This window comes from Heloderma suspectum, chromosome 2 (genome assembly GCF_057233095.1).
Source record: "Heloderma suspectum isolate Gila_16-S chromosome 2, 16-S_ref, whole genome shotgun sequence".
Taxonomy (NCBI): Eukaryota; Metazoa; Chordata; class Lepidosauria; order Squamata; family Helodermatidae; genus Heloderma; species Heloderma suspectum.
The window spans coordinates 366,777,116-366,921,294 of NC_139459.1; the positions used below are offsets into that span (position 1 = coordinate 366,777,116).

Genomic DNA, 144,179 nt, shown 5'->3' on the forward strand with positions numbered 1-144,179 from the left:
TTGCCAGTAACCAATGAAACAGTCAGTACATCAATAGCCAATAAACAGTCAATATCAGCTTACCAAGCCGTTAGTCATGAGCGCGTCATTATGGTTCTCCTTTTGGCTCCGCCCACATTTTTCCCGCCACTCGGGCTCCTACGTAACTCTCAGCAGCCAGCATGTGAACTTCTGCAGGTAAGATGGTGGCAGAAACAGCCCAGGATCCTCTCCAAGGGGAAAGCGGACTTCAAAGCCCTCATGCCTCCTTTGTCCACAGAAGGAAGGAGCCCAAGGCAGGCACTGCAGGCCCGCTATTGGCAACTGTGAGGTGGTCCTTTAAGAGAATTCTTGCCAAAGCAAAGGTGGGAAAATTGACAGCAAAGTTATCTTGCTTCATGGTGTTGAAGGAAGGTCAGATCTGGCATTCCTGAGCAAAACAAAATTGCAAATATGTAGCAGGTCCAGGAGAGTGAAGCGGCTGGGCCAAACCCGAAAGGACACTCAGCTGTGGATGTGTCTGGTGGTGAAAAGAAAATCCGATGCTGTAAAGAACAATATTGTTTAGGAACCTGGAATGTCAGATCAATGAATCAAGGTAAGCTGGAGGTGGTCAAACATGAGATGGCAAGATTGAACATCGACATCTTGGGAATCAGCGAACTAAAATGGACAGGCATGGGCGAATTTAATTCAGGTGACCATCATATCTACTATTGTGGGCAAGAATCCCTTAGAAGAAATGGAGTAGCACTCATAGTCAACAAAAGGGTGGGAAAAGCAGTACTGGGGTACAATCTTAAAAATGATAGAATGATCTCAGTACGAATCCAAGGCAAACCATTCAACATCACAGTAATTCAAGTCTATGCCCCAACCACTGAGGCCGAAGAAGCTGAGGTTGATCGGTTCTATGAAGACCTACAACACCTTCTAGAACTAACACCCAAAAAAGATGTCCTCTTCATCATAGGGGATTGGAATGCTAAAGTAGGAAGTCAAGAAATCACCGGGATAACAGGCAGGCATGGCCTTGGTGTACAAAATGAAGCAGGACAAAAGCTAATAGAGTTTTGCCAAGAGAACATGCTGATCATAGCAAACACTCTTTTCCAACAGCACAAGAGGCGACTCTACACATGGACGTCACCAGATGGTCAATATCGAAATCAGATTGATTATGTCCTTTGCAGCCAAAGATGGAGAAGCTCCATACAGTCAGTAAAAACAAGACCTGGAGCTGACTGTGGCTCAGATCATGAGCTGCTTCTTGCAAAATTTCGGCTTAAATTGAAGAACGTCGGGAAAACCACTAAACCGTTCAGGTATGACCTAAATCATATCCCTGATGAATATACAGTGGAGGTGAGGAATAGATTTCAGGGATTAGACCTGATAGACAGAGTGCCTGAGGAACTATGGACGGAGGTCCGTAACATTGTTCAGGAGGCAGCAACGAAATCCATCCCAAAGAAAAAGAAATGCAAGAAAGCCAAGTGGCTGTCTGATGAGGCTTTACAAGTAGCTGAGGAAAGAAGGGAAGCGAAAAGCAAGGGAGAAAGGGGAAGATATACCCAACTGAATGCAGAGTTCCAGAGAATAGCAAGGAGAGACAAGAAGGCCTTCTTAAATGAACAATGCAAAGAAATCGAGGAAAACAACAGAATGGGAAAGACTAGAGATCTCTTCAAGAAAATCGGAGATCTCAAGGGAACGTTTTGTGCAAAGACGGGCATGATAAAGGACAAAGAAGGCAGGGACCTAACACAAGTAGATGAGATTAAGAAGAGGTGGCAAGAATACACAGGAGAACTATACAGGAAAGATCTGAATGTCCCTGATAGCCATGATAGTGCGGTCACTGAACTTGAGCCGGACATCCTAGAGAGTGAAGTCAAGTGGGCCTTAGGAAGCATTAGTAACAACAAAGCTAGCGGAGATGACAGTATTCCAGCCGAGCTATTTAAAATCCTAAAAGATGATGCTGTTAAAGTGCTGCATTCAATATGCCAACAAATCTGGAACACTCAACAGTGGCCACAAGACTGGAAAAGGTCAGTTCACATTCCAATTCCAAAGAAGGGCAACGCCAAAGAGTGTTCAAACTACCGCACAATTGCGCTCATTTCACATGCCAGCAAGGTGATGCTCAAAATCCTACAAGCTAGGCTTCAGCAGTATGCGAACCGAGAACTACCGGAAGTACAAGCTGGGTTTTGAAGAGGCAGAGGAACTAGAGATCAAATCGCCAACATTCGCTGCATCATGGAGAAAGCAAGAGAATTCCAGAAAAACCTCTATTTCTGCTTCATTGACTACGCTAAAGCCTTTGATTGTGTGGATCACAACAAACTGTGGCAAATTCTTAAAGTGATGGGAGTACCAGACCACCTTACCTGTCTCCTGAGAAACCTGTACGAGGGTCAAGAAGCAACAGTAAGAACCAGACATGGAACAACCGAGTGGTTCAAAATTGGGAAAGGAGTACGACAAGGCTGCATATTGTCACCCTGCTTATTTAACTTATATGCAGAGTACATCATGAGAAATGCCGGGTTGGATGAATCAGAGGTCGGAATTAAGATTGCTGGGAGAATTATCAATAACCTCCGATATGCAGACGATACCACCCTAATGGCAGAAAGTGAAGAGGATCTAAAGAGCCTCTTGTTGAGGGTGAAAGAGGGGAGTGCAAAAGCTGGTTTGAAACTCAACATTAAAAAAACTAAGATCATGGCATCTGGCCCCATCACTTCCTGGCATATAGAAGGGGAAGAAATGGAAGCAGTGACAGATTTTACTTTCTTGGGCTCCAAGATCACCGCAGACGGTGACTGTAGCCATGAAATTCAAAGACGCTTGCTCCTTGGGAGGAAAGCTATGGCCAACCTAGACAGCATAGTAAGAAGCAGAGACATCACCTTGCCGACAAAGGTCCGTCTAATCAAAGCTATGGTTTTCCCAGTAGTAATGTATGGCTGTGAGAGCTGGACTATAAGGAAGGCTGAGCACCGAAGAATTGATGCTTTCGAACTGTGGTGCTGGAGAAGACTCTTACGAGTCCCCTGGACTGCAAGGAGGTCAAATCAGTCCATCCTAAAGGAAATCAACCCTGAGTGCTCATTGGAAGGACAGTTAATGAAGCTGAAGCTCCAATATTTTGGCCACCTAATGCGAAGAGAAAACTCCCTGGAAAAGACCCTGATGCTGGGAAAGACTGAAGGCAAAAGGAGAAGGGGACGGCAGAGGATGAGATGGCTAGATAGCATCACGGATGCAATGAATATGAACTTGAGCACGCTCCGGGAGAGAGCGCAGGACAGGAAGGCCTGGTCCATGGGGTCACGAAGAGTCGGACACGACTGAATGACTGAACAACAACAACAACAAGCAGGTCCAGGACAGGGAAAGGTTAATCTAATTATTCTTGGATGTCCCACCCCAAAGTGATGTCCCCAAAGCATGATTAAATGAGTATCCAGGTGGAAAATTTGGAGTTTCTCAGTGTTGCTGCTGTTGCCAGACACCCCTATATTCTGCTGCTTTTGAAATGGAAAGGGTGGCTTCATTCCGGCTTGGGAAAGCCCAGGAGAAGCCTGCCATTCTGAAGGTCCGGCCTGACACTCAAAGCAGACTTCTGCAGCTGATGCACATCCATCACTCCCTCTGGCACTATCATTGTCTCTCCAAACATAGTCTTTTGACATCTTCCCCTCCTTGAAAATCACTTCAAAGCTCTGCAGTTATCTACACTGAGGCTCCAAGTGGCAGCCCAGGGAAAACTACTCAGCAGCCTGTTCACGATCACCTGCCTGTTTCAGCTGGAAGGAAGGATTGTCAGGCAGGTAACTCCTGAACTAGCACACATCATACTTTCAGTGAACCAGCAGAGACAGAATTTCCCTCCCGCCATGGTTTCAGTTGTAATGATTAAGCTCATATTTGGGGTATATAAGCAGCACCCTGGCATCTCATTAGTTAGGACTCTTCGGACCAAAGAAGCCTCCCCACCCCTCTCAAGGAAGATTGTGGACCCCCTTCTGCCTCCCTGTCTCTCTTTGTTGGTGAAAAGGCACCCCACTGCCTCCAACTTGATTGCACCCAAAAACTTGTGCAGAAAAGGAGAGGTAACAAATCACCCTCTCAAACCATCACATGCCAAATCACTGCAGAGTTCTCTGTTTCTCAGTCCTAAAATCCTGCCTTTCACAAATCCCGGCTCTGATCTAAACCATCCCTCAAACCTATCTCATCACTATCTCTGATCTTATCCCTCACTATCTCTATCTGATGGCATTTCTACACCAGCCTAAAATCCTGCATTTAAAATGGCACTTTCGGCTTCCGTTTTAAATGCAGGATCACAATGACGCCCCTTTTCACTCGCTTCCTTTCCCCCTCTCCTTCCCTGCTCCTTCTCCCTTTATCTGAGTCTTCCATGTCTTTCATTGATCTCTCTCCTCTTCTTGCCGCTTTTCCTCTTTTCATGGAGGGAACTCAAGCGGAACACAACCGGGTAATTTGGTAGCTGATTATCTGCGATCTATTTAAAAATGGAGCAAAGGGCATTTAGTGCAGGAGACACCCTGGAGGGTCATGGCTTCATGTAAAGAGCCTGCAAACTTCTGTGAAGGAGCAATCTCAGTCGCAGGATAAAGGTCTCTCTCAGCACAGAACACAGTTTTAATAGCACACGCACTTCACACCCCCTTCACTCTCTCAGCCCATCAGCTCACATATGCAAATCCAGCACATAACAGGAGTACATAACCAGAACCATAGACTTACTATAAACAGATATGTAATGTCATAGCACCCCAAATGTCAGCTTCAGGAACGGGTCACAGAGACCCAGGGGGAGGTATCTGTGAAATTCTACCCTATTTTCAGGAGGTTCTTGTACAAAGAGTGGCTTCCTACCCTTCACACTCTTTCTCTGGTGTGTGTGTGTGTGTGTATATTGTGACCATGTCTCAGGATTAGCTTGACCATACCACCCTGCACTAGGACAAACCCCTTTGAAACCTTTCTTTCCTCTCAAATTTGGAAAGCTTTCCCCAAAGCTTTCTTTTCCCAGCAGCATTAGGAATACTTAACTGATCGTTTTGATTTTGCATGTTTATGAACACTGCTCAGCTATCTTAATTTCCCCAACTGATGAGATTCTATTTGAAAATCTTGTGACTTGAGAAATTCCCCCTTGTTTGAAGAAGCCAGTCTCTGGGAGAGTCATTGGCTCACCTTTTGCGGGACATGCCCTATTGCCAACATTAAAAGGTGCTTTAAAAACGAATGCATGTTCAGAGCACATGCCCAAGTTTGTACATGTATCTAGAGGAGCAAATTCAGTAACAGTGCTGACAACCAGCTCTGTAATGTCCAGGAACATGCAAGATGAACAGGGCTGTGCACTCGTGCTTGGATAGAATTGGAGGTTTCCATTTAATGTGGATGGAATCTCTTGCTGGTTTCACCTCTCTGCTAATGCATTTTGTCTTAACGCCTCCCAGTGAGGAACTGTTCATGCCCTGCTTCCGGGCTTTCCAGAGACATCTGATTAGCCACTCTTGGGGACAGGATGGTGGACTAGATGGACCCTTGGAGTGACCCAGGAGGGCTGCTCTTATGAACTGGCCCAAGGCTGGAAGTATTGTCATTGTTGGCATTCCTCTGTTGGCATTCCACTCTTGGCATTCACAAAAAGAAAGGGTCACGTAGCCCTATTTAGCTCCCAGTCCCCCAAATACATGTTCCTTAACGGACCCATCAGCTCCTATCCCTTGTGAAAGCCTGGGACTTCATCCTGAGCCTCTTTAACCCCCACTGTGGGAAGTCACATCCATTTTCTTTCATCCTAGAGAGAAGGGTGCTATGTGGAAGCATCACCAGGCGAGCATGAGAGGGCCAAGGGGCATCTTCATAGAGTGGGGTCTGGCAGGTCCTGACCTACCTCTTCTTTCTCTCTGTTCCCCTCCAGGATGTGAGAAGCACCTTGCAGAGGTAAGTGGATTGCGCTCCTTTCCATGATGCTGGGAAGGGTCTGGATGGCATGAGAAGAACAAGGCCCTCCAGGCTCCTGGGCAGAGAACCGAGGTCTCCAACATGTCACAGATAAAAAGAGGGACCTGCTTTTGAACTTGTAGCACTCCTATTCTTCCTCCCCTCCATCACTCATGGCTGAAGGCTCTTCCCTGCCTGCACAGCACACATCACAACCTAAATGCACCCATACTCCAAGCCAACATGGATTTGTCAAGAACAAGTCCTGCCAGATGAATCTGATCTCATCTTTTGATCAAGTCACCTCCCTTGTGGACCGTGGGAATTCTGTAGACATAATATACCTCGACTTCAGCAAAGCTTTTGACAAAGTTCCCCATGATATCCTGATGAGCAAACTAGCTCAAAGTGGGCTAGATGAAACAACAATCCGGTGGATCCACAGTTGGCTACAGACTCGGACTCAAAAAGTGCTTATCAATGGGACCTCCTCAAACTGGGGAGAGGTAACAAGTGGGGTACCGCAGGGCTCAGGCCTGGGCCCAGTGCTCTTCAACATTTTTATTAATGACTTGGAGGAGGAGGTACAGGGAATGCTGATCAAATTTGCAGATGACACAGAATTGGGCGGGATAGCTAATACTTTGGAAGACATAAACAAAATTCAAAGTGATCTGGACAGACTGGAGCACTGGGCAGAAAACAACAGAATGACATTCAATAGGGATAAATGCCAAGTTCTGCACCTAGGAAAAAGAAACCAAATGCACAGTTACAAGATGGGGGATACGTGGCTCAACAACACTACAAGTGAGAAGGATCTTGGAATTGTCATCGATCACAAGCTGAATATGAGCCAACAATGTGATGTGGCTGCAAAAAAGGCAAATGCTCTTTTGGGCTGCATTCATAGAAGCATCGCTTCCAAATCCCGGAAGTATTAGTTCCCCTCTACTCAGCACTGGTTAGGCCTCATCTGGAGTATTGTGTCCAGTTCTGGGCACCACACTTTAAGAAGGATGCAGACAAGCTGGAGAGGGTTCAGAGGAGGGCAACAAAGATGATCAGGGGACTGGAAACAAAGCCCTATGAGGAGAGACTGAAAGAACTGGGCATGTTTAGCCTTGAGAAGAGAAGACTGAGGGGAGCTAGGATAGCGCTCTTCAAGTACTTGAAAGGTTGTCACAGCGAGGAAGGCCAGGATCTCTACTCGATCATCCCAGAGTGCAGAACACGGAATAATGGGCTCAAGTTACAGGAAGCCGGATTCCGGCTGAACATCAGGAAAAACTTCCTGTTAGAGCAATACGACAATGGAACCAATTCCCTAGGGAGGTGGTGGGCTCTCCCACACTGGAGGCGGTAAAGATGAGGCTGGACAGCCACCTGTCAGGGATGCTCTGACTCGGATTCCTGCATTGAGCAGGGGGTTGGACTCGATGGCCTTGTAGGCCCCTTCCAACCCTACTATTCTATGATTCTATGATTCTATACAAAACCCCCACAGGCCAACGTCCCACAAAAACATTGATACAGGGAAAACTCACATGCCCCACACACTCCAAAACACAGGCAAAACCCAAATGATTCATCCTACCCCTAACTATGCACAAACAAAACAGCCCATCTGCCCCTTTCCCCCACAGCCACACCCACTTCTGTAGCTGCCGAAGGGTTCTGTGGGGGCAAATGTGCCCCCCCCAGACACATAGAAAGTTTTCCCACCACTGCTGTAAGCTTTCTGCAGTTTTCATTATTTATTTAGTTATTTATTTTTATTTACAATATTTATATACTGTTCCAAAAAGATTTTGGAGAGGTGAACAGCAAAGATAAAAGAATAAAACACCATGTTAGAACAATTAAAACATTTTAAAAGAAACAACTTCTGATACGACTGAGTTTAATGAACCGTGGCTGTTCACTCAAGGAAGCGGCTGGTCACTCAGTTTGCTCCCTTCGGGAATGTTAGATTGGTTACCTTTGTTTTTAAGAATGTAACAGCCATGCTGGACCAGGCCAAGGGTCCATCTAGCCCAGCATACTGTTCCCACAGTGGCTGACCAGCTGTTGACGGGAAACCCACAAGCAGGACATGAGTGCAATAGCACCCTCCTGCCCAGGTTCCCCAGCAACTGGTGTACATAGCCTCACTGCCTCTGGTACTGGAGATAGCACAGAGCCATCGGGACTAGTAGCTATTGGTAGCATTCTCCTCCAGGAATTTGTCTAGCCCCCTTTTGAAGCCATCCCAATTGGAGGCTGTGATGCTCCTGCCCTGGGTTCGACCTTCTCCATCTTCCACCTGATGAAATGGAGAATAAAACCCCCTCAGAGCGCCTCCCTCTGCTGGGTCGGTTGTTCTCACCGACACACACCACTTCAGCCCTCTCTGGGTGAAAGAGACACTCAATATGCCTAACTGGTTCCTTATCCCCAATACAGGAGAAGGAATGAGGAAAAATGTTTTTCTAATGGTAGCGCAATAAGACAAACCAACACGTGGGATGTTGTAGTTAAAAACAAATAAAATTGTATTTAACACAAGAAGAGTTATATATTATTAATCAATCTATGCTTCGTCCTCACCTACCTACCTACTCTACCCCTTCTAAATCCGATTCCCCAAACCCCGCTCACTCCATGTAGCTTCCTCAGTCCCTAGGTCCCTGTCCGACTTCTGGCTGTCAGCTCCTCCCTTTCATAACCTTGGAATCCTCCACACACAACCTGTGTAACCTCAGAAGCCCCCCCCCCCCGCCTTCCCCTCCCTCCCGAACACTAACCCCCCCTGGGTCACATCTAACAACGTGGACGCAGACATAAGTATAGAAGGAATATGGTACAGTGGCCATCACTGCGTCTTGTGGTAGCAAATCCCAAAGTGTGACCATGCGCTGTGTGAAGAAGCCCTTCCTTTTACCTGTCCTTTTACCCACTAATCAGCTTCATGGGATGACCCCAGTGGGTTCTAGTACTGTGAAAGAAGGAGAAAAACACCTCCCTCCCCACATTCTCCACCCCATGCATAATTTTGTACACCTCCCCTGACTTGCCTTTTTTCTCCACCAGGAGTGAGAAGGAGCAATTTGAGAATCCAGTGGCTTTCCCTCTGGAGCTGAAGGGGAGGGTCTGGGACTTCGGTGAGATAAATCCTTTTCTGGAAGGAGTCATGAAGCAATTCAGAGGTAATGAAGCACGGCTGCAAGGATCATATGCTGGGCATCATTTTATTTTGTTGTGGCTACAAATGGTGGTAACAGCAGTAAAGCTTCCATTTTGGCAGCCTGGCCACCATTTCCTTTTCTTCCAGGAAAACCTCCTCTACATTTTGTTGCTCATCCATCTAGCCTGGTGTTTTTTGGAGGTTCTCAAGTTCAGGTTTTACACCACCCAGAATCATTTGGTATCATCCACAAACTTAGCTTCTCACTCTTGACTCCATATCACGCACTCACGAATCTAAACCGCAGGAAAGAGATAAGTAATGAGTTCCTTTGGGCCCCTGCTGCTTATCATGATTGGGGGTCCTGCCCATTTATTCCTCTCCTTCCTTGCTGCTCACCTTGCTGACACCATCTCACTCATTCATGGATTAAACAGCAGTGGTCCTCATTCACCCTTATTCATTACTTATCTCCATTGTGAGAACTGTCCATTTACTTCTCTCCTCCCTTTCTTTAAATCAGCTGCAGAACTACTTTGGAGTGGGGGCCAGATTGCCCTCCACCCAACCCACCATAGGCTGGATGATGTCACACTCCTCCTTTCCCCTGCTTGTGCTGGAAGGAGGCCTGCAACAGTGCCTCCTCGCATCACAGACAAAGAGACCCGGGCTGCCCTGCAGCTACACTGCTATCCCTGATATCTTGTTCTCCCCCACCTCCAGCTCCCCCCACTGCTGTCTCCTATCTCAGATCAGAGTTAGCGGGTGGGGGGAGAAGCGGCAGGCATTGGGACTTGCCCCCGCCAGGGAAAGTGGCCCCACTTCCCCATGTGGGCAAGTCCTGCTGCCTCTCATCCCTGCTTCTGTCTCCAGTCTGAGGTATCCTTCGCGTGTGGGGAACAGCGTTCACTCTCTATCCAGCGCGGCTGAGTCAGAGACAGCAGTGGGTCTGTTGTCCAATGGGATTCCTAGGGGGAGGCCTTAGAGAATAAGCCCTTCCCCCTGGAGGAACCCCAAGAGGCTGCGCAGGCCAGACTGGGGTTCCCCGTGGGACAGATTAGGCCCAGAGGTGGGAGGTAAAGGGAAACAAGCAACAGGCAAAGTGTCTTGGAAAATCAGCAAAAGTGGTGATGTGTCATATTATGCGTATTGTGCAGTGCGCTGCCCCACAGTAGATATTGGACTGTGTATTAGTGTCCTGCTTTGGCCACACGCCATTGGCTTGTGCACAGTAATGTGTATGGTGCACTCACACAGCACACACACACACGCACACACGCACAAAACCTAAAAAAAAGCGGATACAGAAAGAAAGAAAGAAAGAAAGAAAGGAAGGAAGGAAGGAAGGAAGGAAGGAAGAAAGCAAGCAAGCAAGCAAGCAAGCAAGCTAGCTAGCTAGCTAGCTAGCTAGCTACCTACAAGCTAAGGGGTGAGGGGAAGGGAAATAACACTAAAGCCTAACAGAGGAGAGAAGAGTTTTTTGTTTTTGTATTCTTTGGGTTTTTTTATAAGAATAGAGAGAGTTGAAAACTGGGAAGGGAAGGAAAAGTAATTGAGAAGGGGGGAGCTAAAGAACAAGCAGTACAAAGCAAGGAAACAAACTGCTGGTTTAAATTTCAGCCCTATAAGCACCTAGAGATGTCACTTTCCAAGGCTCAGTCGTCCCCCCCCTCTCTCCCCCTCCCTTCTCTAGCAAGTTGTTCAGACAGGCTGTCTGGCCTTCCGAATTGTCTGAAGCTATCCGAAGCACTTCGGCTCTATTTGACCTGCTTCAGACCACTCCAGACCCGCTCTGGAATTCGGACCAAAGCAGTGTATAGCCCTAGTATATAGTACACCCTCTGGACCCAGTGACTTATTACTTTTAAATTTGTCAATTTGCCCTAAAATTTCAATTCCCAGCACTTCTATTTCAGCTAATTCTTCTGACTTGACTTTCTTGACTCTCCCTTTGGCCTTCTTTTAGCTGCTCACCTCATCTTTAAAGTTTTCCTCTCTTGCAGTTAACTGAAGTGAGACTGACTGGGCCTGGAGAGCACATGGATGGGAGGCTACCTGGGACCACATGTTTGCTGCCCTCACTTCATGGAGAGCCCCCAAAGGCCGCAGCATAAGCTCTCTCTGCTCTGGGTTCCTACCAGTGTATTATTCCCGAGTCCCTACCTAGTCCTTGGAACCCTCCAAGTAACTAACCAGGGAACTTCGGCTATTGGGCAGTATAGAAATGTAATCAATCAACCAATTCATCACTCAATAAACGTTGCTTGATTTTGGCAGCAATCCCATGTATGCTTAGCTGGGAGGAAGCTCTGCTGAACACGCTGGGACTTACTGGGCCAGTTCGCATGACATGGGAGTGGTTAACAAGCCACCGTGGCTTGTTAACCAACTTGGCTTGCCAGTTCTGTGCTGGTGCCATGTCGTCTGATCTTGGTGAGGGTGGCTTGTTGGGGTGGTTAACAAGCCACCTCAAACCCATGGCCTGTTCCAGAGTTGTGGGGTGGTTCGCTAACCTCCCCAACAAGCCATCCCCATCGGGTTTAGATGACACAAATAGCTGTGACTGAGGGCTTGAATTGGCAGCTTGGTGCCCGTGGGTTCTGCCAGTGAGTAAACAGGCCTAGGATTGTGCTGTTGTTTGCAAACAATTTAAAGTTACGTTAAAGTGCCCATCTGCCTGATGTGTTTGTTTCTACTTGATTCATAGATAGGGTGCTTCTTAATGTTTATATAATTTCCCTTCCCCAGATGCCCTGCTGCCTGGGCTACAGCTGCAGAAAGGTAAATTTCCTATGAAGACCAAGTTTACAGGAGGGATGTGGACTGGCCAGACACTTTACTGGCTGTATTTCATTGGGGTTAAGCAGTTAACTTTAAGGGAGCAATCCTGTGGCCCCTGGGAAGCATTTGAAGGGCCATAGGATACTCTGGATCCCCTGCTCCAAGGGTGGAGACAGTGCTCCGGCCTGGAGGGGGAATTGGAGATCCCTCCCGCTCCCCCTTGCAGCCTGCATGGAAAGAACCGCTCTGGCTGCCTCTCTGAGGGGTGGGGGGAAGGGGGCATTTTTTGGTGTGGAGGAGACTGGGGAGGCCACGATTCCTCTTGAGCCTCCTCTAGCCTCCTTCCCTCCCCCTCTGAAGTGCCGCCCTAAAAAGCCTGTCTAGTGAAAAAAGCAAAGATCGGAGGACGGGGAGGCAAAGTCACCTCTGCCGCTCCTCCTGCTCTGCACTGGATGAGTCTAAGCCTCTGAGTCTGGGGGCTTAGGACCCAAGGCGCAGCCCATAGGACTGCGCCCTACATAGCTTAACTATGAGGAATCAGCAGCCCTGCAGTGATGTTCAGGCTCTTCATAAGCACAATGAATCCACAGACACAGCGTGATGGCAAGAGACTCCTCCCTTCCATGCTGTCCAGGCATTCAAGTGCGCATTGGCAACATGTGTCCATGTAGACACGTGGCTGTGCATAGGCAGGGCTCAATGCAGTTGGGAACCCTGAAGAAGCAGAGTTCCCAATCGTGCGGAGCAGTGGCCACCCGCGCGCTCTTGTACAGGCAGAAGTGTGTATCACAGAGGAACATTTGAAGGCACGGAAGGGCCTGACCAACCAAAAAAGAGTCTGTTTCCCGCCTCCCAGCTGAGCAGAGCAGAGCAAGCTGCTCCAGCTGGTCCAGGGACTAGAAGCAGGCAAGCTCCCAGAGAGCGAGCGAACAGAGCGAGCGCACAGGGGGAGCAAACAGGAGTTGGCCAGGGGAGTTGCAGTGGTAGAGGAGACAAAGGAGACAAAGGAGACAGAGGCTAAGAGGTAAGTGGGTTGCAGGAAGCCCAGGGCACTGCCCTTTATCCTTCTGACTGGCTGTGAGCTCACCAGGTGCTTCTGAGAGCTCCAACTGAATTGGAGGGGTGTGGCCTGAGTACTCCCAGCAGCTGACTGGGCGGGAAGCTTCAGTCTGTTTCCCGCCTCCCAGCTGAGCAGAGCAGAGCAGAGCAGAGCAAGCTGCTCCAGCTGGTCCAGGGACTACAGAAGCAGGCAAGCTCCCAGAGAGCGAGCGAACAGAGCGAGCGAGCAGGGGGAGCAAACAGGAGTTGGCCAGGGGAGTTCGGCAGGGGAGGTCAAGGGGGAGGCCCCTAACATTTTTTTTATTTTTTAACTAACTTTTTTCCATCTATTTGTCTTGTAACACACACTTCCACACCAGTGGGACTCTGCTTTTAACCTCTACTGAGTAGAGGAGCAGGCACAGGCTAGTCTAGAACAATCACAAAGCTAGACACAAAAAGGGAAAAGAGGCTATGGAAGGACAAGACTCCAGTGGTGGTGACCTGCAAGGTGTGTGCAATGTTTGTTTTCTTGCCTGAGAACAACATGGCCTACACCTGCAACAAGTGCAAGTTGATCACGCTGCTGGAAGAAAAAGTAAGTGGACTGGAGCGGCGACTGTCGACCCTCTGGGGAATAAGAGAACACGAAGAGTTCTTGGACAGAATGGGGGAACTACAGCAGCAAAGGGAAGACCAGAAGCTTGAAGAGCAACAGCAAGATGAGGCAGTGGGAAATGCTGAGGTGAAGAAAAATGGAGTAGAGGATACTCCTTGGAAAAGGGTGACAGTTAGGAGAAGAAGAACTAGACGCCACTCTGCACCAGTGGAAGCAGTGGAGCTGTGGAACCGATTCCAGGTACCTGCGGATGAGACTGGAGGACAGCCTGCAGAGGAAGAATCACAGGGGAACCTGCATGAGAGTGAGCAAGAGGCTAAAGGTCAGTCAAACAGAGGCGATGAAACCCAGGCCTACAAGAAGAAGAAGAGAAGAGTGGTAGTAGTGGGAGACTCCTTGCTGCATGGGATCGAGACCCAAGTATGTCGCGAAGACCCATGGACTCGCCAGGTATGTTGTCTCCCGGGAGGACAGATTAGAGACGTGACTGAAAGGTTGCCTGCACTCATAAAGCCCACTGACAGGTATCCCTTTCTTCTCATCCATGTGGGAACAAATGATACCGCCAAGCGGAGCTACGAAGAGATCACGTCAGACTTTGAAGCTTTGGGAAGGAAACTCAAGAACTTTGGGGCCCAGATAGTTTTCTCATCCATCCTTCCAGTAGTTAGAAGAGGGATAGAAAGGGAACGAAAAATACTCCAGGTGAATGACTGGCTACGAAGGTGGTGCCGACGAGAGAGATTTCGATTCTGGGACCACGGGCTATACTTCCTGGAAGATGGGCTGTTGGCAAGGGATGGGTTGCACCTCACAAAGGATGGGAAGAATGTGTTTGGCCACAGCATGAAGAACTTCATCAGGAGGGCTTTAAACTGACTCCTATGGGGAAGGGAGATGTAATGTTGGGGGTAACAATGGACATAGGCGCATGCACTGCAATGGAGAGAACAGCTCTGATAGCGCCCAATAATAGTCTTCAGACACATGTAGGAAGAAAGCCAGACTATGAAGCACATGGTCTTCGATGTCTATATACTAATGCCCAGAGTATGGGAAACAAACAGAACAAACTTGAACTCTTAATACAAGAGGGAAATTATGACCTGATAGATATAACTGAGACTTGGTGGGATGACTCTCATGACTGGAATACAGCAATTGAAGGATATAACTTGTTCAAAAAGAACAGGAGGAACAGAAAGGGAGGTGGGGTTGCACTATATGTGAAAAATACATATCTCTGCACAGAAATACAGGAGGAGGAGCTTGGTAGCCCCACCGAGAGCATCTGGGTTGAAATAAATGGAGCAAAGAATAAAAGGAACCTGGTGGTCGGAGTCTACTACCGGCCACCCAATCAAGGAGAAGACAAGGATGAAACTTTTGAAAAGCAAATGGCCAATGTTTTAAGGAAGCATGCTGTAGTAGTAATGGGGGACTTCAATTTCCCCGATATTTGTTGGGAGACAAATTCTGCAAAACATGGCCCCTCCAGGAAATTCCTGACTTGTGTGGCGGATAACTTCCTCCTACAGAAAGTAGAGGAAGGAACTAGAGGATCGGCTATCCTTGACTTGATCCTAACCAACAGAGATGACTTAGTGGATAAAGTAGCAGTTACAGGAACTCTGGGGGAAAGTGACCATGTTGTACTTGAGTTCTTGGTTCTAAGGGAAGCAAAAGCCGAGTGTAGTCAAACACGTACCCTGGATTTTAGGAAAGCTGATTTTAATAAACTCAGAACAATGATCAGTAAGGTCCCATGGCAAGCGATGCTAGCGAGAAAAGGAGTCCAAGATGGGTGGGAGCTTTTAAAAAAGGAAATTCTCAAGGCACAATCACAAGCAATTCCAACAAGAAGAAAAGGTGGAAGACAACAGAAGAAGACAATGTGGCTTCACAAAAAGCTTAGGGATGACCTGAAAACAAAAAAGGACACATATAGGAAGTGGAAAGAAGGCCAAGTAACAAAGGAAGAGTACAGGCAGATAGCACAGAATTGCAGGGATGGCATCAGGAAGGCTAAAGCTGAGAATGAGCTGAGGTTAGCAAGGGATGTTAAAAACAACAAAAAGGCTTTCTTCAGCTATGTGCATAGTAAAAGACAGAGGAACGAAATGGTGGTTTAGCTATTAAATAAGGATGGCAAAATGATAACAGATGACAAAGTAAAGGCAGAGGTGCTCAATTCCTACTTTGGCTCAGTCTTCTCCCAAAAGAGGGTCTATGACCCCCCTGGCAAAGGCGAAATACGGGCTGAAGGGGCAGGATTGCAGCTTGAGATCGACAGGCATATGGTCAAGGAACACCTCATTACTTTGAATGAGTTCAAATCTCCAGGGCCAGATGAACTGCATCCTAGAGTCATAACGGAACTGGCAGAAGAATTCTCAGAACTGCTGTCTATTCTCTTTGAGAGATCATGGAGGACGGGGGAAGTGCCAGATGACTGGAGGAGGGCTAACGTTGTCCCTATCTTCAAAAAGGGTAAAAAGGAGGAACCTGGGAACTACAGACCAGTCAGTCTGACATCAATCCCTGGGAAAATTCTGGAGCAGATGATAAAGCAATCCATCTGGAAGCACCTTGACAACAATGCCGTGATTACTCGAAGCCAACATGGATTTGTCAAAAACAAGTCCTGCCAGATGAATCTGATCTCATCTTTTGATCAAGTAACCTCCCTTGTAGACCGTGGGAATGCTGTAGACATCATATACCTCGACTTCAGCAAAGCTTTCGACAAAGTGCCCCATGATATCCTGATGAGCAAACTAGCTCAAAGTGGGCTAGATGAAACAACGATCCGGTGGATCCACAGTTGGCTACAGAATCGGACTCAAAGAGTGCTTCTCAATGGGACCTTCTCAAGCTGGGGAGAGGTAACGAGCGGGGTACCGCAGGGCTCAGTCCTGGGCCCAGTGCTCTTCAACATTTTTATGAATGACTTGGAGGAGGAGGTGCAGGGAATGCTGATCAAATTTGCAGATGACACAAAATTGGGAGGGATAGCTAATACTTTGGAAGACAGAAACAAAATTCAAAGTGATCTGGATAGACTGGAGCGCTGGGCAGAAAAGAACAGAATGGCATTTAATAGGGACAAATGCCAAGTTCTGCACCTAGGAAAAAGAAACCAAATGCACAGTTACAAGATGCGGGATACGTGGCTCAACCACACTACAAGCGAGAAGGATCTTGGAATTGCTGTCGATCACAAGCTGAATATGAGCCAACAATGTGATGTGAGAGAGATGGAGAGCCAGTGTAGTGTAGTGGTGAGAGTGACGGACTGGGAGCCGGGAGATCCGGGTTCTAGTCCCCACTTGGCCATGGAAGCTCACTGGGTGACTTTGGGCCAGTCACAGACTCTCAGCCCAACCTACCTCACAGGGTTGTTGTTGTGAGGATACAACGGTGAGGAGGAGGATAATGTAAGCCGCCTTGAGTTCCTTGCGAGAGGGAGAAAGGCGGGGTATAAATGCAATAAATAAATAAATAAATGTGGCTGCAAAAAAGGCAAATGCTCTTTTGGGCTGCATTCATAGAAGCATCGCTTCCAAATCCCGGGAAGTACTAGTTCCCCTCTACTCAGCACTGGTTAGGCCTCATCTGGAATACTGTGTCCAGTTCTGGGCACCACACTTTAAGAAGGATGCAGACAAACTGGAGAGGGTTCAGAGGAGGGCAACAAAAATGATCAGGGGACTGGAAACAAAGCCCTATGAAGAGAGACTGAAAGAACTGGGCATGTTTAGCCTTGAGAAGAGAAGACTGAGGGGAGATATGATAGCACTCTTCAAGTACTTGAAAGGTTGTCACAGAGAAGAAGGCCAGGATCTCTTCTTGATCATCCCAGAGTGCAGGACACGGAATAATGGGCTCAAGTTACAGGAAGCCAGATTCCGGCTGAACATCAGGAAAAACGTCCTGACTGTTAGAGCAATACGACAATGGAACCAATTACTTGGGGATGTGGTGGGCTCTCCCACACTGGAGGCCTTCAAGATGAGGCTGGACAGCCATTTGTCAGGGATGCTCTGACTTGGATACCTGCATTGAGCAGGGGTTGGACTCGATGGCCTTGTAGGCCCCTTCCAACCCTACTATTCTATGATTCTATGATTCTAACCTGAACGTTCATTGTATGTGCAGAGGCTGAATGTGGTGATAAGGCTAATGAGGGAGGAGATCAGTTCCTATGTACAGATACAATTTGCTTGGTTTTGCGCATGAGTCTTCTACAGAAGGATCCATCAAGTCCAACATTTTGTTAACCACAGAAGCCAAACAGATGCCTCTAGAAAGCCCACAAGCTGGGCCTGAAGGCAGCTACTCTCCACAGTTGCTTCTTCCCAGCACCTGGTCTTCAGAGGAGGGCGAATTCTATCTCTCTCTCCGCCGCCAAATTTCCCCTCTCCTTCCTCCCACCCCTCTCTCAAATAACACTCTCAACATTCTGTAGGTCCTGGAAGCCACTGAATACAATTTCTTGTTAGGCTGTTGTCATTGTTGTTTAAAAAAAAATCCTTTTATTTTAATTCACAAACTAAGATACGTCTGCATAAGTGGAAGGCCCTGCAGAATGAAGGAAACCACTGCCTTATGTTTGGGTAGGGATGGACGTACTCATCTCCATCCGGATTGCCCAGCTGCCCATCGAACCACCGCTGCTTGCATGCCCCGGACCCATACATTGAGCCGCCAGGCTCAGACGGACCCTTGCGCCAAGCACCCAACGGCTGCCCATTTCCTCCATGTTGCGTAAAAATGGTGGCTCAGGAGTTTCCATAATCTAATATTGCAGAAGTGGCTGCCATAAAGGGGCCATTTCTAGAACATCACGTGCAGCAGCGGGACAGGAGGAGGATGAGAGGGAAGGCCCTGTAATGTCCCCCTTGCCTCGCTAGTGATGCAGCCACCACCATACCTGGGATGGGAGCAGGAGAAAGGAGCTCCCTTCTCCTCCCATCCCAGGTACCGCAGCAGCAGCAAGGAAATACCTGAGCCACTGTTTTTACTCAAAATGGTGGTGTGGGGAGGAAGCAGTTGGTCGGCAGCAGCAAGGAAATACCTGCGCCACTATTTTTACTTAAAATGGCGGTGTGGGGAAGAAGCAGGTGGACGGCAGGAGCAAGGAAATACCTGAGCCACTATTTTTACTCAAAATGGTGGTGTGGGGAGGAAGCAGGTGGACGGCAGCAGCAAGGAAATACCTGAGCCAACATTTTTACTCAAAATGGTGGTGTGGGGGGGAAGCTGGTGGTCAGCAGGCGCTGACAGGCCACGCTACGCTTGCGGATGGGGTCTGGAAAGTTGCAGCGACTCGGCGATTTGGGTCTGGGGGTCCGAGCAGGGGGGGTTCCGTCAGACTCCACCCCTGTGCCAGGTGTCCATGACATCCCTATGTTTGGGTGGCCCTTTTTCAAAGGAAGCTACCTCATTATTAGGCCATTGGTCCACCCAGCTCAGTATTGTCTAATGGAATTAATGCAGTAAGGTAAAGGACGGAAGAAGCGGCTGGAAAACAGAGGTGTAGAAGTGGAAGACAATGTTGTCAGGACCCCCTGTAAAATTCCTTGAATGAGGCGATGCTTTAATACAAGTCCCACCTGGAAGCACCCAAAAGCACAGTGTTTGGGGGGTGTTTTTGTTTTTTATTCCTTGTACAATGGCTTGAATGATAGGAGGGGCAAGAGCTAGGCATTTTGTATTACTCAATAACATAAAGTGAACCTTATGAGGGAGCGGCAAGTTGGGAGGGGTGGACTGGGAGGGGGTGTTGCTGGTTACCAGGAGACAGAAAGGAATGGGGGATTTAGGGGAGGGGGGATTTAGATCAGTTAGGGTGGGCAGTAACGAAAGAGGGAGGGAAAGTGAGGAAAGGTTGGGGGAAAGAGGTTTTGGGAGATTGATTCTGCTTTGAGCATCCAGCCTATTTATGCTGCTATTGTGCCACTGAGTTGTTTCCATATTCCCTGATTTTTGAGGGAACTTGTGATTCCTGTGGGGTGTTAACACTTAAGACCTCTGTCATTGTCCCAGAGGATTCCACTCATCTTCTCTTTTCCTCCTCGCTCTCTGTCCCCAACAGCAAATGTGATGCTCGATCCAAACACAGCTCATCCCAATCTCATCCTGTCTGAGGGTCATAAAAGCATGAGGCGGGGAGACAGACAACAAGATCTGCCAGACAATCCTGAGAGATTCAGCTTGTATACTTTTGTGATGGGTTGTGAGGGATTCACAGCAGTTAGACATTTCTGGGAAGTCCTGGTGGGAAGTGAGGAAGGGTGGGCTGTGGTGTGGGAGTCACCAGAAAGTCTGTGAGGAGAAAGGGGAAGGTTTTCTTCAGCCCTGAGGAAGGGTTCTGGATTGTGAGATATTATGAAGGTCTGTACAAGGCTTACAACCCACCTCATTACTCTCGTCTGTCCCTGAGTGGGGAGCTGAAGAGGATCCGGGTGTCTCTGAACTGGGGGGGGGGGCAGGTGGCCTTTTACGATGCTGACAGAGGGACCCTCCTCTACGCCTTCTCTGGGATCTCATTCTCTGGAGAGACCCTCCTGCCTATATTTTGTGTGCATGATAATGCTCACCTCACGCTCTCTCCTGAAGGCAGCTAAGAGCCTTCCTCCCCTCCAGACCAGGAAGATTCCTCTAAACATCAAGCCTTTCTTGGTTGAGGGCACCTTTTCCCCTCCTGCACAGGCCCCCAGAGCTGAAATGGTGCCTGATTTGCACCATTGGAGTGGTAGATAGATATGCATTTCTCTTATACTTGGGAATTTAAAATGCTTATGTTAGTTGGAACAGAGAGAGTGTTAGACCAACTTAGGGGTCAATATGCTTTATCCATTTGTCATCTACCATCCCTTGATAAGTTAATGCAATTAGTTTTATCATTGCTTCTATGGCAGCCACATTGCAACTGCTTCATTTATTGTGCAGTGGCTTAGTGGTTAAGACGCTGAACTGCAGACTGGAAGGTCGGCAGGTCAGCAGTTCGAGACCCGAGTGCTGTGTGACGGAGTGAGCTCCCGTCTTCAGTCCCAGCTCCTGCCAACCTAGCAGTTCGAAAGCAAGAAATTGCAAGTAGATAAACAGGTACCGCCTCGGCGGGAAAGGTAACAGCGTTCCGTGCACCTCAGTGTTCAGTCATGCCGGCCACATGACCACGGAAGTGTCTTCGGACAGTGCTGGCTCTTCGGCTTAGAAACGGGGATGAGCACCGCACCCTAGAGTCAGACGCGACTGGTTGGGGACACCTTTACCTTACCTTTAATCATTTTTAAGCAATGTAATGTTTGTATTATACCGTCTTCAGTGCTTTTTTTAATAATGAATATGACTTTGCACAACTTTGTCATTTCAGTAAATTTTAAATTGATCTTAAATTGACACTGAATTGATTTTTGGTGTGGTTCTGGATTAATGGTCATTCCCCATATGCTCAGTGGATCATACTAAAATGGAGGGACAAAAAACTCCCACACTTGGTGTTCACCTGTCTCCCATGTACCTGTTAATCACGATGTCCATTGTGCAAGAATCCAGCCCTTTTTGAGCCTGTTGGATCCCTGCACCGCCCCTGGCTCAGCTTGCCTGTGAGCCAAGGGGTTGCTCCCCAAATCTGGGAGCTTGTTCTCTTATTTCCCCCTGTAACCCCCAATTGGGGGGGGGAGAAATGTAAATTCGGTCCCGTTCAACCCCAGAACCTGCACCAAATGGGTCCGAAGCACCCCAGTGGGTAACCAAGCTAATCCCAACAGACAAACATCATTACAAAACATCACCACAGACGAGATTGTAAACTGAAACTCTATTTAAGGCTTTATTGCAGAAAACTTGGGAAAATACAAAACAAAGAAAGTGGCGTGGTGGTTATATGAGCGTTAGAAAGTCTCTCTACAATTACAGGGAAAGAGAATGCAACAAAAGTAGAAGATAAACCAAAAGAATTGCAATTGACAAAGCTGGTACTATGAACTTGGCCAATAAGATAAGGGCTTGAGCTTCTGACATTGTTATGACTCCCCTTTCCAACTTACTCCTGTTTACTACTTGCAGTTCAAAGCTAAATGAAAACAATCTAACCTATGTGTTAACCCTCCCGTTACCTCCTCCTGCCTCTTACTTGAATACAAAAAGCTATGCTAAAGCATTACTAAGTTCCTCTAGGCAAAGGAAGAATAGAGGTAGGAGTTAGAGTGAACGGAAAACCCAAGACTTGGAAATAATTCCATTTGTCACCTCTGAAGATGGGATTCCAAATCCCCTCCTCAGATATAACCTCCAAGTTCCGAGCTTAGAAAACACTTTTAAGTCCTAACTCAGAAATAATTCTAAGTTCTCCTTTCAGAAAACATCCTAAGTTCCAAAGTCTAAGAGTCTAAAGAGGTCCATAGTTACCTAAATCCGTGGGTCTGGCGGCATGGCAGAAAGAGGGAAGTGGAGGAGTAGCAGCAGCAGCAGGAACAAAAAGCACCGCCCCGGAGCTTCTATTCCCTGTGCTTTTATACCCTCGCTCTGGTCAAAGGAGCAATGAGATGATTAGCCCCCAATAGAAAATGGGGTGCACGTGGTTAGAGCATTTGCTCACCAATCAGAAACAAGATGTCCCATCTATCTCCCATAATTTCCTGTGTTTGGGGAACGTGTCCGGCACCATTACAAATGGGCTACTTTGAAATGTCCCAAAATACGTCCCAAAGTCTACCATCTGGGCATGTTATCTTGATTGACGCATTTCACTTTGGTATATCTTCTTTGAACTCCAGGTCATCTCTGGCCATTTTTGGCCATATCCGCCCAAACACCTCCTCCTAATTGTCGCTCATGCTCAGGGCTACGCTTCCCCACCCAACTAGCATCGAGTGAGGACATTCTCTTATCAGCAGGTGTACACCACGAGATGTCAAAACAGGAGGCATCTGAGCACGCTCCGTTCTGCTGTTCCTCTCACTTAGACACTCAGCCAGCACGTCGTGGCCTTGAGCAAGCTCTGTGAAGCCGCTTGTAAAGACAGCTGCATTTTCCCCCCTTCTTCAAAGACAGTCCAGCAAAATTTTAGTTAGAGTCTCAGTTAGTGAAATAACATCATTTAGCATGGAATCAAACTTCATGGTCTTCTCGACTGGGGGTCAAGAGTCTGGAAAGAAAGCTGGTTACGAATTTGGGGTCTTCTAGGGGCACTTCTTGTAGGCTTCCCCCAGATTAAATCAGCCATCTTTACTCTTTGTTAACCCTTTTAGTACCAGATTAACAGTCCCCCACTTGATATTCTGATTATCCAGAGATTTTAATGTTTGATAAGCACGAATATCACTTTACTGCAAACCACATTAGTCACTGATGTACCACCATTGACCAGAACAAGGAACAAAAGTTATTTTACTCTATTTGTATTATCTACTCTATTTGTATTATCATTTTGTTTGAAGTTAATCAGCCATATGAACTTTGGCAATTTCTTCAATTGCTTTGGTGTGCATGAATAGTTGATTAACCCTTTTGTTAACCCAGTACAAGACACCAATGGCAACAGCTACAAACAGAATTTTCAAGAGAGCACAGTTATGATAGGATGGAACATCAGCTGAAGGAAAGCTGTGGCTTTAGGTGAATAGCCCATAAAAACATCCCACCAATGACGAACTGTCAAGGATTGTCCTTGTTTACTTAAGGCTTGCAACTGTCCATTGTTATGCCAAATCTTAATACGTCCTGATTGAAGTCTAGATTCCAGTTCTTGCATGGCATTAGTAACCATTTTCTCCATTCAATCAAATTTTCCAATCCAATCCAGTCCAGTCCAGTCCAGTCCAATCCAATATTAATATTCCATATTGGAAACTCCTCATGATATATCATCTGGCGTCTTTCATAGGCTGAAATCCTGAAAACTTGATCACGCAGAGTAACTTCAGTAACATTGCATCTACAACTTTCAGTCGGCCCATAATCTGCAGTGGAAGTTCCCCAATATACTTTTGGGCACATAGTTACCACACACATGCAACCTTGTCCAATATCATACACACGAGTGTCATTACGGGCCAAATGTTGCCATTCACACACTGCAGAACTATGGTTGACATTACAACCTTCTTCAGACCATGTAAGTGTTCGACAAACCCACTGATTCCTTTTCCGCTGGTCACAATGTTCTTCTAACGTGACTAACATATTATTTTAGTAATCCATTTTGCTACAAAAGTGGGGTTTCCACATGGAATTGCCTACAATCCTGGGAATTGGTATTGTAGGTAAAACCCATTGTTCTTGGGGTGCTGGTTCAACAATCTTACGCATTTGTAGTATTCCCATTAAATAGTGCTTATTCCAATCAAATGAATCAATTTTATACCACCCAAGCTTTCTTTTGTTCCATAACTGTGTATTATCCCAGAACTCCTCAGGAAGTAAACCATTCCCCAAAAGACTTACAGCTTGTTCAACCTTTTGAATGGCATATAATCGTATTGTAGCACATGCCAAATCTATTCCAGTTTCATTCTCCAATCCTAGAACCTGTGACAGTGAAAAATTCATATGCTGTCCCGGCAATTGCCATGAATGCCATTGTACCCGAACTGTTTTTTTCCATTTCATCCTGCAAGATTCCAAAATTGTGTGTTAATGGGGTCTGATCTCTTCCTAGCATCTCTCCGAATTTTGATAATTTGTTAGCTGTAACTTCAATATCATATGAATTTAGGATACCTGCCCCAGTTCCCATACCTCCCAGGATAGTGCCTAATGAATCCCGCTTCTTCCTGTCGTGAATCTTGCTTGTAGCTTGATTCCACCATCCCTTAAATATAGGATCAGCTGAATGTTTGCACTGTGGGTGGGTTCTAGTTACATTCACATTATGGAACTACAATAATACAGTGTCTTGGGAGAGTCTAGGGGCTTCCAAAATTCTTTGTTGTAGTAACTCTGTTTTGTTAACTCGGGCTATATGAGGAACATGTTTAAATATAGGAGACACTGGAGCCTTCAAATAAAAATATGTCCACATATATGGTACACAAATTGAAAGATTTCCGCAGGTCATGTCTTTACCTTCCACTTTTACCCGAAAATTATCTTTCCCACAAGTGATTGTTCTCCATGATAAGCTATTATTAACACATTGTTGTTCAATAGGACTTTTACTGGTCCATTTTTCCAAGGACTTGTTCCACATTTGTACTGTGAAACCTAATGTGTATGGTAGACTACTTGCATACAGATTAAATTGGAATGTTATATTACTTTTCTCTCCATTTATGATATGTTTATCATCATCTTTTGTCCACCATACACATCCCATTGGATCTGATATCTGCACAGTCATTATAGGATATTGTGTTGTGGTTATTTTTCCACTTCCAGGTCATGTCTGTGTGCTTCACTAATATCGAGATAAGCCATGTGTTCTGGTGCTTACATACATCATCCTTTCGTGGTTCCAAAGATGGGGTTACATCATCATAATCATATTCAGGCTCAAGATCTGCAGGATCAAGAATATTAATCAAAAGAATCAAAAGAACACACAAGCTGCCATACCCTTTCGCGGTCTCTGGAACTCCATGATTAAACACGGGCTCTTTGCGGATAAATTTTTAACATCAAAACTTCAATACCTGCAGGAGAAGACAAGGGAAAAAACCAGGGAGGTGGGAAACAACAAAGTATGGGTCTTTACAGACCCCAGTTCTCATACTTACTCTCACTATTAGATACTAGATAGCCCATGGAAAGATGTCACCCTCATTCACTTCCTCATCTTCAGGAGCTATCAAGTCCCAAAGCAGGCGATCCCGGTCCGGTTTATTCAACATATTTAATGGAAGGGTTTGTCTTGGTGTCTCACCATGCTGTTACATAATCTCCCCATATTTGCAGTAGGTATCCCTCAAACTATTACAGTGGTAACACTCATCCCATCTCCATTTATTCCCATAAAGTCCTTTCGGTGCTTTCCATACAGTTTCTATCACCTTACCCAAATGTGGTCCAGCCTCTTCTTTGAGGGGTTCTAACCCACTGCTACCATTTAATTTTAATACCTTAACAACAGCTGCTGAAGCAGCCATCTCTTGAAGAGTAGGTATGGTACACTGCAGACCATCTGCCAGACAGAATTGGCCACCTACTTGTGCACACCTCCCCATTTGTATCTGGAACATTTGACATCTCAATAACCCTGTCTTCAGTACTCGGAAAACCTGATGTGACCATAGTGCTCTTCGCCATTTCCTACAGCCTCTACGTGGGGCCCCCAAAACTAATTTCCATCTTCCCAGTTCATACCAAAAGATGACATTATCACTGTGTAAGCCAAGATGACATCCTAGTACTAGGCCCCACTGAGTCCTCAAACTAGTGGTGTGGGTCACGATCTTTACCACAGTTACTCCATAAACAGAATGCATGGAAATTCGAAAACTTGATACTCCCATAGGGTTGTTTTGATATTGTACCCAGCAGGAATATTCAACCATATATGAATAACCCTTAAGCCCTACTTCCTCTCATATCCTAGGACGGGATTACTCAGGCTGCTGCAAATAATATCGAAACAAGGAAAAAAGGGTCCTTGTGCTGTTTGGTGGGATTCCTAAATACTCCTCAACCCATCGATGGCTTGATATGTGTTCCCTTGAATCATGCATCACCTGCACATCATGTGCTATTTGGGTCTCCATGTTCTTGGGTCTTCCTAGGAATAGATAATTTTATCTGATCAGAATGTCTTGAGACCTCGCCTTCTGGAGCACATAGCTCCAGCACATAGGGTTGGTTACATACTTAATTTGGAATGGCCCTATCCATTTTGGCCTCAGTTTTTTCCCCTGGACTAACCTCTTAAGCATCACTAAATTCCCCTCTCGCCATTTATACCTCACATGTTCAATCTGATCATCTCTTTTCCTTTGGTTATTCTCTTCCTGTCAGATAATCTGCAATGTTTGTACTACCTCCACCATCCATCTTTCCCTTCTTACCCACTCCGGATAATACAATTCAGGGTGTATAAGAATTCAGGTGTCCTCATAGCCCATCCTGTCATCAATTCAAAGGGGGTATACAGAGTGCCTGTTAGTCTCAAAGCCCTTAGGGTCACTAAAAACATAGGGAGATGTGCATCCCACTGCCCACCTTTCACAATAAGCTGCTTTATCAATGCTTCCTTGATTGTCTTGTTGCATCTCTCTACCTGTCCTGCACTTTGCAGGTGATATGGAATGTGCCATTTTGGTTGGATGCCCATTAAAATCATCAATGCCTTCATCATCTGTCCTACGAATGCTGGGCCATTATCACTATCAATAACTAAAGGTATTCCCCATTTACTTATGACCTGTTCCCAAAGCATCCTGGCTGTGGTTAGAGCAGTACAATCCTTAGTAGGAATTGCCTCCACCCGCTGAGAAAAAGAGTCTACAATCAGCAGTACATATTGTTTCCCACTACTTGTTTTCTTTAAAGGTCCAATATGATCCAACTGTAATCTAACCCATGGTCCGGAACTATCTGGTTGATGTCTCCTCACCTTTTCAGGTCATGTCTTAGGGTTTACCTGGGCACATACTACACATCCTTTACACCATGTTTCTATTTGAGTTCCAGCCACTCCAAAATGACCCTTCTCATGAACATGAGAATCAACTCATCAACCAACTGTTCTCTATATGGTTTTTGTGGAAACCACCTGACCTGACCTGCCTGTCTAGCTACCATTAGGTTGTGTTCTATTCCTATATCCCATATTCCATCTACCCCCTGTTGGTTTGTTCCTATTCGGACCAACTCATCTGGATTATACTGATCCCTTCCAGCCCCAGCCTGTGATCGTGTAATCACCATAATCTGTTGTTCAGAAGCCATTGTCACTTCTTTATCAACTAAATCATTATAATACGATTCCATAGTGGTTTTCTTTCCATGTGCTAAAATATGAGCGACAAAGGTAGGAGCTTACCTCTGTCTACACAGTGATATAACTTGAGACCATACATCCCAGTTTGCAATATTGTGCAGGTGCCCAAATAAGCAATCCCTGTACTGTCCATATGGAATCAGAACAAATAACTATCCCTACATGAGGCAACGTGTTCTGAAGAGCCATCAGGATTGCATATACCTCACAGCCCTGGGCGGACATTCCTATCAACCACCACTGTAGGACCTGTTGAGGATATATACAGATAGATATATACCCCATAGGGGGCCGCGGTGGCTTAGTGGTTAAGACTGTGAATTGCAGACTGGAAGGTCAGCAGGACAGCAGTTCGAGACCCGAGTGCTACGTGACGGAGTGAGCTCCCGTCCTCAGTCCCAGCTCCTGCCAACCTAGCAGTTCGAAAGCAAGAAATTGCAAGTAGATAAATAGGTACCGCTTCAGCAGGAAAGGTAACAGTGTTCTGTGCACCTCGGTGTTCAGTCATGCCAGCCACATGACCACGGAAGCGTCTTCGGACAGTGCTGGCTCTTTGGCTTAGAAACGGAGATGAGCACCACACCCTCGAGTCAGACACGACTGGTTGGGGACACCTTTTTATATACACCACAACTTTTCTATTTTGCAAAAACAATGTCCATTTCACTAATCTATAATCACTCACATGCATGTCATTAGTCTTCCTGTGAATTATCATTCTTGTAGGGTTATGGGCTGTCAAAACAATCACAGTGGCCTGGCCAATTATATATTCCCATTTCTTCAAAGCCCAAACCACAGCAAGGATCTCCTTTTCACATACACTAAAAGGCACCTCAGTCCTACCCAGCTGTCATGAGGCATATGCAATAGGAACCTTTTTTCCCAGCCTTTCCTGCAACAATACAGCTCCTATACTACCTGGGTGTTGTGCAATACTTAAATAAAAGGCTCTACCAGCTTCTGGATAAGCTAAAGCTAGTGCCTGCAACACAGCTTGTTTCAATTGTACAAATGCCTTCTGACACTCGGGGGTCCAATCCCAATGTCTATTGCTCTTTACCAAGGCCCATAAGGGGTGTACAATCCCTGAATAATTGGGAATGAAATCCTGAATAAACCCATAAGCCCCCAACAACACTCTTAACACCATGTACATCATTTGGACAAGGCATCCTTGCCAAGGCCTCTGCTCGCTGAGTAGTAATCGTACATTCCCCCCTACCTAAAGTAACACCTAAATATTCCACAGAAGGTCTAACCAATTGGGCTTTCTGCCATGATAACTTGAATCTGGTTTTCTCAATAATATCTAAAAACCTGTGTGTTCTTTCCCTTAACTCCTGTTTTGTCCGCCCCGTCACCAAAATATCGTCAATACAACTACACACCCAGGGATGGTCTTGTGGGTTCAATTTATCCCACATCCGTGTCACACGTGCATGCGCAATGGCTGGGGAATCCTGGAATCCCTGTACGACCCGAGTAAAAACATATTGTTTATTGTCAAACGTAAACGCAAAACGCGCCTGACTGGATTCTGCCAGTGGAATGGCAAAGAAACCATTTGAGATGTCCGGCACAGAATAATAACATGCTCCTGCCTGCAGGCCGGCCATTATGTCAGGGAGTGAAGCCACAGCTGACTCCATAGACCTAAAAGCTTTGTTAATCTTTCTGAGATCAATCGTCAAACGATACCGGCCTTTTGAGGAAGGGACCTCATCCACTGGTCTCTTCAATACAGGCCACACAGGGCTATTATACGGGCTTTGACATTTTCTTATCACACCCTGGTTTTCTAAATCCTCAGTCAGTTCCCTCAGATCTGGTATGGCCTCTGGAGGATATTTATATTGGGGAGAAGGAGGTACAAAAGCCCCCACAATTTTTACACATGCATCTATTTTACCACACTCAGATCTACTAGTAACCCAAACACCTTTGTTTGTGCATCTTGGTCCATTCAGGTAACTGAATAACACATACCTCCCTGTTGGAAAATCGGGATGGACAACTAAAGACTCTCCTCCTCCTATCACTTTCCCCTTTTGCCAAAGCCATTGTCCTGCTGTAGCAGCCATATCGGGGGTCAGACTAAGTAGCCTCATGCTTCATGTTCTTGCTGAGATCTTTCTCCCTTGAATATATTGTTGTAGGCTGATGAGATGCAGGAATCTCTTAACTTGTCACCAAGGCTAAGGTCACAGTGATACGTATATCATGTTCTCTGCTGTTCTCTGCTGTTCTCTGCTTATCATGCCCTATAACCCATTTCCTGGGATATAAACAATGGTGCTAGGAGAGAAAATGTTGAAGACTGCAACCCCACATGGGAGGGGGAGGAGGAGCCGTTTCATATGTGTCACAATATCTATAAAAACAATCTGCTGATATAAATCAGGGCTTTTGGCTCTTTGGAAGTGATTCCAGCCATAAAGCCCGCACGTTAAATAAAGAAAAACTCTTTTTCCTTCACTCCGTGGTCTCTCTGACTCTGAGTTCTGCAACACTGCCAAATCAAGCACTAATCCTTCCTTTCTCATCAAATCTTCCCCAATTATGGCCTGGTCACTTAAAGCTGGACATACTACAGTATCTATACAAGTTTTTATTGAACCTGTGTCCTACTCCAAGTTCTGTGCTGTCCTAGCCATATGAGGGATGCCCCTGGCAAATCCAGTTAACAGTGCAGGGGCTTCCAACATTACATTTCCTGGCTTCTCTTTAACCAACGAAGATTCAGCTCCTGAATCCAATGAAGTCAGTAGCGGCGTACTTGTCTCTGATCCCACCTGTGTAGCGCAAACGTTAGGTCTCCCAGTATAGTGAGGCTGTAGTGGAGCTACCACAGTCCAAGTTCGTTTACAGGGGCCGCAAGTGATCAGACTCTCCTATTCCTCATCTTCTTCCCCCCCCCACTAGGGATGGTAGCCAAGCGCTGAGCCTCAGCTCGCAAGTCAGTGTAGGGGGGAGAAGCCAGTCTTTGTCTACTTATCACTGCAACTTGTGGGGAATTCGAATGAGGCGCCGGAGGTGGCCAACCTTTCTGGCCCTCTCCAGATGCCTCTGAGGGCTGAGACATTTCATACTTGTCTCTAATTAAGCTTGCCAGCTTATCAACTGGCTGCTGTAATGGAGCCTTATCTAGTGGTCTCATGTCCACACCTGTCTTCACTAAATGTTGCCAGATTTGACCACTCAAACTCAGGCTTTGTCCTTCCCTTCTTCCTCCATTATTTCTGGTTCTCCATTGTTGGGGCCTGTCCTGACTCCCCCTAGCATCTTGCTTACTTGGTACTAGGGATGGTGGAGAATTCCGCCATGGACTCGAGTGAGGCCGGATTCTAAAGAATCCCCCCCCCAGAGTCCGTGGCAGAATGGACCGCTCCCCCCCCCCGTGAAGTCCCTGCAGACTGGATCCTAACTGCCTCCGGCAGGTTCGGATCCGGCCGTTGCTGCCTGCTGCTCCGCAGCCGCGAATGGCGTCCCCTACGCAGGACGCCATTTGCGTCACTGCTTTAAACGTGATAGTCTACGTAAATATTTACATAGCCTATCATGGCTAAAGCAGGGATGCAAATGGCATAGGGGACGCCATTTGCGTCCCTGCCAGGCCGTGATAGGCTACGTAAGTATTTACGTAGCCTATCACGGCTAAAGCGGAGATGCAAATGGCATAGGGGATGCCATTTGCGTCCCTGCTTTAGCTGTGATAGGCTACGTAAATATTTATGTAGCCTATCACGGCCTGGCAGGGACACAAATGGCATCCCCTACACAGGACACCATTTGCGTCCGCAGCAGCCTGGCAGTGGATGGCAGCCCTGCTGCAGATCGGTCCGGCCGGCGGGCGGCTCCGCAGACACAGCACGGAGCGGAGCCGGCCGGGCAGGATTCGGGGGGGGGGAGGAACGGATTGCCTCCCCCCCCGGCCAACCCCCGGTGAAAGAAAGGTAAGGGGGATTCGCACATCCCTACTTGGTACATTATTTTCACAACCTGCCCGATTTGAATAAGTTACTACAGCAACTTCCTTATCTTTCTTGTCCCTAACTTTCATGCCCAACAACCGTTCTGCTCCTTTGGCTCCTTCCACTAGCCATTCAAATGGAACTTGCATTGGGTCCTCTGTTCCCATCAGACACCTTATGCCATACTTCAGTCCTTCAAACCATATGTCTTATACTTAGCCGGTAACATATCAGGCTTCCCTTCTTCATTTAGATCTATATGTTCTGAAACTATGCCTACAACTTGGAATCTTAAAAAGTACTTTGCTACTGTCTCCTTATCTTGTTGAGTACAAGCCAGAAAATGTCATCCCATTTGAACTATAGTCATGAACTGACTACCAACATAGTTCAGTATGTACTGGAATCCAAACCGTTCCCGATTTTCCCAGTCCCTTCTGGCATCCTCCAATTCTGCCTGCATAACTTTTCCTACACCTGGGGCACAAACCGGAATCATATCTACAACATCCTGCACATCCAACTGTGTCTTTGACCAAACCATAGCAGCCCATTTATATACCTTGTCAGCATCTAAGGGACCAAGCACCTTTGCCAAAGCCTGTTTCTCTGTTTCCGTAAGATGCCTGGTCAGTGTCTCAGTGACTTTCCTCCTAGTGGGGGCTGGAGGGACTCATACCACAATCTGAGGAGTAATGTCTTCCTCCTCAACTGTCTCTTCCACCTCAGTGTCTTCCCTGTCTACCATCTCTGAAGGAGCTAAAGTCCTCCTACATTTTATTTGCTTCTGAAAAGGGGCAGCAGGCTGTGTAGTAAGGACAGGTGTCTGAGTGGTAGGCTCTTTCTCATACTTAGTCCCATTATGCAAGATGATACTCACATGCTTGGGATTCCCAGTCCCTTCTGCTAATGATAAGGGAGGAGCAGACGGCACTATTTTCTCTTGATAACAACTACTCTCCAAGTCCCATTCAAAACATTTTAAATCATCCACACTGGCATCCAAAGCAGGTCCACCAGCTATGGAACATATTGTCTTTTGTGCCCATAAAGCTCCCTTCAGCTTATCTTTCAGAGCTATGCATGAAGCATGATTCTCCTCATGCTTCTGTGCAGTCTGTGGTTTCTTCAACTGCTGCATCACAACCTTAACGGCACCCTCTAGGTCTGCATTCCTCACACTGAATGCTTCTAGTTGCACTTCCAGCTGATTACAGCTAGACCCCAACAGGTCTACCTGTTCCCTCAGGGCCAATCTACACTTACAGTTTTTTTCGCTTCCAAAGAGGTTTCACTGCCCATCTTTCACACTATGCAGGACCCGCCTCGAATTGGAACCAGAATTTCCCGCTTCTGTGCTACCGCTTTCAATACCCTGATATCCCGGTATTTCCCCTTCATGTGCTCTGATTTTCTGTGTTCGTTACCGTATCTGGTTGTAGTCCCCTCCCATGCCTCTCCATATATGGCAGTGTTTGTATTTCCCACTTGTCCAGTCACAGCTCTCGACGGCCCCATGTGGTATTCTGGGTACTGTTGGCATAGGTTTCTCAGCACTCCCCGTTTCCTCAGCAACAAGCAAAGGGCTGGATGTGCATGCACTTGTCTGATTGTGGAAGCTCAGCAGGATGGTCCCGGTCAGTGCTTGGATGGGAGGCCACCTGGGAATCAGGCTTCTTGCACTGAGCAGGGGGTTGTTCTATCCCTTCAAATGAGACTAAGTTTTACCCCCCTCTATCCCTCGCTTCGGCTTTTTTTTTTTGTAATTAAGGCATTATCTTCAAAGCTTCAGATCTTCAAAGCTTCAAATCTTCAAAGAAGTGAATCTTTGAAGAAGTGAATCTTCGAAGAATTTATTTATTTATTTATTTATTCATTTCATTTCTATTTATTTATTTCATTTCTATACTGCCTGGTAGCTGAAGCTCTCTGGGCAGTTCGCAAAAATTAAAACCAAACAGCACACAATAAAACAATTTAAAATATATAGAACATTAAAACCACAATATAGCAATACAACCACAATAAAACCTAGCAGCAATGCAGGAGTTTAAAATACAGATTTAAAACAGCAAAGCTAAAAGTTTAGAAAGCTAAAATGCTAAAATGCCTGGGAAAATAAAAAGGTCTTCACCTGGTGCCAAAAGGAATACAATGTAGGTGCCAGGCAAACCTCACTAGGGAGCTCATTCCACAGCAAGGGTGCCACAGCAAAAAAAGCCCTCCTCCAAGTAGCCTCACTTCCTTTGGCAGGGGCTCACGGAGAAGGGCCGCTGATGAAGATCTTAAGGTCCAGGCAGGCACATATGGGAGGAGGCGATCTTTCAGATAACCTGGCCCCAAGCCATTAAGGGCTTTAAATGTTAATACCAGCACTTTGAATTGGCCTGGAAATGGACTGGCAGCCAGTGCAGCTGTTAACAATCTTGCTGCCCTATTTTGGACCAGCTGAAGTTTCTGGACCATTTTCAAAGGCAGCCCCACGTATAACGCATTGCACTAATTCAGGCGAGAGGTTATCAGAGCATGGATAACTGTAGCTAGGCTATCTCTGTCCAGATAAGGGCGTAGTTGGTAGACCAGCCTAAGCTGATAAAAAGTGCTCTGTGCCACTGAGCTCACCTGTGCCTCAAGTGTGGGGATGTCAGCGAATTTCACCACGAATCTTGGGGAGGCCGAATGCCAGCTCATTTGGCCCCCCCAAATCGGTGGCGAAACGGTCTGCCCCCCCGCTGCCACGGGACGGGACTTACCTTCAGCAAATCTTCCTGGTGGCGGCGGTTGCGGCGGCAGTTTGGTGGCGGCGGCAGCGGCCGGTCTTCCGACTGGCTGCTGCCGCCGCCATTTCCAAGTTTAAAAAACCAAAAAAACCAAAAAACATGATAGGCTACATAAAGATTTACGTAGCCTATCACGGCTAAATTTTAAAAAACACCGTGATAGGCTACGTAAATGTTTACGTAGCCTATCATGGTTGAGTAAAAAAACCACACACACAACGTGCGTACGCAAATGGCGGCGCCCATGGGCACCGCCATTTGCGTTCCTTGTTTTGGCACGTCTTAGTCTGTGTAAACATTTACGTAGACTACGGCGAAAATAAGGGGAACGCAAATAGCATAGCGTCTACGCTATTTGCGTTCCCCTTATTTTCGCCGTAGTCTACGTAAATGTTTACACAGTCTAAGACGTGCCAAAATAAGGAACGCAAATGGCGGCGCCCATGGGCGCCGCCATTTGCATACGCGCGTTTGTTTGTTTTTTACTCAGCCGTGATAGGCTACGTAAACATTTACGTAGCTTATCACGGCTGACTGCAGGGACGCAAACAGCGGCGGCTACAGCCGCCGCCATTTGCATCCCTGCTAGCCAGCGGCTGGATGTCTGGCCGCTGGCGGAGCCGGCCGGCGGCTCCGCAGAATCCCTGCGGAGCGGAGATGGCCGGCCAGGAATCGGGGGGGGGGAGGGACGGAGCGCCTCCCCCCCGGGCCAGAATTTCAGGGGGAGGGACGGAGCGCCTCCCCCCCAGCATCAGCATAATCGGTGAACAGGTAAGTCACTTTCGTACATCCCTACTCAAGTGGCAGTTCTGGATCCAAGAGCCCTCCCAAACTATAAATGTGATCCTTTAGGGGGAGTGCAACCCCCTCCAGAACAGGTTGAATATCGCCTACCCGGGCAGACGAACCACCCACTAACAGTAAATCTGTCTTGTCTGGATTGAGTTTCAGTTTATTGGCCCTCATCCAGTCCATTATCATGCCCAGGCACTGATCCAGAACAGCCACTGCCTCACCTGGGTTTGATGAGAAAGAGAGGTAGAGCTGGGTGTCATCCGCATATTGATGGCACCTCAGCCCACACCTCCGGATAACCACCCCCAACAGTTTCATGTAGATGTTAAACAGCATAGGGGCAAAATAGAGCACTGTGGAACCGCATGGCACAATTGCCATGGCACAGAGCAATAATCCCCCAACACCACCTTCTGGAATCGGCCATCCAAGTAGGAGCGGAACCACTGCAGTGCAGCGCCTCCAACTCCCAACCCAGACAACCTATCCAGAAGGATACCATGGTCGATGGTATCGGAAGCTACTGAGAGGTCCAGAAGAATCAACAGGGTCGCACTCCCCCTGTCCCTCTCCCGGCAGAGGTCCTCCCACAGGGTGACCAAGACAGTTTCCATTCCAAAACCAGGCCTGCCTGATTGAAATGGATCTAGATAATCCGTTTCATTCAACAGTGCCTGGAGCTGTCCTACAACTACCTGCTCAAGCACCTTGCCCAGGAAGGGGATGTTGGCCACTGGCCTACAGTTATTAACATCCTCTGGGTCCAGTTTAGGCTTTTTCAGGACTGGTCTAATTACTGCCTCTTTTAAAGTGGCAGGCACCACTCCCTCTTTCAAGGAGGAATTTACAACCTCCTGGACCCAGCCAGACATCCCCTCCTTGTTTGATTTAATAAGCCATGAAGGGTCAAAACTTTAACTTATTAAAGGGTCAAGCACGCAAGTGGTCAATCGGACTTGGCCAAGCACCTTGTCCACATCCTCAGGCCTCAGTAACTGAAACTCATCCAATAAAACTGGACCAGACGGTGTTCTGAACGCCTCTACCAATGGAACTGCATTAATCGTGGTGTCCAATTCATGACGAATCTGAGCAACTTTATCTTCAAAGTACTGTGCAAACCCATCACAGCGTGCTACCGAGGGTTCCACCATCTCTCTCCCTGGCCCAGAATGTAACAGGCCATGAACCACTCAGAAAATCTCCGCTGGACGACACTGAGAAGATGCAATGCTGGTGGAAAAGAACTGTCTCTTTTCCACCCTCACCACCACAGAGTAGGCTTGATAGTGGGCTCTTACCTGTGTTCAGTCAGACTCAGCACAGATTTTCCTCCACCTGCGTTCTAGCCATCTCCCCTCTTGCTTCATTGCCCTCAGCTCAGGTGTATACCAAGGAGCTGGCCGGGCTCTGCTCAGAGACAGAGGGCACTTGGGCGCGATCGTGTCAACTGCCTGAGTCATCTCTGCATTCTTCTACAGGAGCACCAGCCATACCAGCAGGAAAATCCCCCAGAGCCCTCTGGAATCCATCGGAATCCATTAATCTCCAGGGGTGGACCATTTTAATAGGTCCCCCACCCTTGCAGAGGGGGAAGGCTGCCAGGAGTCTAAACCTCAGCAGGAAGTGATCTGACCATGACAAAGGGACAGATGTTAATTCCTCCACTTTCATATCACCATCTTCCTGCCCAGTCGAGAAAACCAGATCAAGTGTGTGTCCTTGTATATGTGTTCGGCCGATGACATGTTGGGACAGCCCCATGGTTGTCATGGCGGCCATGAAATCCTGAGCCGCCCCGGATACAGCGGCCTCGGCATGGAAGTTGAGATCCCCCAGGACCATCATCCTAGGGGTCCTCAACACCAAGTCCGAGACCACCTCCGTCAGCTCAGGCAGGGAGTCTGATGGGCAGCACCAACAGAATCCCTAATCTGTCCCAGGTACCCAACACCAGGTACAAACACTCAAGATCTGCACTCGAATGAGCAGAAAGCCTGGAGAAGGAGATTGAATTCCTATAGACCACGGCAACCCCCCCTCCCCGACCCTCAAGTCGGTGTTGGTGCTGCACCGAGTACCCAGGAGGGCACAGCTGGGAGAGAGTGACCCCTCCCAGTCCCCCCACATACCAGGTCAGCCCCCTCATCCACAATCAAATCATGGATGAGGGAGATTTTATTTTGGGCTGACCTGGCATTCAGCAGCAGCACCATCAGACCCGAGGGCAGACTGGTAAGGCTGCCAGGAACCATCAGGTTGGGGGAAGAACCAGAAGAGGGGCTAGCCATAAGGTGTCTAGCCCCTCTTCTCCTCAGCTGGCCTGTTAATCCCCCAATGCTATACCTCCCCCTGCCCGTGACCACAGTTATAGTGGCACCTCCCCGACCCGCTGAGTTGCTCAATAGTCCTCCCAGGCACATATTAAAATGTTAGGATATAAAAATGTTCAACAGTGTAAAAGAATATAAAAGATAAAAGAGATAAAAGAGAACAGCAGCTAAGAAGGAGCAGATAAAGTCCACATTTGCCCCTTTCTCCCTTGCCTTTAAAGTTGCTGCCCTCTGCTGCTGCTATTTGCTGCTGGTATCTGTGGCTGCTGGTGTCTCTGGAGAGGCAGGTGGGTGGATCTTCAGGTGCTGTTCTATGTGACTCCAAGTGCGACGCTAAGTGCACACTTAGCGTTGCACTTGGCGTGACGCTGAGGTGCACGCCAAGGTGCTGCCTCTGGCAGCCCCGCCTTAAGTACCTGTTTGGCAGGGGCAGAAGCAGGCTCAGGATCCACCTGGTGCAGCTGGCTGGTCCTCCTTCCCACACAGGCTCCTTCCCAAGCAGCCTCTGGCAGCCCCGCCTTAAGTACCTGTTTGGCGGGGGCAGAAGCAGGCTCAGGATCCACCTGGTGCAGCTGGCTGGTCCTCCTTCCCACACAGGCTCCTTCCCAAGCAGCCTCTGGCAGCCCCGCCTTAAGTACCTGTTTGGCGGAGGCAGAAGCAGGCTTAGGATCCACCTGGTGCAGCTGGCTGGTCCTCCTTCCCACAGGCTCCTTCTTGTAGAATTGTAGCTTCTCCAGCCCGATTGCTCCGCAAACTTGCCCGGGCAAGCCGAGGCAAGTGTAAATGTTTTCACAGTCCCATCAATGCTTGCTGCATGGAAAACACACACATATCCAAGGAGAAAGTCCTCAGTGTCCACAGACTAACATCAATAAAAATGTCCGTGGACAATTTTAACGTCATCTCAGGAGCGGGGGACAAACACAGGGCAGTCTTCGAAGATGCAAAGCTTTGAAGCTTCAAAGAAGCCTGCAGCCCCGCCCGCCCCAATGTGAGTGCTGGGTGCCGTCGCCGCTGCCGCTGTTCCTCACACTGGCTGCAAAGGGCTGGCACAGGGAAAAGAGCATTGGCAGACACCCCCCAGCCTCTCGCCCTGGCCTCCAGCAGGTGGGGGGGGGAGAAGAGGATAGGTGCCTCCTTCTTCCCTCCACCCCTGCCTGCTACAGCAGCGGTGGCAAGGGATTCTCACTGGGCTTCGAGCTCCAACAGGAATCTCGTGGTATCCCTACACACACACACACACACACACACACACACACGGATAGAGGAAGAGAGGGACGGTGGGCAGGGAATCAGCAGAAACAGGAAGAGTTTCTGCTCCTCCAATGAGAGCTGCCATCTTTAAGAGCAGGAAAACAGCAGAGATCTTGAGTGTGAACCGAGCTTGCACATTCGATCAAGAACCGCAACAAGGAAAATGGGTGAGTGTGGATAATCATGTTTTAATGCGAGTGCGTTTAACCCGACATGTCCCCAACTTCAGTGCGATGGCAGGCGCAATGTAGATCGGCCTGTAGTCTCTCTTTCTCTGTGACTAAACTCATGTTCTGAATTACTGCTTGCTTTAATTCCCTCTCAAAACGTTCACATCTCAACTGCAATTTCTCACAGTCCCTTGCCTTGCTCATCAAGGCTAGCCTGGCCTGATCCCATTCCTTAGTCACCTGTGCTAATCCAATAGTCATAATCCAAAGACATGCATTCATTTCCTTCATACTACCCAGCTTCACCTTTTCCTGCTCCACATACTGGTCAAGCAACCTACTCACACTATCCTCTTCAAATGGTACAGGAAGGGGTGCTTTGCCCTAAGGGTTAGATCCTGTACTTTCACAAATCTGTACCAGTTTGGACTTCACTGCAATTGGAAGCTTCTTTTTACTAATCAAGACATCATTCAGAGGAGCTTTAGATTCCTTCCCCATATTCTCTGGTTTTTTTCTTAGCACGAAACAGCTTTTTCAATAAACCCGGCATTACGGAGACAATCCCGGGGTCAGTCTCTAGACACAGTAAATATTCAACAGCTATGTTTGCAGAGCGGCTTGGCTTTGCCCGGCTCTGCCAGCTCTGTCCCTGGGTATGGCTTCCCTGTCCTTGGAAATACCGTGGGAATGGCTTGGTTTCCCAGCCAATGCACCAATGTAAATTCGGCCCCGTTTAACCCCAGAACCTGCACCAAATGGGTCCGAAGCACCTCAGTGGGTAACCAAGCTAATCCCAACAGACAAACATCACTACAAAACATCACCACAGACGAGATTGTACATTTGAAGAAGAGAACAACCTCTCACCACTGCCACCATGCATAATCCTCCCTTCTCCTTGCCAACACCTGCAGGGAGAGCGGGAGAGTTGCGTGTGGTGGCAGGGGTGCGCCTAGATCACACTTAAGTAGCATTGCCATTGGGAATATCTAGTATCGTGTGAGAGGAGGAGAAAAATATCTCCCTACGCACTTACACTGTTCTCCCTTCCCTTCCCAGAGTTGCTTTTGCCGCGTAGCTCTTGAAGAGACACGGGACCGCTTCACACGATCACTGCAGCCCAGCGTGATTTATCCAAGCCATGCTGGGCTGAGGCATGTGCTGGTGGCCACTTTGAATATTCAACCACTCGCGGGGGGTCGCCATGGTTTATTGTGTCATCTGAACCTGGGTGGCAGAGGTAGTTTGCGGATTGACCAGCCTCAAACACTCCTGCCACCCGGGCTTCGATGACACAGCTAGCCGTGTCCGACCATGAATAGGCAGCCTGGCGCCCACGGATGCTGTGAAACACCATGCTGCACTGGGCTATGGTGATCATGCACACCAGGTCAGCAACACTTCAGTGGTCATAAAAAACACTGTACCTATTCTCAGAACAGGCAGCATTTCCAGGGCCCTCAGCCTCCATTACAATGTCCTCATTCCCTTTTCCGCTTCTCTACAAGAACTCCAAGAGCTCTTCAGACACAGAAAAGAAAAGGAGGCTCACCCCCCCCCCCCAACATGCAGCCACTGTGGATCCTCTGGGAGCGTGATGTGACATTCTAGGAAAAAACTCTATGTTCAAGAAGGCTAATCAGCTTGTTATTTCACAAACAACAAATTAGGGATATCCGATGTGATTTCCAGTGAGGTAAAGGAGGGTGATTGTGCCGAGGCTTCAAATTAATCTAGGTTGAAATACCTATATATGTGCGCCTTATCTGTGTGCTTTAATCTACTGCTTGACTGCTTGAAGTGTGCACAGGGAGTATTTACGTGAAAGGGGCTTGCTTGGAACTGGATTATCCATTCGCTTAAAAATTACTTGGAGGCCAGAATGTCTTAATAAAAACTTGCTTATATATAAAATATAAGCACTTTTTCCTAATGACTCCCCTCCCATTCATGACCATTCTTTTATGAATTTTCTTTATCAAGTGAATATCCCTGCAACAAATTCTGTATTTTTCACATGCTGAAGTTTTCATCTTGAGTCATTTAAAGGGCAGGAAACACCCAGGCACTGAATACTGACAGCGAAACTAACTTATTTTCCTCCAAATATTGTTGGAAACTGAAGATTCTGATTATGTTGTTGGTATTGTTTATTTCATTTATAAAAATAAAATAAAAATAGATTAAAAAAAAAGAAGAAAGGATGGGAAACACCCAGTCACTGAAAACCAAGATAGCAAAACTAACTCTGCTTTGTTTGTGAGGCAGCCATGGCTGCCGCTGGGCATCACGTCCAGGACCTCCGTGAGGAAGCCACTTGTCCCATCTGCCTGCAGTACTTCACGGCTCCCTTGACCATCGAATGTGGGCACAATTTCTGCCGAACCTGCCTGGCCCAGGCTGGGGGGAGTCGGGCACAGAGGTTTCTTTGCCCTAAGTGCAGGGAAACAGTTCAGCAAAGGAACCTTGTCCCCAACTGGCCGCTGGCAAGAGTTTATTTATTTATTTATTTATTTATTATTAAATTTATTAATCGCCCATCTGGCTGGTCACCCAGCCACTCTGGGCGATGTACAACATACAATAAAAACAGTTTAAAAAAATAAAATTCTACAATAAAAACATTTTCTAAAATACCCTAACCCACCCCAAATGCCTGCCTGAATAGCCACGTTTTTAATGCACGACGGAAGCTCATTAAAGAGGGGGCATGATGGAGTTCCCTAGGGAGGGAGTTCCACAGAGTGGGGGCCACCACAGAAAAGGCCCTCTCCCTCGTCCCCACCAGTCTAGCTGTCCTGGCTGATGGGACAGAGAGAAGGCCATCTGAGGCTGATCTTGTAAAGCGGTCTGTCTGGTGCTGCTGGAGGCACGCCTTAAGACAGGCTGGGCTGGAACCATATAGGGTTTTAAAGGTCAAAACCAACACCTTGAATTTGGCCCGGAAAACAACTGGTAACCAGTGCAACTCCTTCAGCACTGGAGTGATGTGATCTCGCCGGCGGCTGCCTTTAATCAGTTGCAGAAATAGCCAGGAATCTCAGTCTTCAGGGGCTGGAAAGGGCAGAGGGAAAGAAGGGCCTCTGTGAGAAGCACCAGGAGCCCCTGAAGCTCTTCTGTAAAGACGACGAGACCCCCATCTGCATGGCGTGCAACACATCCAAGGAGCACAGAGACCATGAGGTGATCCCTGCGGAGGGGGCTTCCCAGGAGTAAAGGTAGGAAGGCGCCAGGCAGCTTGACAGGGAGCGGGGATAGCTGTGGGTTCTTCTCAGGAAATTCTCTGTTCATCAGGGAATGGGGACATGTGGCCCTACGGATGTTGTTGAACTGCAGCTGCAACTCCCATCAGCTTTAGCCAACATAGCCAGTGGTGAGGGATCATGGGAGATGCAGTTCAACAACATCCGGAGCACTGCAAGTTGCCCAGCCCTGCTGCAAATTCACTCCAATAAGAAATTATTGGGGCTAAACTGAACACGATATTTGCATGAATGCAATTAACGTGCATGTTTTTAATTATGTAAGTAGCAGCCAAGGGAAGGCAGAGAAGGCTCAGGTGGGTGGTGTGGGGAAGATGAACTCTTTCTTTCCCTCCCTGCTGCAATGTTTATTCTGTGGATTTCCCATTTACCCCCTCTAATAGTGAGCTCAGGTGGCTGAGTGCCAACAGGACTGAAGCCGAAATGGGGCCACGCAGAAACAAGAGGGAGGTATCAGCAGGAGAATTCTGGGATTTGTAGAAGTACAAAAAAACCCTCTTTCTTTAACATAATGTGATGGGGTAAAAAACCTCAGCCCAATGCAGACTTTTTGGGGAGGTTAGCAGACCACCCCACAACTCTGGAACAGGCCATGGGTTTGGGGTGGCTTGTTAACCACCCCAACCAGCTACCCTCACCAAGATCAGACGACATGAGAAGCCCGGCAAAGGTAAGCAGGCAAATCGTTCTGGCACACAACTGGCAAACCGAGTTGGTTAATAGGCCATCGTGGCTTATTAACCACCCCAGTGCCATGTGAACCGGCCCAGTAAGTCCCGGCGTGTGCAGTGGAGCTTCTTCCCAGCTAAGCTTACATAGGATTGGAGACAGATCAAGCAACATTGATTGACTGATTACGTTTTTATACTGCCCAATAGCCGAAGTTCCCTTGGAGGGTTCCAGGGACTAGTTTGGGATGCGGGAATAATGCACTGGTAGGAACCCAGAGAAGGGAGCTATGCTGAGGCCTTTGGGGGCTCCCCATGAAGCAAGGGCAGCAAAGATGTGGTCCCAGGTAGCCTCCCATCCAGGTGCTCTCCAGTTTCACGTCCCAGTTAACTGCAAGAGAGGAAAACTTCAGAAGACGAGGCGAGCAGCTAAAAGGAGGCCAAAGGGAGAGTCAAGGAAGTCGAGTCGGAAGAATTAGCTGAAACAGAAGTGCTGGGAATTGAAATTTTAGGGCAAATGGACACATTTAAAATTAACAAGTCACGGGATCCAGAAGGTATACTATACACTGGAGCGTTTTCTCTCAAGCATGAAAACCTTCATCTTCTTTTAAGGTATTTATTTATGATATATTTAGACTCCTTTTCAAGTTGTAAACATATTCCCAAAGTGGGTAAAAAAAATAAAAGCAACAATAAATAACTTAAAATAAGAAATTCCTATGAAAAACATATAAAATAAGCAATATTGTAAAACACAGAAGAAGGATAAAAAAAAACTTCAGAGAAGCAGAAAAAAACAATATAAAACAATTTTGATGTTATATGGAACTTGTCACTCAAACTGGTGTTTATATTGGAGATTAAGAATATAGCCATATAAAACCAATATTTAAAAAGGAATGCTGATGGTTCATTTACATCTCTCCCAGGTAAATTGGTGGAAAGCTTTATTAAAGCGAGGATAGTTAAACATATAGAAGAACAAACCTTGCTGAGCAAGAATCAGCATGGCTTACACACAGGGAAGACCTGCCTCATCCACCTTTTAAAAGTAGGGGTGCAGTCCTCTAGGCGGTAGACACCTCTAGACAGCCATAGGATTTTTCGGTTCATGGGAACTGAGCTCGGAGTCAGCACTCCAAGGTCACTTCCCACCAATCCGACTCCCCGCCTCCTCCCCAGCCGCCCCTTAGGCAGCACGGTTCATCCCTGGCTCTGTTCTCAGGAGGATTGAGCCCTGAGAAAATTAAGAAGCATGTCCAGGATCATGTCCTTATCTCTCAGATGGGCCTGATCCAAACACTGGTTCCCTGTCCCATCTGCCTGCCATCTTGGGCAGCGAGAGAAACAAAACACCACCAGCAGGGCAGGAATGCCTGCATGGCCCCTTTCAGGAGCTGGGACAGGGCGACATGCAGCCCTTTCATCTCGCAGGAAGTCAAAGAGCACTTGGGAGATTGTGATGGCCGCAGCACTAGAGATGGGAGAGGCAGGTGGGAGGCAGAAGAGGAGATGGGCCAGGCCTCTGCTGGACTGCTGAGAGAGGAGGAGGAGGAGGAGGAATTGGTTGCTTATGGACCCCCCCCCCCTTTCTGCAGCCAAAGGAAGGACAAAGCAGGATGGCCAAAGGAGGAGCCAAAGGCAGAACCAGTCCAGGACAGAGGATGTATTTAATCCTCCTTACTATTGCTGAAACAGCCCTTGGGCACCACAGAGTGTGTATAGTTGTCATCCAATATGAGGACAGGGCCTCATATATTCATAGCTATTTAAAGAAGGGGTGCAGAACCTCCCACCTGTGGGTGTAATCTGACCCATGGGGCACCCCAATTTGGCCTGGGCAGCCTCTTTGGGTTCCTCCAGGTGGTGGGTCTTAGTCTCCAAGCTCCATCACCTGGAAGAATCCCCTCAGAGGGCAGACCCACTGCTGTCTCTGACTTACCCGTGCTGGATAGAGAGTGAGCGCTCTTCCCCACATGTGAAGGATGCACCTCACAAAGGCTGGGAAGAAAGTGTTTGGCCACAGCATGAAGAACTTTATCAGGAGGGCTTTAAACTGAATGCTACAGGGAAGGGAGACGTAAAGTTGGGGGTAACAATGGATGAAGGCTCATGCACCGCAACGGAGAGCACAGCTCTAATAGCACCCAATAATAGTCTTCACAAACACATAGGAAGAAAGCCAGACCATGAAGCACATGGTCTTCGATGTCTATATATTAATACCCAGAGTATGGGAAACAAACAGAACGAACTTGAACTCTTAATACAAGAGGGAAATTATGACTTGATAGGTATAACTGAGACTTGGTGGGATGACTCTCACGACTGGAATACAGCAATTGAAGGATATAACTTGTTCAAAAAGAACAGGAGGAACAGAAAGGGAGGTGGGGTTGCACTATATGTGAAAAATACATATCTCTGCACAGAAATACAGGAGGATGAGCTTGGTAGCCCCACCGAGAGCATCTGGGTTAAAATAAATGTAGCAAAGAATAAAAGGAACCTGGTGGTTGGAGTCTACTACCGGCCACCCAATCAAGGAGAAGACAAGGATGAAACTTTTGAAAAGCAAATTGCCAATGTTTCAAGGAAGCATGATGTAGTAGTAATGGGGGACTTCAATTTCCCCGATATTAGTTGGGAGTCAAATTCTGCAAAACATGGCCCCTCCAGGAAATTCCTGACTTGCATGGTGGATAACTTCCTCCTACAGAAAGTAGAGGAAGGAACTAGAGGATCAGCTATCCTTGACTTGATCCTAACCAACAGAGATGACTTAGTGGGTAAAGTAGCAGTTACAGGAACTCTGGGGGAAAGCGACCATGTTATACTTGAGTTCATGGTTCTAAAGGAAGCAAAAGCTGAGTGTAGCCAAACCCGTACCCTGGATTTTAGGAAAGCTGATTTTCATAAACTCAGAACAATGATCAGTAAGTTCCCATGGCAAGCGACTCTAACGAGAAAAGGAGTCGAAGATGGGTGGGAGTTTTTAAAAAAGGAAATTCTCAAGTCACAATTACTGGTCCTGGGCCCAGTGCTCTTCAACATTTTTATTAATGACTTGGAGGAGGAGGTGCAGGGAATGCTGATCAGATTTGCAGATGACACAAAATTGGGCGGGATAGCTAATACCTTGGAAGACAGAAACAAAATTCAAAGTGATCTGGATAGACTGGAGTGCTGGGCAGAAAACAACAGAATGAAATTTAATAGGGATAAACGCCAAGTTCTGCACCTAGGAAAAAGAAACCAAAGGCACAGTTGCAAGATGGGAGATACGTGGCTCAACAATACTGCAAGCGAGAAGGATCTTGGAATTGTTGTCGATCACAAGCTGAATATGAGCCAACAATGTGATATGGCTGCAAAAAAGGCAAATGCTCTTTTGGGCTGCATTAATAGAAGCATAGCTTCCAAATCCCAGGGAGTACTAGTCCCCCTCTACTCAGCACTGGTTAGGCCTCATCTGGAGTACTGTGTCCAGTTCTGGGCACCGCAGTTTAAGAAGGATGCAGAGAAGCTGGAGAGGGTTCAGAGAACGGCAACAAAGATGATCAGGGAACTGGAAACAAAGCCCTATGAAGAGAGACTGAAAGAACTGGGCATGTTTAGCCTTGAGAAGAGAAGACTGAGGGGAGATATGATAGCACTCTTCAAGTACTTGAAAGGTTGTCACAGCGAGGAAGGCCAGGATCTCTACTCGATCATCCCAGAATGCAGGACACAGAATAATGGGCTCAAGTTACAGGAAGGCAGATTCCGGCTGAACATAAGGAAAAACTTCCTGACTGTTAGCGCAATATGACAATGGAACCAATTACCTAGGGCGGTAGTGGGCTCTCCCCGACTGGAGGCATTCAAGATGAGGCTGGACTGTCGGGAACGCTTTGACTTGGATACCTGCACTGAGCAGGGGGTTGGACTCGATGGTCTTGTGGACCCCTTCCAACCCTACTATTCTATGATTCTGTGTCTCAGACTGGAGATAGCAGCAGGGATGAGAAGCAGCAGGACTCGCCCACATGGGGAAGTGGGCCTTCTTTACGTGGTGGGGGCAAGTCCCAATGCCTCCCGCCTCTCTCCCCACTGCTATCTCTGATCTGAGATAGGAGAGAGCAGCGGGGGGGGGGGGGGGCGACACTCACAAGGTAACAGAGAGAGCAGTGGGGATGCAGAGCAGCCTGGGCATTCAGACTTATCTAGGCTGGGAGGAGAGCAAACACTGGTCCACACATGTGGACTAGTCTTGATGCCCAACGCAAATCCCTGCGCAGATGAATAAGTCCCAATGCCCAGGCTGCCCTGCATCAGATCAGAGAGAGCAGTGTGGATGTGGGGCGGCCTGGGTCTCTTTGTCTGGGATGGGAGGAGACACTGTTGCAGGCCTCCTCCAGGATAAGGGGGAAAAGGAAGGATGTGACATCATCCAGCCCGTGAGGGGGAGGCACTCTGGCCCCCGCCCCAAAATAGCGCTGCAACCCTGTTTTAAAGAAAAGGATGGAGAGGAATAAACAGACAGTTCTCACAATGGAGATGAGTAGTGGCATCCCCAAAGGGAACTCGTTACTCATCTGTTTCTTGTGGTTTAGATTCACGTGTGAGTGATATGGAGTCAAGAATGAGCAGCCAAATTTGTGGTTGATACCAAATGATTCTGGGGGGTGAAAACCCAAAGCAGGACTTGGGAACCTTCCCCCCACCCCCCGCACGACCTCTCCAGACTGGGTGGATGGGCAATAAAATGCAGAGGAGCTTTTCCAGGAGGAAAAGGAAATGGTGGCCAGGCTGCCAAAACGGAAGCTTTGCTGCTGTTACCACAATTTGGAGCAACAACAAAACAAAATGAAATAAGATAATGCCCAGCATATAATTCTTGCAGCCGTGCTTCATTACCTTTGAATTGCTTCATGACTCCTTCCAAAAAAGGATTTGCCTCACAGAAGTCCCAGATCCTCCACTTCAGCTCTGGAGGGAAAGCCACTGGATTCTCAAATGTCTCCTTCTCACTCCTGGTGGAGAAAAAAGGCGAGTAAAGGAAGACATGATAGAGGTGTACAAGATTATGCATAGTAGGGAGAATGTGGTTAGGGAGGCATTTTCCTCCCTCCCTCATAACACTAGAACCCACTGGGGTCCTCCCATGAAGCTGATTGGTGGGGGATTCAGGACAGGTAAAAGGAAGGGCTTCTTCACACAGCGCAGAGTCACACTTTGGGATTTGCTACCACAAGACGCAGTGATGGCCACTGTAACAGTTGCCTCCTATACTTATGTCTGCGTCCGCATTGTTAGATGTGCCCCAGGGGGGGTTAGTGTTCGGGAGGGAGGGGGAGGGGGGGCTTCTGAGGTTGCACAGGTTGTGTGTGGAGGATTCCGAGGTTATGAAAGGGAGGAGCTGGCAGCGAGAAGTCGTACAGGGACCTAGGGACTGAGGAAGCTACATGGAGTGAGTGGGGTTTTGGAAATCCTATTTAGAAGGGGCAGAGCAGGCAGGGAGGTTAAGACCAAGCATAGATGGATTAATAATGATATATAACTGTTCTTGTGTTAAGTGGAATTTTATTTATTTGTTTTTAACTATAAAATCCCAAGTGTTGGTCTGTCTTATTGCACCACCATTAGAAAAACGGTTTTCCTTGTTCCTTCTCTTGTATTGGGAAGAAGGAACCAATTAGGCATATTGAATGTCTCTTTCACCAAGAGAGGGCTGAAGTGGTGTGTCTCAGTGAGGACAACTGACCCAGTGGAGGGAGGCATCCTGAGGGGGTTTTCTTCTCAGTTTCATAAGATGGACAAAGTCAAACCCAGGGCAGGAGCATCACAGCCAATTTTGATGGTTTCAAAAGGGGGCTACACAAATTTCTGGAGGAGAATGCTATCAATGGCTGCTAGTCCAGATGGCTCTATGCTATCTCCAGTACCAGAGGCAGTAACGCTATGTACACCAGTTGCTGGGGAACATGGGTGGGAGGGTGCTATTGCACTGATACCTGGCTTGTGGGTTTCCTGTAGACAGCTGGTCGGCCACTGTGTGAACAGAATGCTGGACTAGAGGGACCCTTGGTCTGATCCAGCAGGGCTCTTATGTTCTTAAAAACAAAGGTAACCAATCTAATATTTCCAATGGGAGGAAATTGAGTGACCAGCTACTTTCTTGAGTGACCAGCAGTGGTTTCTAAGAACGTATCAGAACTTTTTTCTTTTAAAATGTTTTCAGTGTTTTAACATAGCGTTTTATTCTTTTATCATCACTGTTCACCACTCCAAAATCTTTTGATATGGAGCAGTATATAAATATTGTAAATAAAAACAAACAAACAAACAAATAAATAAAATGAAAACTGCAGAAAGCTTACAGCAGTGGTGGGAAACCTGTGTGTGTGTGGGGGGGGGGGAGGTGAGGCCACAATTGCCCCCACAGAACCCTTTGGCAGCTACAGAAGTGGGTGTGGCTGGGGGTGAGAGGGCGGATGAGGTGATTTCTTTGTGTGTAGTTAGGGGTAGGGTGACTGGGTTAGGTTTTGCCTGTGTTTTGGGAGGGGCATGTGAGTTTTCCCTGTATTGGTGTTTTGGTGGGATGGTTGGCCTGTGGGGTTTTTGAATGCATGCATTTGGGATGGGAACTCTGTTTTGCAGGCAGGGAAGAGCCTTCCAGCATGTGTGATGGAGAGGAGGAAGAAAAGCAAGTTGAAAAGCAGGTCCCCGTTTTTATGTGTGACATGTTGCAGACCTCCGTTCTCTGCCCGGGAGCCTGTTCTTCCCATGCCATCCAGACCCTTCTCAGCATCATGGAAAGGAGTGGGATCCACGTACCTCTGCAAGGTGCTTCTCATGTAGGGATGTCAGAGAATTTCGCCACGAATCTTGGGGAGGCCGAATGCCAGCGCCTTCGGCCCCCCAAAATCGGTGGCGAAACGGTCTGCCCCCCCGCCCCCCCCCCTGGGATGGGACCTACCTTCGGCAAATCTTCCTGGCGGCGACGGCTCCGGCGGTGGCTCCAGCGGTGGTTCGGCGGCGGCGGCTGTGGCGGCTGGTCTTCCGACCAGCTGCCGCCGCCGCCATTTCCAAGTTTAAAAAAAAACAAAAACAAAAAAAGTGATAGGCTATCTAAAGATTTACGTAGCCTATCACGGCTGAGTAAAAAAACCCAAACAAACGCGTGTACGCAAATGGCATGCCTTAGTCTACGTAAACATTTACGTAGACTACGGCGAAAATAAGGGGAACGCAAATAGCGTAGATGCTACGCTATTTGCGTTCCCCTTATTTTCGCCGTAGTCTACGTAAATGTTTACGTAGACTAAGACGTGCCAAAATAAGGGCACTGCCATTTGCGTACGCGCGTTTTTGTTTTTGTTTTTACTCAGCCGTGATAGGCTACGAAAACATTTACGTAGCCTATCACGGCTGACTGCAGGGACGCAAACGGCGGCGGCTATGGCCGCCGCCATTTGCGGGCGCGGCTGGCCAAGATTTGGGGGGGAGGGACGGAGCGCCTCCCCCCTGGCCAGAATTTCAGGGGAGAGGGACGGAGCGCCTCCCCCCCTGGCTCGAATCAATTTCGTTAAAAGGTAAGTGACTTTCGTACATCCCTATCACATCCTAGAGGGGAAAAAGGAGAAAGATAAGGGAGCTCAGTGCCTGCCAGACCCCATTCTACGCAGATTCTCTCTGGCCCTCTCATGTTCACCTGTTGATGCTTCTGCACAGCACCCTCCACTCAAGAAAATTCTGCACTGGAGAAAATGGGTATAACTGTCCACGGTGGGGATAAAAGAGGCCTTGGTCAAAGTCTCAGGTTTTCTCAAGGGAGAGGAGTTGAGGTGGATATTAAGGGATATGTATTCGTAGGGTTGGGAGCTAAAGAGGGCTACCTCTTCTTTTCTTTGTGTGGACTCATTTCTCCGTGCACAGAGGAATGCCAGCAGTGGAAATGCTTCCAGCCTTGGACTAGTACATAAAAGCAGCCCTCCTGGGTCACTGCAGGGGTCCATCTAGTCCAGCATCGTGTCCCCAACAGTGGCTAATCAGATGTCTCTGGAAAGCCCATGAGCAGGGCATGAACACTTCCTAATTGGGAGTCATTAGGATAAAATGCATTAGCAGAGAGGTGAAAACAGCAAGAGATTCCATCCACACTAGACAGAAACCTCCAGTTCTATGCAAGGATCAATGCACTGGCCTGTTCATCTCAGAAGTTCCTAGCAATGTCTTGAGTGCCCATTTCATGCTTTGCGCCTGACTGTCTTCCCTCTGCCTGGCCCCTAGACTGGAGTCCGTGGCCCAGCCCTCTCGCCAGACCCGGCTAGGCCCCAGTCGAGCCACCCCTCTGATTCTCGGGTGTCTTGGATATGGTGCCCTTGTGCGCACTGCTGTCCATCACTCAGGACCCCAGCTGCACCCCCTTTTTTTGGCACTTCAATGTCACGTATGTTTTCTTTCGTGGATTAGCGCAATTTGATACCCTGAAAACTTCCCCGGGACTTGGACTCATGCAGTGTGCACGGCCGCCGGTCTTAGGCTGCACACACACAATACTTGGGGGTGGCTTGGTCTTGGTCTTGAATGGGCAGTTAACAAAAGGCATATCATGCACATGCACAGGCCACCCACAGATGGACGAACGGAGCATGCATGACGAGCGCCCGCACTTCAGAAATTTTCCACACTGCTGTCCATGAAAGCAGGGAGTTTGAAGAACCATGGAGGTGTATGACGGGGTGGGTGCTGCTGCTGTACGAAAGGCATCCCCACCCCTCATTCACCACTGCTGTACCCCCCCTGTCCTCTCTTGTGTTTCTCTGACACAGACACGATGGGGGGAAACGTCCTGCTCGCCTGCCCGCCGGCAGTACATGCCCCCCTTCTCAATATGTTTCTCGGTCAGAGAGTATCGTCATCTTTATGTGTTTTACCTCAGCCCAGACCAGATCAAAACTGTATGGCATCATGTTCCTGTATGTGATGGAGCTGGTTGTCAGCACTGTTACTGAATTTGCTCCTCTAGACACATGTACAAGCTTGGGTATGTTCTCTGAAGACGCATTCCTTTTTAAAGCACCTTTTAATGTTGGCAATAGGGCGTGTCCAGCGATAGGTGAGCCAACGACTCTCACAGACACTGGCTTCTTCAAACAAGGGGGAATTTCTCAAGTCAGGAGAATTTCAAATAGAATCTCATCAACTGGGGAAATTAGATAGTAGAGCATTGTCCATAATTGTCAAGGGCTCCTTGGAGGGCTCTCTCAGTCTAATCCAGTAGCCAAGTCCAGACACAGACAAAGGGATTCTTTTCAAAACTTTATTCTTCTTTTACAACTTACAGCTCTACAGGTAGCAACTAGATCTGAGCAGCAGCATCCCTATGCCCTAAGTTGGAACAGTTGGTCCCCGTTTGAAAGGCAATTACTGGCAGACCCCTGAATATAAGGACTAGGGAGAATCCCTCCCCTTTTCCCTTGGATCTTCTGGGCGCAACCCTTCTTTGAGCACCAACCGGGCGCTACGCCTCCTTTCCGCGCTCTCCATTTGGCGCCGCTCTCTGCGTCTGCGCCGTACATCCAACCAGTCTGCTATCGGTGCTGGGTCACTCCCTGGACTGCTTTCTAATCTAGGAATGTTGGTGGGAGAAATCTCTGTCAGCTGCGGGCCCTGGGAAAAAGGGGCGCGCTCCTCTCCCAGGAGCGACTGCTCTTCCTCAGAATCAGAACTACTCTGGGATTCTATGGGCTCAGTGTCCACCCTGACAATAATCATGCAAAATCAAAACGATCACTTAAGTGAACAGGCGTTCCTAATGCTGCTGGGAGAGGAAAAGGAAGGTTTGGGGTGAGCTTTCCAAATTTGGGAGGAAGGAAAGGTTTCAAGGGGGCTTGTCCTAGTGCAGGGTGGTGCGGTCGGGCTAATCCTGAGATATGGTCACAATACATACACACACATAACAGAGAAAGAGTATGAAGGGTAGGAAGCCACTCTTTGTACAAGAACCTCCTGAAAATAGGGTAGAATTTCAAAGATACTTCTCCCTGGGTCCCTGTGACCCGTTCCTGAAGCTGACATTTGGGGCACTGTGGTGTTACATGACTGTCTATAATGAGTCTATGGTTGTGGTGATGGATTCCTGTTATAGGGTGGATTTGCATATGTGAGCTGATGGGCTGAGATAGTGAAGGGGGTGACATGTGAGTGCTACATAAAACTGTGTTAGATAGTGAGGGGTAAGATCAGAGCTAGGATTTGTGAGAGGCAGAATTTTAGGATTGAGAGCTGATTGAGAGAGAGAAGTCTGTGGTGATTTGGGATGTGATTGTTTTTAGAGGGCGATTTAGAGCATAGTTCATGAGAGAACCTATATTAAGAGAGCCTTAAGAGTTACCTGTTTATTATTCGACCACATATTTCTGTAATCAATCAAGCGTTACCTGTTTATAAATCCTACGACTTCTGCTTTTGGCTACGTGAGGGGGAGGTAATAAAGGGAACAGCACCAGGATATAGCCCCTCCATGGATCACTGCCTTGTTGTGGCGAAGGGGCTTGCGTAACTCAGTGAAGCCATAAGCTATGCCGTGCAGGGCCACCCAAGATGGACAGGACATGGCAGAGAGTTCTGACAAAATGTGGTCCACTGGAGAAGGAAACAGCAAACTACTCCAGTATTCCTGCCAAGAAAACCCCATGGAACGTATCACAAGGCTAAAAGATACGACACCGGAAGATGAGCCCCTCAGGTCGGAAGGTGTCCACTATACTACTGGGGAAGAGCAGAGGGTATTTCCAAGTAGCACCAGAAAGAGTGAAGCGGCTGGGCCAAAGCCGAAAGGACACTCAGCTGTGGATGTGTCGGGTGGTGAAAAGAAAATCCGATGCTGTAAAGAACAATATTGTTTAGGAACCTGGAATGTAGGGTCAATGAATCAAGGTAAGCTGGAGGTGGTCAAACAAGAGATGGCAAGACTGAACATCGACATCTTGGGAATCAGTGAACTAAAATGGACAAGCATGGGCGAATTTAATTCAGGTGACCATCATATCTACTACTGTGGGCAAGAATCCCTTAGAAGAAATGGAGTAGCACTCATAGTCAACAAAAGCAGTACTGGGGTACAATCTTAAAAATGATAGAATGATCTCAGTATGAATCCAAGGCAAACCATTCAACATCACAGTAATTCAAGTCTATGCCCCAACCACTGATGCTGAAGAAGCTGAGGTTGATCATTTCTATGAAGACTTATAACACCTTCTAGAACTAACACCAAAAAAAGATGTCCTCTTCAGCATAGGGGATTGGAATGCTAAAGTAGGAAGTCAAGAAATAACCGGGATAACAGGCAAGCATGGCCTTGGTGTACAAAATGAAGCAGAACAAAGGCTAATAGAGTTTTGCCAAGAGAAGACGCTGCTCATAGCAAACACTCTTTTCCAACAGCACAAGAGGTGACTCTACACATGGACATCACCAGATGGTCAATATCGAAATCAGATTGATTATGTCCTTTGCACCCAAAGATGGAGAAGCTCTACACAGTCAGTCAAAACAAGACCTGGAGCTGACTGTGGCTCAGATCATGAGCTTCTTCTTGCAAAATTTCAGCTTAAATTGAAGAACGTAGGGAAACCTGTACGAGGGTCAAGAAGCAACTGTAAGAACCAGACATGGAACAACCGATTGGTTCAAAATTGGGAAAGGAGTACGACAAGGCTGCATATTGTTGCCCTGCTTATTTAACTTATATGCAGAGTACATCATGAGAAACGCCGGGCTGAATGAATCATAGGTCGGAATTAAGATTGCCGGGAGAATTATCAACAACCTCAGATATGCAGACGATACCACCCTAATGGCAGAAAGCGAAGAGGATCTCAAGAGCCTCTTGTTGAGGGTGAAAGAGGAGAGTGCAAAAGCTGGTTTGAAACTCAACATTAAAAAAACTAAGATCATGGCATCTGGCCCCATCACTTCCTGGCATATGGAAGGGGAAGAAATGGAAGAAGTGACAGATTTTATTTTCTTGGGCTCCAAGATCACCGCAGACGGTGACTGTAGCCATGAAATGGAAAGACGCTTGCTCCTTGGGAGGAAAGCTATGGCAAATCTAGACAGCATAGTAAGAAGCAGAGACATCACCTTGCTGACAAAGGTCTGTATAATCAAAGCTATGGTTTTCGCAGTAGTAATGTATGGCTGTGAGAGCTGGACTATAAGGAAGGCTGAGCGCCGAAGAATTGATGCTTTCGAACTGTGGTGCTGGAGAAGACCCTTACGAGTCCCCTGGACTGCAAGGAGGTCAAATCAGTCCATCCTAAAGGAAATCAACCCTGAGTGCTCATTGGAAGGACAGATACTGAAGCTGAAGCTCAAATATTTTGGCCACCTAATGCGAAGAGAAAACTCCCTGGAAAAGACCCTGATGCTGGGAAAGACTGAAGGCAAAAGGAGAAGGGGATGGCAGAGGATGAGATGGCTAGATAGCATCACTGATGCAATGAATATGAACTTGAGCACGCTCCGGGAGAGAGCGCAGGACAGGAAGGCCTGGTGTGCTGTGGTCCATGGGGTCACGAAGAGTCGGACATGACTTAACGACTGAACAACAACAACCATGGGCACATCTGCCAGATCGCTTTAAAAAAAAAAAGATATGGCAATCAGCAGGGACAGGGAGGAGGTGAACTGTTCTGGCTGGCAAGAAGCAGCCGAGTGCCATTCCGCCTCCAGTCCTCCTGGAGCAGAGGTAAGAGGTCCCTATCCACTGCGGATTCCTGAGGCTGGATTCCAAAGAATCCATCCTCATTTGAATCTGCAGCGGATTTCTCTGACATCCCTAAGAAATGGACACTGGAAGCATGGTCAGTGACCTCCCCCCGCCAATTTTTTGTCATGACAATGTTATTCAACCCCGCCCACACCCACACAAATCAGGACAAAGTGCTAAAGGGGAATTACACAGGGGGGAATTTACGATTTCAGTCACAAGCACAGAAAATGCCGGGTTTTCCCCATGCTCAGATAACACGGGAAGAGGGAGGGGAAGTAGTGAGACAGCAGCAGGAGAGCAGCAGCGTTGTTTAAAGCTCCCATGAAAACCAGTGATTAAAGAAGAACAATCCTGCTCAAGAAACCAACGTGTGAAGGCGGCCATGCAACCTGGACGCTTGAGGGATTTTTCGACGTCGAGCACTGAGCTTCCCAAAGCTTCGCACCTTAAGGTGTTACAGGGGTTTGGAGACTGAAGAAACAGTTGCTTACCCCAGGGATAATTTACTGTGTGGAACTAAAACATACATTCGAAAGATCAGACTGAGGCAATAAGCATTTTATAGGGTGAAATTTCATTCATACAGACTCACAATTCTAATTATTAAGGCAGACGCATTCAATACAGCGGTTCAGAGTAACTGCCTGCCAGGCTGGTGGGGTAGAAAAAATCCTCTTCTCCCCACTGCCAAGGAGGGAGATGGATGTGGGGAATGGAAGAAGAGGGGAAAGAGGCTGGTGGCTGAGCTTGTGTGCAAAAGTGGAGCTAGCAAGTTGCTTCTCTCCCTGGAGGCACACAAGCCTGAGGAAGAGAGAAAGGAGCAGGGAAAAGCAGATCCGGTTCTCCAGAAAAGTGAGGGTAATGAAGGAAGGAAGGAAGGGAGGGGGGTCTGGAAAGCCAATGGACTCACTGGGAGAGAGTTAGTAAGTCTGCCCAATTTTTTGATGTGCAATGAAGTTGGGGGCAGTGGGGTGCTTCTTCAGCAACAAAGAGAAACACAGGGGAGGGGGAAGGGGATTTCACAAGATTCCTCATGTGTGTGTGAGTGTGACATCACCTTGCCGGTAAAGGTTCGTATAATCAAAGCTATGGTTTTCCCAGTAGCAACGTATGGCTGTGAGAGCTGGACTATATGGGAGGCTGAGCACCGAAGAATCGATGCTTTCGAACTGTGGTGCTGGAGAAGACTCTTATGAGTCCCCTGGACTGCAAGGAGGTCAAATCAGTCCATCCTAAAGGAAATCAACCCTGATTGCTCTTTGGAAGGACAGATACTGAAGCTGAAGCTCAAATATTGAAGCTCAAATAAGGGGACGGCAGAGGATGAGATGGCTAGATAGCATCACCGATGCAATGAAGATGAACTTGAGCACACTCCGGGAGAGAGCGGAGGACAGGAAGGCCTGGCGTGCTATGGTCCATGGGGTCACGAAGAGTCGGACATGACTTAATGACTGAACAACAACAGAAGAAAGGGATGTTCTATGCAATATGTAGGAAAAACTATAACGGATCTAAGAACAAGATTCAGTAACCATATATATGCAATTTTTACCAAAAAGCTAGAACAGCCTGTTGCAAGGGATTTTATCTCACCTGCACCTAGTCTCTCAGATTTACAGTTGCTTCCAACAGAACAAACAATATATATGCGCATTCAGAAGGCACTGCAGGTGATAGACTGTGGTTTGGTTCCTACAGTTCCCCAATTTGCATGTCTAGGTACTGAGTTTTCTTCTTTGAAAAATATGGAACATGGGTCTTGTACATGGTGCCTCGATATGAGGAGAAAAGCATTTTGTACTTTTCTGACTCAGGTCTTACGACTGCTGGAGCTTACCCAGAAAATAACCAAAGGTGTGAAATAAGCTTCAGAACTGATATTTCCATCACCTTCTGTGAAGGCCAAACTGACCCCTACAAAAAGAACATCTGTGTCCCATTTATGACACTTCAATGTTTGTTGCTCATTCCAGATACAGATAGCTGTGACCCGTGCCCAGAAGATCAACACCCAAACAAGAACCATGATCGGTGTATCCCCAAGAAGATCCACTTCCTTTCCTATCAAGAGACACTGGGCTACATTTTAGCTTCTCTAGCCTTTTCACTCTCTCTGATCACATCTCTAGTGCTGGCAATCAAACACTGTGACACACCAATTGTTAAAGCAAACAACTGAGATCTCACCTATGTCCTCCTCCTTTCCCTCCTGCTCTGCTTCCTCTGTTCCTTTCTGTTCATTGGCCGACCCATGAAATTCACCTGTCTTCCCCGACAAACTGCTTTTGGCATCACCTTCTCTGTTGCTGTTTCTTCTGTGCTGGCAAAAACGGTCACAGTGGCTCTGGCCTTCATGGCCACCAAGTCAGGAAACATGGCAAGAAAACTCTTGGGGAGACAACCGACAAACTCCATTGGCCTATCTTGTCCCTTCATCCAAGCTGTGATCTGTGGGGTCTGGCTGGTGACCTCTCCTCCGTTCCCAAACTTGGACTTCCATTCCTTGGCTGGAGAGGTCATAGTGGAATGTAATGCAGGCTCAGTCATCATGTTTTACACTGCCTTGGGTTACATGGGTTTCCTGACGCTCCTCAGCTTCACGGTGGCTTTCCTACCAAGGACATTACCTGACAGCTGTAATGAAGCCAGGTTTATTACCTTCAGCATGCTGGTATTTTGCAGTGTTTGGGTATCTTTTGTGCCAACTTATCTGAGCACCAAGGGTGGCTGTGGAGGTCTTCGCCATCCTGACCTCCAATACTGGTTTCCTGGGTTGCATCTTGCTCCCTAAATGCTACATTATTGTGCTGAGGCCCAATCTCAACTGCAGAGATCATCTCATTAGGAAAACAAAGTAAGGAGTCTATCACTTTTGAACATGCCTGCTAGTCTAGTTCTTTTTCAAGTATGTCTATTTAGGAACACCAATAGAATTACTCCAAATTAATATGATGAATTATTTAATAAAGAACAGGGTCCTTTCCACATTTGGGCCTTTGTCCGCTGCTGAGGCATTTGTTCTTTCCAAGTCAACTGGAAGCAGAACCGAAATGGTTGTCTTTATGACACTATATTCCCATAAAATCCTGCAGTTGTTGAATTCCTTTGAAATGGTGCTGACTGACTATCAAGAATTAGGGATGTCAGAGGAATCTGTTTGGGAGGTTGAGCTTGGAGGGTTTTCACCTGCTCAGCCCCCAGGACTCTGATTTGCTCATCTGCGAGCTGGCCTGCCTTGGCGTGTGACAAGCTGGGCCAGCTCGTGTTTTTGTTGTTGTTGCTTTTTAAAAATTGGTGCAAATTGCGAATTGCGCAAAATAGTGGCTGTAAATATTAGCGCAAATTGCGATTGTTGTGACTTGTGTAAGATAAATAAAATAGGTCAGTAATTCCTCTTGCATTATATCTCCTCTTTATTTATTGCATTTCTATACCTCCCAATAGATGAAACTTCCTGGGCAGTTCGCAATATTTAAAACCATAAAATACAATGCAATAAAATGTAATATAAAAGTTTAAAATTACAGTATAAAACCAAAATGAAAAATAAAACTAAAATAAAACCTGGAAGCAATGCGAAGATTGAAAATATAGTAACTTATTTCAATCGCCAGGAACATCTTTTGTGCCGCCGCCTCTTCTTCTTCCTCTTCCTCTTCCTCTTCTTCCTCCTGCTCCTCCTCCTCCATTATTTCCCTCCCACCCTTTTTCCCATTTTGACTTTGACTAGATGGAAATGAAAATGAAGAAGCTGAAACATGACAATAGCTGTTTGTTTATTCGGTCAGTCGCTTCCAACTCTTCGTGACTTCATGGACCAGCCCACGCCAGAGCTTCCTGTCGGCCGTCGCCACCCCCAGCTCCCCCAAGGTTGAGTCCGTCACCTCCAGAATATCATCCATCCATCTTGCCCTGGGTCGGCCCCTCTTCCTTTTGCCTTCCACTTTCCCTAGCATCAGCATCTTCTTCAGGGTATCCTGTCTTCTCATGATGTGGCCAAAGTACTTCAGTTTTAATATCCTTCCCTCAAGTGAGCAGTCTGGCTTTATTTCCTGGAGTATGGACTGGTTTGATCTTCTTGCAGTCCAAGGCACTCTCAGAATTTTCCTCCAGCACCACAGTTCAAAAGCATCTATCTTCCTTCGCTCAGCCTTCCTTATGGTCCAGCTCTCGCAGCCATAGGTTACTACAGGGAATACCATTGCTTTACCTATGCGGACCTTTGTTGTCAGTGTGATGTCTCTGCTCTTCACTATTTTATCAAGATTTGTCATTGCTCTCCTCCCAACAAGTAAACGTCTTCTGATTTCCTGGCTGCAGTCAGCATCTGCAGTAATCTTTGCGCCTAGAAAGACAAAGTCTGTCACTGCCTCCACGTTTTCTCCCTCTATTTGCCAGTTATCAATCAAGCTGGTTGCCATAATCTTGGTTTTTTTGAGGTTTAACTGCAACCCAGCTTTTGCACTTTCTTCTTTCACCTTCGTCATGAGGTTCCTCAGCTCCTCCTTGCTTTCAGCCATCAAAGTGGTATCATCTGCATATCGGAGAATGTTAATGTTTCTTCCAGCGATTTTAACTCCAGCCTTGGCTTCATCGAGCCCAGCACATCGCATGATGTGTTCTGCATACAGGTTGAATAGGTAGGGTGAGAGTATACAACCCTGCCGTACTCCTTTCCCAATCTGAAACCAGTCTGTTGTTCCGTGGTCTGTTCTTACCGTTGCTACTTGGTCGTTATACAGATTCCTCAGGAGGCAGACAAGATGACTTGGTATCCCCATACCACCAAGAACTTGCCACAATTTGTTATGATCCACACAGTCAAAGGCTTTAGAAGAATCAATAAAACAGAAATAGATGTTTTTCTGAAACTCCCTGGCTTTCTCCATTATCCAGCCAGCGGATATTGGCAATTTGGTCTCTAGTTCCTCTGCCTTTTCTAAACCCAGCTTGTACATCTGGCAATTCTCCTTCCATGAATTGCTGGAGTCTGCCTTGCAAGATCTTGAGCATTACCTTACTGGCATGTGAAATAAGTGCTACTGTTCAATAGTTTGAACATTCTTTGGTGCTTCCCTTTTTTGGTATGGGGATATAAGTTGATTTTTTCCAATCTGTTGGCCATTCTTGTGTTTTCCAAATTTGCTGGCATATGGCATGCATCACCTTGACAGCATCATCTTGCAAGATTTTAAACAGTTCAGCTGGGATACCGTCATCTCCTGCTGCCTTGTTATTAGCAATGCTTCTTAAGGCCCATTCAACCTCACTCTTCAGGATGTCTGGCTGTAGCTCACTGACCACACCGTCAAATCTATCCCCGATATTATTATCCTTCCTATACAGATCTTCTGTATATTCTTGCCACCTTTTCTTGCTCTCTTCTGCTTCTGTTAGGTCCTTGCCATCTTTGTTTCTGATCATACCCATTTTTGCCTGGAATTTACCTCCAGTGTTTCTAATTTTCTGGAAGAGGTCTCTTGTCCTTCCTATTCTATTATCTTCTTCCACTTCTGTGCATTGCTTGTTTAAAAATAATTCCTTATCTCTTCTGGCTAACCTCTGGAATTTTGCATTTAATTGAGCATATCTCCCCCTATCACTGTTGCCTTTTGCTTTCCTTCTTTCTTGGGCTGCTTCCGGTGTTTCAGCTGACAGCCATGTTGCCTTCTTGGTTTTCTTTTTCTTTGGGACGTTTTTTGTTGCCGCCTCCTGAACAATGTTGCGAACTTCTGTCCATAGTTCTTCCAGGACCCTATCTACTAAATCTAGTCCCTTAAATCTGTTCTTCACCTCCACTGCATATTCATGAGGAATATTAGTGAGCTCATATCTAACTGATCTGTGGGTCTTCCCTATTCTCTTGAGTCTGATTCTAAATTGTGCAATAAGAAGTTCGTGATCTGAATTACAATCAGCTCCAGGTCTTGTTTTTACCAACTGCATAGATGTCTGCCACCTTTGGCTACAAAGGATGTAGTCAATCTGATTTCGGTGTCGACCATCTGGTGAAGTCCATGTATAAAGTCGTCTCTTAGGTTGTTGGAAGAGAGAGTTTGTTATGCACAGTGAGTTGTCTTGGCAAAATTCTATCAGCCTATGTCCCGCTTCATTTTGTTTCCCCAGACCATGCTTGCCTGTAATTCCAGGTGTCGTTTGACTACCCACCTTAGCATTCCAGTCTCCTGTAATGAAAATAACATCTCTTTTTGGCGTATTATCCAGTAGGTGCTGCAAATCCTCAGAGAACTGATCTACTTCTGCTTCTTCAGCCTCTGTGGTTGGGGTGTATATTTGGATCACTGTGATGTTAAATAGCTTACCCTGAATTCGAATTGAGGTCATTCTGTCATTTTTTGGATTGTATCCAAGCACTGCTTTAGCCACTTTATTATTAATTATGAAGGCTACTCCATTTCTTCTGTGGTCCTCTTGTCCGCAGTAGTAGATCTGGTGGTCATTTGATGTGAAGTGGCCCATTCCAGTCCATTTCAATTCACTGACACCCAAAATGTCTATATTTAATCTTGACCTCTCCCCAATAACCACATCCAATTTGCCCTGGCTCATAGATCTTACATTCCAGGTTCCTATGGTGTGTTGATCCTTAGAACATCGGATTCGTCGTTCACCAGCAGCACCATCGGCTGCTAGCCGTCCTTTCGGCTTTGAGCTAGCTGCGTCATCACATCTGGGGCTAGTTGAACTTATCCTCTGTTCCTCCCCAGTAGCATTTTGACCATCTTCCGACCTGGGAGTCCCATCTTCCGATGGTATACCGACATATCTCTGGTTGTACTGATCCATTTAGTTTTCATGGCAAGAATACTGGGTTGGGTTGCCGTTTCCTTCCCCAGGGATCGTATTTAGTCTGACCTCTCTGCCATGACCTTCCCGTCTTGGGTGTCCCTTCACAGTTTAGCTCATGACGTCACTGAGGTGCTCAAGCTCCAGCGCCATGACAAGGTAATGATCTCCTTTGCTGGAGGACAATAGCTGTACCTCCTCTCTTGTAAGCCTTGCATTTTTAAACTTAATTTTTGTAGAGCCTTTTAAGCAAATCCTAGCCAACACAAATACAAAACAAAACAGAATTTCTAGCCCCATGCAGCTGTTTGGAAATGGATGATATAGATTAATAAGCACATCATAGCCTTCATATGGTGGGTTGGGACTGACAGTGTTCACAGGACTGGAATGACCTATTTCAGAACAAGGGAAGTGGCCGAATAAAGGTCAAAAGGTTGGTCCATTTAACTCATGACTGTCTACGTACTGGGAGTGGCTCTCCAGGGTCACAGATAGGGGTCTTTCCCAGCCCTGCCTGGAGATGCCAGGAATCAAACCTGGGAGGCTCTGAATTCAGTGCATGTGCTCTATGAGTGAACTTCCAAAACTAATGTAAAATTCCAGTCCTCTTCGTTCTGAACAAAGGGCTGATTTAAATAGGAGCATGGGAAGCTGCCTTCTACTGAGACAGAACTTGTTCCATATAGCAGCGGCCCTCCAGGGTTTCAGACAGGGGCTCAGCTGGACCAGGCTCCACTATGAAAAAAGCCTTAAACTGGATTTCAATCAGCACAGCTCCCTAGCCCCTGCACCAACCCTTCTGAGACTTTGAAGGTTCAGTGCCTGGAGCCACCTCTATGACGTGTACCATTTTGATGCAAATTGCCCAAAACATTACAGGAGGAAGGAAGGGGAAGCAAATCACTCCACTCTCCAAAAAAAAAATTGAGGACTCTCTTTCCATATGAAATGTTGCACCTCTCCTCATGAAACGTTGCAGTTTTCTTACATACGGCCACCTCCATGCTGTCTGTCATTTTCAGAAGAGTGGTCCACAAGGAACATAGAGGATAAGCACATCCTGAGTTTGGATATCCTCAAAATGTAAAGTCTGCTCTTGCACAAAAATCCCGGGACCTATTCATCTGCAGCTTGGCAATGTAGATCACCTCAGAAGGGGAAACTGTCCCTGTAAATTTCAGCTCATTCTGCCAAGATATTAAAATATTATTGGCAGTTTCCTTAAACAACCTCCCCCCTCCCCCAAATATCATGGGGCATAAGACAAACACCACTGCATCTATGTTTCTGAAATTTGGCATGCAGACTCCCTTCCTAACATTTTATCCATATCTCCCAAGCAGAAAAAAAGAAGTTACAGCCATTATTTTATTTCCCATCATAGATGATTGGAGGCACAAAACTTTGGATTTCTGAATTGTGACTTGCGTTCATTACCCAAGTCAAAGTTGATATCCTCTGAATCAGGCCAAGCAGAATCAGGCCACTTTCTGATGTGCTGAATTGGGGTCTGGGTGAAATCTTGTGGTCAGTGCAGACTTTTAGTATAAGAAGTTGTTGAAGAAGAAGAAATCCAGATACTGGATATAATTATGGGAAGACTAAGAAGTTGCAGTTTAGGGGAAATTTACAACAGTATTCCAGAATCTGTTAGTGTATAAAACTAGTACAGTACCTCAAGAATTAGAGGCCAAAATGATGACAGAAAGGTGGGAAGCTCTTTAAATTCCCTCAACTAGACAGAACTGAACCTGGGGCAGTTGCTATCTCTGAGGAAAAAGGACTGATAAGGAGGCTGCCTTATACCTAACCAGAATTACCCATCTAACTCATCTTGACTGCACTGACTGGCAGAGCCTCTCCAGACAGGGGTCTTTCTTGGGCCTACCTGGAGATGCTGGGATCTAACTGGGACCTTTTGCATACAAAGCAGGGGCTCTATGGTCCTTTCCCAACAATTAATATAAGATCCAGATCTCATGGTTCTGAATGTAACCCCACTTTCCCCAGCAGCAATCCTGTGGGGTGATGGAAACCATGGGACCTGTGCCTATATAGTAGTGGGATGGGTAATGGAGAAAAATGCTGATCCCAAACTAGATTGTGGTGTTTCCAGCCCACCAGCAACCCTGGTCCTTGAAAAGGTCTGAGGGCAAAGCTAACTGGGACATAAAAAACAAGACCAAGGATTTATTTAACAATGAACTGGAAAGGGGCCAGTAAGCAAAACAAAAATTCCAACAAATAAACAATTTAAAGTCTCTAAACAATAAAATGGAGGCAGAATGGAGACTGATAGTTGTATGGTCCACAAAGGCAGGGTTATTTCCTCAGACCTGTCTCTAGCTGTGTAGCCCGGGGGGGGGGGATGTTCACGACAACAGAATGAGAAGTGCATTGTTATCCAGATTTTCATGAAATCAGCTTTGGTCTGTCAGGGATGCATGAAGCAAGAAAAGCTGAGTGTACTGTAACTTTAAAATCTGATTTTCATGGGTCACACAGCACTTGAAAGGAACATACTTCAGGGTTTGGTTGCGGGAGTAGAACCAACATTATCAACCTGGCAGGGGCTGCACAACCAATGAGAGGGGCTAGTTCCCACCCCTGTCCAGGCTCCCCTGCTCTTGCATGAAGAAGCCAAAATCCCTAGTTCTCCAGTACAGCATCTGAAGGCTTCCCCTGAGAGTACCCCCGCCCTCCATTTTGCCCCATTCCAGCAAACTGTCATGGAGTTACTTCTCTCCTCCCCTTTTCCCCAATGTGCACACTTTTGCCAGGTGTTTTGGACCTCAGGTCCCATCTGCCCCAGCCAAGAGTCAAGAACACTGGGAGTTGATGTCCAAAACATCTGGAGAGCACCAGCTGGGAGAAGGGCTGCTCTAACCATTTTAAGAAAGTGGGAAATGAAGTCAAAGTTCACTTGGATTCACTGAAGTGCATGTGAAAGTTGGGGAGTTGCATCTGGGGGGCACCAGGTGGGCAAAGACAGGTCCACAGTGACTGGCAGAGGCTCTCCAGGGCTTCAAAGAAGAGTCCATCCTAGCCCTACCTGGAGACCTAAATTATCTTCTCAGAATCATCACATGTCTTGCATCTTGTCTTGCAGAGGGCCCCGTACTTGCTGGAACAGAAACCATAACACCACCTGGCACCTGGATAGGGTTCACATCCCTGGTCCGAGTGGTATAGACAATGCCATCAGCAGCTTGAGGGATCACCAAAAAGACTGCTTGCCAGGAATCAATGACGGCATAGAGGTGGGTCATTTCAGACGGGGTCAGGGGTCCAGCCACAGATGATGAGATGCCACCTGGGTTTCCATCTCAGGCATGGAGATCCATGGAGTTGGTGTCGTGAGCTCTCTATGGATGAAGTAAGTGGAGGAGCATCCTTGGCTAGGATTGGATATCTTGTAATTCACAAGATATCCTATGCTGTGCTTGGGTGAAACAGGAACCCTACCAGATACTTTCCAGGGATTTTGCACTAGATTGTAGCAAGATGAGAATCTCACGTTCTGAGAAAAAGCAATGCTCCTGACATCCACGGATGTCCTTGGCAGCCTGTCAGAGCTGTGCAATCTGCGTAGGCTCTTGGGCCTGCATTGTGGCCTACAGATTGGTCACTGCCAAGAATGCAGGCCTCTTTTCTTCCCTGAAGCTAGGGCTTGATCTCATGGATGATGCAACCACCCGTGAGTTTGTCATCTGGGAAGCTCCTTGATCCAGGTGCTGATGGCCAGGCTCAGCCTTTGTTAATTGGGAAAGTGATAACAGCTGGACTTGGTGGGAAGCTCCTACCTCCTTCTGGGGTGAGGGTGGGGAACTCAGGGACTGGGCTGGTGGTTGGCTGGGGGAAGTCTGCCTAGGGTTGCCAGGGTTGAGCCTTAAAAGCAGCTGAAGCAGGGGCATGGTTGTCTCCCCTTCTTATGGTGGTCTTTAGACCTTGGCAGTTGGCTGGGCTCTAGGGGGCGGGGGCTTACTTCTGTATGAATAAGGATAGGTTAGCCAGCTTTTGTTAATTTGCTTGGGTGTGCTATTAAAAGACTCTGTATTCATAAGGCTTTCTGTCTTTTGAATATTTCAGCTTTGTACCCCTCTGTACAATCTACTACCTCCACTGTTCCCTTCCCTTCTATCTTACTCTTCTAAATAAACATTTCATAGAATCATAGAATAGTAGGGCTGGAAGGGGCCTACAAGGCCATTGAGTCCAACCCCCTGCTCATTGCAGGAATCCAGGTCAGAGCATCCCTGACAGATGGTTGTCCAGCCTCGTCTTGAACGCCTCCAGTGTGGGAGAGCCCGCCACCTCCCTAGGTAATTGGTTCCATTGTCGTATTATTGTTGTATTTATCCATCCTAAGGCCAGTGTGATTCCTTCTGGATAAGCTCAGTACTAATTTCAGTGCCTTTTGGCCTGGGAGGGTGGCTACTGTGTGTCTTTTGGGGAACTTGAGGCCAAAAGTGGCCTGTCCTACCTTGCAGGAGAGTTGGAACCAGTTCCTGCTCTCCTTCACAGTTATAAACACTGGAGGGGTTTCTCCACTGGGTGAGAGAGCTAAACCTAACACTGGTCCTGCACCACTTTCATCTAAAGAGGCATCAGAAAAGCAGTTCCAAGGGAGTCAATCATGTCACAGGCCATGGGGTTCCCAAAAGGCAAATCTCAGGGCAGACAACATGTCAACCTAGGTCAGGGTGTGGGGAACCTCAGGCCCAGGGGCCAAGTCTGGACCTCCTGGGATCCCAGTAAGTCCCTCCGGTGTTTGTAAATTAATAAATAATATAAACAGTTGCAGTACAAAAAAAGAGGAGATATTAGATACAATTATAGGCAGATTTAGAAGCTGCCATGTTGGAGAAAGATATTACAAGATCCTGGAATCTGTTAGCGTACAAGACTAATACATTATCTGAAGAATTAGAGGCCCACATTGGCTGGAAGATGGGAAGCATATTTCACAGTAGTCTTTAACTACACAGAAGAACTAGAACCTGTAATATTTCAACAGGAAAAAGTCCCTGAAGCAGATGAAACCTTGAAACCTAGGCAGTTGCTGTCTCTGAGAGAAATAGACTTTGGAGGAAGCTCCCAGACTGAGTTAGACCATTGGTCTCTTGAGCTCAGTACTGTCTACACCAGGAGTAGGTGACATTTGGGAGGAAATTGTCCTGGGCACCACCACAAAATGGGTGCACTGCAGATGAAAGCATCACCTTTCATTGATTTCATTGAGCCACTCACCAACTGCATTAAAAAAAAAAAAGTCTCTGAAACCCCACACGTAGCACAAGGCCATTCATGGGGGGAGAGGATGGGAGCAGCTAGAGAACCTCACTTGGCTTGCAAGGGATCCTAGCTGCAACAAGGACATTTTGTATATGAAAATAAGTAAAATTAGAAGTCAGAGGAGTGGGGCACGAAAGATGTCAATGGACACTCTGGTTCCCATACATGCCACATTGCCTGTCGCTGGTCTACAGTGACTGGCAGTGGTTCTCCAGGGTTTGAGATAAGAGTTTTTCCCAGTCCTAGCTGGAGATGCTGAAGAACAAACCTGGGACCTTACCTTCCACATTGGAAGTGTGCTCTCTAACAATGAACTACAAACCTTTCCTGCCCACTTGCCCTATTAGCTCAGCTCCTCCGGCCTCCCCTCCAGTGTGATTGGCGGTTCAGATCTGAGCAAATGGGGAGGGAGAGTGGAGGCATGTTGGGGAAGGAGGTCCAGGGGGACCATGTTGGCCACTTAGGTGTGCTGGAGAGGGCCATGGTCACCCTCCCCCCATTTCTATCTCACCCATCAAATGCACAGACAAATCTGCCAGACTTTGGCACCATCACAATCAGACTTTCTTCTGATAGCTCAATAATCCCTCATCGTCACACATCATGCACCTCGTCTTTCCCAGGGCCCTGTACTTTGTGGTGCTGCAAGTTTAGTTGCACCTGGACACGTTTGCATCCCTGGTATAATTGGTATAGAGCTCCCATCATTCCCAGCTACCACAGCCAATGGCTATACAGCTTAGGAATGACAGAGGTTCCAGTCAAAAACATCTTAAAGACATCCTAGGTCTTAGGGTTCTCCCAGGATCAATTTCGGGGTGGAGTTCAAGTGCTCAATCAGAGCATCTGTCACAAGAATGAGAGTGGAAGGACCATGCTGCCTTGACTCCTGAGCTGTTAATAGTAGATTTAGGTGCTGAGTTTCACACAAGGCCAAGGGTAGACTCTGAGATCTAAAGACACATCTATCAACTTGAGGGTGCAATGGTGGCCAAAAGGAGTCCGTCTTTGCTGCCACCACTGCCACATGGAAACATGATAATGCGCTCTCACCTCTGCTCAGTTGCATTTGTTCCAATGTTAGCTCCACTTGAGCTCTACCCATTTTCCAGCCTACCTCATAGCCTGGAGCTCTCCTGAAATCCAGGGAGCCATCTGAGCAGGGGGAATGATTAGGCATGATAGTGAGAGTGAGGCCTCCAAAGGGACGCCTGCCATGCCAAACAAAAAATCCCCTAAAGCATTCAGGAATCCCTTGGATTCCAGAGGGTTTTTGGAGGTGGACACACTTAACAGGTTTTCTGCCCATGCAGGATAACTGCAGACAGACTGGTCATGTCATCCAAGAATGCCTTATTGCCCAGCCTTACACTGCTATAATCTGGTGCCAACTCCTTCCTTTTGCAGCCATCAGTCTGGGCTAAGGAACTTTGGCACAAGCCCAAACTCCATGTTGGATTTTGCTGCTCAGAGTTACGCAGGACAAAGCACAGAACCTGACAACTAAGTTACGTCCATCTGTCCTATACAGAAGCGAAGAGTGATGGAAACCTGTTTTTCTCCCTCCAAAGTGCAAAGGGAATGCACAGCGTTCTGGGGCTGTGGTTGTTTTGCTAACTGGGAATTACCAAAATGACAGTAATTACTGATGAATCCCCAGTGGATTTCCACCCAGAAAGTCAGTAACAAACAAATCCTGGAGAAAATGTGCTTACCCTCCCATGTGGGGCTGGGGTGGTGTCTGATGACTTGGTGTCTGCTCATTCCTGGCTAAGATCCAGTTCCCCTGCTGGGGTGTAACATCTTCACTCCTTCAGGTTCAGCTTGTCTCTGACCCAGAACTGAAGGTCTCTCTGGGCCCCTGATGATTTGGTGGCTGCTGCTGCTGTTTTGGCTCATGCCTCAGACCACACAGAGGATGCTGAGGACAAAGTACTCATGTGACCAGGACTTTTAAATCACAAAAGAATTTTGCAGGCCAGGAGGCTGCATTGTTGGTGGGATTACCAACAAAGCAGATCACAACTTAGATCACTAAGTCGAACACAAAGTAGAAGCTTCACAACTTCGAATCTTCGAAGATCATGCCTGAATTAGAAAAAAAAAAAATCGCGGAGAAGCCCCGATTCTGCGAGGAGAACACCTTAATTCTGAAAAAAACATCCGGAGTGGGGGATAGGAGGGGGTAAAACTTAATCTCATTTGAAGGGATAGAACAACCCCCTGCTCAGTGCAGGAAGCCTGATTCCCAGGCGGTCTCCCATCCAACTACTGACCGGGGTCAATCCCGCTTAGCATCCGAAATCAGACAAGCGCACGCATATCCAGCCCTTTGCTTGTTGCTGAGGAAATGGGGGCTGCTGAGGAAGCTATGCGATCAGTAGCCGGAAGAAGAGATTGGGCCATCGAGAGCTGTGATTGGACAGGAGGGAAATACAAACACTGCCGTATATGGACAGGCGGGGGAGGGGACTATGACTGGATACGGTAGCGAAGGTGGAAAATCAGAGCACATTAAGGGGAAATACCGGGATATTAGGGTATTGAAGAAGGAGCACAGAAGTGGGAAATTCCGGTTCCAATTCGAAGCGGGTACTGCGTAGTGTGAAAGGCGGGCGGTGAAACCTCATTGGAAGCGAAAAAAGGCAGTAAGTGTAGATCCAGCCTAGGACTTAAAGCAGTCTCAGGAAATCTGGTTTTTCCATGAAAAGCTCCAGGGTGGTTGCAGGATGACACAATGTCTTGTGCCCTGAACAACCTCAAAATTGAGCCAGCTTGCAGCAAATCAACTGTGGAGACATGCCCCAGGGACTTGTCTTGGTCAGTTCCCTCCTTCCATTTTGTCATACATTATGCTCCTGGAAAAAACAACAACAACAACAACAACATACATGTAATGAGGTTTGTTGTTTGGCCCTGCAACACTCTTGAGGACCCTGGCCTTATCCATCAGCCAGAGAACCCAGGTCCACTGGGAGGGTGTGACCCTTGCCTTCCAGGAGGAATATCATGGCAAGGGGGAGACCAACCTGGCCCCATCCATTGGCCAGAGAGGGAGCAGCTGCAGGGAGCTTCTTTCATCCTTTCCTGCTAGAAGGAACACCCATGAGAACTTTGAAATGAGGGATGTACAAGGATTTTGTTTTGATTCCTTTTCTATTGGAAGGTGCCCCATTCACAACCCTTAATGCAAACAGGGGTGCAACTATTGGAAAAAGTTCACCCATTCATGAAGCTTGAGATTATGTTAGAAAAATTTGTTAACAAGAATTAATGTGATCTTTAGAATGTGCATTTAAAAAACCGTAATACTCCTTTTCACACTTAGCGTATGCGGGAAACTGCGCATTTTCAGTGTGTGCTGTGGTAAAAGTCCAAACTGGACTTGGAGGTCCGTGCCCAGCTGCCCTCCAATTAAGCTCTGGACACGCGGGTAAGATTCAACTCGAGTTTATTCATGTACAATGAAGGCAGCTCTGTCAACCCAGAGGCAGCCCAGATCAACACTCACCAGTTACTTTTATAATCATAATGTGGCTAAATAAGTGACATCAGCCAAGACGCGCATGTCTGCTCATTATCAATTAAACTTTTACTGGACCATCACCCCCAGCTTCTTCTCAGAGCCCTGTAACTTCTTGCAAGGACGACGATTCATAGGCCTGGGGTGAGTTGCTGTGGAGACAAGATAACTGATCTCTACTGTCCTAACAGTTTCTTCTTCTGTACGAAAGAAACAAAGACAACAGTTATAGGCTTTTGAGGAATCTACTACATTGGCACCAAAAAAAAGCTGAGACAACAAGACCTTGCCTTAGTTATTTTCCACAGTGCTTTAAAAAATGTGCACGGAAACTTTTCTGGTTCGAAATGGGTGGTGGAAGCTCACATTTTGGAAGTGGGAATGAGCTGAATCGAGTTCTGAGGTGGAAATCAGAGAACCTGCTCAGACCTCACTGGTTCTTCCATCTGTAGCTGAACCTAACAACTGGTGTGTGAGTTTAGATTTTTTCCACCTCCCTCCCAGTCCCTTTTCCTTTTGTGCCATGTCTTTTAGATTGAAAGCCTGAGGGTTTATTATTCATCTTTGTCATCTACTCTAAGAGTCTTGTTTGGCTGAAAAATAGGGGAAAAATGTTGTAAATAGGAGAAAAAAATCATATAAACAGTTGCTGTACAAAAAGAAAGGCTGATATGGGATACACTTATGGGCAGGCTTAGAAGCCGCCATGTTTGAGAAAGATATTACAAGATTCTGGAATTTGTTAGCATACAGGACTAATACGATATCTGAAGGATTAGAGGCCCACATTGTGAATGGAAGGTGGGAAGCACAAGTCTTTAACAACAGAGAAGAATTGGTACCCATAATATTTCCATAAATAAAGTCCCATAACCAGACAAAACGGTGAAACTTACGTAGATTCATTTCCTTCTATCCCCTCAGCTCTGTAGGACAAAGGTTACCAGTTCAAGTCAGAGTTGTTGGGGGGGAATCCTCAGTCCTTTTGTACTCAGTAGCACTCAGTTCTAAGGTATGCCTGGAGGCAATTTAGACTGACCCCAAACACATAACAATACTTTGGAGGAAGCTGCCTTGTAGCAAGCTCAGTATTGTCTCCAACAGGAGTAGGCAACTTTTTTTCAACCTGTGAGCACATTTGGCCATTCGAGAAGCTGTCCTGGGCACCACCACAAAATGGGAGCTCTGCAGATGAAAGCATTGGCCTGCAGCCGCCCACCATCTTCATTTCCTAAGAATGTATCTGAGCCCCACATGTGGCCCAGGGGCGAGAGAAGAGGATGGGAGCAGCTAGAGGCCACCACTTTGCTTAGAAGGCAGTCCAGCTGCCACTAAGAAATTTTGTTATTAAAAACAGAAACAAAATAAATGTTACGAGGAGTCGGGCACCTAATCCGGGACCAGGGAAGGTGTCAGCAGGGGGCACACAGGGGCCCATGGGCGCCACATTTCCTGCCTATCCCTCTTTTACACAGACTGACAGTGGCTCTCTGGGGTTTCAGACAAGATCCTTTCCCAACCCTAGTTGGAGATGCTGTGGATTGAATCCAGGCCCTTCTGCATGCAAAATGTGTCCTCCTAAGTCTGAAGGTTCTCCCAGGTAACCTTCTGCAGGTTCAGTTTCAGGCTGCAGTTCTAGCACTCAACCAAAACATCTGTCTGGGGAGAGGAGGGGAAAATACATACTGCTTTGACTCCAGATATGGAAACCTTGGATTTAGGTGGACAGCTTCACACTAGCCCAACAGCAGACCCTGACAACTAAAGTCAGATCCATCTGCTTGAGGGGGCAATGGTGGCCAGGGAGTAGACCTTCTTCACTGCCACCACAGTCACATAGTAGGCATGATAATGTGCTCTCACAGTGCTCAGTTGTATTTGTTCTGATTCTCACACTACTTGAGCTCTAGCCATTATCTGGCCTGCTTCATAGCCTGAAGCTGTCTCAAAACCCAGGGAGCCATCTGAGCTCCACAACAGCGCCACACTGAGGTGTGACAGTGAGAGTACGACTTCAACAGGGACACCAGCCATGCCAAACGAAAACTCCCCCAAAGCATTCAGAAATCCCTCAGACTTTGTGGGTGGACCATCCTAAGAGGTCCTCTCTGCCACTTGGAGGATGTTACAACTGCAGACAGACCAGTCATTTCATACAGCAATGCCTTTTTGCCCAGCCCTGCACTGCTATAACCAGGCGCCAATTCCTCCTTTTCCCAGCCCAAGCTTGGGTTAATGAACATTGGCCGAAGCTTGGACTCCATCTTGGAATTGGGTGCTCAGATTTGCACAGGACAAAGAGCAGAAGTTGACAACTGGCCCAAAGAGTGGCTCAAAGCTCTTTCTCCCTCAGAGGTGCGAAGGGAGCCCAGCATTGTGGGGCTCTGATTATTTCTCTAGCCAAGAATGATCAAAATGACAGTAATTCTTGAGGAATCCCTCATGAATTTCCATCCAGCAAGTCAATAACAAAGAAATCTTGGAGAAAACACCCTTAAAATAAATACGCCCTGAGCCCGTTCATGTGGGGCTGGGGTGGTGTCTGATCACTTGGCGTCTGGTCTTTTCTTGCTAAGGTCTAATTCCCCTTCTGGGGCCTGTGAAGTTGGCTCTTTCTTCTGTTTCTGTTTGTTGCTGACCTAGGAGGGAAGGTCTCTCTGTGCTGCTGATGACTTCGCTGCTGCTGTTGTTTTGGCTTCTGCCTCAGGCCACTCAGAGGATGTTGAGGACCAAGTGCCCCATGACCAGGACTTTCCAGCTACAAAGTGACTATTACAGACTGGGAGACCTCATTGTTGGTGGGAATTTAGCACTTGGCAGTTATTATTATATGAAGTCAGAAGACTTCCATAGTTTAGCCACATCAGAGTTCTCCACAATTCCAATGTAAGTTTCCATAAGAGGGATTTCGGGGAGATGCTTCCCTGCTTTTCCTTCTCATTAGAGGGCTCCTTCCAGGGATATGCGTTTACAGCGCTACTGGTGTTCAACATTTCCTAGTTTAATATATCAGTCTCAGAGGCTTGTCATGACTGGCTCCGACCCTTAATGCGGCTTGAAGACTTGAGGGTTCTTCTCTGGCTTCATTCCGAGGGATTTTGTGCATTGGCAGAGGCAAAGCTAACCAGCCATTTGATTTCATGTTGACAATCTGGTAATAACTAAGAAATGTCCCCCTGCCCCTGCCCCTGCCCAGGCAGACTTCATGTAAAACAAGGTTGGTGAAGGTAGGTTTTACCTATTTACTCGAAGATCTTTGGGTGATCTGCAATGGATCAGAAAGCACTGCTGACTCCCAGTTGTGATATAACAGAAAGAAATGACCCTCCTGCCCTAAATTACACAACTGAAATGACACAAAACTTGGCGGTAACTAGGAGTGTGGTTTTGTGTTCAAGGCTATGGGCTTCGTTCAACTGTAGTATTTAAGCTTCTGAGCTCAGAATATTTTAATTCAAAGCACATGTCCTAAATTCCAAGCGCAGGCTCTGGTTGGGGGATCGTAGGGTGCTTGTAAACAAAATATGTAGATCCTGCAGACTTGAAGTCTGCCCATTCCTGATCTGTTTCCCAATTTCAAACTCCCAAATGTTGCTTGGAGCACAGCACCCATCATCTATGGCCAAATGCTGGGGAAAATAGGAGTTGTACTGGGGACTCAAGGTTGGGGAACACTGAAAGCCTATGTTGTGCTCTTTCCGGCGCCAGGTGAAGACCTTTTTATTTCCCCAGCATTTTAGCATCCAATTCCTAGTCTTTTAGCTTTGCTGTTTTAAATCTTGTTACTGTATTTTAAATCTCTGCATTGCTGCTAGGCTTTATGCTGGCTGTATTTTTATACTGTAGTTTTAAGCTTTTATATTTGATATTGTTTTCAGGCTGTACTTTGTGGCTGTAATATTTGTGAACTGCCCAGAGAGCTTCGTTTTATTGGGCGGTATAGAAATGTAATAAATAAATAAAGCAATGCCATGACGATATGCTTCAAGCATTTTGCAGGATCTGGTGCAGATTCTGTAGTATGCAATAATTGTATGTTGTTTTGGTTTGTTTGTTTTTTCTGTAGCCCCAGGAAAAAGGACTCTGATAATCAAAGGCTGAAATACTTAGCAGTTAGTTGACACTATATTTATTGCAAGGAATAAGCTTTCTGGAAAAAACACACATACAGAAATATACATTAAATTCAACAATGACAGATTAGGTCCCTCCTCCAAGAAGAATTGCCAAGAAAGGTGTGTGGGGGGAAGGTCTATATTGAATTCTTCCTCTCCATCTCTATGCAGAAACTCTCTTTCACAATTAAAATAGCAAACTTTTGAAAATTACACATCTATCCACATCACTTGACATGTATGTTAAGATATATTCTGGACCACAAAGGACTCAGTAAGTTGAATATTATCCAGCAAAATTGAATGAGCCACATAGGGCGCAATCCTATGCATGTTTAGAGAGAAAAAGTCCTACAACTCCCAGCATTCCCCCCTCATGTTAGCTGGAGAATGCTGGGAGTTGTAGGACTTTTTCTGTCTGAACATGCGTAGGATTGCGCCCTTAGAAAACTTCCTTCTAGCAAGACAGACCATCAGTCCATCTAGCCCGGCCTCCACTGCACTGAGTGGCAGATGCTTTCCCTCTCTGTCCTGCCTCACAGTTCTGCTGGGGACTGAACCTGGAGGCTTCCTTATGCAAAGCGGGTGCTCTTTCGGTGCTTTGGCTAAAACTAAAGCAAGGAGCCAGTCCTCATGGCCCTGAATAAAAGGCTGCTTTAAACAGGAGCACCATATTGAGCCAGTCCACTGCTGCTCTGTAGCTCAGTATCTAGCGGAGGCTCTGCAGGGTGTCAGACAGGGTCTCTCTCTCCCAGGGTTGTCTGTTTGTGGCAAGGATTGATCCTGGCATCAGCTGCATTCGAAGGAGGTGCTCACTGAACTATGGCCATTCCCGTAGATATAAAACAAGTTCCCAGTCCTCATGGTTCTGAATACAGGGCTCTTTTAAGGAGGATGCCATTTTATCCCACTCCAGAGCTTTGGTACAATGAACTCAGTGTTGCCTGCACTGATTGGCAACAGCTCTCCGGGGTCAGACAGGGCTCTTTCCCAGCCCTATAGGGAGATGCCGATGATTGAACCTGGCACCTTCTGCATGCAAAGCAGGGGCTCACTCAGCTAAGGTCCTTTGCCTCAATTGTTCCGAACCACATGTGCAATATCTTGCTTCACTATGGAGAGATTTTTCAGATGTGGTGATGGCTGCTGGGCCAAGTTTCCCATTAAAAGGGTCAGACCAATTTGTGGAGGACATGCCTCCTGGCAGCTATGAACCATGATAGCTAAATAGTGATTTCATCTTGAAAAGCAATCTACCACTGAATGGGAGTTGTTCAGACAAATTCCTTGAGGACAAGTTAGAGCGATACGGCAATGGAACCCATTCCCTAGGGAGGCAGTGAGCTCTCCCACACTGGAGGCGTTCAAGACGAGGCTGGACAGCCATCTGTCAGGGATGCTCTGACTTCGATTCCTGCATTGAGCAGGAATTGGACTCGATGATCTTGTAGGCCCCTTCCAACCCTACCATTCTATGATTCCAGGATTCTAAGTCTATTGGCAGTTATTAGCCATGATAGCTCAACAGAGATTCCATTAAGAGAGGCACCCTACTACTGAATGGGAGTTGTTATGTGGAGGAGAAGAAGAAAGTAGGGCTGTTGCTTCCACCTACTTCTTGTGGGGCTCCCAGCAAGCATCTTGGCTGATCACAGGCAGCAGCAGCATGCTGAGCTAGTGAGAACCATCTTGGTCTGATCCAGCAGGGCTCATCTGATGTAGGCATGAAATGCATCTAGCTAGACTCTGTATCTCTGTGTGTCAATAGAAGAATCTAAATTTGTCTTTGAAGCCCTGGTGTAGATGTCTTTGGTCTAGAAGAATCTGTCTTTGTTCAAAAAGGGTTGAACCAGATGGACATTTTAACCCTCCTCATCAGTTCCCAGTGCCTCTCTCATCATTGCAGGACAATAATCAGGAACTACCAGCACTTCCTGGCCCTGGTGTTTGCCATCACTGAGCTCAACAAGGATCCGACGCTCCTTCCCAACACGACGCTCGGCTTCCGCATCTATGAGCACATGGACATTGTCAGTGTGATGCATGAGAACAGCATCTCTCTCCTTTCCTCACGGGGGCGAATCCTTCCGAATTATAAATGTGACAGGCAGGACAAACTGCTCTCCATTATTGGGGGTCTCGACTCCAAATCCTCAAGGGAGATTGCATCCTTAATGGGCATCTACAAGATCCCACAGGTGAGGGGATTCATGTGGGGATAGATGCAGGAGACATGCAGAGCTCAGGAACACCGAGATGGACAGGTCAATCGGTAGAAACAGATTTGCCCATGCAATGGATGTGATGCCTCAATTCTGGATGGCAGGACTAGGGGACCGTCATACATGGGCTAACATGCCACACAACAACTTTGGTGGTAGCCTGGACTCTCTGGTGGCTATTGCATGACTAATCCCAACCAGCAATGAGCTTGTTATGTAAGAGAAGGTTTTGGATGGGGCGAAATAACAAGGAGACTTGTGACACCTTAAATACTCGCAAATAAATAAGGTGCTATAAGACTCCTTTTTGTTCTTGCTTCATTCAACTGACACAGCTACATCTCTGGGAACTTGGGGAAGCCCCGTCCCCCAAAGTATACAATTAATTAGTCTTTTATGTATTCGGCTATCAATATTTTCTTTGGGGAGTGGCCCTAAACCTTTAAAGGCCCCAAAATGCATACAAAGGGTCACACTTCTTGAATATAAACGCATGTGCCTATTCTATGCAATGGTTAGAAACTGTGTCAGGGTAATCCGCATGGCAGGCCTGACTGTTAGGGGTGACAGTGAGAGCCAGTGTAGTGTAGTGTAGTGGTGAGAGTGACGGACTGGGAGCCGGGAGATCCGGGTTGTAGTCCCCACTTGGCCATGGAAGCTCACTGGGTGACTTTGGGCCAGTCACAGACTCTCAGCACAACCTACCTCACAGGGTTGTTGTTGTGAGGATACAACGGTGAGGAGGAGGATAATGTAAGCCGCCTTGAGTTCCTTGCGAGAGGGAGAAAGGCGGGGTATAAATGCAATAAATATATATATATATATATATATATATATCCACACAGCACGAGTGTTAAAGACATCACAGAACTTCAGGGTATATTTTGATATTTATTATTAAAATGGATGACTTCCTTCTTGGTAGTACTTCATGCATCTGAAGTCGGCTGTAATAGTCCAGGGCATCTTATGCTGTAAAAAAATGTGCTAGTCATTAAAATGCCACAAAAATTCTGCTGCAACATACAAACTGGAAATTCCTTCCTTCAGCTTGGTTATGGCTTATTCGATTCAATTCAGGGAGAGAAAAGGGAATTTCCTTTCTTCTACAGGATTGATCCCAGTGAAATTGCTCAGTATGTGGGATTAGTCCGGCTGCTCCTGCATTTCCACTGGAACTGGATTGGGCTGGTTGTTCAAGGCGATGATAGTGGTGAAAATTTCATCCAGACCCTGACACCAATGCTCAAGCAGAATGACATCTGTGTGGCTGTCACTGACATGTTCAGGTCAATGGACCCTCTCCATCTGCATCGAGTTCAAACTGGGACCATTCCTAGTTCTTGGTTTGAGCCCAAAGTGATGATTGTCTTTGGGGACTCCAGTGTTATAGGACAATTAGCAGTGTGGTTGGGCAATCATCAAGAAAAGACCAAGACTGCATTTAGGCAGGTCTGGATCATGACATCCCACTGGGAAATTGCTGCGATGGGATCCCCTTTGGAAGATCAAGATCTACAAACTGTCCATGGTGCTTTGCACTTCAGAGTCCAGAGAAGGGATGTGCCAGAATTCAAGCATTTTATTCTGGCTTTAGATCCTCTCCAACCACAAGGAGACATCTTTCTCCATTTCTGGTGGGAAACGATCTTTTTGTGTCAGTTTCTGAAAACAGGCCCAACATTTCAATCAGGAGACATGGAATGTACTGGGAAGGAGAAGCTGGAGGACCTGCCAGCCTCCTTATTCGAAATGAGGATGTCTAGTCACAGCTACAGCATCTACAATGCCGTCTATTCTGTGGCATACGGGCTGCATGCTGTGTCCTCATCTGGATCTAAACGTGGAATGATGGGGGAAGGCAAGAAGCTTCTGAACGTGCAGCCGTGGCAGGTAAAGTCCTCCTTCAGGTTTCACAATTTTATAAAAGGTGCATTGGTGGTTTCTCACTGGTGTGAACCAGGAAACAAAATGTGAGCCTGGGAGAAAGGCTATTAGTCGAATCTAAAGCTCCTAAGAAAGACATGGATATTCTGCCATACTTGCCAGTTCCCTTAAAGAGCATTAAGACAGGATGATGAGTGATAACTTTATCAGATAATCTTGCTTGTACAAATAGAGATCCTGAGTGATCAGAAAGACTGAAAAGAGATTGACTCATATGTGGTGCATCTGGATTTGTGACTGTTCCTTTTTACTTTGAAAAATTCTATAAAAAGGGAGGAAAAAAGAACTGAGTAAGGAGCAGAGGAGACATACTGCTTGTGTAATACCTGTAGATTTACAACTATGGATATTGAGGAGGGAGGAATCAGGCAAGCCTCCACCCCAGACAAAGTTCTAGTCTAAAGAGCAGACTATGTTCCTCACAACCCTCAGAAGCATACACCAGGCATCTTCCCCTACCCATGTTCCTTCTATACTATCAGCTCAAGTCCCCCAGATGTTGGTCTCTTTGCTACTATGAGCAAACCCTTCCAGCTCCCACTCAAAGATATGAGAGTGGGTTATAACAAGTGGACACCAGCCAAAAATGCCCAAACCACTAGGCAGGCATATTAGAGCACATAATGTCAAAAAAAGATGTATTTGAAGCATTTTCAAAGACCCTCTTTTCTAAGACTTTCTTTCATTTCAGATTCTTACTTCTATAAGACATGTTTGGTTTAACAACAGTGCTGGAGATGAAATCTCTTTCTCTGAAACTGGCAAGAAATATGATATCCTGAACTGGATCTTCTCCTCAAATGGATCTCTTTATCCTGTGAAAGTTGGCAGAGTGGATTCAGGGGCTCTGACAGGCCAAGACTTCACCATCCACTCTGATTCAATTGTGTGGGCTACAGAGGTGGGGTTGAATCGAAAGTTTTAGGACAGGGCTCAGCAATGGGGCACTCGCAAAGACAACTGAAGGCACCCACCAGTCCCCTTCCCCACACCCCATCCCTTTCCCACCCCCTATCATATGGAAATGGCAGCAGTGGTGGAGGGGGAAAATAAGAAAGAGAGAGGAAGAAATCCCAGCTGGAGGGTGCAGGGGGAAATAATGGTAGGAATCCAAGCAGGGGAGAGAAAAGAAATAAATACCTTGGGGAATGAATGGCTGTTGGTCAAATGCACCTTTGGTCTTGAAAAAAAGACAAATGTGCCACCAGACTAAAAAGGTTGACTACCCCCTTTCTGGGGGCAATGGGAGAGGATGTCTGGATTTTGTGAATTCCATCTTGTGTATGTTTCATGGATTGTGAGATGTCATTCATTCTGGTGTCCATTCACAGACAGATTCATTTTTATTTTACTTTTTGATTATGAGGAAAAATATGCAAATAATTCTATAAGAGGGTTCACAACAATTTCTGTAATTTACGTTAGTATGTAACATTTAGCGTATTGTCCCCCATTCCATTCAACTTTTTCCTGTGTATATTTATCGTTCTCAGCAGAAACTTGCATATTTTCCTACCAATATATTTGCATACATTTTGGGAAAGTAAAAAAAGAAGAAGAAAAAAGATCTGAAAGTCCACAGACTCTGCATGGCCAGGCAAGGCTGGTCCGCAGCAGATTCTGCAGGTCAGATTCTTAGAAATCTGAACTCATGTTAGTCTGTCTCAAATTTCTCCAGCATCCCTGGGTGAATTTTGTAGTTTTCTCCCTTGTGAATGGAAGTTGTCTGTTTAGATGAAACCAAAGGTCTATTGAGCCCAGGGAAGGGTTGTTATCCACTAGTTAAAAAAAAATTAAACAAAATAAAAATCCTTGCATGCAAATGTCCCAGATTCAGTCTCTGGAAAGGTGGGTGGGGTGGACTCCCTGATGTCATGGGAGAGGGGCATTTGCAGTTAGGGTGGGACTCCCTTTGACATTATCAGGATACAGGATTCCAGTGTTCCAGTTTTCATCCCCCACAAGAGCTTATTTTATGGTCATTCTAAGTAGCCTACAGACATCCAGAAGATGTTTGGCCCTTCTAATCTGGAGAATCTATCTATCATGTAATAGGAAACTCAGTTGCGTAACTCTGAGTCCTGCTTAGTGAAAATGCTCTCACCTGGAAATTCTGCCCTGTTTGTCTTTTTTGCCTTTAGAAGACACCTTTTGCGAGGTGTGTAGAGAGGTGCTCTCCAGGACACCAGAGAAAAGTTCCAGAAGGGAAGCCAGTTTGCTGCTACAGATGTGATCGTTGTCCGGAAGGGACAATTTCTAACACAACAGGTACCTCAAACTTTGAGAGCCGAATGAAAATGCAGAACAAACTAGAGTAAGAGTGGTGTGGGGACAAGTGGAAATCGCAGAAAAGAAGAGTCCACCATTTCCCATAGGGATATTTTTCCTGTAAATTCCATTTTGGATTGTATACTTCTGTTGTTTATTTGCTTGCAAGTATTCACAATTTCCTGAAGAGATTTTATACTTAAATCATAAAATAAACAATGCATCATTTTCTAAATTGGTTGTTCTGGCATTAGACCTGAAGCTGTTTGGGCAGAATGCTGATAAGGGTAGGTGGTTTGCCATCCTTGTAACAATCCCCCCCCCCATACTTATTTCTGTAACCTGTTCTCCTGCCTCTGCACCAATACATTTATCTGAAAAAATAACAGATAGTAATATATTTATTAATTTGGTCATTCAGAATGAGCTACCAGTTACAGATCATGGTTCAATTCTAGCACTTACACTGTTTTCATTCCTGGTACCAGAATTTGGTTTTTCCTCCTTGCAGAATAGCTAATGTAAGTCTGGTACAGCCAGCAGTAATGTTTTTTTTTTTTTTTAAGTGTTTTGAACCTTTTTGGACTATGGTCTTATTAAACGAGTTACTGAATCTTAAACAGAGCGCAATCAAACAGACGTTACATGCTTAGTTTTACCATAAGATACTGGACCGATATTCCCATCTTCTTTGACGAGGGCTAAACTTGCACCCACATAAAGAACATCTGTGTACTTCAATATTTGTTGCTCATTTCAGATGCAGATCACTGTGCCCCGTGCCCAGAAGATCAACACCCAAACAAGAACCAAGATCAGTGTATCTTCAAGAAGATCCACTTCCTTTCTTACCATGAGACACTAGGATTCGTTTTAACTTCTCTGGTCCTTTTCCTGTCTCTGATCACATCTCTAGTGCTGGTAATCTTCATTAAACTTCACGACACGCCAATTGTCAAAGCCAACAACCAAGACCTCACATACATCCTCCTCCTCTCCCTTCTGCTCTGCTTCCTCTGCTCCTTCCTGTTCATTGGGCATCCCATGATGGCAGCCTGTCTTCTCAGACAAGCTACTTTTGGCATCACCTTCTCTGTTGCTGTTTCTTCTGTGTTGGCAAAAACTGTCACAGTGGTTCTGGCCTTCATGGCCTCCAAGCCAGGAAACATGGCAAGAAAACTCTTGGGGAGACAAATGGCAAATTCCATTGTCCTGGCCTGTCCCCTCATCCAGGCTGTGATCTGTGCTGTCTGGCTGGTGACCTCTCCCCCCTTCCCAAACTTGGACTTCCATTCCCTGGCTGGAGAGATCATAGTGGAATGTAATGAGGGCTCAGTCACCATGTTTTACACTGTCCTTTGTTACATGGGTTCCCTTGCTCTCCTCAGCTTCATAGTGGCTTTTCTAGCAAGGAAATTGCCTGACAGCTTTAATGAAGCCAAGTTTATCACCTTCAGCATGCTGGTGTTTTGCAGTGTTTGGGTCTCTTTTGTACCAACTTATCTGAGCACCAAGGGGAAGTCCATGGTGGCTGTGGAGGTCTTCTCCATCCTGGCCTCTGGGGCTGGTCTCCTGGGTTGCATCTTTCTCCCCAAATGCTACATTATTGTGCTGAGGCCCCATCTCAACACCAGGGATCATCTTATACGGAAAAAGAATTAACTGTTTGGACCAAGCCCTGCTATTCTAGTTCCCTGTCAAGTGTATTTATTTAGGAAGGCTAATAAAATTACTAAAAAATTAATGTGCTGACTTATTTGTTAAACAACGGGGTCCTTTCCACATTGAGGTCTTTGCCCACTGATGAGGCTTTTTCTCTTTCTCTGTAAACTTAATGTGAACTTAAAACAAATTTTTATGGTAGTATACCATAAACATCCTTCAATTGTAAAATTATTTTATAATCAATGTGATGTCAGGAATTAGTAGGGATGTACGAAAGTCCCTTACCTGATCCCGAAGCTTGCTTCGCGGTGGGGGGGAGGCGCTCCGTCCCTCCCCCCGAAAATCTGGCCGGGGGGGAGGTGCCCCGTCCCTCTGGCCGGGAATCCTGCTGTCCTGCCGGGACGCAAATGGCGGCGGCCGTAGCCGCCGCTGTTTGCGTCCCTACAGTCAGCCGTGATAGGCTACGTAAATGTTTACGTAGCCTATCATGGCTGAATGGAAAAAACAACAACAACCGTGTGTACGCAAATGGCGGCGCCCATGGGCGCTGCCATTTGCGTTCCTTTGTTGCAGAACCCAGAGTCAGAGAGACCACGGAGTGAAGGAAAAAGAGATACTTTATTTAACGCGCGGGCTTAAGGCTGGAATCATTTCCAAAGAGCCAGAAGCCCCGATTTACATTAGCACATTGGTTTTATAGACATTGTGACACATATGAAATGGCTCCTCCTCCCCCTCCCGCATGGGGTTGCAATCCTCAACATTTCTTCTCTTAGCACTATTGTTTATAATACAAGAACTGGGTTATAGGGTAGCCATGATAAGGAGAGAACAGAAGAGAACAGCAGAGAACAAGATATACAATTGTATGACCTTTGACAAGATAAGGAATTCCTGTGTCTCGTCAGCTTACAACAATATATTCAAGGGAGAAAGAGCTCAGCAAGAACATGAAGCATGAGACTGCATGAGGCTACTTAGTCTGACCCCTGATATGGCTGCTACATTCCCCCCTTAAATGCATAATTTAATTACAATTATAGCATTTCTGATAACTATACAAAGCTTTTTGTGACATATATATTACTTAGCCTCTTGTTGGGCTATTAGAGCGTAGAGGGCAGCAGTTTTACTAGCTGAGACATAAAACAGATTGGTTAAACAGCGCATAAGACAAGGAACGCAGAGACATAACAGAACTTTTATGAACAACACTGGTAGAATTAGGATGAACAATGCTTCAAGCCAGCTAAGATCTGGAAGCCAAGGGGTTAACTAATTGAGCTAATTGTTTTGTTTTGTTAGCTACTATATTGTGCAGCTTGTTGATCTGTTCATCTACAGCATTGCCATTATCAGTTAAGTTAAAACAACAGAGCTTTTGGTGTGTCTCACAACTTAAATGATGAAGAAGGAAGAGGTAATCTATACCAGCTTTATTTTCTAGAACTGCACCTCTTAGATCACGCAACTCTTTATTTAACAATGACAATGCTCGTGAGGTGGCATTTATGCTTTTGGCTAAGCTGCAAGCTAACCAGTTGATCTTTAGACCATTAGCCAAGGCTAAACCTGGAACCCCAACTAGTGACATTGCTAAGGCCAATTTTTCTGAGTCAGAATATAACTGCACATAACTATTACAATTTTTAGTTAGTTGGAGTGCTCGAGGCTGCCGTTGACGGATTTTCTCGGGCCACAGGGGAAGAATTGGCACCAGTTCAATTGGCGGCTGAGGCAACATGGGTGGTTATTAGACAAGTTGGCAGGAATGAATGACCAAGTGCGGGAACTACATGTCTAAAACCATCTATGAGGCAAAAGTATGTGGGCATCATTAAAAGATATGTTTTGAATTTTATTACAGTGGAAGGGGGCCAGGGATAGCTTTATATTTTCTTGAAAATTTTTGACAATTAAGCATTCGTGCACACGTAGCATTTGTTTCAGCAACGATGGGGGTGCGTAGAGTGAACTCTGTAGGGGGTAGGATCTTTGCAACCATGCCCCAATTAGCATTTTGGGAATAAGTTAAACTTACACTATAAACTCTTAACATGGTATCTTTTTGAATTTTCCCAGGATGTCTACAGACAGGTATTAAGCAAGAGTTAATAAGCCTGTTTGCAGGTATACCTCTTGGCAAACAAAAATGTTTTACTCTCGTGATGTTAGCCAGGTGAAGCCAGTAATTATCAGCAAATCACTGGGACAAACTTTTCCTTTCAGGGGCTGGCCCCCCTTTTTGCACCTTATTAAGGAAACACAATGCAACACTACTAACACTACAACACGCATGTTTGATCTTTTTTGGGATCTGACCGTACGCTGGGCAGCTATTCACCTGGCAAGCTGCAGTAGGTTCTAGTCCCCTTCTTCAATTCTCCAGTTGCAGGTCTGACCGTACGCAGGGGGACAGTCTCCCGGTGTGTCCACAGTAAGGTCTAGCCTGAGTCTTCTTACTGCTTTTTTAGAATGATTTTTAAAGGATTTTCAGGATTTCTGTTTACAGTCTACTCTCCCCCTCTCGCTCTCTTGACTCGTGTCCAATGTATCCAGGGTTTAACTCCAGCTGCTTTCATAGCTGCGGGGGTGGAAAGTATGACAGTTTTCAGTCTTCTCCATCTGGGAGTCAAAGGGTTATTTTTCCCTCTTTAACTCATACTTTAACTCTTGGTTGGAAAGGATGAGCTTCTGTGATGGGAATGGCTTATTTTTTTAAGACAAAGCGCGCTGGGCTTGAAGAACTTTGCTCAGTGTTTGAACTTCTTGTTTAAGGCTAACGTTTGCTTGCTCTTGATGCCACTCCAGTGTCAATCATGAAGTCAATGTCACGGCCCCTCACAGTCAATGTCACGGCCCCTCTCAAGCTGTCTCCCTCTTCGCCCATTCTGGCCCCTTTGGTTTTCTCCTTTGTGTATTTGATTTATTTTATTTGGGCATTCATGCCACTAATGTCCATCTTGTCCACACTGGGCACACTGGTTCTTTTTAAAGAATCTTCTGCCTCTGCCGGGTCTTCTTCTTTTTTCTTTCGTCCACGTCTTCTTGGGCCTCTGGGTTGAGGGGGGTATACTGGTGATAGGCATTTGAAAGACGCTCTAAGTACGCTCTGGGGCCTCGGTGGCACCTTGCAGCACTTTAGACACTTTGGTCATATTAACTGACTTCTTCATACCTGCTTTCATGGCTTCTAACAGCAGGGTTTAAATGGAATCCCCACTTGTGTTTTGGGATTCCAGCGGGGGGGGGGTGTTACTTACAAGGAGACTTTATTGGGTAACTTACAGCACACAGGCATACTTAATGGCTGGATCAGACAGTTTCTCTGAACCACGAGCTATTGGGCTAAATGGGTTTTTATACCATACATGTTACCCATGAGGCAGCACAACACTAGCAAGCATTTTCAGCATAGGCTAGAAGTGTTTGGTTCTCAGGCACAGCTTCCTGTAAACAACTTCGCTTCCCAAAGTGCTTGATTACACTTTTATTTATTAGTATGGGAAGACAAATTTTTTCTTTCTTTTGCTTTCTTTTTCTTTGGTGATCTGCCTGTATTGCAGATCATGTTTCAAACTTTTTATATAAAACTTTCTGCTCCATGCACCAGCCTTGTCTCTTTATTTGTCTTTTTCAAGTTAAACTCACTTACTTAAACCTTTCTGCCTTACACTAGTCCCAATGACACACATTTGGGACAGGCTCTTCTTCTCCTTCTAGTTACATTTTCTTCATCTTAAAGAACTATTACATTATTGTGGCTACTTTACCCCAGGTAATAAGCTCCAGGCACAATCAGCTGCTTTTAATTTACCCTGGGGGCAACTGTGGCCACGCTTCCTTTTTTCAAATGTTTTTTCTTTGCCTCTTGCCTTTTCCTTTTTCCTTGTCATCCATCGGGAACAACACTTAGTATCATTTGGAGTTGCAACTAACACTAATCTGCAAATATCACATATATTTTATGATATCTAAGAAATCATAAAATATATACAACAAACTTTTTCTGCAATTTAACACAATGAATGGAAAACACTTTTTGCATGGTAAGGCATGATGGAGCAGATCCAGCAATCATACTGCTCTTCTGGCTGAAAGCTCAGGGCCCATTAAAATCAAGGGACGGGCATACCCACACACGCAAAGAGTTCTAGGTCACCATTTTTGCATCGGCAACTCCATGCTGCATGAGTTCTGGCAGAAGGAAATCTAAAAGTCATAGATCAAACTCAGCCTGCTGTACACTGAGCTGACTACAAACACAGACACACGGTCCACAGCGATGAGAGTTCAAGTTTATCAAAAGCTTCACAGCACTGTCCATGGCAAGTCTTTGACAATTTAAAATTTTAGTCCATGTGCAGAGTGTCTCTAAAAAGCCCAGATGATGATGGAGGCAAACAGCGAAGGCTCTGGGCAATGAAGATGCGATGTTTCCAGCAAAGGCTCTCCGCTTTTGCATCAGTTTAAAAAGGGAAAGTGTGGCCCTACACCCCTTTTGACAGACAAGGGCCTTTAACTTTTTAGCAAGGCCTCTGTCTAAACAGAGCGGCACAGCTCAGCTCTCTAGCCGTGACGCTTTAACCTGGGCAACTCCTCTGTAAATTTTATTTTACTTCTGTCAGGTTCTCTCACAGACATTTTAAAAACTTACTCTTTTTTTTTTTCTCTTCTAACCTGGTACACGAAAGCACTGAAACACTGAGTGCCGAAACTCAGGACGCTGGGGGGTGATGGGCATCGCCTTATACTTGCATTTTTCAGGCAGCCATTAATCTTCGGGGAGGCGGTGGGGTGATTTGCAGGACTTCAAAGGCAAGCTTCTCAGTTTGTTTGTATTTGTAAATCCCAAGTTCAAAACAGGACACGATGAGGTACAGGGCAGCCAAATTCTTGCTTTGGCACGGGCAACAAATAACTCGGGTCAGCTTTCTTTGCTAGGGTCTCAAACAGGAAAACAGTCTTAATTTAAAGTTGTAACATCACTGACAGCGTCAGCCAGCCAGCTACACAGATCTCATTGTTTTTTAAGACAGTTGCTCCAATATTTTCTTTTCTTCTCAATCAGGTTGGGTCTCCCAGCTTACACAGTTTATTGCAGCTTTCAGGAGCATGGTAGTAGCGTGATTTTTGGCTTGGCCAGGAACATGCTGTCTGGTTTCTCGGTCTCTTCAGCACACAGGCAGTGTAACACTGGACACTTAAATCAGTGAGATTTCTTTATTGCAGGGAATCCCACGGCAAAAGCGTAATGGTTACGCTCTTCAGAAATCATATAGCCGATGGTCAATAGCTACAGGCTCTATGCAATTCTAACACAGTTCAAAGCTAAACGGTTACCTTGACAGAGATCTTCAATGTGGTCTCTCCGCTTCATTCTGCTTTGGGACAGTCTTATGGCACACTTTTCACTCGAAGAGGGGTCTAGCCTGTGCTCTGGGGGCTGATTCTTCACCTTTATTTTCTATTTTGCCTTCATCTTCTGGGTCTTCATTTTCAGTTTCCATTTCTTAGGGATTTCATCTCAATTAGGCGAGGTGATGTTGCACAACTCAGAACGTTGTGGGCAATTTTCCTGCCCCCCCCCTCTCGGCACGCTAGGCTAACAGCTACGTCTTCGGCCTTACACTCTCACGCTCCCACGCTTTGTTAAAAGCCAGACTGTCCTGCAACATTTTTCTAATTAACAGCCTCAGATCTTGTTGTTTTTTTTTTTCCTTTCAGCTCGACCTTGAGCTTTTTGCTGTTTTCTCTTTCTATTCTGAATCTTTAAAAAAAAACCTTTTTCCTTCTTTGTTTGACATACATCTCAAGGGGGTGCAAGGTTTGCTTCCCCTACCACCCATAGCCTCCCTCCTAAATTGAAGACAGACACAATTAGGGAATGGGAATTGGTCAGTGAGTAAGGGGTCTCACTGGCCGACACAAGAGGATTTTACACACCACGCACTTTGCTACTGGCCTGGGCACCCGGACGGTCAACGGTATGCGTCAGAAACCGCAGTAGCCACTCACACAATCATCAATCTCTCCACTGCATCCATATGTCCCTGCCACCCACTTTTCCCACTTTTTACCAGAGCGGAAAACGGCTTCCCCAGCTTCCTCAGCTTCCTACTGAGTACTGGCGTGCTGGGTACTGGCGCCCACTCGGGGGTGTGATCAGGCCCCCCTTCTACCCGCAAGGAGTAGGTTCTTTTGTATACGTATACCACCAACACTGACCTTCTTCATAAGGCGGGGCCCTCTTTTTTTCTGCCCAGTGGCCTTTCTCCCTAAAGGCGGGGCCCTCTTTTTCCCATATACTTGCCTTTCTCCTGAAGGCTTCCAATGTGGGTTTCAACTCAATTGCAGCTGCAATATAGGCAGGGCTCAAGTTCCTTCCTCCGCTTCTCAAGGTTCTCTTGCCGCTCGCTGCCGTTTGGGCGATCCCGGTGCAGGCTTTCTCCCATTCACTCGACAAAAAGGTCGGTGGCGCCAAGAAAGGGAGGCATGCGCCGAGCTCGTCTTCCCGGTGTGGCGATCAAGAGCAGGCAACTGCCACCTGTCTGGCTCAGAGCCTGCCACATCCGAGTCACGGCACCATTTATGTTGCAGAACCCAGAGTCAGAGAGACCACGGAGTGAAGGAAAAAGAGATACTTTATTTAACGCGCGGGCTTAAGGCTGGAATCATTTCCAAAGAGCCAGAAGCCCCGATTTACATTAGCACATTGGTTTTATAGACATTGTGACACATATGAAATGGCTCCTCCTCCCCCTCCCGCATGGGGTTGCAATCCTCAACATTTCTTCTCTTAGCACTATTGTTTATAATACAAGAACTGGGTTATAGGGTAGCCATGATAAGGAGAGAACAGAAGAGAACAGCAGAGAACAAGATATACAGTTGTATGACCTTTGACAAGATAAGGAATTCCTGTGTCTCGTCAGCTTACAACAATATATTCAAGGGAGAAAGAGCTCAGCAAGAACATGAAGCATGAGACTGCATGAGGCTACTTAGTCTGACCCCCGATATGGCTGCTACACCTTATTTTGGCAAGTGTAGTCTACGTAAACATTTACATAGACTACGGCGAAAATAAGGGGAACGCTATTTGCGTTCCCCTTATTTTCGCCGTAGTCTACGTAAATGTTTATGTAGACTAGACGTGCCAAAATAAGGAACACAAATGGCGGCGTCCATGGGCGCCGCCATTTGCGTATGCGTGGTTGTTTTTTTTTTTTACTCAGCCATGATAGGCTATGTAAACATTTACGTAGCCTATCACGATGTTTTTTAAAAATCTAGCCGTGATAGGCTACGTAAATCTTTACGTAGCCTATCATGTTTGTTGTTGTTGTTGTTGTTTTACTTGGAAATGGTGGCAGTGGCAGCCGGTCGGAAGACCGGCCGCCGCCGCACCGCCGCCACACCGCTGCCGGAGCCGCCGCCACCAGGGACATTCGCACAAGGTAAGTCCCGTCCCGGGGGGGGGGGCGGGGGGGGGCAGACCATTTCTCCACCAATTTCGGGGGGCCAAATGCGCTGGCATTCGGCCTCCCCAAGATTCGTGGAGAAATTCTCTGACATCCCTAGGAATTAGTGATACACACACACACACACACACACACACATTCTGTGGCACGTGCAATGGAGTGTAGCAGTTTATCCTCTACCCTTAAGGCAGTTGGTCCTTCTAGCCCAGGATTGTCTACACATTGACTGGCAGGGGATCCCCTGGTGTCAGATGGGGATTTTTCCCAGCCATACTTGGAGATGCCAGGGATCGAACCTGGGACATTCTGCATGCAAAGCAGGGGCTCTCCCAATGGGCTTCCAAAAATAATGTAAGATTCCAATCCTCATGGTTCTGAATAAAGAGTCGATTTAAATATGAACATAAAAACCTACCTTTCATTAAGTCAGAACTTGCTTCATCTAGCCCTCTACTGTCTACATTGTGGTCAATGCAGACATTTAATATAAACAATTGCTGCACAAGATGAAATCCAGAGATTGTGCACAGTTAAGGGAAGACAAGGAAGTTGCCGTGTTGAAGAAACTTACAACTAGGGGTGTACGGATTCCCCACCATCTGTTCCGATGGGGAATCCGTGGGGGCGGGGGAAGCGATCTGTTCCTCCCCCTCGGAATCCTCCAGAACAGTTCTGCTCTGCTCGGATTTGGGGGAGGGGGCTGGCTTGGGGGCATTTAACTTCCGTCCTGCTTGCCAGAGCCATTCGCCTCCTCCCTGTCCCTGCCGATTGATTGCCATGTCTTAAAAAAAAAAAAGGTGATTGGGAGGATGTGCCCATAGTTGTTGTTTATTCATTCAGTCGCTTCCGACTCTTTGTGACTTCATGGACTTCCTGTCGGACGTCGCCACCCCCAGCTCCCCCAAGGTCGATACACAAAATAGAGCCATGAATCTTGCGTATAACCCTATGGACACATAGACTTATATGCAAGATTCATGGCTGTATTTGCATATAAGTCTATAGGCACATCCTCCCAATCACCTTTTTTTTTTTTAAAGACGTGGCAATCAATTGGCAGGGACGGGGAGGAGGTGAACGGCTCTGACTGGCAAGAAGCAGCCGAGTGCCGTTCTGCCTCCAGTCCTCCTGGAGCAGAGGTAAGTTGTCCCGATCCGCTGTGGATTCCTGAGGCCGGATTCCAAAGAATCCGGCTTCATTTGAATCCGCAGTGGATTTCTCTGACATCCCTACTTACAACAAGATTCCAGAATCTGTTAGCAAATAGGAGTAGCACAATACGTAAAGAATTGAGCAGGGGGTTGGACTCGATGGCCTTGTAGGCCCCTTCCAACCCTACTATTCTATGATTCTATGAATTAGAGGCCCAAAAGATGACAGAAAGGTGGGAAGTTCTTTGAGAACTACTAAGTCCTACAATATGTCCAAAGAGAAAAATCCCCTCAACTAGATGAAACAGAACCTTGGGCAGTTTCTCTCTCTGAGGTCGCAGGACTGACAAGGCAGCTGCCTTCTACCCAATCAGAATGAACCACAAAGCTCAGGATCCTATACACTGACTGGCAGCCGCTTCCCAGGTCCCCCATGGGGGTCTTTCCCAGCCCTGCCTAGAAATGCCAGGGATTGAACTGAGGACGTTCTGCACGCAAAGTGCGTGCTCCACCACTGAGCTACAAACCTTCTCAGCCACCCTGCCACCCTGCCCTACTAGCTTGTCTGTCCCCTCCTCCACTGTGAACAGAGTTTCATATCAGTGTAAATGGGGAGGGAGAATAAAAGCATGCTGGAGGTGTGTTTTCAGAAAGACAATGTGGGCTTTTTGGTGTGCTGGAGGGCCACTGGGGGCCAAGCCCCTCCCTCCCCCATCCCTCTCTTTCCCACTGAATGCACAGACCAATCTACCTGGCTTTGGCAACATCTCAATCAGACTTCCCCATTTCTTCTTGGAAGGCTTGCTGAGCCCTGATGGTCACACATCTTGCGTCTTCTCTTGCAGAGGGCCTTGTACTTCCTGGGGCAGAAAACGTAATGGCACCTGGTAGGGATGACACAGGTGCCCGTCTCAGTCCGGGGTGCCGGTGGAGCACCTGTGCCTGTGCCCCCGACCCGCTCCCGCTGAGCCCCTGCCCCTGCTCAAGCCCCTCCCGCTCTCACTGAGCGGTCTGCAATTTACCAGGGCCCCATCCTCCTCCGCCGCAATCACCATGTTTTGAAGAAAACACGGCAGTCGCAACACTGTGCACATAGACTTATGTGCAAAATGGCGTCATGAATCCCAAGTGATGATCGCTTTGGGGAAATTCATTCTTATAGCACCCTTAATAGATTGGTTGGGTGTTCGTCAAGAAAATTCCAACACCCCATTTAGGAAAATCTGGATCCTGACATGGCATCGGGAACTTCCTGTGATACCATCGCCCTTGGCGCCCGGGGTATTTCAAGACCATCCATGGTGCTTTGCACTTCAGGGTCCACAGAAGGGATGTGCCAGAATTCAAGCATTCTCTCTTGGCTTTAGATCCACTCCAACCGCAAGGAGACATCTTTCTCCGTTTTTGGTGGGAATTCATGTTTCGCTGTAAGTTTTTGAAATCAGGCCAAACCTCTTCAAGAGGAGACAGAAACTATACTGGGAAGGAGAAACTAATGGATGAGCCATACTTCAAGAGCAAATTCCGCATGTCCACTCGCAGCTATACCATCTACCATGCTGTTTATTCTGTGGGGCATGCGCTACAGGCTGTGTCCTCGTCTCGATCCCAAACATGGATCATCCATGTTATCCTACATTTTTGTAAATCATTCCTCCAATAATCCCAGGAGAGGGGTTGTCTGTTTACATAATAATCTTTTAATTTCCCTAGATTTACCTCTTCTAAAATATATTTAATTATTAATCTATCATTGGAATGAAGATCTGGGTGTCCACAGATGGAGATAAGAGGGACAATCCCAGGAATCAATTTTTCCTTCCAAATTTCCATACTTTCAAAACTGGTTTTAATGTCTGATGAGGAATTTATGTACTCTGTTTCATTTGTTTTTTAATATATAGTATAGTATAAAAATTTTCCTTTTATAATAAAGATTGCTCTATTCTTACCCATTGCTTTGCTTCTTCTTTCCTAACTGCCATTACTGAGAGCAAATGGCAGATCTGGACTGCTAATAAAGCTTTGAACATGGGATCCCCCAACCTCCCTCTCTAATAAGTCTATACCAAAAGGCCTTAACTTTTCAGGGGTTCTCCTTCTTAAAAATAAAAAGCCTCCAATTTTTGTTGCAAAATGTTGAACCATTTTGCAACAATAGGAAATACATAAAATAAATATGTAAATTTCAGCAGTACCATCATTTTTATTAAAGAAATTCTACTTGAAAGTGAGAATGGCATTTTACTTCAATTATTCAGTTCTTTCTTAACTTTTTTCCATAGTTCGCCATAATTATAACTAAAGGATTTTGAAAATTTTCTTGTAACTTGAACACCTAAATACCTGAAAGGATGTTACACTAAGGGAATTCCTAACATTTTAGATATATATAGCTGATCATTAGGTTTTAGATTTAAACAAAGAAGGTCTGATTTATCAAAGTTGACCCTCAGTCCAGATCCCAAACAAAACTGTTGTAACTCAGCTTGTAATTCATCTGATGCAGTTTTGGGGTCTGTTATCATTAAAATCATGTCATCTGCATATAGGCTAATAAGCTTTTCTTGTCCCGGTATTTGTATTCCTTTTATTTGTGCATTGTTTCTTAATCTATCAACCAAAAATTCTATTACCATAACAAAAAGTAATGGTGAGAGTGGACACCCTTGCTTTGTTCCTGATGCAATCTGAAAAGGTTGTGATTCAAAGTTATTAACCCAAATGGTACCCATGGAGGGTACATAGATCAATTTTAATATATGCTGAAAATGAGGGTCAAACAACGTTGTTGTTGCATAAAAGAAAACTTTTAAAATTTACATTATCAAAGGCTTTCTATAGATCAAGTGCCATGATTGCTGTAGGGGAGTGCATTTCCCCCCTGTATTCTATACTAAATAATCTTGTTAAGGGATCAGCTATATACTGATGTGATGGGAAGCTGTACTGATCAGGATGAATTGCCTTTCCTAGTCTATTAGCCCAAATGGAGGCAAAAATTCTATAGTCTACATTAAAAAAGGGATATAGGTCGGTAAGAATCTGGCTTCTCCTGATCTTTATTAGGTTTTAATTACAAGACTATTCTGGATTGGTGCCAAGATGGTGAATGTGCGCATTAATTCTGAAATTAAAACAGCTACCTCATTTGTAATGGATGCACTGAAGAGGCCTTGGGGGGCGCCGGTGGGTTTTTTTGTCAGCATGTATAATGACTTTGAATGGGACTGCGGTGGCTTAGTGGTTAAGATGCTGAACTGCAGACTGGAAGGTCGGCAGGTCAGCAGTTCGAGACCCGAGTGCTGCGTGACGGAGTGAGCTCCTGTCTTCAGTCCCAGCTTCTTCTGCCAACCTAGCAGTTCAAAAGCAAGAAATCGCAAGTAGATAAATAGGTACCGCCTCGGCGGGAAAGGTAACAGCGTTCCGTGCACCTCGGTGTTCAGTCATGCCGGCCACATGACCACGGAAGCATCTTCGGACAGCGCTGGCTCTTCGGCTTAGAAACGGGGATGAGCACCGCACCTTAGAGTCGGACACGACCGGTTGGGGACACCTTTGCCTTTATAATGACTTTGAAATCAGTGGAATTAATTAGCACTTGCTCTAAAGCTGATTTGAAACTCTGGATATATAACTTATTGTTATGAAGCATCTCTTGTAAATGGGCCGGTTTGGGATTGTTGTGAGCTCTACGTTGTAATTCACTGTCATGGCCCCCAAGGAAGCAGAACTGTAAGAATTTAGACTCCTGATTTGCAGCAGGTAACACAGTGCTAGCTAAGTGATACACCTGTCCCCGAGCTTTAAATGTGGGCGTGAAATGTCCCTCAAAGATGTTTTGCTCCCAAAGATGTCATTGGAAAGCACTGTTGTAGCTTCTGCCTAACTCTAAAAAGTGCTTTGACAATTAATGCTGGTTAAACAAACGGATCTGTAGGGGCTCTGGAGGTGCTCCAAGATTTGCTAGTCTGACTTTCCCATTACAGCAGCATAGCCCAGGTGGCTCATCCTTCCACTGGGGGACTGCAGAACTGGCATGTGTCGGCCATGTGTCCTATGGTGACAGAATCATCATTGTCATAATTGACTAATGGGCTGTAATGGAAAGCGGATGTTACTTTTCCTGCCGACAGAAGCATTCTGTGCTCTGCAGTTCGTTGGTGAGCATTTCCAAGGCACAAACCCCTCCCAGTATCCATCTCAGCCCTTCAACACTCCACGGTTCACTGGCGAACATTGTCCAGATGAACACTTCTATCGACACTTGTTTCAGCAGCTCTGAGTGCAGTGTTACGATTCCCGTTAGCAGTCAAATTTGCATTGTTTTGGTGGAGTGCTTCACTGGAACGTCTCAAACATTTTCTTTCAGCATCACATGATATCTGTCCTAAAGCAAATCTTTTTGGTGGCATTAATTTTGAGAACAATACGTGCAATAGAATTTTTTAAAAAATTGAATACTGGATTAGCAAAATATCTGGTAGTTATTACCTATGAGGGAGAAAAACATGAAAAACATGAATAGATGAATATTTGATACTAATGTATGTTGATCAAGTGGTATAGAGGCAGTCTCCTATTTCAAAGGAAGAGTCCTCTATCAGCATGTGCTTTCAAGACACACAGCTTCCTCTAAGTAGGAGTCCTGCCAGAAGAGACACTTCAAGGTTGCTGGTAGTAAAGAACAGCGATAAGGTGCAGGGCCAAGAAGCAGCTGCTTAGGTAGTTCAAAAAAAAAAAAAAAATCCAAGCAACGGAGATGCAGAGGTAAAGTCAGAATCAGTCCAAAGTCATTCACAAAATCCAGGTCAGGTCAGGAGTTCAGGATGCACAAAGCAGGCACAGATATCAACAACAGATAAAGATGTTGTTGCTAGCAATGGCTTGAATGGCCTTGCTGCCTTTTATACAGGCTCTAGCCTGGACACACCCAACTCTGAGCTGCAACTCATTAACAAGCTTTCCAAAGAAGCTGGCTATATAAAGAAGGACTCACAGAGTCAAATTCCTTGCCTGCGATCTTGCACTTCTCCGAAGAGGCTGGGACTGTTCTCTGCTCTTCATATGTTGTTGCTCATGTAGACTGGGTGGTCTCTCCACATCTGGCTCAGAATCCAATCTGTCTTGGGAAGGAGGAGGCACAGGAGGGTGGCCCCCACTGGACATTCCAGAGGGGCCTGCCTCCTCTTCAGCTGCATGTCCCACGCCCTCCTGAGACACTGCAGCTGGATCATTCTCAGGGAAAGAAGAGGCCCTGAGCTCAGGTAAACCAAATGCCTCTTCAGAGGAAGACTCTGGAGGGGGATTACAGGCAGTGAGTTTTTGGAAGTTTCATTTGGCTTCCATTTTGTTTCAAGATGGCAGAGGCAATTATTTTTGTGGTCAAAATTTGCTTGCCACAGTGCTGAATCATGATGTGAAGTTTGGTTGAAATCAATCAAATGGTGTTGAAGCTAGAAATCTTTAAATATTTTGACGGGCTTCCATTTTGTTTCAAGATGGTGGGCACATTTCTGGTATAGTTAAAATTTGCTCACTACAGTGCTGAATCATGATGTGAAGTTTGGTTGAGATCAATCACATGGTTTTGAAGCAGTAAATTTGTAAAGTTGTGATTGGCCGCCCTGTTGTTTCAAGATGGTGAATTAAATGTTCACCCAGCCTTAAACCACCCCAGATAGAGGTACAACGATTCCTGAAAGTTTCATAACAATTGTATGTACAGTTTTCAAGTCCATTGAGGACATACAGACAAACACTTCCTTTTATATATAGAGAGAAGAGAAGAAGATAGATTATGGTGTTAGATTAAGATCTAATAACATCTTAGGTTGGAGATATGTGACAACCCTAAGGGGCTCACAGACTTTTCCTTGGTACTGTAATCCCTGATGGTCACAGGTCTTGTCCCTTCTCCCTACCAGGACCCTGTACTTTCTAGGTTAGCTACCCCTGCGGTATCTGCAAATGTTTTGCATCCATGGTGTAATTGGTGCAGACATGCCTTCCACCACCTGATGTTCTCCAGATGTGTGGGACTGCAGCTCCCATCATTCCCAGTCACCATAGCCAATTGCCATGCTGGCAAGGAATTATGGGTGTTCTAGCCCCAAATGTCTGGAGGGCACCCGGTTGGGGAAGGTGGGACTAGAAGTGGCTATCTGCAGCCTGAGGGATGGCCAGAGGCAGAACTTCAGAACTGGCCGACAGATGTGCAAAGAGTGATGCAAACCTGCTTTTCTCCTTCCAGAGTGCAAAGGCGGCCCAGCCCTCAGGGGCTCTGGGTTTTCCTCTAGCCTGGAGTCATCGTCAAAATGACAGTAATTCTTGAGGAATCCCCCATGGATTTCCATCCAAGAAGTCAATAACAAAGAAATGCAGGAGAAAACATGCTTACTATAGATATATTCTGGGCCCCTAGGTGTCATTTCGTGCTAAGAGCTCTGCTCATTTCTTGCCAAGATCTAACTGCCCTGCCTGGGCCTGGGAAGTCTGCATTCTTCAGATCCTGCTCGTCTCCAACCCTGAAGGGAAGGTCTCGCTGCGTTGCTGATGGTTGGGTGGCTGCTGCTGCTCTTTCTGATCCTGCCTCAGGCCACCGAGAGGACGCTGAGTATCACCTGCCTCTTGACTTTGCCTCATGAGCTTCAAGAGGACTATTACAGGCCCGGAGACATTATTCTTGGTGGGAACTTACCGCTTGGCAGTTATCGTTACCAAAAGACACACGGCTTCCGCAGTTTAGCCCCATTGCCGCTCTCCACTATTCGGGGGTACGTTTCCACAAGAGTTATCTGGGATAGATGTTCTCCTGCTTTGCTTTCAGATTAGAGGGCTCCTTCCAAGGACCCCCATCAGAGATGCTGCCGATGTTCACACTTTCCTGATGGAATATATCAGTCTCAGAGGCTCATCGTGACTGGCTTCGACCTGTAATGACAGTGGGACACCTGAGCGTTCTTCTCTGGCAGCATTCTGATGGGTTTTGTGAAAGGCGTAGAGGCAGAGCTAACCGATAATTTGCTTACATGTTAGCAATCTGGCAATGGCTAAGAAATGACCCCCCTCCCTTGCCACAAGAAGACTTCGTCTAAGAGAGGGGTGGGGAAGGCAGATCTCGATCTACTGGTAGATCTCTGGATGAGCTGCAGTGGATCCTCAAGCATTTCTGACTCCCAATGGTTTAATAACAGCAGCAACAAATGACTCCCTCCCACCCTAAATTATGCAGCTGAATTTAAGAAAACTTGTGGTAACCAAGAGTGGGGTTTTGGGTTCAGGGCCAGCGGGCTGGTACTCAAAACAGACCCCTCCGCTCAGAATACTTTGATTCTATGTATACGTCTTTTTGCACTAGGGACCAGCTGGGGGATCTCAGGGTGCTTGCTAAAAATGTCATAGATCCCGCAGCCTTGACGTCTCCAAATCCAGATCTGATTCTCATCCTTGAATCCCCAGATGTTGTTTGGACCACAGTTACCACCATCTGTGGCCAAATGCGAGAGACAATGGGAGTTGTAACAACAACCGCAACAGCATCTGGATCTGGGCACCCGAGGTTGGGAAACGCTGCAAGCATCTGCACGGCAGGACGGTTCAGGCATTCTGCACGGCGTGTACGAGATTCTGTAGTACACAGTAACGGTGTGTGTTCTGTAGCCCCAGAAGTGAGGGCTCTGATAATCCAAGGCTGAAATCATTCGTGGTCAGCCAGTTGTATATTTATGGCAAGGACTAAACTTTCATACAAAACATGTGCAGTTGCTAAAGTATACGTAAGATGCAGCAATGGCAGATGAGCTCCCCCCTCCAAGGGGAAATGCCGAGGAGGGGAGAGCAAAGAAACCTCAATATTCAATTGCCCTTGCGCTCGTCTCTATTTCTATGGACAAAGGCTGCTCCCACTAAAACAGCAACCTGGGCCCCATTTTAAAATTATGCATCTATATGTATACGAAGTTCTTCTTTGACAAATTATTGCAGGAGGCTGGTTCAATCATGAGCAATTAGCCATTGCGAAGCCTGATAGAGCTGCGCTGTGGGAATAATCTAATTTTCTTCTTTAAACTATTGTCTTATTTTATTTTTATTATTGCATTTTGGTTTTATCAGTAAGCCCCCGTGTAATCATGTGTATCATGAAAGTTGAAACATGAAATACATACATTATAAATGTGCTGAATTAAATCTCTGATCCAGTAGAGATCTTCAGATATTCTTATGAAATGCAACTAGAAAGACTCTGTGTCTCCATGAGTCAATAGCACAATCTGAATTTCTCTCTGAATCTTCCATGTAGATTTCTTTGGTCTAGAAGCTTTTCTTTCTTTAAAGAGGATTGAACCAGATGGATGGCTAATCAATCAATCAATCAATCAATCAATCAATTTTATCACAGTCATAGACCTAGATCATTTTTTTCTGTTTTCCCCCCAAAAAAGAAATTACAAACAAAAAACCACATTAATATTAATTCAAAATCCCTCCCCAATCCCTCCCCCAGCAAAAACAGTTTTAGGATTCTTCTTCTCCCTTTATTTTCTATTTCTGTTCCAGGATAATATATTAATTCATCTAGTTTCATTCTTTTATTGTCTTCTTCTTTTCAGGAGTCCCATAGATTTCTGTAGGCTTCTGCCAAGGTTGTTCCATTTGACTCTTTTTTCATACATGCTTTATATTTTTAGCAATTGTAGACCCACATGGTTTAACTTTCTGCTTCTCAGCAGTTTCGTTGGGACCCTCTCCCACCTCCCAATATCACTCTCATCATTGCAGGCCGTTTGTCAGGAACTACTAGCGCGTCCTGGCCTTCGCTTTTGCCATCACTGAGCTCAACAAGGATCCGACGCTTCTTCCCAACACATCGCTTGGCTTCCGCATCTATGAGCACAAGGACATTTTCAGTCTGATGCATGAGAACAGCCTCTCCCTGCTTTCCACTCAGGGGCGAATGGTTCCCAATTATAAGCGTGACAGGCGGGATAAACTGTTCTCTGTTATTGGGGGTCTCGACTCCAAATCCTCAAGGGAGATCGCATCCTTAGTGGGCATCTTCAAGATCCCACAGGTAAGGGGATTCCTCCAGGGAGAGATGTGGGGGACTGACAGAGCTCGAGAGCGGTAATGTGTATGGGCCAATCTCTGAAAACGGATTCACCTCTGCAGTGGCTGTGTTGCCTGGATGGCAGGAGCTGGGGGACTTTGGCTAACCTGCCACTCAGTAGCCTTGGTGGTAGCCAGGAATCTTGGGTGGCTATTGCATGTCTAATCCCAGCCAGCAATGGGCCTGTTGTGTGAGAAGAGTTTTCAGATCAGTTGAAATAAAAATGAGTCTGGTGTCACCTTAAAGGCTCACTGTAGTGAAACCCCTTCTCCCTTCTCACAGCTTAAGAAGGGGGGGTTCACTTTTACCTCAGCCTGGGTAGTTTCCCCCCACCCACCTTGGGCTTCTGCCTTTAACCTCCTTTAAAATTCCCTCATATTTCTTTAAGAGTAGTGGTGTGTGTGAGATGTGCCCTTTTAATTTTTATCTTGGATATGTATGGGTAACATGGTTATGAATCAAGGACAGAGTCTGGCCCCGTCTCCACGAGAACAGAAGGAGAAGGGAGGAGTGGCTCACCCGCATTTTTGTAGGAGCCGTTTTTGGAGGCAGGGCTCCACGAGGGTGCACATCCCACCGTTCTAAGCGGCTTTACATAACTTACTTCCGGGGAGGGTTGGAGTGAACATCCTCCGAGTGTCGGGGCTGCTGAGCCAATAAGAAAGGCTCCCTTGCCCCCGACTCCATAAAGAAGGTAGTTACTTCCCCTTGTGTGCATTTGTAAGACAAGCCTCCCGACGAGCCCCAAGTCCCATTGAACACAATGCACGTGACGTCCGAGTAGACACACAGATGCTTGTGTTGGGAAAGTGGGGGAGAGAACATAGGGATGGGAAACCAGCTCCCTTTCTACCCAAACTGATACCGCGCAGGATCTCTATAAGGAAGGTGCAAAGTAGTTACTTCTTACCACAATAAACCAAACAGCGGGGAATCGGAGCCTCCAGATTGTGCTTTAGGGCATTAAGGGAATTTCTTCTTTAAAATGTGCCATTTTAATTGAGGGGGATTTCTGTAAGTTCTGATGTGGGCCATCAGGGGACAAGTTCATTGAGCACAATGGGAGTTATTTCAGAGGAGACACTAACTGGTTTATGCAGGTGCAGGGAACACAAAGGAAATACCCCTTGACTGGGGTCGCGGTGAAAGGCACACCCCTGGGCAGGGCTAGCATACCTGAGGTCCATGCAAGGGTTGGGGCACAAAGCAACTACACCAGGGAGAACCTGACTTAAGAAAAAGAACAGGACTTTAAGCCGTCTCACTAAATCCAGATTTTCCTTGATAAGCTCCAGGGTGGCTGCTGGATGGCCACAACATCATGCATCCCTAATGACTTCTGCACTCAGCCAGCTCCGAGTAAATCGCTGATGGACACGTGCAGTCTGTATAAAATCACCAAAACCATTTATTTCATTTAAAACAAACATTTAAATTATATATTAAAAATAATATGAAGTTCTTGTTCTTGGTTACATTAGCCTATCACATCAAAAAACAGGGATGCAAATGGCGTAGTGGATGCCATTTGCGGCCGTAAAGCTGGGAGATTAACCTAAATGCAGCCATAAATGGCTGCATTTAGGCTAATCTACCAGCTTTACAGCCGCAAATGGCGCCCACTACGCCATTTGTGTCCGGACACTTAGTACAGCGATACGGCACGGCAATGGCTGCCGGCCATATCTCCAGCGATGCGGAGTAGGCGGCCGGCTCCTCAGGATCGACACAGAGATGGATCCAGCCCGGACGGATTCCAGGGGGAGGCAGAGGTGAGTGCTCCGTTCTGCCACAGGCCCCAATGGGGCCAGATTCTTGGAATCCAGCCTCATTGGGATCTGTGGCGGAATTCTTCCTCATCCCTACCCGCACCCCAAGAGATTATGATTCTAATCAAGTCAATCCTTATCTGAACCACCTATATATTCAACTGTTCCCTGTAATGGATACTCCTGCACCCCTTCCCATCCAACATTCTCGCTGACCAATCACCTGGCATCAGGCACTCAACCAATCATACGGTCCCATACATTCTCACTCACTCTCAAGGCCACCTCAAACATATGGAGAAGCTATTAAACCATAAACACAGAGTTTAAAGAAATAAAACCATAGGGCAGTTTTGCCACACTCACAAATACACAAGGTGCTACAACAGTCCTTGCTTCAGTTGCTGCAGCTGACTAACACAGCTACCCCTCCGGGAACTGGGGATGCCCCCCACCCACAATAATATTAAAGTTTTCACTCTTCTGTGTATTGGGCTAAGAATATTCTGTGTGGGGAGGAGCCCTAAAATGCATGTCTTCCACCTGGATAAGAGCTCATGCTTCTGAAGTCAGCTCTAGTAGCCCACGGAAGCTGATCCCATAAAGATGTGCTTGCTTTTGAAGTTCCACAGAATGTTTCTGCCACAGACTAACAGGAACTTCCTTCCTCCAGCTCGGTTATGCCTTCTTTGACCCAGTTCAGGGAGAAAAGGGGGAATTTCCTTCCTTTTACCAGATTGATCCCAATGAAATGCCACAGTATGTGGGCTTAGTCCGGCTGCTCCTGCATTGCCACTGAAATTGGATTGGGCTGGTTGTTCATAGCGATGACAGTGGTGAGAATTTCATCCAGACACTGGCACCAATGCTCAAGCAGAAGGACATCTGTGTGGCCGTCACTGACATGTTCAAGTTACTCGACCCGCTGCATGTTCTTCGAGTAGATACTGGCTCGATTCCTAGTTCTTGGTTTGAGCCCCAAGTGATGATTGCCTTTGGGGACTCCAGTGTTATACAACAGTTAACACTGTGGTTGGGTATTCATGAAGAGAAGACTAAGATCCTGTTTAGGAAGGTCTGGATCATGACATCACATTGGGAAATTGCTTTGACAGGATCCCCTTTGAGTGGCCAACTTCTAAGAACCATCCATGGTGCTTTGCACTTCACAGTCCACAGGAGGGATGTGCCAGAATTCAAGCATTTTCTCTCAGCTTTAGATCCACTGCGACTACAAGGAGACATCTTTCTCCATGACTGGTGGGAAAGGGCATTTACCTGTCAGTTTCTGAACTCAGGCCAAGAGGTTCAACAGGGGTGGGGAAAGTGTACAGGGAAGGAGAAGCTAAAGGACCTGCGATACTCCATATTTGAAATGAGCATGTCCAGTCGCAGCTACAGCATCTACAATAGTGTTTATTCCATGGCACATGCGCTAAATACCATGTCCTCATTTGAATCCAAATGTGGAGTGGCAGGGGAACGAAAGAGGATTCTGAATATTCAGCCATGGCAGGTAACATCCTCCTACAGATTTGGCAATCATGTAAAAGGTTCCTTGGTGGTTTCTCAGTGGTCTGATCCTGGAAGCAAAGGGACAGCCTGGGAGAAGGGCTATTGGTCCATTCTCAAGCTCCATAGAAACACTGTCATGCCCATAATATCAGTTAAAGAGCATTAGGAAGTGAGTAAGGAGTACCAGAGATGTATACTGCTTTGTAATAATTACGTATTTACAACTACGGATGTTGAGGAGGGAGGAATCGGGGAAGCCTCTATCCCAAATTGGTAGTTCTAGTCTACAAAACAGTGTTGGTCCCCCCTCCAACACTCAGAAGGAAACAGCAGGGAACTCCCACAGCCCCATTTTCTTTCTTGACAGGCAGCCGAAGGCCCCCAGATGTTGGTGTATTTGCTGCGACAAGCAAGCCTCCTCCAGCTCCCAGTCAAAGTTATGAGGCTGTGTTGTAGCAAGTACACACAAGCCAGAGAACCCCAAACCACTGGGCAAGCATATTAGGGCAGATAGTGCTCATGTCAATGCATCTGAAGCACTGAACTAAACAACAGAATACAGGGGAGACCCATCTTCTAAATTAATGGCACTTACAGTGTGTTAGAAGTCACCCAAACTCACTCAAAGTTACCCTGTTTTCTAAGTCTCTCTACCATTTCAGGTCCTTGCCTCTTTGAGGAGCGTCCGGTTTAACAACACTGCTGGAGATGAAGTCTCTTTTGCAGAAAATGGCAAGAGATATAATATCCTGAATTGGATCTTTTCCCCAAATGGAACTCTTCATCCTGTGAAAGTTGGATGGGTGGATCTCGGAGCTCCCTCAGACCAGGACTTCACCGTTCAATCTGATGCTATCGTATGGGCTACAGAGGTGGGGTTGAAGCGAATGTTCCAGGGTCATGGGAGAATTAAAGGATAATGCAGTTCTTCCCTTTGAGAACAGAAGCCATCTTTCCAGATGAGACCAAAAGCCTACTGAGTCGCAGACAGGGGGTTATTTTCCAGTTGTGAAGTATAATCTTTGCACGCAAAAACTCCGAGGTTCAGTCCCTGGCATCTGCATGTAGTGCTGGAAAAGAGTCCCATGGCTGAAACTGTAAAGAGGCACTTCCAGTTAATGCAGACAATACTGGGCTAGGTGGGCCAAGGGTCTGCCTCAACACAAAACAGCTTTCAAACCTCCTGCAGGGAACCAGAAGCGTTTAGGCCCTCCAAATTGGTGGTCCTATCTATTATGTAATGGGAAATTCCATTGATTGACTTGGAGCTCCTTCAAGCGCATTTGTTCTCATATGGAAGTCTTTGGGCTTCTTCACACAGAACTTTATTTGCTGTTGAGCTTGGTTATTCACGGACGTTTGTGGGTCCTTTAGATGATGTCGTCAACCTCCAGGGCGTCTCCTGCCTTAAATGGCCTTTTATTCCATTTTTTAAAGGATCAGAGATAATGACCTATCAAATTACAGCGCTTGAGTTCCTCTTGGGTTCCCTTGTAAAAAAGGAAAACCCACTGTAAGAGGAGCCAGTCCTCAGTGCCATCTAGCGGCTGTATAATGAAGCATATCGAAGACTCAGATATGGGGGGAATCAAGGGGGAAAGTGGGGGGAAGGAATCACGTGTGGAATCAAAGAGTCCATCGTGATCCTCCATTTAAAACCGAAGCAGAAAGCAGTTTTTTAAATGCAGGATTTTAGGCTGGTGTAGTAGAGATGCTCTTCAACTGTTTGTGTTTTCCCTTCTAGAAGATGCCCTTTGCCAGGTGTGTGGAGAGGTGCTTTCCAGGACACCGAAGAAAAGTTCCAGAGGGGAAGCCGGTTTGCTGCTACAGATGTGATCGTTGTCCAGAAGGGACAATTTCCAGCTGGACAGGTACCTCAACCATTGAGAGCAATATAAAACTACAGATTATCCTAGAGCAAGAATGGAGGGGGGTCAAGAGGAAGATCATAGACATGGAGAAGAGTCTGTCATTTCCCCCAGGAATGTTTTCTCCATAAATACTACTTTGGATGGCATACCTCTGGGGTTTACTGGTCTGCAAACTTTTCACAATGTCTTACATGAATCTATTTCAAAAATAAAATCATGACTCCGATACAGTACTAATACGCTCAGCTACAAAATCTGTTTGGTTTCCTTTCATAATTTTTTGAAGATCATATTTCCATCCTCAGCTGTTGTTGTTGGATGGTCAGTTGGTTTCTTTTGTTATCAGACCTGAAGCTCTTTTGGCCGAACGCTGAGCAGGGCATGTGGTTGGTCATCCTTGTAACAACTGGAGCATATCAAACAGATGGACCTTTTTATCTGTAGTGATTTCTTTAACGTGGTTCCCAGCTTCTACACCAACACATCTCTTCAGAGGAGAGTTCTTTTTTCTTTTTCTTTTTTTTACAAAAATGAAAGATATTTATGTATTTATTTATTTGTATTTTTTCTAACACTGGTCTTATGAAAACTGTTTGCTGAAGATTAAATAAAAAATAATAAAAGAGAAATCGTACCCTCATGTCTATAATAAGCTAGGGATTGGATATTTCCATCTCCTTCTTCGTGGGCTAAGCTGTCCCCATATAAAAAAACATGTATGTGATTTCTGAGATACTTCTGTTCCTTTTGCTCATTCCAGATGCAGATCGCTGTGACCCATGCCCAGAAGATCACCACCCAAACAGGAACAAGAACCAGTGTATCCCCAAGACGACCCACTTCCTTTCTTATCAAGAGCCACTGGGATTCATATTAACTTCTCTGGCCCTTTCCTTGTCCCTTATCACAACTCTAGTGCTGGCAATTTTCATTAAACACCATGACACATCAATAGTCAAAGCCAACAACTGAGACCTCACCTACATCCTCCTCCTCTCCCTCCTGTTCTGCTTCCTCTTCTCCTTTCTGTTCATTGGTCAGCCCATGAAGGTCAGTTGTCTTCTGAGACAAGCTGCTTTCAGCATCACCTTCTCTGTTGCCATTTCTTCCATCTTGGCAAAAACAATCATGGTGGTTCTGGCCTTCATGGCCTCCAAGCCAGGAAACATGGCAAGAAAACTCTTGGGGAGACAACTGACAAATTCCATTGTCCTGGCTTGTCCCCTCATCCAAGCTGTGATCTGTGCTGTCTGGCTGATGACCTCTCCCCCATTCCCAGACTTGCACTTCCATTCCCTAGATGGGGAGATCATAGTGGAATGTAATGAAGGCTCTGTCACCATGTTTTATAGTGTTTTGAGCTACATGGGCTTCCTGGCTCTCATCAGCTTCGTGGTGGCTTTCCTAGCGAGGAAATTGCCTGACAACTTTAATGAAGCCAGGTTTATCACTTTCAGTATGCTGGTGTTTTACAGTGTTTGGATCTCCTTCATTCCAAGCTACCTGAGCACCAAGGGGAAGACCATGGTGGCCGTGGAGATCTTTTCTATCCTGGCCTCTGGTGCTGGTCTCCTGGGTTGCATCTTTCTCCCCAAATGTTACATTATTGTGCTGAGGCCCCATCTCATCACCAGGGATAATCTTATACGGAAAAGGAATTAAGGAATCTATCACTTTGGAACATGTTCTTTGGCCACCTAATGCGAAAAGAAAACTCCCTGGAAAAGACCCTGATGCTGGGAAAGATTGAAGGCAAAAGGAGAAGGGGACGGCAGAGGATGAGATGGCTAGATAGCATCACCGATGCAATGAATATGGACTTGAGCACACTCCGGGAGAGAGCGGAGGACAGGAAGGCCTGGCGTGCTCTGGTCCATGGGGTCACGAAGAGTCGGACACGACTGAACGACTGAACAACAACAACAAGAAGTGTACCTATTTTAGAAGGCCAATAAAATTACTCAAAACTTAATGTGCTGAGTTATTTGTTAAACAACCAGGTTCTTTCCACATTGGGGCCATTGTCCATTGCTGAGGCATTTGCTCTTTCTCAGTCAACTCAATGTGGACTTAAAAAATGGTTGTTTCTATGGCAGTGTATTCCCCATAAACATCGTTCAGTTGTAGAATAATGCAATAATCGTGCCAATACACTGACAGGAATTAGGGTATAACCCAGGGCACTTACTATGGAATGTTGCAGTATATCCTCCACCCCTATGGGTTAGGGATTCCTGCCAGCAGGTCATGCTTTCTTCTGGGATATTATAAATTGTATAGAGTTCAATTCCACTGTAAGGAGAGCATTCCAGATTCCTTACAACACAACAGTTTTCTCTTTTTCTCTTCCAACTGACATAACATTCTGTAGCTATTGAGTATTCTCAGTCCTTCTCCAGTGGACCACATTTTGTCAGAACCCTCTGCCATGACCTGTCCGTCTTGGGTGGCCCTGCACGGCATAGCTTATGGCTTCACTGAGTTACGCAAGCCCCTTCGCCACAACAAGGCAGTGATCCATGAAGGGGATCATGGAGAAGGAATGAAGGAAATGGCAACCCACTCCAGTATTCTTGCCAAGAAAACCCCATGGAACGTATCACAAGGCTAAAAGATATGACGCCGGAAGATGAGCCCCTCAGGTTGGAAGGTGTCCAATATGCTACTGGGGAAGAGCAGAGGGTATTTCCAAGTAGCGCCAGAAAGAGTGAAGCGGCTGGGCCAAACCCGAAAGGACACTCAGCTGTGGATGTGTATGGCGGTGAAAAGAAAATCCGATGCTGTAAAGAACAATATTGTTTAGGAACCTGGAATGTCAGATCAATGAATCAAGGTAAGCTGGAGGTGGTCAAACATGAGATGGCAAGATTGAACATCGACATCTTGGGAATCAGCGAACTAAAATGGACAGGCATGGGCGAATTTAATTCAGGTGACCATCATATCTACTATTGTGGGCAAGAATCCCTTAGAAGAAATGGAGTAGCACTCATCGTCAACAAAAGGGTGGGAAAAGCAGTACTGGGGTACAATCTTAAAAATGGTAGAATGATCTCAGTACGAATCCAAGGCAAACCATTCAACATCACAGTAATTCAAGTCTATGCCCCAACCACTGAGGCCGAAGAAGCTGAGGTTGATCGGTTCTATGAAGACCTACAACACCTTCTAGAACTAACACCAAAAAAAGATGTCCTCTTCATCATAGGGGATTGGAATGCTAAAGTAGGAAGTCAAGAAATCACCGGGATAACAGGCAGGCATGGCCTTGGTGTACCAAATGAAGCAGGACAAAAGCTAATAGAGTTTTGCCAAGAGAACATGCTGATCATAGCAAACACGCTTTTCCAACAGCATAAGAGGCGACTCTACACATGGACGTCACCAGATGGTCAATATCGAAATCAGATTGATTATGTCCTTTGCAGCCAAAGATGGAGAAGCTCCATACAGTCAGTAAAAACAAGACCTGGAGCTGACTGTGGCTCAGATCATGAGCTGCTTCTTGCAAAATTTCGGCTTAAATTGAAGAACGTCGGGAAAACCACTAAACCGTTCAGGTATGACCTCAGTCATATCCCTTCTGAATATACAGTGGAGGTGAGGAATAGATTTCAGGGATTAGACCTGATAGACAGAGTGCCTGAGGAACTATGGACGGAGGTCCGTAACATTGTTCAGGAGGCAGCAACAAAATCCGTCCCAAAGAAAAAGAAATGCAAGAAAGCCAAGTGGCTGTCTGATGAGGCTTTACAAGTAGCTCATGAAAGAAGGGAAGCGAAAAGCAAGGGAGAAAGGGGAAGATATACCCAACTGAATGCAGAGTTCCAGAGAATAGCAAGGAGAGACAAGAAGGCCTTCTTAAATGAACAATGCAAAGAAATCGAGGAAAACAACAGAATGGGAAAGACTAGAGATCTCTTCAAGAAAATTGGAGATCTCAAGGGAACGTTTTGTGCAAAGACGGGCATGATCAAGGACAAAGAAGGCAGGGACCTAACAGAAGCAGATGAGATTAAGAAGAGGTGGCAAGAATACACAGAAGAACTATACAGGAAAGATCTGAATGTCCCTGATAGCCATGATAGTGCGGTCACTGAACTTGAGCCGGACATCCTAGAGAGTGAAGTCAAGTGGGCCTTAGGAAGCATTAGTAACAACAAAGCTAGCGGAGATGACAGTATTCCAGCCGAGCTATTTAAAATCCTAAAAGATGATGCTGTTAAAGTGCTGCATTCAATATGCCAACAAATCTGGAACACTCAACAGTGGCCACAAGACTGGAAAAGGTCAGTTTACATTCCAATTCCAAAGAAGGGCAATGCCAAAGAGTGTTCAAACTACCGCACAATTGCGCTCATTTCACATGCCAGCAAGGTGATGCTCAAAATCCTACAAGCTAGGCTTCAGCAGTATGCGAACCGAGAACTACCGGAAGTACAAGCTGGGTTTCGAAGAGGCAGAGGAACTAGAGATCAAATCGCCAACATTCGCTGCATCATGAAGAAAGCAAGAGAATTCCAGAAAAACGTCTATTTCTGCTTCATTGACTACGCTAAAGCCTTTGATTGTGTGGATCACAACAAACTGTGGCAAATTCTGAAAGTGATGGGAGTACCAGACCACCTTACCCGTCTCCTGAGAAACCTGTACGAGGGTCAAGAAGCAACAGTAAGAACCAGACATGGAACAACCAATTGGTTCAAAATTGGGAAAGGAGTACGACAAGGCTGCATAATGTCGCCCTGCTTATTTAACTTATATGCAGAGTACATCATGAGAAATGCCGGGTTGGATGAATCAGAGGTCGGAATTAAGATTGCCGGGAGAATTATCAACAACCTCCGATATGCAGACGATACCACCCTAATGGCAGAAAGCGAAGAGGATCTCAAGAGCCTCTTGTTGAGGGTGAAAGAGGAGAGTGCAAAAGCTGGTTTGAAACTCAACATTAAAAAAACGAAGATCATGTCATCTGGCCCTATCACTTCCTGGCATATAGAAGGGGAAGAAATGGAAGCAGTGACAGATTTTACTTACTTGGGCTCCAAGATCACCGCGGACGGTGACTGTAGCCATGAAATTCAAAGACGCTTGCTCCTTGGGAGGAAAGCTATGGCAAACCTAGACAGCACAGTAAGAAGCAGAGACATCACCTTGCTGACAAAGGTCCGTCTAATCAAAGCTATGGTTTTCCCAGTAGTAATGTATGGCTGTGAGAGCTGGACTATAAGGAAGGCTGAGCGCCGAAGAATTGATGCTTTCGAACTGTGGTGCTGGAGAAGACTCTTACGAGTCCCCTGGACTGCAAGGAGGTCAAATCAGTCCATCCTAAAGGAAATCAACCCTGAGTGCTCATTGGAAGGACAGATAATGAAGCTGAAGCTCCAATATTTTGGCCACCTAATGCGAAGAGAAAACTCCCTGGAAAAGACCCTGATGCTGGGAAAGACTGAAGGCAAAAGGAGAAGGGGACGGCAGAGGATGAGATGGCTAGATAGCATCACGGATGCAATGAATATGAACTTGAGCACGCTCCGGGAGAGAGCGCAGGACAGGAAGGCCTGGCGTGCTATGGTCCATGGGGTCACGAAGAGTCGGACACGACTGAACGACTGAACAACAACAATTCTCAGTCCTTCTCATGGGGTTGTTCTTTGGGCAGCTAGGTTTCTTTTGTTTTAATTTGGGGCTTCTTCTGCAAACATCAGTATTCTTCAGTGCATGCTGATACCTCACTCAAGTATCTCAGTAGACTTATTTTGGCTCAATTTCTATCGACACACATCACCTGAGTTCAGTATTCCACCCAGAGCATACCTTGGGAAATCCTTAAAAAGAATTCTCTTCAGTGGACAAGAGAAGTTCTGAACTGTATTTGACTTTATACAAACCAACAAGAGGGTTGGTTTTTCTCCTTCTCCTCACTCCAGTCTTTGAGAAATGTGGGTTCACGTGGTTGTAGAGAAAAAATCCGGGGCTGTTTTGTTTGTCAGTTGCCTTTATCCCGCAATAGAAGGGCTGGGAGAATTATCAACAACCTCAGATATGCAGATGATACCACCCTAATGGCAGAAAGCGAAGAGGATCTAAAGAGCCTCTTGTTGAGGGTGAAAGAGGAGAGTGCAAAAGCTGGTTTGAAACTCAACATTAAAAAAACTAAGATCATGGCATCTAGCCCCATCACTTCCTGGCATATGGAAGGGGAAGAAATCGAAGCAGTGACAGATTTTATTTTCTTGGGCTCCAAGATCACCGCAGATGGTGACTGTAGCCATGAAATGAAAAGACGCTTGCTCCTTGGGAGGAAAGTTATGGCAAATCTAAAGGTCCGTCTAATCAAAGCTATGGTTTTCCCAGTAGTAACGTACAGCTGTGAGAGCTGGACTATAAGGAAGGCTGAACGCCGAAGAATTGATGCTTTCGAACTGTGGTGCTGGAGAAGACTCTTACGAGTCCCCTGGACTGCAAGGAGGTCAAATCAGTCAATCCTAAAGGAAATCAACCCTGAGTGCTCATTGGAAGGACAGATACTGAAGCTGAAATATTTTGGCCACCTAATGTGAAGAGAAAACTCTCTGGAAAAGACCCTGATGCTGGGAAAGACTGAAGGCAAAAGGAGAAGGGTACAGCAGAGGATGAGATGGCTAGATAGCATCACCGATGCAATGAATATGGACTTGAGCACGCTCCAGGAGAGAATGCAGGACAGGAAGGCCTGGCGTGCTATGGTACATGGGGTCACGAAGAGTCGGACAAGACTGAACGACTGAACAACAACAAGCTCAGTGGTACAGCACATGCGTGATCTTCTACATATTTACTCAGAAATATGTCCCGAGTTGTTGTGAGCATGGTACTGCAGGCTTTGTACGGTGCCTACCCAATTCTGTCTAATGAATTGTCCACTCTTTCAGCTCAGTCCTATCCATGTTTTGTCATTCGTGTTTTCTTTATTTTGCATGAACTCTAGCTTCAGTGGTGAGGGAAAGGCATTTAGTACATACATGCTCAGAGTTTCTCCATGACTTAGCCCTAGTTTTGAGAATAGACTCATTGGCTGAATCCTGGTGAAGTCTTGGCACAAATGAAGTTATGGGGAGGAAGATACCATGAGAGCTTATGCATAACAAGGAGGAGGCAGAAGAGAGTTGCACAAAATAAGACATCTGTTTGTATGAAGAGTTGCTGGAGGATGGTAAGATAAGGGGGAATGGTTGCAAGGAGGGGAATGGAATTGGTAGGGGGAGAATGTAAGTGCTCAGTGGTGAAATAAAAGCATTCTGCATATGCTCAGAGGCACTCTATATTTAAGCACATAAGAACAGCCATGCTGCCTCAGACCAAGGTCGATCTAGTCCAGCATTCTGTTCACACAGAGGCCTACCAGCTGCCCATGGGAAACCCAGAAGCAGGATATGAGTGCAATAGCACCTTCCCACCCATGTTCCCCTGCTGCTAACCTTCGTGAAATGTAAATCAATTCTAGTAATTCTAAATTTGCATGCATGTATATTCTTCAGAGACTTTGTGGGTTTCTTGCCTGGGGGACACCTCTAATGACCTGTGCATTTTCATACAAATTTACCCAAAAGCTGTTGGGGGAGGTTGAAGGGAAGGGAAAGCAAATCACTCCTTCCCCCAAACTGGAGAACTCCCCTTCCACATGAACTGCTGCACCTATCCCTCTGAAACCTTGCTGGTTTCTTACTTAGGGACAGCTCTAGGCTGTCTGTAATTTTCAGAACAATGCTCCACAAGGAAAATAGGGAGAGAAGTATGTCCTCTTTTGGAGACCTCAAAATGTCAAGACTACCCTTTCACAAAACCCCATGTGGCTATTGTTCTGAAATTTGGCAGATGCAATCTCCTCTGATGGGGCAATGAATCCTGATTTTTTTATCCAATTCTTCCAGGGAATAAACATGTTATTGGCAGTTGCCTTTAAAAGAAAATCCCAATATAAACCCTGCACCAATTTTTCTGACACTGGGCAGGTGCAATCCCCTTCTAGGGGGCTCCTGTGCCTGAAATTATCATCCATTTCTGACCAAGAGAAAAAAGTTACTTTTTTTTTTCTGATTTCCCATGGTAGTTGACAGGAAGCAGAAAGACTCATTTTTCCAAACCTCGACTCAGGTTTGGGGCTGAGCTGAAGTGGACTGATTACAAATTGGCCCGAGCAGAAGCGGGTTATTTTCCAAAATGCTGGATGTGGGTCTGAGTTGAAGTGGGGTTGGGTTTCAGTGCACACTTCTTATGTATGTATGTTTGCAATCTATACACACACGTATACACACACAAGCACACCACACGCATGCACACACATATTAGAGGTACGCTTACACTCGGACATATATATGCAAAGTTGTGTTACGGGCCTGTACCCTGGATCTTTTAAGAACCCAGCAATGCCCCTGCCACCCTTGAATAGGTAACAGTAGTGGGGTGATCACCTCTTTCCTCAAATTGCTATAAAAAGTGCAAAATATGAATATATTCGCTGCTGTTTCAATACTGCAATCTCCACATGGGCATACATGGTTTTGCAATGGGATTCTTTTAAATCGGCCCTCAAGTACAGGATCACTAAGTTGGAGGCACCACTATGACAGCTGCTTGTTATCTCCTGTCCTGGGGCTGGGCCATGATCCACACAAGCACCCCTCCCTTTTCTTCAAACTGGGGGATTCCACGTGGCCCAAAATTTATGTTTTCATTCATTTATTTATTCAAAGCATTTATACCCTACTCTTCAGTCAAAAGACTCCCAGAGTGGCTTACAAAAATCAACAGTCAGATAGTCCCTGCCCTCAGGCTCACAATATAAAAAGACAGGAGACACAAGGAAAGGGACTGGGTGGGCGGGAGGGGGAAAAGTGTGATGTTGGTGCTTAATTCCCTTGCTCAGATGGCTGAACTCAGGTTTGCACTGCATGTGTCATCCTTGTGGACTGGCCGGTTCTTTGCTGTTCGTTTTAGCATGTGGGAGTTAACTTTGACTGCAGCAGTCCATAGATGTTAAAGTTTAAAATCATAACCTGGTTATCTGGAAATCCGAAGGATTCCAGTTAGGGACCCATGGAAGTCACCATGCTTTGGCAGTCTTCGGGATCCTGGGTGCAGACCTGTGGCACAATGAGCTCTTTCAGAGGGTGCAGACCTGTGGCACAATGAGCTCTTTCAGCCCCGCATAGGCCCCACCTAGCGCACCTCCAAATGATATCCAGGAAACCGGAATCTCTAAAGGCCAATGTGGCTTAGGACACAGGTGTCTGAAGGACGTCTGTTCCCACACCAGCTTGCCCGTGAATTGAGGTCACCTTTAGAGGCTGTCTTCCAGGTGCAGGCAGTGACCAAAGAGAGAAGAGAGCGCTAGGGAGCCGTATCATCATTCTGTATTCCAGCAGTGCTCATAAATCCAGTTTGACAACATAGAGAGCATTACTTAGGGACCCTCACTCTTCCTTGAGGACAACTGAACTTTGAGTTTCTCCATAGCAACTTTCCATTGCTGTTCTGCTTCCACTAGGAGGACTAGTCTATCTTTTTGCTTTTGTTACTTGAAGACACAAACTTCTTTTCAGAGTCTAAACCAAGCTTAACCAAGATCCACCTCCCTTTTGCATTGTTTTCTGCTACTGCCTTCCCAAGTCCACCCACCTCCCTGTCTGACTGGCATCAAGTTTCTGCCTTCAGAGTACTTGTTTGTTGTTTATTCGGTCAGTCGCTTCCGACTCTTCGTGACTTCATGGACTAGCCCACGCCAGAGCTCCCTGTCGGCCGCCGCCACCCCCAGCTCCCCCAAGGTCGAGTCCGTCACCTCCAGAATATCATCCATCCACCGTGCCCTTGGTCGGCCCCTCTTCCTTTTGCCTTCCACTTTCCCTAGCACTTCAGAGTACTACTGTCAGCCTAACTTAGATTGAAAGCATCTCACAGTAGGGTTTCATCCCCCTGCTAACTTCTCCCCTCACTTGCCGAGCACTGCAATAGAAGTGCAATGGAAGTCAAGAGATAAAATAATCAGGAGGGGGAAGCTGCAGCAGCCTGGATCAACTCACGGAATGTCAGTCGGACTGAGGCGGAGGGGTAATCGCCACCAGACGGAGACAATCCCTGTTGCAAAGGTCTTGATGGAAAAATTCCTTGCCTCCAAGAAAGCTGGATCTGCTGGGACAAAGGAGCCATCATCTTCCCTGATATTACTGAGGGACTTGCCCGGTTGAGGAACAATCCCAAAGGGTCTTCTCAGTGGTCTTTGTCCCCTGACCCTCCACGCCACACACCCTGTGGTACCATGCTACGGAAAGGTCAAAAACAGCAAACTCAGGGCAAGAATAAGACCTGACAGAGTTAAGAGATAAAACTGCAAATGGGTGAGGAATGGGACTATTTTTCATCCCTGCGCTGTCCAAATCGAGTAGGCCTCTGCCACTCCCAGCTCCTCCTGTTTCCCCGCCATCAGTCTGGCTAATGAACTTTGGCCCAAGCCTGGACTGACTCCATCGTGGAATTAGGAGCTCAGCTTCACACAGGCCCGAGGCCGGAATCTGACCAAAGAAGTCACGTCTGTCCACGTGGGGGGGCCCCGGTGGTGGGGAAGCAGCCCTCCCTCACCGCCACCACTGCCACTTGGTAGGAAGGACTGGTGCTCCCATTTGTGCTCTGTCCCATTTGCTCCGCTGTCGCCCATCCTGCGTCGTCGCCCGAAGCTCTCCTTAAATGAACAGAGATCCACCGGAGCTCTGCAGTGCTGGAGAGGGTGCTTAGGTGCCGCCGTGTCAACGGGCCTTTCCATCCCACTGGAACCCAGTGAGACTCAGGCCTCAGCTTGGGCTGTTCCAGTCTTCTGTTTTATTGTCTGTTACACTCCTGAAAAAAATATGCATGCAGCAAGAGTTGTCCTTTGGCCCTCCAACATCCAAGATGACTCTGGCCTCCTCCGTCGGCTACCAGGATGCTGCACCCCCTGCCACCAGGAAGAACATCGGGGCAAGGGAGACACTAACCTGGCCCCATCCATCAGCCAGAGAAGGAACAACTGCAGGGAGCTTCTTTCACCCTCCTGTTCGAGAAGGATCAAACACCTGAGAACTTTGAAATAAGGGATGTACGAGAACTTTGTTTTGGTTCCTTTTCTACTGGAACGTGCCCCATTTGCAACCCAAATGGGAATACCATTATCAAAAAAGCTTGCATATTTCTCAAACTTGTAGACATTCTCATTTGAGAAATTCATTAACAAGAATTAATGTGGTCTGTAAAATGCGCATTTTCCAAAAAATATCATTTATGGGAGAAGCAGTGCATTTTTGGTGTGCATTTTTAAAAATGTGCAGCAAAATTGCACACTTTTTTTTGTACGAATGGGGTGGGTGGTAGTGCTCATATAGAATAATAGAATCATAGAATAGTAGGGTTGGAAGGGGCCTACAAGGCCATCGAGTCCAACCCCTGCTCAATGCAGGAATCCAAGTCAGAGCATCCCTGACAGATGGCTGTCCAGCCTCGTCTTGAATGCCTCCGGTGTGGGAGAGCCCACCACCTCCCTGGGTCATTGGTTCCATTGTCATATTGCTCTAACAGTCAGAAAGTTTTTCCTGATGTTCAGCCAGAATCTGGCTTCCTGTCACTTGAGCCCATTATTCTGTGTCCTGCACTCTGGGATGATCGACCAGAGATCCTGGCCTTCCTCTCTGGGACAATCTTTCAAGTACTTGAAGAGCGCTATCATATCTCCCCTCAGTCTTCTCTTCTCAAGGCTAGACATGCCCAGTTCTTTCAGTCTGTCTTCATAGGGCTTTGCTTCCAATCCCCTCATCATCCTCATTGCCCTCCCCTGAACCCTCTCCAGCTTGTCCGCATCCTTCTTAAAGTGTGGTGCCCAGAACTGGACACAGTACTCAAGATGAGGCCTAAGCAGTGCTGAGTAGAGGGGAACTAGTACTTCCCAGGATTTGGAAGCTATGCTTCTATGAATGCAGCCCAAAAGAACATTTGCCTTTCTGCAGCCACATCACATTGTTGGCTCATATTCAGCTTGTGATCTACAACAATTCCAAGATCTTTCTCGCTTGTAGTGTTGTTGAGCCACGTAGCCCCCATCTTGTAACTGCGCATTTGGTTTCTTTTTCCTAGGTGCAGAACTTGGCATTTATCCCTATTAAATGTCATTCTGTTGTTTTCTGCCCAGCACTCCAGTATATCAAGATCACTTTGAATTTTGTTTCTGTCTTTCAAGGTATTAGCTATCCCGCCGAATTTTGTGTCATCTGCAAATGTGATCAGCATTCCCTGCACCTCCTCCTCCAAGTCATTCATAAAAATGTTGAAGAGCACTGGGCCAGGACTGAGCCCTGTGGTACCCCACTCGTTACCTCTCCCCAGTTTGAGAAGATCCCATTGATAAGCGCTCTTGGAGTCCAATTCTGTAGCCAGCTGTGTATCCACCAGATCGTTGATTCATCTAGCCCACTTTGAGCTAGTTTGCTCATCAGGATATCATGGGGCACTTTGTCGAAAGCTTTGCTGAAGTCGAGGTATATTATGTCTACAGCATTCCCACAGTCCACAAGGGAGGTTACTTGATCAAAAAATGAGATCAGATTTGTCTGGCAGGATTTGTTCTTCACAAATCCATGTTGGCTTTGAGTAATCACTGCATTGTTTTCAAGGTGCTTCCAGATGGATTGCTTGATCATCTGCTCCAGAATTTCCCCAGGGATTGATGTCAGACTGACTGGTCTGTAGTTCCCAGGTTCCTCCTTTTTACCCTTTTTGAAGATAGGGACAACGTTAGCCCTCCTCCAGTCATCTGGCACTTCCCCCGTCCTCCATGATTTCTCAAAGAGAATAGACAGTGGTTCTGAGAGTTCTTCTGCCAGTTCCTTTATTACTCTAGGATGCAATTCATCTGGCCCTGGAGATTTGAACTCATTCAAAGTAATTAGGTGTTCCTTGACCATATGCCTATCGATCTCAAGCTGCAATCCTGCCCCTTCAGCCTGTACTTTGCCTTTGCCAGGGGGGGTCATAGACCCTCTTTTGGGAGAAGACTGAGCCAAAGTAGGAATTGAGCACCTTTGCCTTTTCTTTGTCATCTGTTATCATTTTGCCATCCTTATTTAATAGCTGAACCACCATTTCTTTCCTCTGCCTTTTACTATATTTCGGGAATGGGAAGGAGATGAACTGAGCTCTGTGGTGGAAATCAGAGAACCTAGATGAATTTGAACCTCACTGATTCTTCCATCCCTATTTGAGTCTAAAACTGGTGCCTTACTTTTAATTTTTCCTCCTCTCTCCCTATCAGTTTACCTTTTGTGTCATGTCTTCTGGATTGTAAGCTTCAGGGCAGGGATTGTCTCATTATTTCTCTTTGTAAGCCACTCTGGGAGCCCTTTTTGGTTGAAGAGCCATGTTAAAATGCATAATACATAAAATAAAAACTTGATGTACAAGAAGAAAGTCAGATACTAGATAGCAGTTATGGGCAGACATAGAAGCTGCTGTGTTAGAGAAAGATATCACATAATTCAAGAATCTGTTGGCATACCTGACTAATACAGTATCTGAAGGATTAGAGGCCCAAAGTATGACAGAAAGGCCACATTTCACAGAAGTCTTTAACTATAGAGACAAATTGGAGCCTGTAATATTTCCACAGATAGAAGTCTTTTGGCCCAGTGAACTCAGTATTGCCTACACCGGGAGAAGGTAGCCTTTTGGGGCCCATGGCCACATTTGGCCATTTGAGAGGCTATCCTGGGCATCACCAGAAAATGTGTGTCCTGCAGATGAAAACATCAGCCTGCAGCCACCCGCCATCTTCTTTTCCTGAGAATGTCTCTGAGTCCCACGTTTGGCCCAGGGAATTTGCAGGGGAAGAGAATGGGGGCTGCCAGAGGCCCACACTTACCTTGGAAGTGATCCCAGCTGCTGCTAAGAAATTTTGTTATTAAAGAAAGGAAAAGAAAAAGTAGGAGACGTAAGGCACCGCAGCAGGAACCAGGAAAGCTGTCTAAGGGTGTACAGGGGCCAATGGGTGCCACATCCTGCCTACTCCTGGTCTACACTGACTGCCAGTGATTCTCCAGGATTTCAGGCAAGAGCTTTTCCCCATCCTAGCTGGAGATGCAGCAGATGGAAGCTGGGGCCTCCTTGCAGCAAATTGTGTGCTCTGCCACTCAACTAAGACCCTTTCTTGCCCACCTGCTCTACTAGCTCAGGTCATCCATCCTCCATCCTTTGTGACCGGAGGTTCCTATCAGTGCCTTGACTCCTGAGATGTGAATCTTGGATTTCGGTGCTCAGCTCCACACAGTCCCAAGGGCAGGTCCTGATAACAAAGTCAAATGGATCTACTTGACGGTGCAGTGGTGGCCAGGGAGGAGGCATTCTTCACGGCCAGGAGTGCCACATGGGAGGCAGGATAATGTCTTCTCAGCTGTGTTCCGCCACATTTATTCCAGTTCTCGTGCCACTGGAGCTCTAGCTGCTATCCAGTCTGCTCCGTACCCTGAAGCTCTCATGAAACCCAGGTATCTGTCTGAGCTCCACAGCCCCAGAGAGGATGCTTAGGCACAACCGTGAGAACAGGGCCTCAACAAGGGCACTTGCTGTGCCCAACCAACACCCCCCTTAAGTATTCAGGAATCCCTTGGATTCCACAGGTCTTCAAGGGACGACCCAATGCCCCCTGCAGGATGTTATAACTGCAGACAAACCAGTCATTTCAACCAGCAGTGCCTTATTGGTAACCTGTGCACTGCTAGAATCAGGTGCCAAGCCCTCCCTTTCCTAGCCATCACTCTGGGCTAATGAACTTTGGCACAAGCCCAGACTCCATCTTGGGAAAAGGTGCTCAGATTTGAACAGGTCAAAGGTCAGAACCTGACGACTAAAGTCAAGTCCAACTGGCCCCCAGAGAAACAAAGAGGGATGCAAATCTGTCTTTCTTCCTCCAGAGTGCCAAGGGAGCCCAGTGCTCTGGGTCTGTGGTAATTTCGCTCCCCTGGAATTATCAAAATGACAGTAATTATTGAGGAATCCCCCACTGGATTCCTGCTGGGAATCCCCCAGCAGGACAATAACGAAGAAAGCCTGAAGAAAACGTGCGATATATAGATGTGCCCTGAGCCACTCGGTGTGGCACTTGGGTGGTGTCTGATCATTTGGTGTCTGCTCATCTCCTGCTAAGATCTCATTCCCCTGCTGGGGCCTGCAAAGTTGTCTCTCTTTCAGGGTGTCTTTGTCTCTGTCTTAGAAGGGAAAGTATCTCTGACTGGGCTGCTGATGGTTTGGCTGTTTTCATTGTCGCTTTGGCTGCTGCCTCAAGCTTCCCAGGGGATGCTGAAGACCATGTGCCCCGGGACCAGGTCTTCTGTCAGGCACAGAGACTATTACAGGCCTGGAGACCTCATTGTCGGTGGGAATTTACCACTTGGCACCTATTACTATGCAAAGTCAGAAGACTTCCATATATTACCTCCATTCGTGATTGGTCCTATGCCAGCGTAAGTTTCCACAAGAGGAATCTGCGATAGGTGCTTGCCCGCTGTCCTCCCAGATTAAAAAGCTCCTTCCAGGATGCTGACTGACACTTCCTTGGTTTCTTGGTTTGAGAGACGAGGCTCAGAGTCTTGCCAGGATTGGCTTTGACCCATAATGACAGTGAGAGACTTGAGGGTTCTTCTCATTCTGAGCGGTTTTGTGGAAGGACATAGGAAGAGCTAACCGGTGCTTTGGTTTCACGTTGACAATCTGGTGATGACCAAAAAATGCTTCCCCTTCCAGCCTGTCCCTGCCCCAGGCAAAAGTCATCTAAGACAGTGAAGGGGCAGAAGTTAGATCTGGATCTCCTGGTAGATCTCTGAGTGATCTGCAGTGGATCTGCAAGCATTTCTGACTCCCAGTTGTGAAATGACAGCAGCAACAAACGGCTCCCTCCTACCCTAAATTATATAGCTGAAATGAAGAAAACTTGGGGGTAACCTGGAGTGGGGTTTTGTGTCTAAGGCCTGTGGGTTCTGTTTAGTTCTGGTGCTCAACACAGACTTCTGAGCTCAGAATATTTTAATTCAAAGCTCATGTCTTTATTTCAAAGTGCAGGGTCCTGTTGGGGGGTCTCAGGGTGCTTGCAAAAAAAGAAGTAAATTCTGCAGGCTTGAAGTCCACCCACTCCTGATCTGGCTCCCACCCTGGTGAGTCTAGATGTTGTTTGGACCACAACACCCATCACCCTTGGGCAAATGCTGGGGATAACAGGAGTTTATCTGGGGACCCAAGGTTGGGAAACACAGATAACATCCCCGTGGATGGATGCTGCACGAGTTGCGCAAGGTGCAGATGAGATTGTGTACATACACTCCTTGTGTGGTTTTTGCAGCAGCCGAAATAAGGGCACTGATAAAATAACACTGAAATGATTCAGGTGTTTAGTGAAAGGCATAACCGTCTGGCTAAAAATAAAGATACCAGTCCGCATTTCTGTGTGTAAAGGGATGCTTTAAATAGGAGCGCCGGGAGATGCCTCATACTGAGTCCAACCATCAGTCCTCTCTAGCAGAGGCTCTCCAGGGTGAATAGAATAGAAGAGAAGAGAAGAGAAGAGAAGAGAAGAGAAGAGAAGAGAAGAGTAGGGCTGGAAGGGGCCTACAAGGCCATTGAGTCCAACCCCCTGCTCAATGCAGGAATCCAAGTCAGAGCATCCCTGACAGATGGCTGCCCAGCCTCATCTTGAAATGGGGTCTCTCTCTCTCTCTCTCCCAGGGTTGCCTGTATGTGCCCAGGAGTGATCCTGGGACCAGCTGCATTCGAAGGATGTACTCTGTCATTGAATCATGGCCCTTCCTCTAAAAACAATAAGCCTTTCCAGCCCCCATGGTTCTGAATAAAGCGCTGACTGAAGTCATAAGCTGCTTCATGCCTGTGGTTTGCTTTGGTGCATTAGGTCAATATTGCCTGCGCTGATTGGCCACTGGTTTACGTTTGCTTTAAAAAGGGTCAGCGAATGCCAACGCATTCGGCCCCCCGAAATCGGTGGGGAAATTCTCTGCCACCCCCCCGCCACCCCCCTGGAATGGTACTTACCTCTGTCGAATGTCCCTCTCGGCGGCGGGTCCCGGCGGCGTTTCGGCGGCGTTTCGGCGGGGGCGGCGGCCGGTCTTCCGACCGTCTGCTGCCGCCACCATTTCCCAGTAAAATAAAATAAAAAACCCCACATGTGATAGGCTACGTAACGATTTACGTAGCCTATCACGGCTAGATTTTCGAAGTCAGCTGTGATAGGCTATGTAAATCGTTACGTAGCCTATCACTGCTGGCTTTGAAAAAAAAAAAAAAGCGCGTACGCAAATGGCGGCGCCCATGGGCGCCGCCATTTGCGTTCCTTATTTGAGCACGGGAAGTCTACGTAAAGATTTACATAGACTACGGCGAAAATAAGGGCAACGCAAATAGCGTTGCCCTTATTTTCACCGTAGTCTACGTAAATCTTTACGTAGACTACCCATGCCTAAATAAGGAACGCAAATGGCGGCGCCCATGGGTGCCGCCATTTGAGTACGCACTTTTTTTTTTCTTCAAAAATTAGCAGTGATAGGCTATGTAACGATTTACGTAGCCTATCACGGCTGACTTTGAAAATCTAGCCGTGATAGGCTATGTAAATCGTTACGTAGCCTATCACGTTTTTTCCCCCCCCCATAACTTTTTTATTTTGCGGTTGGGGAGACAGGGCGCTTCCCCCCGGCCAGAATTTCAGCGGCGAGGGATGGGGTGCCCCCCTGGCCTGAATTTTGGCTGGGAGGGGTGGGGCGCCTCCCCCCCCGCCAAGAATTTTGGGGGGAGAACGGAAGCGCCTCCCCCCCACCGCGAAGCAACCTGTGGGACCAGGTAAGGAGCTTTCGTCCATCCTTATGTCACGGGCCCTCACAGTGGCAGTGACTAGGGGCTTCCTGGGGCTGTGATTAAGGGGCCCCGGTCTGTCTTATTTAAGACTTTTGGCTTTAGCCATTCTAATGAAGGGGGCTTCTTCATACATTTTTATAGACCCCTGCTTTTGCCAGTTGGGTTGCCAACTAACCTGTCTCTTCTCTCGCCCGTTCTGGCCTATTCGGTTCTTTCACTTGTGTATCTGATTCATTCTATTTGGGCATTCACGCCACTAATGTCCATCTTGTCCGCACTGGGCACACTGGTTCCTTCTCAAGAATCCCCTGCCTCTGCCGGGTCTTCTTCTATTTCTTCATCCACGTCCTTTTGGGCCTCTACCTCTTCCTCGTCTTCTACCACGCTGCTCTACTAGCGCTGCGGCGAGCAATTCCGCCTTTTTGGCCATTCTTCGATCTTTTTTTCTTCTTCTTCTTGATCTCTATTCCCGTATACCTTCTGAGCCACTTCCAATAATTCCGTTAGATTCTTTCCTGCAAAGCCGTCGAGCTTCTGTAGTTTTCTCTGAATATCTGAACAGCTTCAAGCTACAAAGGTCATATTAACTGACTTCTTCATACCTGCCCTCATGGCTTCTAACAGGAGGGTTTGATACTGGGTGAGGCGCTCTAGCCCCGCTTGTGTGTTGGGATCCCAGCGAGGGTTTTCTAGGGGCACTCTCTTTCATCTATTCTTGTGCATTTATATAAGTCTCGGGAGCTCTTTCTAGGGCAATCCGCTCTGCCTGCTGAAGGATCTGGCGCCTCTCTTCAGTGGTAAACAAAGTCAATAGCAACTGTTGGCAATCTTGCCAATTTGGCATATGCGATGCCATGATACTGGAGCATAGCTCTACTAGCTCATGGGGCTTCTCCGTATATGAGGCATAATGGGTTTTCCAATTCAGTAAATCAGAAGTAGTGAAAGGTGCGTATGTATAAGCCTGAACAGGTACATAGCGTTCTTCCGCACTTAGATCTGGATTGGCCACTAACTGGGTTATCTGTTTCAAGGGGAGCAAGGTTTGGGCTCCACTGTCAGTACTTCTCAACCGGTGGGCAACAGGTGGGTCTGGATCCTTGTCTTTACGAGGAGGGTGTATCTTTGGCAGGGCCAGCATTCCTGCCAGACCCTCTGCCCAGCGTCTAGCTTGGTTTACCCATTTGGGTAGCGTTTTATCTACATCTTTTAAAAGCGCCGATTGAGGCGCTAGAGGTGAACTAGTAGAAGTAGAAGTCTGGGCGGGCAAGGTCTGAGAATTGATGACTGTGGGCGACATTGGCGAGGTACTAATAGGAGTCAATACTGGCGGTGATGGCGTAGCCTGAGCCACGCCAGACTGAGTGGCGGTGTTCGCAGGGGGTGGCGTAGGTGCTGGTCTAGCAGTTGTTGGTGATGGTGGTATTGGTCCAAGTGAAGGCGGTATGAAGTAAGAGGGCGGAGGTGCCGTTAGCTCTGTCAGATCTTCATTCAGAGTTTCTAACACTGGCTGCAGTTTCTTAGCTAATCTCTCTTTTCTAAGTACTAGAATTTTGGCCTGAATTTCTAGGCATTTCTTTAGCCAAGGGGGAGAGGTTCGGACTACAGAATCCCACAAGTCTATATAGGGAAACTGGTCAGGGTGTCTAAGCTCTCCAACCACTACAGAATATACACGGCTAATTTTACCGGGCTCTAAAGAACCCTCACTAGGCCATCTTACACCAAAAGAAGGCCATTTTACCTCACACAATGTTCGCAGCCGCTGGGAGTCTATGTGGGGTTCACTATAATCTCCACTGAATCCCTTTTTAATTTTTTTTTTTAATATACATCCCAAGGGGGTGCAAGTCTTGCTTCCCCCACGTCCCATAGCCTCCCACTTAAGATGAAGATGGACACAAAGAGGGAAGGGAATTGGTCAGCGAGTAAGGGGTCTCACTGGCCGACACAAGAGGAATTTTTACACCATGCACTTCGCTACTGGCCTGGGCACCCGGACGATCAACGGTATGCAACAGAAACCGCAGTAGCCACGCACACAGTCTTTCAACACTTCATTTATACGTGTCAAGGGCTCCGTGGAGGGCTCTCTCAGTCTAATCCAGTAGCCAAGTCCAGACACAGACAAAGGGATTCTTTTTAAAGCTTTATTTTTCTTTTATAACTTAATAACTCTACAGGTAGCAACTAGATCTGAGCAGCAGCATCCCTATGCCCTAAGTTGGAACAGTTGGTCCCCGTTTGAAAGGCAATTACTGGCAGACCCCTGAATATAAGGACTAGGGAGAATCCCTCCCCTTTTCCCTTGGATCCTCTGGGCGCAACCTTTCTTTGAGCGCCAACCGGGTGCTACGCCTCCTTTCCGCGCCCTCCATTTGGCGCCGCTCTCTGCGTCTGCGCCGTGCATCCACCCAGTCTGCTATCGGTGCTGGGTCACTCCCTGGACTGCTTTCTAATCTAGGAATGTTGGTGGGAGGAATCTCCGTCAGCTGTTGGTCCTGGGAAAGAGAAGCGCGCTCCTCTCCCAGGAGCGACTGCTCTTCCTCTGAATCAGAACTACTCTGGGATTCTATGGGCTCAGTGTCCACCCTGACAATACGTTTCTGCCTCCCACTATTCCACTTTTTTCACTAGAGCGAAGCAGTTTCCTCAGCGTGTTACTGAGTACTAGGGCTTGCTCGGGGAGTGATCAAGTCCCCCTTCCACCCTAACTGGGTGGGTCTATAACATTCCCCTTGTATACGTATACTCGCCTATATCCTGAAGGCAGGGCCCAATTTCAACTTCAATGTGGGCAGGGCTCAGGTTCCTTCCTCCGCTTACTGGGGTTCTCTTGACGCTCGCAGCCATTCGGGTGGTCCTGGCACAGGCTTTCTCCCATTCTCCTGACAAAAAGGTCGGTGGCGCCAAGAAAGGGAGGCGTGCGCCGAGCTCTCCCTCCCGGCGCGGCAATTAACAGCAGGCAACTGCCACCTCTCTGTCTCAGTGCCTGCCACAATCCGAGTCACGGCACCATTTATGTTGCAGAAATCAGAGTCAGAGAGACCTAGGGATGGCGGAGAATTTCTCCCCGAAACTTCGGGGGGCCGAGTGCCAACGTGTTTGGCCCCCCGAACAGGTTTCGGGGAGAAATTCTCCACACACCCCCACACCCCCCCCCCGGGATGGGACTTACCTTTGCCGAATGTCCCTCCCGGCGGCGGGTCCGGCCGGCGGTTCGGCGGGTGTTCGTGCGGGGCGGGAGCGGCAGCCAGTCTTTCGACCGGCTGCCGCCGCCGCCATTCCAAGAAAAGAAAAAAAAAACGCCCCCGTGATAGGCTACGTGACGATTAACGTAGCCTATCACGGCTAGATTTGCAAAGTCAGCCGTGATAGGCTACGTAAATCGTCACATAGCCTATCACGGGTGACTTAAAAAAAAAAAAGCGCGTACAGATAATGGCGGCCCCCATAGGGAGCCGCCATTCGCGTTCCTTATTTGGTCGCTGTAGTCTAGTGCTGGTAGTCCCTGACTATTGTCCTGCAAGGATGAGAGTGACATTGGGAGGGGTTAGGGGTCCTAATCCCCTTCATGGATCACTGCCTTGTTGTGGCGAAGGGGCTTGCGTAACTCAGTGAAGCCATAAGCTATGCCGTGCAGGGCCACCCAAGACAGACAGGTCATGGCAGAGAGTTCTGACAAAATGTGGTCCACTGGAGAAGGAAATGGCAACCCACCCCAGTATTCTTGCCAAGAAAACCCCATGGAAAGTATCACAAGGCTAAAAGATATGACGCCGGAAGATGAGCCCCTCAGGTCGGAAGGTGTCCAATATACTACTGGGGAAGAGCAGAGGGTATTTCCAAGTAGCGCCAGAAAGAGTGAAGCGGCTGGGCCAAAGCCGAAAGGACACTCAGCTGTGGATGTGTCTGGTGGTGAAAAGAAAATCCGATGCTGTAAAGAACAATATTGTTTAGGAACATGGAATGTCAGATCAATGCATCAAGGCAAGCTGGTGGTCAAACAAGAGATGGCAAGACTGAACATCGACATCTTGGGAATCAGCAAACTAAAATGGACAAGCATGGGCGAATTTAATTCAGGTGACCATCATATCTACTACTGTGGGCAAGAATCCCTTAGAAGAAATGGAGTAGCACTCATAGTCAACAAAAGGGTGGGAAAAGCAGTACTGGGGTACAATCCTAAAAATGATAGAATGATCTCAGTATGAATCCAAGGCAAACCACTCAACATCACAGTAATTCAAGTCTATGCCCCAACCACTGATGCCGAAGAAGCTGAGATTGATCGGTTCTATGAAGACCTACAACACCTTCTAGAACTAACACCAAAAAAAAGATGTCCTCTTCATCATAGGGGATTGGAATGCTAAAGTCGGAAGTCTAGAAATCACCGGGATAACAGGCAAGCATGGCCTTGGTGTACAAAATGAAGTAGGACATAGGCTAATAGAGTTTTGCCAAGAGAACACGCTGATCATAGCAAACACTCTTTTCCAACAGCACAAGAGGCGACTCTACACATGGACATCACCAGATGGTCAATATCGAAATCAGATTGATTATGTCCTTTGCAGCCAAAGATGGAGAAGCTCCATACAGTCAGTCAAAACAAGATCTGGAGCTGACTGTGGCTCAGATCATGAGCTTCTTGTTGCAACATTTCGGCTTAAATGGAAGAATGTAGGGAAAACCACTAAACCATTCAAGTATGACCTAAATCATATCCCATATGAATATACAGTGGAGGTGAGGAATAGATTTCAGGGATTAGACCTGATAGACAGAGTGCCTGAGGAACTATGGACGGAGGTCCGTAACATTGTTCAGGAGGCAGCAACGAAATCCATCCCAAAGAAAAAGAAATGCAAGAAAGCAAAGTGGCTGTCTGAGGAGGCTTTACAAGTAGCTGAGGAAAGAAGGGAAGCGAAAAGCAAGGGAGAGAGGGGAAGATATACCCAACTGAATCCAGAGTTCCAGAGAATAGCAAGGAGAGACAAGAAGGCCTTCTTAAATGAACAATGCAAAGAAATCGAGGAAAACAACAGAATGGGAAAGACTAGAGATCTCTCCAAGAAAATCGGAGATCTCAAGGGAACGTTTTGTGCAAAGACGGGCATGATAAAGGACAAAGAAGGCAGGGACCTAACAGAAGAAGATGAGATTAAGAAGAGGTGGAAAGAATGCACAGAAGAACTATATAGGAAAGACTGAAGGCAACTATACAGGAAAGACTGAAGATCATGGCATCTGTCCCCATCACTTCCTGGCATATGGAAGGGGAAGAAATGGAAGCAGTGACAGATTTTATTTTCTTGGGCTCCAAGATCACCGCAGACGGTGACTGTAGCCATGAAATTAAAAGGCGCTTGCTCCTTGGGAAGAAAGCTATGGCAAACCTAGACAGCATAGTCAGAAGCAGAGACATCACCTTGCCGACAAAGGTCCGTCTAATCAAAGCTATGGTTTTCCCAGTAGTAACGTATAGCTGTGAGAGCTGGACTATAAGGAAGGCTGAGCGCCAAAGAATTGATGCTTTCGAACTGTGGTGCTGGAGAAGACTCTTACAAGTCCCCTGGACTGCAAGGAGGTCAAATCAGTCCATCGCAAAGGAAATCAACCCTGAGTGCTCATTGGAAGGACAGATACTGAAATTGAAGCTCAACTATTTTGGCCACCTAATGCGAAGAGAAAACTCTCTGGAAAAGACCCTGATGCTGGGAAAGACTGAAGGCAAAAGGAGAAGGGGACAGCAGAGGATGAGATGGCTAGATAGCATCACGGATGCAATGAATATGGACTTGAGCATGCTCCGGGAGAGAGTGCAGGACAGGAAGGCCTGGCGTGCTATGGTCCATGGGGTCACGAAGAGTCAGACACGACTGAATGACTGAAAAACAACAACAAGGCCTATTCAAAAGCAATGTTAGGAAAACTATCAGAGTATCAAATGGAATAACTGTGACATATAAAACTTATTGTGGGCCGAACTAGCAGCACTTTGAATTGTTACTTAGCTCCACTTCAACTTCCACCTAGGGATGTCAGAGAATTTCGCCACGAATCTTGGGGAGGCCGAATGCCAGCGCATTCGGCCCCCTGAAATCGGTGGCAGAACGGTCTGCCGCCCTGCCCCCCCCAGGACAGGACTTACCTTGGGCGGATCTTCCTGGCGGCAGCAGCGGCGGCTGCGGCGGCGGTTTGGCGGCGGTTTGGCGGCGGTTCAGTGGCGGCGGCGGCCAGTCTTCTGACCGGCTGCCACCGCCGCCGCCATTTCCAGTTAAAAACAAAACGAAACAAAAAAACGTGATAGGCTACGTAAAGATTTACGTAGCCTATCACGGCTAGATTTTTTTAAAAAACACCGTGATACGCTACATAAATGTTTATGTAGCCTATCACGGCTGATTTAAGGGAAAAAAAAACCGCGCATATGCAAATGGCAGCGCCCATGTGCGCCGCCATTTGCGTTCCTTATTTTGGCACGTCTTAGTCTATGTAAACATTTACATAGACTAAGACGGCGAAAATAAGGGGACCGCAAATAGCGTAGACACTACGCTATTTGCGTTCCCCTTATTTTTGCTGTCGTAGTCTACGTAAATATTTACGTAGACTAAGACGGCCAAAAATAAGGAACGCAAATGGCGGCGGCTGTAGCCGTTTTTTAAAAAAAGCCAGATGTGATAGGCTATGTAAGTCTTTATGTAGCCTATCACAGCTGACTACAGGGACGGAAACAGCTATCACGTCTTGTAAAAAAAAAAAAAAAAACCCGACAAGACTGCAAATGGCGGCAGCGGCAGCCAGTCGGAAGACCAGCCGCCGCAGCCACCACTGCCGGAGCCGCCGCTGGAGCAGCCGCCGCCTGGAAGATCCGCCCCAGGTAAGTCTTGTCCCGTGGGGGATCTGCGGGGGGGTGGCGGGGGTGGCAGGCCGTTCCGCCACAGATTTCGGGGGGCAGAATGCACTGGCATTCAGCCTCACCGAGATCCATGGTGGAATTCTCTGCCATCCCTAGCGGGGATTCCGCGGAACCGCTGGCCGGCTCCGCCCGCAGCCGGACATCTGGCCGCTGGGCAGCAGGGACGCAAATGGCAGCTGCCGTAGCTGCTGCCGTTTGCGTCCCTGTATTTCACCGTGATAGGCTACGTAAATATTTATGTAGCCTATCATGGCAAAGTAAAAAAAAAAACTGCGTATGCAAATGGCGGCGGCTATGGCCGCCGCCATTTGCGTTCCTTTTCTTTTGCCGTTTTAGCCTATGTAAATATTTATGTAAACTATTACGGTGAAAAAAAAGGGGAACGCAAATAGCGTAGTGCTATTTGCGTTCCTTTATTTTTCGCCGTTCTAGCCTACGTAAATATTTACGTAGGCTATTACGGTGAAAAACAAGGAACGCAAATAGTGCCCTCTACGCTATTTGTGTTTCCCCTTTTTTTCACCGTAGTAGCTTACGTAAATATTTACATAAGCTAAAACGGCAAAAAAAAGGAACGCAAATGGCAGCTGCAGTAGCCGCCGCCATTTGTGTATGCGGTTTGTTTGTTTGTTTTTGCTTGCCGTGATAGGCTATGTAAATACTTACGTAGCCTATCACGGCCTCCGCAGGGATGCAAAAGGTGTCCCTGCGTTAGCCGTGATAGGCTATGTAAATATTTATGTCGCCTATCATGGCTATGATGAAGAAGCGAATGGCGGCCGCTGTGCGGCCGCCATTCGCAAATCAGCGTGGACAGCAGCAGATAAATGCTCCGTTTCACGCGCCTTTCGGGTGTTGGGGGCTCCGTCCTGCGTGCCTTTCAGGGGTTGGGGGGGCGGGGACTTCGTTCCGCCATGAATTTCAGGGGGCCGAATGCACTGGCATTCGGCCTCACCGAGATCTGTGGCAGAATTCTCTGACATCCCTAGCTGAACGAGACCTCACCTAGAGGGTGTCTCCATGGTCAATTTGCTGTGAGCAAATGGGGGGGGGGAGTTGTTCCAGGAGAGTCCATTGAAAGCAGTGATGTACTGGCAGTGACTTCATTCTTCGGAACAATGCACTACAAGGAGTATGGCATTGCATTACATGGAAGTAGCACATTTGCCCATCTTTATATTATTGATGGACTATAGTGAAATTACATCATAGTGTTCAGTATACGCCACCGAACGCAACTGACTCCCAGATACGGGGAACCAAAATAGCGCTTTAAGCACATCTCCTTAAGTGCTATAAAAGGGAGACAGGCAGCCCTGAGAGCTAGACAGGGCAACGCACCCCCAACCCCCAAGAAAAAAAATACTCTCCAGCGCGGTTCAAGCAGCCCAAATATACAGGACTCAATGGGGCTGTACATTTGCTAAGGCACTAATGCATCTTAGTGAAATTGTGTGATACTGAGGACCCAGGAGAAGGAATCAAGCTGCCTATGCGAAATTGCGGTTTAGTGGCCATAGAAATCTATGGGATTTTCAGCTGTGATCACCATTGTGCTACTGCGGTATTACAACTTAGTTTTTTTCTTAAAAGGGTCCAGGAGGGTCGTAAACAGGTTGGGGAGGGAGGAGCACTAACACAGAGAAAGCAGCAGGGGCAGAACAAGGTGAGAATGGGAGGGAGGGAACAGCGTCTCTAAATGATGATGGGACTTGACTCTACCCAGTAGCCACCCAAAACAATTTGCAGTAACCTGCGTATGACCTGCCCAGAGCCCCAGGCTAGCGCTTGGATAATCTGGGTGTTGGACCCCCTGTGCCCCCAAATGGAGCAGATTCACCTGCGGTAAAAAATGCAACGAAGTGGAGACTGACCCAAACCCATCACCATGGAGATTCCCCACTGGAATCCAACGTGTAGAACTCAGTGAAGTCCAGATAGTAAAATAAATCCAGGTAGAAAGTGAAGAAAATGTTTTAAAATGAAAAGGGTGGTGAAATCTGAGGCTCTCCAGTGAGTAAAATAAAACAGTAGAGGAAAACTGAATCAAGCTGCATCTAGCCCCCCAAAGTTAGCTCAGAAACGATGGCCAGCTGCAGCCTTAGAAACTGAAGAAGAGACAAGGTTAAAGTCAGGGGTGTACGAAACCCCGCTTACCTGGCTCCGCCGGGTTCCGCAGGTGGGGGGAGGCGCTCCGTCCCTCCCCTCGGAATCCTGCCCGGCTGGCTGCGCTCCGCGGCCAAGCCGCGGAGCCGCCAGTCGGCTCCGGCCGCCCGCAGCCAGACATCTGGCCACTGGGCAGCCCTGCAGGGATGCAAATGGCGGCTGTTGTAGCCACTGTCATTTGCCTCCCTGTAGTGAGCCATGATTGGCTACGTAAATATTTACATAGTCTATCACAGCAGGGGGAAAACCCCAGTGTACGCAAATGGCGGTAGCCGCCGCCATTAAAGTACGCTGGGTTCTTTTTCCCCTTGCTGTGATAGGCTACGTAAATACTTACGTAGCCTATCATGGCAGGGGGAAAAAAAACCCAGCATATGCAAATGGCGGTAGCTGCTGCCATTTGCGTACGCTGGGGTTCCCCCCCCCCCCCGCCGTGGTAGGCTACATAAATACTTACAAAGCCTATCAAGGCCTCTGCAGGGACGCAAATGGCATCCCTGCATTAGCCACGATAGGCTACGTAAGTATTTATGTAGCCTATCATGGCTGAAGAGGAAGAAGCGAATGGCGGCCGCAGGACGGCCACCATTCACAAAGCAGCGCAGATGGGAGCAGGTAAGTGCTCCATTTCACGCGCCTTTCATGGGGTGGGGGCGGCAGGGACTTCTTCCTGCATGCCCTTTGTGGGATGGGGGGCGGGGGCTTCGTTCTGCAACAGTTTTGCGGGGGCCGAATGCACTGGCATTCGGCCTCACCGAGATCCATCGCGGAATTCTCTGACATCCCTAGTTAAAGTAAGAATTTCCATGTACTCTTAAAAAGCAGGTATGCATGCAAACTATGGCCTAAAAGGGCCCCCGAACTAGCAAACATCTGTTAGCAAAAACTCGAGCTATGCAAAACAGAAAAAAGAAAGAACAGAAAAACGAAGTATTTTTCCTAGGGTTCAGTCACTTTTTGATTTACTGACTCCCCTAAACTATCCTGACTTCTGATTGGCCTTTTTCTTTCTTTTCAGTTGTCAGCTAGAAATTTGAATCTGGGTTGGTGAAAGACATATTGGGTGGGGAGAAACCTGCAAAAACAAGTCTTTTTTCATAGTTTTAGGCCGCTGATGTTAACCTTAGGCCTTAGCAGGATATACGGGAACATTCCAGACTCGTGGAGCTGCTAGCTGTGAGGAGTAACAAACATTGTGACTTCTTCTTATACTGGTCCATTGTTTCACGACTTGATCACAGCTTTGTCAGCATAAGTGTCTGCATCTTAGACTCTATGCAGCAAAACTTTCTGCCCTCAAGGAAAGACAGGCCTGCTTTTGAACTAACTATTCCACGCCATGCCTTCTTTCTAATATCTCTGTGGCCAGCAGTTGAACCCCCAAAGGCAACTGAGTAACAGTGATTTCTGTAACCTCTCCCCCAGCCTCTGCACCAACACACCTCCTCAGAGGGCAATGCATAATCTTAAAATGAAATGACAGATAGTAAGGCACTACAGGTGACAAATATTCTTCAACTCCCCCGCATTTCATCCCTAGTTACAGAATTTGTTCCTTGCAGAATACTGAGCATGAGTCGGGTTCAGGAGGCTGTCATGTGGGAGAGGGGTGGGGGGAGATATTGTGTATGTTTTCTGACTTATGGTTGCCGAAGCTTAAACATAAAATAATCAAACCTGTAAAATATGCTAGAGTATGGTATTTCCATCATTTTCTTTGAGGGATGAACTGGCCACCACAAAAACAATGTCTGTGTCATGGCTGAGATACTTCAATAATTATTCCTCATTCCAGATGCAGATTGCTGCATCCCATGCCCAGAAGACCAACACGCAAACAAGAACCAAGACCGGTGTATCTCCAAGAAGATCCACTTCCTTTCCTATCAAGAGACACTGGGATTTGTTTTAGCTTCTGTGACTCTTTCCCTCTCTCTGATCACATCTCTAGTGCTGGCAATCATAATTAAATACCATGACACACCAATCGTCAAAGCCAACAATCGCGATCTCACCTATGTTCTCCTCATGGCCCTGTTGCTCTGCTTCCTCTGCTCCTTCCTGTTCATCGGTCAACCCACAAAGGTCACCTGTCTTCTCAGACAAGCTGCATTTGGCATCATCTTCTCTGTTGCTGTTTCTTCCGTGCTGGCAAAAACTGTCACAGTGGTTCTGGCCTTCATGGCCACCAAGCCAGGAAACATGGCAAGGAAATTGCTAGGGAGACAACTGACAAACTCCATTGTCCTGGCCTGTCCCTTTATCCAAGCTGTTATCTGTGCTGGCTGGCTGGTTACTTCTTCCCCTTTCCCAAACTTGGACTTCCATTCCCTGGCCGGAGAGATCATAGTGGAATGTAATGAGGGCTCAGTCACCATGTTTTACACTGTCCTGGGTTACATGGGTTTCCTGGCTCTGGTCAGCTTCATTGTGGCCTTCCTCGCGAGGAAATTGCCCAATAGCTTCAACGAAGCCAAGTTTATCACCTTCAGCATGCTAGTGTTTTGCAGTGTTTGGATCTCCTTTGTGCCCACCTACTTGAGCACTAAGGGGAAGTCCATGGTGGCTGTGGAGGTTTTCTCCATCCTGGCCTCCAGTTCTGGTCTCCTGGGTTGCATCTTTCTCCCCAAATGCTACATTATTATACTGAGGCCCAATCTCAATACCAGGGATCATCTCATAAGGAAAAAGAACTAAGGCATCTAATAGTTTGGACCATGCCCTGTTAGCCTAAATTCCTGTCATGTATATCTAGTTAGGAACATGCATAGAATTACTCAAGTTTTAATGTGCTAAGGTATTTGTAAACAATACCTTCCACATGGAACGTGCCTTTCACACAGAACTTTTGCCCACAGGGGAGAAAATTGCTCTTTCCCAGGCAACTTGAAGTGGATTTAAAATGTTTGTCTGTATGGCAGTATAATCCACATCAAAATCCTGCAATGGCTGAAGTTAAAATTATAACCATGCTCTGTCAAGAATTAATATTAAATGTGACACATGGCACTTCAATAAAATGTTGCAGTTTATCTTCGCCTCATAAGGATTCAGGTTTCTTGCCAGCCAGTCATGCCCTCTTCTGTGATAGCATAAGATTTATTTATTTATTTATTTATTTTCTTAATGGTCCATCTGGCCAGCCACCTGGCCACTCTGGGCGATGTACAATTAGACAACATTAAACATAATCCACATTAAAACATTGTATTTCTAAAAAGACCCTAACCCACCCCGAATAGCTGCCTGCACAACCACGTTTCATTAAAGAGGGGGCATGGTGGAGTTCCCTGGGGAGGGAGTTGCATGGAAATCAACTCCCCTGTAAGGAAAGTGTTCTTCTCTCCCCTGTGACAAACCAATTTTGTTTTTTCTTCCATTTTAACTTCTATTTTTTAAATTAAAAATGTGGGGGTTCTTCTGCAAATGTGAGATTTCCCTCCAAGCAACCTCCCTCTTGCTTTTCTGGAGCCAGAATGCTGCTTGATTACTGCTGGAACTCACCACCTGAGCTCACTATTAGAGGAAGTGATAATAACAGCAAAAATATATATTGTGCTAAATTATGGAAAATATTGCCTATGCCCATATTTGCAGTGTAAAATTATGAGTATGCTATGACAGAAAAATTGATAATTCATTTTGAAAGAAGGGACAGCAGTATAATAGGTTCCTCCAAAATTAGGGATCCTTTATTGAATGTTAGGGAAGAACAATGCAATACTATCTATGTCTACCCCAAGGGAAGTCCCACTGAGCTCCATGTGGCTGACTGGCAGGAAAGTGGGTACAGGATTGCAGCTGAAGTCTCATCCTTCAACTGCATACTTAATATGTTCCCATTACTGTGACTTGCATAAGATAAATCAAAGCTGGCAGAGGCAGTCTCAAGTGTGGTGCTGGAGGAACTCAGGATGGTGCTTCTGGGTGACTTCAACTTCCATGCTGAGGCTGTCTCCGGAGTTCCAGCTCGGGACTTCATGGCCTCCATGTCAACCATGGGGCTGTTTGGCTTGTCATCACCCCAACACATGAAGGGGTCCCACTCTTGATTTGGTTTTTGCTCCAAATTGTGAGTTGGGTGGTCTGAAGATTGGAGGGGTCCATGAAACCGCATTGTCATGGTCAGGCCATTTTGTGGTGAGGTTTGAACACACAGTGCTCCTTCCGTCCTGCAGTGGTGGGGGACCCACTCGGATGGTCCACCAGAGGAGACTGATGGAGTCCAATGGATTTCTGAATGCTCTTGGGGATTTTCCAGTGGAGAGAGGTGGTGATCCAGCCAAGGTCCTAGTCTCACTGTGGAATGGTGAGATGCGGAGGGCCATCGACTTGACTGCACCTGAGTGCCCTCTCCAGCACTGTAGAACCCGCTCTGCTCCTTGGTATACTGGGAAGCTGAGGTCAATGAAACAGGCTGGACATCGGCTAGAACGCAAATGGCGTAAGACTCGAAGCGAAGATGACCGAGTCTGCTCTAGAGCACATAATCGTGCCTATTGCATGGTGGTGTAGGCAGCAAAGAAGGTTTATTTTGCTGCCTCCATTGCATCCTTGAGTAGCCATCCAGTGGAACTCTTCCGGGTGGTCCAGGGGTTGTTAACGCCCTCCCCAGCAAATGGGGCCCTGGCTCTATCAAGGATCCAGTGTGACCTTTTTGCATCGCACTTTGAGGACAAAATCATGTGTCTCTGCAGTGAACTTGAGGCTGTTGTTTTTAGGGATGTACGAAAGTCACTTACCTGGTCTGGCAGCTTTTTTCGCGGTGGGGGGGAGGCGCTTCGCTTCTCCCCCCGAAGTTCAGGCGAAGGGGAAATTCAGGCCGGGGGAGAGGCTTCCCACCTCGCCCGGCCGAAATTCAGGCCGGGGGGGAGGCTTCCTGCCTCGCCGGGCCGCGAACTACGAAAGGGGGGGGGAAAAAAAGACCACGTTGCCGTGATAGGCTACGTAAATCGTTACGTAGCCTATCACGGGTGACTTTGGGGGGAAAAAAGCGCGTACGCAAATGGCGGCGCCCATGGGGCGCCGTCATTTGCGTTCCTTATTTGACCCCCGTAGTCTCCGTAAATCTTTACGTAGACCACGGCGAAAATAAGGACAACGCTATTTGCGTTGCCCTTATTTGACCCCCGTAGTCTCCGTAAATCTTTACGTAGACCACGGCGAAAATAAGGACAACGCTATTTGCGTTGCCCTTATTTGACCCCCGTAGTCTCCGTAAATCTTTACGTAGACCACGGCGAAAATAAGGACAACGCTATTTGCGTTGCCCTTATTTGACCCCCGTAGTCTCCGTAAATCTTTACGTAGACCACGGCGAAAATAAGGACAACGTTATTTGCGTTGCCCTTATTTGACCCCCGTAGTCTCCGTAAATCTTTACGTAGACCATGGAGAAAATAAGGACAACGTTATTGTAAAATATTGTAATTGTAAATATTATATTGTGATTTCCTCTGTAGGGGGGAATCCCCTGTTGCTTCCGCCGTACTCTCGGAAGGTGGATTGCCTTGGCCAGAACTTTTCCACTATTCTCGTAATTATTTACGTATTTTTTGTTGCTGCCCGAAATGTGTTTCCCACTTTCCCGCCTTCTGTGCGCTCCCCCGCTGTCTTCTTTTCTCGGACAGGGACAGGGACAGGGATTTTATTAATTTCTGTGTATTTGTGCTTAATGATCCTCGCGTTTACTGGTCTTGTTGTTAACCTAACCACCTCACACAGTCACAATAAAAAAAAAACGGGGCTGCAGCTCCGCTTCCGCAAAATCTGTCGTCAACTTCCTGCTAACTTCCTGAATGTCGTCTGCATTTGAGCTTGCGTCTGCGTGGGGATTTGTGGGTGGAGTTCTGTGGTGTGGTGGTGGTGGTGTGTTAGTGGTGGTGCTTGCTTATTATTGGATTTCCTCTGTTGTTTGTTCATTGTTGTGGTTTTGTCTGGTCTGTGTGTGTGTGTGTAGTTGTGCATTGTGGTGTTTTTGTACGGTTTGGTCTGTGTGTGTGTGTAGTTAAGTGGTGGTTGTGCACGTGGCTGTCTTGGTGTGTGTGTTTGTGTGCAAATTGCAAAATGGCTGCACCAGTGCGTGGCAGGAGGTGGGACCATGAGGAGACCAAGGCCCTCCTCAGCAACATTAAGCGCAGCGAGGCGGTGGCAGTGCTGTTTGGCAGCTCCTCCTGCCGCAGTGAACTTTATTGGGCCCAGATAAAGAGGAGGATGGAGCGAGCGGGCCACTATCGCACAGTTGGACAATTGAGGTCCAAATGGAAGGCGCTCAAGCAGTCCTTCGTCAGAGAGGGGATTGCTGCTGCCGAGCGGAGGGCACCGTTGTCCAACCCCCCCGCCTACTACTGGCGCATCCACAGAGTGTGGGTCCAAGCAGGCCGGCCCCCATTTTTGCAGAGGTATATGCCTGGTAAGTTATAGTTATCCCATCATCAAGCTCAACTAAATATGAAGACAAGGATGTGTACCGAAAATGAAGCTATCTCTTTGTGGTCTCATGCAGAAACATACAAATCCTGACATTTTTAGCCTGCAATCCTATGCTTGCTGAACTTGGACAGAAAAAGGTCCCATCATCTTCCAGCCACTTTGGCTGGTTGAAGAAGGGATGCTGGGAACTGCGTTGTTTTTCCCTGTACAACCATGCATAGGATTATGCGGGCCTGGCTACTACAACTCATATTACACACTGACACACTGTCCATTTCCAGGGAAATGTTGCTGCTGCCGGTCTTTGCAGGGCACACAGGGGGACTGGCACCAGCCCAGCAGCAACAGGGCCAGCCTCTCGGTGTCGTCTTCCTTCTTCATGTAGTGATTGCTGAATTTTTGTACCCCACCCACCCCACTTTCTACCAAGACATTGGCACTCCAGTCAACTCATGAGCAAGTGTTCATCTGAGACCTTGGAGATCTGGGTATAGTCCACTCAGCCATGGAAGCTCGCTGGGTGACTTTGGCCCAGTCAGAAAGCCCCAGCCTACCTCAGTGTTGTTGTTGTGAGCATTAAATGGAGAGGAAGAGGCTCATGTGAGCCGCCTTGGGTTCCTTGCGCTAGGAAAAAAGGTGGCATTTATGCAATGCATCACTAGAATGAACAGATACCATGGCATTGCAAATGTAGAAGTGGGGTGACTAGAAGTGCAATCCTGGGAAGCCCAGGAGGATGGGGGATGGATGAAGGCCTTCCAGCTCCCCCCTCCCGCTCCAGAAAGAAATACATAGGCAGGCACATGGGTGAATCCTGGGAAGCCCAGGAGGATGGGGGATGGATGGAGGCCTTCCAGCTCCCGCCTCACCCCGCCCCAGAAAGAAATACATAGGCAGGCACATGGGTGAATCCTGGGAAGCCCAGGAGGATGGGGGATGGAGTCCTTCCAGCTCCCCCCTCCCCAGAAAGAAATACATAGGCAGGCACATGGGGGAATCCTGGGAAGCCCAGGAGGATGGGGGATGGAATCCTTCCAGCTCCCCCCTCCCCCCGCCCCAGAAAGAAATACATAGGCAGGCACATGGGTGAATCCTGGGAAGCCCAGGAGGATGGGGGATGGAGTCCTTGCAGGATGCCTTCCCCCCCAGTTCCCCCTGCTCCTCCATCTCACCCCAAAATCACTAAGCATAGGGGCACATTCAGGTAAAGTAAACATACCTTCACTGTAATAAAGAAAAAAGAAAAAAGGTTGAACTGCAGTGCCATAGAACGCGGGGATGCAGAGAAAGAAACACCCTCCTTGCAGCAGCTGGGACAGAGCAGCAGCGGCGCCTGTTCTAGTCTGTCTCTGGACTCTGGAGTCTAGCTTGGAGCAAGTGAGGCTGCTGCACGACCGCCGTCCTATGTGAACTAAAGGCGGGAATCCAGGGGATAAATGGTCGATGAGTTCCCTCCCCTCAATGACGTTATCTTCCTGGGGGGGTGGGGGGGTGGCCTGGAGGGATCTCACTCACATGACCTCACCTGACCTGAACCTGACCTCACACATACAATAAAAGTATAAAACAAAAGATGAGGCTATGCAGCTCAGCCTCAGGGCAGGCAGGCTACGTGCACTTCGTGACCCCGTCCCTCCCAGCAAAAGAAAGCCGCGTCGTAGCAGGAAAGGAAACTGCATGTTTATTAAATAGTTTCATGAAATCCCTTTCGCCATCTTTCATCCTAATTTGCGAAGTTGCTTTCGTAAATACCTTCGTAAAACTTCCAGCAGATTAAAAAAAAAAAGTGCCACGTGAGCTCACGTTCGGGTAGACCTGGGCGCCTCGTCTCGGGAAAGGGTTCGGCGAACCGAAAGTGACTGTTTTCAAGCCCATTTCACTTTCGAGAGAATTTCTCTGACATCCCTAGTTGTTTTCGCAGTTCCAGTTGAGGTATCTGATGCTGCCATCTGCCCGATTTTGTGGGATCAGTTCTAGTTCCTGTGGCCTGATGTTGTGGACAAGGTGCTTGCAGTAATGCAACCAACCACATGCCCTCCTGATCCCTGTCCCTATTACCTCAGAAAAACTAGCTGAGGAAGTATGACTGGGTGGGTTCAGGGGGTGATAAATGCTTCCCTGCTGGAAGGGGTGGTCCCTGCTGTCCTTAAGGAGGCAGTAGTGTGGCCACACCTGAAGAAGCCCACTCTGGATCCAACAGTATTAGACAACTACCGCCCAGGCACAAATACCCCTTTCCAAGGGAAGGCGCTTGAGAGGGTTATGGCGGAGCAACTGCAGGCATTCTTGGAGGACACTGATTGTCTAGACCCAATCCAGTCTGGGTTTTGATCTGGTTACGGGACTGAATCAGCCTTGGTCGCCCTGCTGGATGAGCTTTATCGAGAGAGGGACATGGGGAGTGCAACCCTGTTTATTCTGCTCTATCTCTCATCAGCTTTTGATACCATCGACCATGGTGTTCTCCTGGATTGACTCTGTGGGACGGGTATCGGAGGCACAAAATTACAGTGGTTCTGGTCCTACCTATGGGGCCGACTTCAGAGAGTAACACTGGATGATTATTCCCCAGCCCCTTGGCAATTGAGCCCGAGAGAGCGACTTCTTCTTTTCCAACCTGCCCTGTCACTGAGGTCATCGGAAGGCTTGCTCCTGGTGGTTCCACATGGACCTATGGCCCGGTTGGAGTCCACCAGGAAGACAGCCTTCAGCATAGTGGCCCCCTCCCTGTGGAATTCCCTGCCTTTGGAAGTCAGGCAGGCACCAACTTTATGTTGCCTTTGGTGCCTCCTGAAGACGTTATTCTGAAAGGCTTTCCCTGAGTGATCAGCCTGGCTTACTATGTTCAGTATCTGTTCTTTTAAAATGTTTTAATTGTTTTAATTATGGGGTTTTATTCTTTTACCTTGCTGTTCACCACTCCAAAATCTTTGATATGGAGTGGTATATACATATTGATCCCCTTCATGGATCACTGCCTTGTTGTGGCGAAGGGGCTTGCGTAACTCAGTGAAGCCATAAGCTATGCCATGCAGGGCCACCCAAGACTAGGGATGTCAGAGAATTCTGCCACGGATCTCGGTGAGGCCGAATGCCAGTGCATTCGGCCCCCCGAACTCCGTGGCGTAATGGCCTGCCACCCCCCGCCACCCCGCAGATCCCCCCCGGGACGAGACTTACCTGGGGCGGATCTTCCGGGCGGCGGCTCCAGCGGCAACTTCAGCGGTGGCGGCGGCTGGTCTTCCAACCGGCTGCCGCCGCCACCGCCATTTGCAGTCTTGTAAAAACAAAACAAAACAAAAAAACGACGTGATAGGCTACGTAAAGATTTATGTACCCTATCATGGCTGGGTTTAAAAAACACACACACAAAAATGATGTGATAGGCTATGTAAAGATTTACGTAGCCTATCATGGCTGGGTTTAAAAAAAACACCAAAAAACGATGTGATAGGCTACGTAAAGATTTACGTAGCCTATCATGGCTGGGTTAAAAAAAAAAAAAGACGTGATAGGCTACGTAAAAATTTACGTAGCCTATCATGGCTGGGTTTAAAAAAAAAACCAACCGCGTACGCAAATGGCGGCGGCTACGTCCGGTGCCATTTGCGTTTCTTATTTTTGGCCATCTTGGTCTATGTAAATATTTACGTAGACTATGACACTGAAAATAAAGGTGAATGCAAATAGCGTAGCGGGCGCTATTTGCATCCCTTTTTGATTCACCGTTTTAGCCTATGTAAATCTTTACGTAGGCTAAAACAGTGAATCAAAAAGGGACGCAAATAGCGCCCGCTACGCTATTTGCGTTCCCCTTTATTTTCGCCGTCATAGTCTACGTAAATATTTACGTAGATTAAGACGGCCAAAAATAAGGAACGCAAATGGCGGCAGACGTAGCCGCCGCCATTTGCGTACATGGGCTTTTTTTGTTTTTGTTTTCCCAGAGCCCTCCGTGGCCGGAAATCTGGCGGCAGACAGCTCTGGCCTGGCTGGGCCTGGCCGGCTGCTCCGCGGAGCTGCCGCAGAGCACAGCCGGCTGTGGAGGATTCCGGGGGAGAGGGACGGAACGCCTCCCCCCCACCATCAACACAATCCGCGGAAAGGTAAGTGACTTTCATACATCCCTACCCAAGACGGACAGGTCATGGTGGAGAATTCTGACAAAATGTGGTCCACTGGAGAAGGAAATGGCAACCCACTCCAGTATTCTTGCCAAGAAAACCCCATGGAACGCATCACAAGGCTAAAAGATATGACGCCAGAAGATGAGCCCCTCAGGTCGGAAGGTGTCCAATATACTACTGGGGAAGAGCATAGGGAATTTCCAAGTAGCTCTAGAAAGAGTGAAGCACCTGGGCCAAAGCCAAAAGGACACTCAGCTGTGGATGTGTCTGGTGGTGAAAAGAAAGTCCGATGCTGTAAAGAACAATATTGTTTAGGAACCTGGAATGTCAGA

At 46.9% G+C, this 144,179-nt stretch overlaps 1 protein-coding gene and 1 pseudogene across 1 annotated transcript; both read left to right on the plus strand.

Annotated features, from left to right (window-relative positions):
- Positions 1 to 5,956: 5,956 nt before the first annotated feature.
- LOC146355912 (butyrophilin subfamily 1 member A1-like) lies at positions 5,957 to 20,212 on the plus strand (annotated as a pseudogene).
- Positions 20,213 to 42,746: 22,534 nt separating this feature from the next.
- Positions 42,747 to 83,448, plus strand: LOC146355913 (vomeronasal type-2 receptor 26-like). Its single transcript, XM_084829978.1, has 10 exons — positions 42,747 to 42,764; positions 44,105 to 44,258; positions 49,408 to 49,580; positions 73,383 to 73,517; positions 73,870 to 74,048; positions 77,184 to 77,307; positions 79,162 to 79,392; positions 80,138 to 80,332; positions 81,588 to 81,714; positions 82,475 to 83,448. Exons 1-10 carry the CDS (start codon positions 42,747 to 42,749, stop codon positions 83,374 to 83,376), a joined length of 2,238 nt encoding a protein of 745 aa, XP_084686104.1. The 3' UTR covers positions 83,377 to 83,448.
- Positions 83,449 to 144,179: the final 60,731 nt, after the last annotated feature.

What these genes read in the sequence shown, in the direction of transcription:
- LOC146355913 (XM_084829978.1), top strand. An exon ending in ACTAGAGATGGGAGAGGCAG is followed by an intron (nt 44,259 to 49,407) that starts GTGGGAGGCAGA and finishes TCTGTTTTGCAG; the next exon opens with GCAGGGAAGAGCCTTCCAGC. An exon ending in TGGAAAGGAGTGGGATCCAC is followed by an intron (nt 49,581 to 73,382) that starts GTACCTCTGCAA and finishes TCCTTTTCCCAG; the next exon opens with CCCAAGCTTGGGTTAATGAA.